At 42.1% G+C, this 144179-nt stretch overlaps 1 protein-coding gene, 1 long non-coding RNA gene and 1 pseudogene across 8 annotated transcripts; all 3 read left to right on the top strand.

Annotated features, from left to right (window-relative positions):
• The first annotated feature begins 25734 nt into the window (after nt 1-25734).
• Nucleotides 25735-25887, top strand: LOC120102041 (small nucleolar RNA SNORA17; annotated as a pseudogene).
• A 19648-nt stretch (nt 25888-45535) lies between these two features.
• On the top strand, nt 45536-113299 carry Slc38a11 (solute carrier family 38, member 11). 5 transcript variants are annotated; one of them, XM_063284119.1, is made up of 13 exons: nt 45536-46401; nt 46826-46946; nt 48870-48944; nt 52023-52157; nt 53812-53877; nt 55103-55209; nt 58321-58400; nt 71915-71985; nt 72911-73072; nt 76820-76932; nt 80854-80985; nt 85222-85357; nt 90829-90967. In XM_063284119.1, exons 1-12 carry the CDS (start codon nt 46363-46365, stop codon nt 85348-85350), a joined length of 1230 nt encoding a protein of 409 aa, XP_063140189.1. In that variant the 5' UTR covers nt 45536-46362; the 3' UTR covers nt 85351-85357; nt 90829-90967. The 5 variants fall into 5 exon arrangements, 4 of the variants coding, with proteins under 4 accessions (XP_063140189.1, XP_063140190.1, XP_063140188.1 ...); XR_010064660.1 differs by lacking the exons at nt 85222-85357; nt 90829-90967 and adding an exon at nt 73640-73703 and having other exon boundaries at nt 80854-80890; XM_063284120.1 differs by lacking the exons at nt 85222-85357; nt 90829-90967 and adding an exon at nt 107888-113299.
• A 7577-nt stretch (nt 113300-120876) lies between these two features.
• On the top strand, nt 120877-133233 carry LOC134486367 (uncharacterized). 3 transcript variants are annotated; one of them, XR_010065199.1, is made up of 3 exons: nt 120877-122705; nt 129094-129247; nt 129862-133233. It is a non-coding gene; the product is annotated as an uncharacterized LOC134486367 (long non-coding RNA). The 3 variants fall into 3 exon arrangements; XR_010065200.1 differs by lacking the exon at nt 120877-122705 and having other exon boundaries at nt 128809-129247; nt 129862-130012; nt 130850-133233; XR_010065198.1 differs by lacking the exon at nt 120877-122705 and having other exon boundaries at nt 128803-129247.
• Nucleotides 133234-144179: the final 10946 nt, after the last annotated feature.

The following is a 144179-nucleotide window of genomic DNA, read 5'->3' as shown; positions in this document are numbered from 1 at the left end:
CACGTACATGTGTTACAGAGCACCTTATGTCCCGCGCGCAACCTCCCACCGGCAAGAAGCACTCGGACACATAGATGTCCTTGCTATGAGTAAAACTTTATTCTAATCTTAAGGAGAAGCCCCTCCGCACCAACATGGTGCGCTTATAAACCCCCTAGTGCCGCGCATCCACACCTGATTGGTTGCTTTACCCATGATCTCATTAGGCACGCCCCGGAGTGGGCAAAGACCTGGCACGAAGGCACTCTTGCACATGTGCACAGTTAACTTCCTGAAAGGGGGGCCGGCTGGCGCGGCGAAGGCTGGTGCCATCTTGTAATGGCGGAGGCTATCCTGGCCTACCACGTGGGGCGCAGTGGAAGCCAGCGCCATCTAGTGGTGGCGAATGTTATTGCGGCCCTCTACAACCTTACATACTATTTCATCAAGAAATGTGGGATTTAAAAATATATAGCGTTTTAAGGTATAAAATGCCATAAATGTTGTCCTTGGAGATCCATGCCTCTTACACGATTTGGATAAAAAGTTTTAACCAAAACCTTCAGGCATCTTTTACAAGATCCAGGGGAGTTAAAGGAATCGGAAGTTTGAGGAGGCCAAAGGCCTCCCCATTAGCATTTTTGATATAAGTGCTAGAACAGAGTCCAACTGGCTGCACCAAGTCAACAGTCTTCCTTTCGTCTTAGTAGGAAGGAGTTCCTTTGCTTTGGCTCTAAGAGTTTGGGCTTAAAATGGATATGCCTGCAAAATGAAGCTCCTTTTGAAAAACTTTAAGTTTTTGCCAGTTTAAACATTGGGCCTTTTCTTTATCCAAATTATATTGATTAATGAGAATCATTCTTATGGAAATCACAAAAAAAGTTCCACCCTTTTTAAAAACAAAATCTTGTATCAAGTAGCATAGGAGGGCTGCATGAGCCCACAGTCAGAACACGCTCACTATGAGAACATACACACCATCCTCATTGGTAGTTTATCAAAACCAAAATTAGTGTTATTCTGATTACTTACACATGTACCAAAGAACATTTCAAATAACCTCAGACAATATGTATAGTAGCTAAATCTAAAAGGAATGAAGAAATAAAATAAGGTAGGAAATGGTAGGAACGTTGTAGATGTTATTGAAGGGGTTTAGAGTGATATTTGGGGGTACTCGTGTGTCAAGTAGCTGATGGTAAGTCCAGCTTTTCAGACTTCCACAGGGAACTTTTCCACAAAGATCCACATGATTTTCAGAACTTGGCACGAAGTTGAAATGAGCGATCTGAACCTAAGAACGCATCTCCTTGCAGGTGTAGCAGATGAGACATTTGAAGGACTTGGAAGAGCCCTTTCCTTGCAGGCTGGAAGGTGTCTTTGAAGTGTCTCTTTTGCCCAACTGATGACGTCACCTGGTTTGAGATCCTACTTTTCTAGTTCTTTATCTCATTTCACTGTTGAAACACTCTGTGTCTAGTTCTTATTTTTAGTGACCTATGAGCTTTAAAAATCCACTATAATAGTGGAAAGTGTCTCCCTTTATCAAAGATGGCTCATAAAGTCCTTTGACTGTTTTTTAGTTATTTTATAAGTAAATTATGTTTCCCAAAAGGAATAGATCTTAAATAATAGGCACCAAGGACTTAGTCTCACACTAACAAACTCTCAACACTTCAGTTTGTCAATTAGTGTCATTGTACGTTTAAGCAGCCATCTAGACTGAGCTCACATTCACAGTGAAAACTCTCTACAACAGGCCAACATATCGAAACAGGTTTAGATATTTGCTTACTGAAATTTAAACATTTCATTACTACATAATTTAGTGTAAATGTCACAAGTAAGAAAAAATTCCTTTTGAATTTGATATTTATAATTATTAAGTGTGAATGATAAGTGTGAATGGGTATGGGAACATTTTCATGCACAGATGGGAACCGGAAGATCTCTGCTTTCCCTTTCTACTTTTAAAAAAGATTGGTTTTAATGCACAAAAGTCTTTCGCTTGCTTGTATGTATGTGCACCACATGTGTGCTTGATGCCGACAGAAGACAGAAGAAGGCACTGGATCTCCCAGAACTGATGGCATGATGATTTGTGAGCCAAGCTGTGGGGGCTGGGATGGAACCCAGGTCCTTGGTAAGAGCAGCAGATGCTCTTAATTGCTGAATCACCCCCTCCTCAACCCTTCTGCTCTTAACTTTACCTGGGTTTAGGGGATTGAGTTCAAATTCATGGTCTGGTGTAGTAAGCCCTTGGCCTACCAAGTCATCTCATCAGCCCAGAATAATCATTTTTAAATAGAATTTTCCCCCTACTGCTATGATGGTAGGTATTTGGCAAGTGGAGGCTTTTACCCAATAAGAAACATATAAACTTAGCATTGAGGGCTGGCTCAGCCGTTAAGAGCACTGACTGCTCTTCCAGAGGTCCTGAGTTCAATTCCCAGCAACCACATGGTGGCTCAGAACCATCTGTAATGGGATCTGATTCCTTCTTCTGGTGTGTCTGAAGACAGCTACAGTGTACTCATATAAATAAAAAATAATAAAAATATTTTAAAAAATTAAAAAAATACAGCACTGAGATAAAATGATTGCCATGGAGTCGTGGCTTTTCCTTTTATCCTTCTTTTCTTCTGTGGATCCATTTTTGTGCCTGTTATACTTGGGGCTGTGGTCTTGGGATGGAGCACCAGATTTTCAGTAAAGCTGAAAGAGGAATTTCCAACAATGTGAGGGAGAGATAGAAACTTGATTAGAAATTGCCAAGTAATATGTAAGGCCATGTTTGGAAGATTCAAGAGCAGTGGCAGAAGGAAATGATGTATGTTTACCTAATGTTGATACAGCAGCACTAAAGAAGGTCATTCAGTAATGTGCCCACCACAGAGATGACCTTCCTTGTCCCAGGGAAGATGAGAACAAAGAGAAGAAGACAGACGATATCCCCGTTTGGGACTAAGAGTCCTGAAAGTCAACCAAGGAATGCTTTGTGAAGTTATTCTGGCTGCAAAATACTCGACATCAAAGATTTGCTCGATGTCTTATGCAAGGCTGTTTCCAGTAAGACCAAGGAGAAGGAACGCCCTGAGAAGACTTACACATCCTTTTAAACATGAAAAATGGCTTTACCAAAGAGGAGGAAGCCCAGATGTGCACAGAACCAGGAGTGTGAAGAGAAGTGCAGTGGGAACCACTCTTATTCCAAGCACCAGATCTCACTCCCTGCTCCCCAGACGCTTCTGGCTACATCGTTCTGCAAAATGCATTTAGTACAAGCTCACAAGTCCCCAGGTTCTCCATCTCAGTGCTCTTTTAAAGTCTAAAGTCCAGGTTTCTTTGAGACTCGAAGCAACCTCTTACTTTCAACCCCCTTAAAACACAAAAGCAAATCCCGTGCTTCCAACACACAACGGAACAGAATATACATATGCCATTCCCAAAAGGAGGAAAGGGGGAATAGCAAGGAAATACTGCAGCATAGCCACACCAAAACCCAGCAGGGAAAATATCAAATTAGAAGCTCTGTGTCCCTTGTCTTTGCTGCCTGCAACATATTTCTTTCTTTTGGGTAGCTCCACTCCCTGTCTGAAGTTCTCCTTGGCAGCTATCCCGCGATTCTGGAATGCCCTAGATGGACATTTTTATTTGGACCTGATGACATGTGTTGTTTGTGTCATTTTTTTTAAAAAACGTTTTAGCTTTAAATATGTTGCCTAGAGACAGAGCTCACTATCTAATTCATGGGTTTAAGGGAAAATTTAACTAGACAAACTGTTACTTGGTTGTCGGCTAAAACACACATATATGTACACACACACACAAACACACCAGGCATTAAGTAGCCCGTCTAAGTAAAAATGATAACACATAAAGTCTTGTTAGTTTTTAATGTGTTACTGAAAGCAGTCAAATGTTTAAAGAACACTTTATTACTGAAAACAGTCTGCCCCCAGTTCTACACAGAGTATTGAATTCTGACCTTTAAGAATTTTCTTCATTAGTTTTATTATTTTGTGCATTTCAGTGTTTTTCTTGCAAGTGTGTTTATGTACCATATGCATGCATGCAGTTCCCACAGAAGACAGAGGAGGGTTTTGACCTCCTGGAACTAAGTTACAGATGGCTGTAAGCAGTCACGTGGGTGCTCAAACTCTAGTCCTCTGGAAGAGCAGCCAGTGCTCTTAACCTCTGAACCATCTCTTGTCCCAAGCCTTAAGAAGCTTTACTTACTCTCAACACCTTGCTTTCACCTACGCTATCTTCCTTTAGTCAGGATTATCCTCCTTTCTCTATTTCCAATTTTAGCAATGCCTTTAGGACAAAATCTCATTTTATCATTAAAAACATCCTCTGTGATCTAAAATCACATTTTATATAACCTTCTTTACAAAAAAAATTCACATCTCTTCCTCTTACGTAGTGATTCCCCCACCTTTGTAAATTTTTAGAAAAAGCTTCCTTCTTTATAAAATATCTCTGTCCTAAGTGAAAATCCATAAAACCTTTGAGACACTGTGCGCTAATCAGACAGCACTGATTTGGCTTTTAAAATTGACCATTTTCCCTCTATAGTCCCAGTGTTTCATACTTCTGTCATACCAAGACTTCACTAAGGCAAAAATCTTGAAAAAGATCTGGTTTTGTAAAAAGGCAGCAAAAAAGGGTTAAAGGAAGAGAACACAGGGAGCCAGGAAAAAGCTTCTTTGTCAAACATCATAATTGTAAATTTAAAAGTCACAGTAGAGCTGAATGGTGGTAGCACACACATGTAATCCGAGCACTCAGGAGGAGGAGGCGGGTGGATCGCTATGCATTTCAGGCCAGCCTGGTCTACAGAGCCAGCCTGGTCTACAGAGTGAGTTCCAGGAAAGCCAGACTACACAGAGAGACCCTCTCCTACACACACACACACACACACACACACACACACACACACACACAGAGAGAGAGAGAGAGAGAGAGAGAGAGAGAGAGAGGCACTCACACAGGCACTCACACATACTCACCCCTTAAACTGGTTATTTCTAGAAGAGCCATTCCAGTTCCATCGATGTGAAATGAGGAATGAAGTAGTCACTGACTTTGCTATTCTGTTATCTGCAGGAGTCTTAGGAATTGAGTTTTTCCACGCTTTGGACTCAAACTGAGAGAGTGAGTGGAAACAATCACCACACGAGCCTATAACCAGACCTCAGTAAGTCAGAGTGAACGTTCAGTAGAAACAGGGTACAAAGGTCGTACTCCTGTGTCTGTGACATGTAAGAAAATCCCATTGAAAATAAGAGGGTTACAAGGTGATGCTTGGTGAGTAAACTCTGGTTGAGGTCTTTCCCTGTTTAAAAGTGAGGCAGCAGAGGAAGGCACTGTGTTTGGCTTCTGCATCCGAGAGTCTAGATTGCCCAATCCCAGCTCCTCCATGCTGTGCCATTTCTTCATCCTCTCTGTAGCTGCCACACTTAGGCTAATCCCAGGAACAGTGCAAGGATTCAGCCAAGTGGTCTCAGATGTTGGGTAGAAAACCTGCCTTGACAGAAGAGGAGAAGCTCCTGGGAGACGCACACAAATAAAAATTAAATAAATCGATAAAGGAAGTAAAGGGAATTCTAAGCACCAGATGAAAATTCATGGACAAGCAGTCTAGGGATGGGCAGTTCTATTAGTGCTTAGGGGAGATTTGGGGGGACCACAAAAGTGGTCTGACAGGGAAGGGGGCTGTGTTCTGGAAGGATGCCCTTGATTTTTCAGGGAGGGAGTGAATTTGTCTTGAACTACACATAACTTGAAAACAGTAAATAAACAAGGGAGGAACTCCACGTGTTCCCCGCTTGGCTTTTGATTTAACTGTTTTCATGTTAAATTTGATGAAAAGTGAGGGGTGTGCACGTGACATTTGTGACATTGGTGGAGCACTGGGTAGGTAGGTGACCGCCCCACCTTCTGAATCAGCTGGCAAATTAACTGTTCAGAAGTCTTCACTGGTAGTTTGTCCTGCTAAAGTTTGCCTTGTCTCAGCTCCACCTTGGTATCTCCAGTGGCCAATGATAAGAAAATGGCCAATAGCAGCTGAAGCAACACCTATCTGACAGAGGAGACATATGGCCCAAGGGGAAAAATCTTAGCTGCATTAAACACTATCTGATTTTTGAACAACCTGACCCAAGTAACCCAGAGGCTATATTTCTGGTACATCTGGTAATTGTATCCATGCAGATAAACCCAGTCATAGAGGAGGCCTGTTGACTGGGTCTATGATTTTGCTCCAGTAGTTTGGCCACATCCTTCCATACTTGTTTATACTAATGACTCCCTCTGTTCCGGGTGGGGGTAAGGTGGTGGGGAGGGTACAACTTAAACTACCTGGTGTCCCAGTGAGCTCCATTAACTTTTTGGGATGGGCAAATCCCTGCAGTCCAGACATGATTAATATGTCCCAAAGACTACTGTCACACAGACCACATTTGTGTGACAGCAGCTCTTAAATATATTTGAGAATAATTAGGTCCCACCTTCCCATTGCGGGTCCTTGGACCCACAGTAATGATGAGATGATGTGACCCAATTACTTGGCCTATTCCTGAAACTCAAAAGGCTTGCAATCACATTGCTCTCCTGCCAATACAGCAGAGACAGTCTTTGTCACACTGTAAGTCTTTAATTGCTTAAACATGCTAAACACTTTTTGTGCTTCTGCTAGGCATAGCAGCTACAAGGATCTCCCCTCCTATCACCCTTACAGTCCTGTGTCCAGCATTGAAATGAGCTGTCTCTGGTCTAAGCATGAGGATCCATTGTGAACATCTAAGAAACAAGAAAGATGGAAATGGAGGGAGGCAGTGAAGTCCTGAGTGAATGCATGTTTTTGACACGGGCATGGCCATACCAAGAACTCCAGTGCCTCAGCCTCATGGGAAACTGGCAAAGCCTTCCCCACAGGATGATGCTCAGCCTCATGGGAAACTGGCAAAGCTGTCCTCAGATCTGAGTGGGAATATTGACAGCACACGAAGAAAATGTCAACCATTGCCCTCTCCCTCCAAATATTTGCTGTTTGAAGATGGCTCTCATCACAGAGGCTGCTCCTACTGAGATTAGCTAAACCTGTCTCCTTGACCCAGCTGTGTAAAATAAACCCTGCTTTTTTGTTCAGCTATAAATAATAAACATACTGAACTTCTGGGATGCCAAGGTTTCCTCAATCATAGAGCCCAGGTTACCTCATTCCAGCTTTCCTATGCATCCATGTGTCTGTCCTTTCCTCCCTTATGGTCCCAAGTTATGATTCTGGGACCCAAACCAGGAAAGGGTGAGGCACACATATAAATGGAAGGGTTTAATGTTCTATGTAGTCTCTCCTCCCTGTAGGTATTTCCCTATAGCAGGCCATATCAATCTTCTCCTTTGCTGTATAATTGTGTTGTGCCTTTAGACAAAGACAGAAGTGATAAGGCCGGGATAGGGAGCTTAGATGAGAAGAAGAGTGAGATTCCTCAGGATTTATCTTGTATTCTTACACAACCTATGGAATTTTATTTCCTATTCATTGGCATCTGTTTTAACTTCGTGCCATTTCTAAAACTCTTTTTAAAGTCAGCAGTTCCATCATTTCTTTTCATTTGATGCTTTTAGATCCAAGTTAAAGATGGCTCCCTAACTGTGATCTTCAACCCTGTTGCCTAGAACTTCCAGTTAAGAGCAGAAAAGAACGCTCCCTCTCTGTCAGAAGCATATGTTATCTTTACTTAAATTTTTTTTCCATTTGATAACCAAATATTTGTTGAGTTTATATAATTCCCAGTATTAAAACCAGCCAGAGTTCCAAACTGTGATTTATTTCCAAATATGTCCTCCTGCCTTGAATCCCTGTTTCCTATTTACTCCTAAAACTTACAAGGTTCTCCATGCGCACTATGGGGGAGATGTGAGTTTTGGATCACAGTGATCTGTTACTTCTGGAAGTAATGCTGTAGGCTCTCTTCCTGAGATTGGTTCCTCCCACTGAGTCTTGGACTTGTCCTAATCATTTGCAAGAATGTAAGCATGTTCAAGACTGGGTGATCAGCTGTTTTGTGTGTGTTCCTGGAGTAACAATAAAGTTCCTTCAAACTCAGGAGTACACTGTATGGGGGACTGTCTATGGAGTAATTATATGGTGTAGAGTATTGTCTTAAACCTTCAGCCCCATTGGGATGAAGGAAAAAACGACCTCTTATTTTCAGCATCTCTGTTATGACTGAAAATCAAATTTAAGGTGGCAAGGTTGCAGAAAGCAGGAGAGGTAGCAGAAAATGCAAAAGTAGATATTGGAGGGGTGTCAGGATCAAAGGGACTAATGTCGGAAGTAAACATTCTGAGAATAAACAAAAATGAATAGAATGCTCTGAAACAAAAGGCTCAGAATACACACTGTCCCCGCCAGCGGGGACCCAGTTATTCAGGGTCCCGAAGGGGCGCTACCCTTGGGCCTAAATGGGGGGCGAGAGAAGAAGGAGACCAAGCAAGATTCTGTTGTCAAGGTCTCATTTATTGGGATGAACGTTACAGCTTTTAAGGCTTTCAGGTAGGGGGAGTGACCTTTGTGAAACATGAAGGAGGGGGAGATGAGGGTATAGGCAGTGATAGCTGGAGGCAAAGAAGTCAGGCGATGAGGTCAGGTGGTGGAGACACCGGGTGTAGACTGAGGAGATAACTGGTATCTGCTCGAGCTGAGGCATCCCTTGAATGTTATCTTCCTGTGCCGTAAATTCATGGGAGAGGCTTTGTCCAACAATCTTAAGACTTATGGCAGTCATCTTAGGGGTGAGTCTCTGTGGCAAAAAAGCCCAGAGTCACCTAGCCACTTTGAACCATGCAGTTCAAAAAGCGGCTAGGCCCAAATCCAATATGGCTCCGTGCAACACACAAAATAGGGTAAATAACCAAAATAGCATAGCTCAGCATGAAGCATTGGGATGTAGAACAAACCAGTCTTCGGAAAGAACTCACCAACACCCATCAAAGAGCAAGCATCAGAAAACTAAAGACAAGGGGCCGGGGCTTGTACCTGGTACCCATTTGGATAACGCCTCTTATATACAAGTATTTTATATTCAAGAAAAAATATTAAAGTATCACTGAAAAAAAGGATATGTAAGTTCAAGGTCATTGACTCAGGCCAAATACATGTTTTTTCAAGTGTATTTTAACAACCTATTCTGAACTTCTCAAAATGGGACAAACATTTGAAAACTGTTAAAATATTTTGAAAAACACAGAAGAACTAAATATCAACCCTGCTTGGTGAATTTGAGAGGTTTCATAAATATTTAATCATAAATTCTTGTTAATTGTCCAAATGTTAGTATCCCTCTTGAGACACGCAGCAAGACTCAAAGTAGGCCTGTGTGATTCTATAACTATTAAAAGCACAGAGCTTCACCTTCAGCATTTAGTGGTGACCTTTGTAGGACCACAGTAAAGGTTAAATGAAGTCACTTAATAACCCCCAGTGGGAATTGTGTCAGGCGCAGCTCCTGACACACACTGCGCTATACACACACTGTTAGGCATAGTGTCAACCAGGTACCAATCCAGTGAATTAATCCTTACTTCCTGTTTTCCTCATCCAAACCGCTCATAAATGAGAAAAACAGAAACATTTTAAGACATAGCCTTCAATTAATATAAAAGTCTTTTTGGTCACATCCATCCATCTCTCACAACAATAGCTTGTTCTGTTGCTATTTTTGTGCCTAGGGATACCACTCTTAGACATTACTTTCGTCTCTAAATTTCAAGACCGTTGTCAAGAACTGTGATTAGACTACCAAAATGCAGTATCTTGGATGAATAATAAACACTGGCTACAAACTAAAGTGATTTTCATGTATTCTACCCAGTGATTGAAGAGGCCTGAGCTCATCACACACTGTAATTCAATGAAAAACAGAGTATATGAAGAGGAGTCCAAACTTTCAAGCACACCGCTAATTTAATGTACTCTGTTACCGTGTTAGAAATGCATAATGATATAAACTTGCCTCTGGAGCTAAAAAGGACAATAGTTTTCCTTTTTATCCTATCTAAATAAGAACAGGAAAAGGTACTTATGTTCTGTTTTATTTTTGTTTTATTAAAAGGTTAATGAGGATGACCAGATGGACAGATGTTGACATAGGTTTCCTGTTTCTAACATCCAAAGCACCATATTATGCCTGGCTCCTGAATTTCTCTGTCTAAATAGGATTTTGCTGCCCACAAATTTTACCTGGACTCTGAAGGTTTAGAAACCAGGACCTTCTGAAGAATGTGCTGTGCTACCTCTTTGACTCAACAAGTCTTTTAAATGTCACTGATGCTTTGGTCTGGGTTATGGAGTGTCCCGGTCCATCAATTAGATGTACTCGCACAGCTCATCTGAGTCACAGCTAAATGTAACAACAGGATATAGAGCTAATTCAAATCGCACTTTTTAAAAAAGGCAATTTGCCTCTGTATTGGTTAACCTCTCCTTGATTATCAGTTAATAATAATGTAGCCACAAAAGATGCTACCCAATCTGTATGTCTTCTGAAATGACTAAGATTCTCTTGTCAATCAGCTATCTAGAAACTGCAATATGTTTTCCTGAAGGGAAATACATTTTAAAGAACGGTTAGATTGTCATCATGGAGCTAAGTTTGTTCTGTTGAAGGGGAAGAGAGACCTGTGGTAAATGTAATCAAATAAAACACAAATTCAATAAAATGACATCAAGAAATCAATGTTTTAAATTTACCTTGCGTGTATGAGGAGAATTCAATTGAGGAGGATATGTGGATTCTTACTGTGTTCTGCTACCTTCATTGCTTTGGGCAACTTGCCTGAAGTATATTTGATAGGCAGAAGAGAGCATACACTGTTCTCTTACATTTCTGAGACTTTAATCTTACCCATTGGTAACTTGCACAGTACCTTAGAAGTGCCAGGGAATAATTTAAAACTAACTCCATAAATGAACTGCATCTTCTGTGTTTAATTTGTATCAGTCCAACAAGTATTTGTTGAGAGTCTTCTGTATTTTGGTTATGAAAGAATAAAAAATGCAGCTAAGAAGTCAGAAGTTTTAAAAAGCCCCAAATACCTCAAATTCCAGACCCTGCCCTCTACCTGTACTAATTGATCATAAAGTTAGATTAAAACGTAGAGAATAATCTTGAGAAACAGGAAGCTTCTCCCAGGAACTGATGGACCATAAAGTTTAACAATCTCGAGAAACAGGAAGCTCCTCCTTGTGATTTTTCATTAGTATTCTCGACACTTTCCAATGACGCCATCCCTGCCCCCTCAGGTTGTGGTTTCTCCCTTTAAATACCCTTTCTCCCAGCCTCTCGGGGTCGAACTCCACTGCCCCTGCGTGGGATATGAGTCTCGACCCCAGTGCACTGGTTCCTATCAATAAACCTCATGTTTATTACAGCAAGGACGGTCTCACGTGAGTTCCTGGGGGGGTCGCATCATCCCGAGACTTGAGTGAGGGTCTCCCTGCTCCAGGGGTCTTTCAGTTACTGTGTCTAAAAGACACCTTATAAGAGTAAACATAGGCTGTCCCTATCTCTCCAGCAAAATCAAAGATTAAACCGAACTTCCACATCACTGTATATTGTTTAGATTTTCTGATATTTTACATCTGTCAACAACAACTGATGCTAGAAAGACATAGAGTAGATAGGACCCCTTTTCTGGTGCTAATGAGTTGGAAAAATGGTGGCGTGCTTTATAGAGTTAATCATGCATCAACCCTGTCACTCAGTAACACTCACTGTAGATGTTCACCAGGAGAAAACAATTGTCTGCATAAGTGCTTGAACATAAATGTTTACAGAAGCTTTTTACATAGTGAACGAAAACTGGAAGCAACTCAAACATTGGAGTAAGTTAATAAGTATTAAGACATATTAACTATGGTATATTATTCAACAACAAAAATAAATAATAAAAACTCTCAGTCACATGGGTTGATCATAAAATAATTAATGATTCAAATCATGGATAATTGTCGATGCCCACACTGACACAATACCGAGAATTGGGCGAAAGCCTGCGGGATTATAGAAACACACACACACACACACACACACACACACACACACACACACACAGTTATTCGTGCCAAGCCAGAAGAGGGGAAAAAAAGGGGCTCCTGTAGCTTTATTCACCAAATATATACCCCAAGTTCACCAGGTAGAAAATATCTGGGAAGCACAGTTGGAAACCCTGGCTTGAAACTTTGGTAACAAAAGACCGGCTATGTGCCCTGAATTAACAAGGGAGAAATCAAGGAAGACCAGCCTAAATCTCAAAGACAAAGGCCGAGAAGACAAAAGGCAGGAACGAATTGACCGTTGCCCAGGTGTGTCCATACCAGGCCAGACTGCTCCTTTGTTAGGAACAAAAGGCTTCCACATGCATCAGCAGGGCTCAGCAGGGGTCAAACCCTGCAAGAGACCCAGAAGGGTCTGACAAGGGGGGGGGATGAAACATTGCAGGGGACCCAGGAGGCTCTGACAGATAATCACTTACTGTGTGAGTTCATCTGTATGAAGATTTGTAACAGGGGAACCTGATCTACAATGACAGACGGTTGATAAGTCGCAACTTGTGTCAGAGGTGGGGGAAGACTGGCAAGTGGGAGCAATAGAAAACTCTGTACTCTGGTGGGCAAGAGGATGACAAGCAGGTGTGTACCATTTCCAAAAGCAATAGAAGTACAGTTGACATGGGTGCTACCACATCTCCAAGCTGTTCTAAGAGATTGACCAACCCTGGGAAAATGACTGAACTTTGGGTTTCTTAAGGGCTTTGTCTGTACTTTCTTCTGTGAAATATGGTTGTGTGACAGAGGCCAATGTTAATATTTTAAGTAGTGTCGAGAGTGTAATGTGTCAGGAAAAGAGATGGATAAATTGGTGTCTTTTAACAATGTTGGAATTCATTTAATAACAACCAACCCATAAGTTATGTTGTTGTTTTTTTCTGGCTGAGCTTCCCAAGCCATCCTGACATCTTTTGATCATCAAACACAAGCTCTTTCATTCAGCTCTTAGCCACTAACAATTACTTTTGTATTGCACAGAAAAACTCTATGCTTAGGCTTATGTGGGTTACAAAATAGCTACGAAGGGCTAAAGAGGCTATAGCAGAGCTCAAGAAGTCCCAAAGAGACCTGACTAGTAAGGATGTAAAGGGGATATCGTGGGAGTTAGGTAGCGTACCCCATTAGGGTCTTCTTGAGACACAGTGCCAGAGTCCCATTGCAGATTCAGTTAAGCCTAGCCTCAGAGTGTGTCATCTACAGAAAACCAGTGTTCCCCTGTCACAAATCTTCACAAGATGAACTCTGAGACAAGGCTTCATGAAGTGTAGCATGAAGGCCATAGAGACAGAGGGCAGCACTGGGTCCAGCTGGGAAAATGGGCAAATAGATCAATGTATCAATGGCCAGATCCTAGGTCTAGATGGATGAACAAGTACAGATATAGCAGTCTGGGTAGGCCACACCAACAATAGGAACCACGCTAAACTACAGCTTCAAGGGCAACAGATACTTTTCTGCCCATGGGTACCTTCATGCAAACTCTCCGTGATCAGATATCAGGTTTTGGGGAACTACTGGCAACTCGGTGTTTGGTATCTGTGCCTCCTTATGGGGTTCAAATGAGACTACTACATGCTTTCTACTGTCAGGATTGGTCAATACATTCTTGGGCCTAGTTTTCTTGAATATGATTTTATATGGTTTTAATATGCCAATTTATTCATATGGTCTAGTTCCAATTTACTTGGGTAAATTTATAGGGTGGCACAAATTCTACTTTTAGGATTAAGTCGTCAGTCTGTGCATCCTGGGTTGTATTGGGGGACAGATGGTGCTATTTGTGTGCCCAACAAGGTGCAGAGTCCTCCTGTCTCTGTGTGTGCACTCAAAATGGGGTCAAATGCAGCTTATGAAATAGCTCTTGGGTCAAGAACAACCTGGAAAAATGTAACTGTTTTACATAATATTGTGTAGCTTAGAGCAGGGCGCAGCTTGAGCAAAGTCTTAAGAAGACAGTTCGTACTCCTCCATTGTTGGTGGGATTGCAGACTGTTAAAACCATTCTGGAAATCAGTCTGGAGGTTCCTCAGAAAATTGGACATTGAACTGCCTGAGGATCCAGCTATACCTCTCTTGGGCATATACCCAAAAGATTCCTCAACATACAAAAGAGACACGTGCTCCACTATGTTCATCGCAGCCTTATTTATAATAGCCAGAAACTGGAAAGAACCCAGATGCCCTTCAACAGACGAATGGATACAGAAAATGTGGTACATCTACACAATGGAATATTACTCAGCTATCAAAAACAACGACTTTATGAAATTCGTAGGCAAATGGTTGGAACTGGAAAATATCATCCTGAGTGAGCTAACCCAATCACAGAAAGACATACATGGTATGCACTCATTGATAAGTGGCTATTAGCCCAAATGCTTGAATTACCCTAGATCCCTAGAACAAACGAAACTCAAGATGGATGATCAAAATGTGAATGCTTCACTCCTTCTTTAAATGAGGAAAAAGAATACCCTTGGCAGGGAAGGGAGAGGCAAAGATTAAAACAGAGACTGAAGGAACACCCATTCAGAGCCTGCCCCACATGTGGCCCATACATATACAGCCACCCAATTAGACAAGATGGATGAAGCAAAGAAGTGCAGACCGACAGGAGCCGGATGTATATCGCTCCTGAGAGACACAGCCAGAATACAGCAAATACAGAGGCGAATGCCAGCAGCAAACCACTGAACTGAGAATAGGTCCCCCGTTGAAGGAATCAGAGAAAGAACTGGAAGAGCTTGAAGGGGCTCGAGACCCCAAAAGTACAACAATGTCAAGCAACCAGAGCTTCCAGGGACTAAGCCACTACCTAAATACTATACATGGACTGACCCTGGACTCTGACCCCATGGGTAGCAATGAATATCCTAGTAAGAGCACCAGTGGAAGGGGAAGCCCTGGGTCCTGCTAAGACTGAACCCCCAGTGAACTAGACTGGTGGGGGGAGGGCGGCAATGGGGGGAGGGTTGGGAGGGGAACACCCATAAGGAAGGGGAGGAGGGAGGGGGATGTTTGCCCGGAAACCGGGAAAGGGAATAACACTCGAAATGTATATAAGAAATACTCAAGTTAATAATAAAAAAAAAAAAAAAAAAAAAAAAAAAAAAAAGGACAGTTCGTGTGTGCGCGTGCGCGCGCGCGCGCGCGCGTGTGTGTGTGTGTGTGTCAGTAATGCCTTAAGGAGCAGTTAATATGTAAAATGGGCTGAATGTGGTGACACTCAGTAGGGAGAGGAAGGTGGTTCTCTATGGGTTCTAGGCCAGCCTGGTCAACATAGTTCTACAGGGCTACAAAGCAAAACCCTGTCTCACCCCAAAACAAACAAAAACAAACAAACAAAGAGTCGGTTTTTTCTTCATATAACAGTGGGAATTCTCCAGAGAGGAAAGGGATTAGACACTACCCCACCCAAAGTGGACTTGAGCCCTCTGGAAAGAAAAAGGAATGGAGACTAGGTTAAGAAAATTCGTGAGGGGGGGGGGTATAAAAGGAGAATAAACCAAGAAATGGAGTCCCTAGGTTCCTCTCTAAGAAAAACTGTATTTGGACTGGCTGAGAATTAAAAAAAAAAAAAAAGAACAAAAACAGACACCCAATTCACCACTGCCCAGGGATACTGTGTGGTCAATGGCCCAGGCATGTGGTCTAAAGCCACTGCAAGACTGGCCCCAGGGGCTTGAAAGTCTTCCCATTGTTTGAAGGACTGAAGGACGGGGAGGACTACAGACAGCCTAAAATGTGTTGGGGACTTCACAGTTAATTAAGACCAGATTCCTGACTGGGTGCAATTGTATTACCATGAACTCGCTGAGGGAGAGATAAGCTGCTTTGCTTCAGTGTTGTCAGTGACGCGTTAGACAAAGAAGAGTCTGTCTTAGTTCATAAGAGAAGTAAGCTCAGACAAAGGGAGAGATACGAGTGCCTGCCGTGAATGGATGCCGGGAAAAATAATTTCAGAACTTGTTGTGAAATAGAAAATCATTTAAAAAGAAATGTCTGAGAGGGAAAGATGCTTCCTCTAAAGAGGGTACATCAGAAAGGGTAAATGAGAAAAACATGTAATTGTTTGTCCCTCGGACTGAATCAATGAGGAGTTAAATGCGGGAGAGCCACTGGCTACCCAAGTTAAAAGGGGAATAGAGACCTCATTTGTTTTCTCTGTCTACCAAAATAGAACACGCTCTGTGAGAGCAGAGGCATAACTAGGCATTGAATTTATCAGATAGCTCTTATGTTACCCCCAAAGCTATCTAAAGATAAAACACATAGACTCTTAGTATAACACCCTTGTTGCCCCCGAGTTGACAGAGTTTCATAATCAGACTTTAAAGTGCCTGTCCTCTTGGGTTACATTTCGTTTCTTCTCAGTATTCCACATGTCCAATCTTGAAGTTCAAAACCTCTCTGAAAACTGACATTTTTATTTCAATAGGCTTTACATATTTCATGATAAGAAGAATTAGCATTTTCTTCCCTTGTAGTGGGGACATGGAAAGCCAGGCCAGGATGCAGCAGGAAGAGATTTTTCCACCCTGTCCTTCCCACCATATCTGGACAGGCCCCTGGGAAGAGAGGTCATGGGAATGTGGCTGAAATCTGGGACATTCCTTCTCAAGCCTGTAGGGAGTCTTATAAAGGGGCAAGTGCTGCTTATGAAAGAGGGTGGGAAATAAAGAAGGTAGCAGGGCTTACTACAAATCCAAGCAGGGTCCCACTCTGTTTAGGGTTCTAGTGTTGCTTCTTCAAGTCAGGCTTAGGTCCTGGCTGCCTACGTGGCAAGTGGTCCCTGTGATACTGTCTTAGAAACATCTTGGAGTCTTGGGCAAGAAGGAAATAGTTTGTAGCAGCCGTGAGACAGAAACTCAGATAAGAAAAAAAAATTAAGATTAAAATAGAAAATCGAGGCCCCCTGAAAAACAGTGTCACAGAAAAAAGAATGCTTAGCTTTACTTTTTTCTTCTTCCTTTATTTACATTTATGTGTGTGCGTGTGTGCGTGCGTGTGCACATGCACAGTGTTGCGTAATATGTGTGCAGAGGTCAGAGGACAACTTCCCGGAAGAGGTTCTCTCCTTCCACTCTGTGGGGATTAAACTCAGATCATTAATTAGGCTTAGCAGCAAACACCTTTACTCTCTGAACTATCTCACTGGCTCTTTTCCTATATGGTTTTCAGTGTGAAGAAATTAGTCACAAATAACAATGAAGACGCTTAATACAGCATATTAAGTTCAACTCACCAGTCAGTGTTTCACATTTTTCAAAGGTTCTATTTTTGTAAATTGGGAACCCACACTACTTTTGTGTCTTGTCACATGCCCGTTGGACCTCGTCAGTTAGTAAAAATATTAAGGCGAAAAGCGGTGTTACAAAGTGAGAATAATAACAATAACTAAAGCTGACCAGGGCCCGTGGGAGGGAGAGCTGAACCTTCAGAGAGGCAGATAAGCCTCGGAAACCAGAAGAGACTGCTCTCTGTACATACATCTCGGACACCAGAGGAAAACACCAAAGGCCATCTGGAACCCTGGTGCACTGAAGCTCCCGGAAGGGGCGGCACAGGTCTTCCTGGTTGCTGCCGCTGCAGAGAGCCCGTGGGCAGCACCCCGCGAGCAAACTTGAGCCTCGGGACCACAGGTAAGACCAACTTGTCTGCTGCAAGAGAGCTGCCTGGTGAGATCGGGACACACAGAGGCAGAGTTCATCTAGGACCGGGCACGTCCTGTGTTTGCCGGAGGTCCCACGCCCGCGGATCCCGGGCCCGCAGCAGCTCTCTGCTCCCAGACCCCGTGGGAAAGAGACCTCACCGCCTGATCAGGTGGGCACTCCTGAGGCTGCAGAGCAGAAGAGACCACCAACACTGCCCACCCCTGCCCACATCCCTGGCCCAAGAGGAAACTGTATAAGGCCTCTGGGCTCCCGTGGGGGAGGGCCCAGGAGCGGCAGGACCCCTGCCTGAGACACCGCCGGAACCTGAGGGAAACAGACCTGATAAACAGTTCTCTGCCCCCAAATCCCGTGGGAGGGAGAGCTGAACCTTCAGAGAGGCAGATAAGCCTCGGAAACCAGAAGAGACTGCTCTCTGTACATACATCTCGGACACCAGAGGAAAACACCAAAGGCCATCTGGAACCCTGGTGCATTGAAGCTCCCGGAAGGGGCGGCACAGGTCTTCCTGGTTGCTGCCGCTGCAGAGAGCCCGTGGGCAGCACCCCACGAGCGAACTTGAGCCTCGGGACCACAGGTAAGACCAACTTTTCTGCTGCAAGAAAGCTGCCTGGTGAACTCAAGACACAGGCCCACAGGAAAAGCTGAAGACCTGTAGAGAGGAAAAACTACACGCCCGAAAGCAGAACACTCTGTCCCCATAACTGACTGAAAGAGAGGAAAACAGGTCTACAGCACTCCTGACACACAGGCCTATAGGACAGTCTAGCCACTGTCAGAAATAGCAGAACAAAGTAACACTAGAGATAATCTGATGGCGAGAGGCAAGCGTAGGAACACAAGCAACAGAAACCAAGACTACATGGCATCATCGGAGCCCAATTCTCCCACCAAAACAAACATGGAATATCCAAACACACCAGAAAAGCAAGATCTAGTTTCAAAATCATATTTGATCATGATGCTGGAGGACTTCAAGAAAGACGTGAAGAACTCCCTTAGGGAAACACAGGAAAACATTAATAAACAAGTAGAAGCCTTCAGAGAGGAATCGCAAAAATCCCTGAAAGAATCGCAGAAATCCCTGAAAGAATTCCAGGAAAACACAATCAAACAATTGAAGGAATTAAAAATGGAAATAGAAGCAATCAAGAAAGAACACATGGAAACAACCCTGGATATAGAAAACCAAAAGAAGAGACAAGGAGCTGTAGATACAAGCCTCACCAACAGAATTCAAGAGATGGAAGAGAGAATCTCAGGAGCAGAAGATTCCATAGAAATCATTGACACAACTGTCAAAGATAATGTAAAGCGGAAAAAGCTACTGGTCCAAAACATACAGGAAATCCAGGACTCAATGAGAAGATCAAACCTAAGGATAATAGGTATAGAAGAGAGTGAAGACTCCCAGCTCAAAGGACCAGTAAATATCTTCAACAAAATCATAGAAGAAAACTTCCCTAACCTAAAAAAAGAGATACCCATAGGCATACAAGATGCCTACAGAACTCCAAATAGATTGGACCAGAAAAGAAACACCTCCCGTCACATAATAGTCAAAACACCAAATGCACAAAATAAAGAAAGAATATTAAAAGCAGTAAGGGAAAAAGGTCAAGTAACATATAAAGGCAGACCTATCAGAATCACACCAGACTTTTCGCCAGAAACTATGAAGGCCAGAAGATCCTGGACTGATGTCATACAGACCCTAAGAGAACACAAATGCCAGCCCAGGTTACTGTATCCTGCAAAACTCTCAATTAACATAGATGGAGAAACCAAGATATTCCATGACAAAACCAAATTTACACAGTATCTTTCTACAAATCCAGCACTACAAAGGATAATAAAGGGTAAAGCCCAACATAAGGAGGCAAGCTATACCCTAGAAGAAGAAAGAAACTAATCGTCTTGGCAACAAAACAAAGAGAAAGAAAGCACACAAACATAACCTCACATCCAAATATGAATAAAACGGGAAGCAATAATCACTATTCCTTAATATCTCTCAACATCAATGGGCTCAACTCCCCAATAAAAAGAAATAGATTAACAAACTGGATACGCAACGAGGACCCTGCATTCTGCTGCCTACGGGAAACACACCTCAGAGACAAAGACAGACACTACCTCAGAGTGAAAGGCTAGAAAACAACTTTCCAAGCAAATGGTCAGAAGAAGCAAGCTGGAGTAGCCATTCTAATATCAAATAAAATCAATTTTCAACTAAAAGTCATCAAAAAAGATAAGGAAGGACACTTCATATTCATCAAAGGAAAAATCCACCAAGATGAACTCTCAATCCTAAATATCTATGCTCCAAATACAAGGGCACCTACATATGTAAAAGAAACCTTACTGAAGCTCAAAACACACATTGGACCTCACACAATAATAGTGGGAGATTTCAACACCCCACTCTCTTCAATGGACAGATCATGGAAACAGAAATTAAACAGAGATGTAGACAGACTAAGAGAAGTCATGAGCCAAATGGACCTAACGGATATTTATAGAACATTCTATCCTAAAGCAAAAGGATATACCTTCTTCTCAGCTCCTCATGGTACTTTCTCCAAAATTGACCATATAATTGGTCAAAAAACGGGCCTCAACAGGTACAGAAAGATAGAAATAATCCCATGCGTGCTATCGGACCACCACGGCCTAAAACTGGTCTTCAATAACAATCAAGGAAGAATGTCCACATATACTTGGAAATTGAACAATGCTTTACTCAATGATAACCTGGTCAAGGAAGAAATAAAGAAAGAAATTAAAAACTTTTTAGAATTTAATGAAAATGAAGGTACAACATACCCAAACTTATGGGACACAATGAAAGCTGTGCTAAGAGGAAAACTCATAGCGCTGAGTGCCTGCAGAAAGAAACAGGAAAGAGCATATGTCAGCAGCTTGACAGCACACCTAAAAGCTCTAAAACAAAAAGAAGCAAATACACCCAGGAGGAGTAGAAGGCAGGAAATAATCAAACTCAGAGCTGAAATCAACCAAGTAGAAACAAAAAGGACCATAGAAAGAATCAACAGAACCAAAAGTTGGTTCTTTGAGAAAATCAACAAGATAGATAAACCCTTAGCCAGACTAACGAGAGGACACAGAGAGTGCGTCCAAATTAACAAAATCAGAAATGAAAAGGGAGACATAACAACAGATTCAGAGGAAATTCAAAAAATCATCAGATCTTACTATAAAAACCTATATTCAACAAAACTTGAAAATCTTCAGGAAATGGACAATTTCCTAGACAGATACCAGGTACCGAAGTTAAATCAGGAACAGATAAACCAGTTAAACAACCCCATAACTCCTAAGGAAATAGAAGCAGTCATTAAAGGTCTCCCAACCAAAAGAGCCCAGGTCCAGACGGGTTTAGTGCAGAATTCTATCAAACCTTCATAGAAGACCTCATACCAATATTATCCAAACTATTCCACAAAATTGAAACAGATGGATCACTACCGAATACCTTCTACGAAGCCACAATTACTCTTATACCTAAACCACACAAAGACACAACAAAGAAAGAGAACTTCAGACCAATTTCCCTTATGAATATCGACGCAAAAATACTCAACAAAATTCTGGCAAACCGAATCCAAGAGCACATCAAAACAATCATCCACCATGACCAAGTAGGCTTCATCCCAGGCATGCAGGGATGGTTTAATATACGGAAAACCATCAACGTGATCCATTATATAAACAAACTGAAAGAACAAAACCACATGATCATTTCATTAGACGCTGAGAAAGCATTTGACAAAATTCAACACCCCTTCATGATAAAAGTCCTGGAAAGAATAGGAATTCAAGGCCCATACCTGAACATAGTAAAAGCCATATACAGCAAACCAGTTGCTAACATTAAACTAAATGGAGAGAAACTTGAAGCAATCCCACTAAAATCAGGAACTAGACAAGGCTGCCCACTCTCTCCCTTCTTATTCAATATAGTTCTTGAAGTTCTAGCCAGAGCAATCAGACAACAAAAGGAGGTCAAGGGGATACAGATCGGAAAAGAAGAAGTCAAAATATCACTATTTGCAGATGATATGATAGTATATTTAAGTGATCCCAAAAGTTCCACCAGAGAACTACTAAAGCTGATAAACAACGTCAGCAAAGTGGCTGGGTATAAAATTAACTCAAATAAATCAGTAGCCTTCCTCTATAAGCCGAGAAAGTAATTAGGGAAACGACACCCTTCATAATAGACCCAAATAATATAAAGTACCTCGGAGTGACTTTAACAAAGCAAGTAAAAGATCTGTACAATAAGAACTTCAAGACACTGAAGAAGGAAATTGAAGAAGACCTCAGAAGATGGAAAGATCTCCCATGCTCCTGGATTGGCAGGATTAATATAGTAAAAATGGCCATTTTACCAAAAGCGATCTACAGATTCAATGCAATCCCCATCAAAATACCAATCTAATTCTTCAAAGAGTTAGACAGAACAATTTGCAAATTCATCTGGAATAACAAAAAACCCAGGATAGCTAAAGCTATCCTCAACAATAAAAGGACTTCAGGGGGAATCACTATCCCTGAACTCAAGCAGTATTACAGAGCAATAGTGATAAAAACTGCATGGTATTGGTACAGAGACAGACAGATAGACCAATGGAATAGAATTGAAGACCCAGAAATGAACCCACACACCTATGGTCACTTGATTTTTGACAAAGGAGCCAAAACCATCCAATGGAAAAAAGATAGCATTTTCAGCAAATGGTGCTGGTTCAACTGGAGGGCAACATGTAGAAGAATGCAGATCGATCCATGCTTATCACCCTGTACAAAGCTTAAGTCCAAGTGGATCAAGGACCTCCACATCAAAGCAGACACACTCAAACTAATAGAAGAAAATCTAGGGAAGCATATGGAACACATGGGCACTGGAAAAAATTTCCTGAACAAAACACCAATGGCTTATGCTCTAAGATCAAGAATCGACAAATGGGATCTCATAAAACTGCAAAGCTTCTGTAAGGCAAAGGACACTGTGGTTAGGACAAAACGGCAACCAACAGATTGGGAAAAGATCTTTACCAATCCTACAACAGATAGAGGCCTTATATCCAAAATATACAAAGAACTCAAGAAGTTAGACCGCAGGGAAACAAATAACCCTATTAAAAAATGGGGCTCAGAGCTAAACAAAGAATTCACAGCTGAGGAATGCCGAATGGCTGAGAAACACCTAAAGAAATGTTCAACATCTTTAGTCATAAGGGAAATGCAAATCAAAACAACCCTGAGATTTCACCTCACACCAGTGAGAATGGCTAAGATCAAAAACTCAGGGGACAACAGATGCTGCCGAGGATGTGGAGAAAGAGGAACACTCCTCCATTGTTGGTGGGATTGCAGACTGGTACAACCATTCTGGAAATCAGTCTGGAGGTTCCTCAGAAAATTGGACATTCAACTGCCTGAAGATCCTGCTATACCTCTCTTGGGCATATACCCAAAAGATGTCCCAACATATAAAAAAGACACGTGCTCCACTATGTTCATTGCAGCCCTATTTATAATAGCCAGAAGCTGGAAAGAACCCAGATGCCCTTCAACAGAGGAATGGATACAGAAAATGTGGTACATCTACACAATGGAATATTACTCAGCTATCAAAAACAACGACTTTATGAAATTCGTAGGCAAATGGTTGGAACTGGAAAATATCATCCTGAGTGAGCTAACCCAATCACAGAAAGACATACATGGTATGCACTCATTGATAAGTGGCTATTAGCCCAAATGCTTGAATTACCCTAGATGCCTAGAACAAATGAAACTCAAGACAGATGATCAAAATGTGAATGCTTCACTCCTTCTTTAAAAGCGGAACAAGAATACCCTTGGCAGGGAAGAGAGAGGCAAAGATTAAAACAGACACAGAAGGAACACCATTCAGAGCCTGCCCCACGTGTGGCCCATACATATACAGCCATCCAATTAGACAAGATGGATGAAGCAAAGAAGTGCAGGCCGACAGGAGCCGGATGTATATCGCTCCTGAGAGACACAGCCAGAATACAGCAAATACAGAGGCGAATGCCAGCAGCAGACCACTGAACTGAGAATAGGACCCCCGTTGAAGGAATCAGAGATAGAACTGGAAGAGCTTGAAGGGGCTCGAGACCCCATATGTACAACAATGCCAAGCAACCAGAGCTTCCAGGGACTAAGCCACTACCTAAAGACTATACATGGACTGACCCTGGACTCTGACCTCATAGGTAGCAATGAATATTCTAGTAAGATCACCAGTGGAAGGGGAAGCCCTTGGTCCTGCTAAGACTGAACCCCCAGTGAACGTGATTGTTGGGGGGAGGGCAGTAATGGGGGGAGGGTGGGGAGGGGAACACCCATAAAGAAGGGGATGGGGAGGGATTAGGGGGATGTTTGCCTGGAAACCGGGAAAGGGAATAACACTCGAAATGTAAATAAGAAACACTCAAGTTAATAAAAAAAAAAAAAAAAAAAAAAAAAAAAAAGCTGACCAGGATTCACATTAAATGGTTGTAGCTGCCTCGTCCTGTTCATTGCTTTTCTTGCTGCAACAACCCATGGACCTGCCTCTGCATGTACTCCCTGAGCTTGCTCTTAGTCACTGCCTGTCGATTCTAATCCTAGCCTAGAAATGAGGAGTTATGAGGTACGGAGGAAATTTAACACTGTCCAGAATATCACTTTACTGCTCATGCTATAGCACTGACAACAGTCACCTCTAGCTTAGCCAGTTCTCCACTTCCACTCTGCCCCCTGATTAGAGAACAAGTTTGGTACCTTCATCAGCCCAATGGTTCAGCCATCCCTGATGGCTAAGTTCAGGCAGTGATCACCCTTTGATGACTTTATTAACCACTCTTCTTTTCTTCTAGGTATCCAATGTTGCTGTAAAATTATTTAAAAAACGCTGTCTATTACCATGCACTACTAGGACCAGCACCTTGGTGCCCTAAGATATCTGGTAGATATCTTCAGTAGATATCTTCACCTCAGTCAACAAAGCCTCTTACCCGCTTTGCTCTATCCCATATCACACTGCTGATGTCTTCTCTCTGAGCCTGGCAGGAATTTCTACCCATCTAGTTCCCAAGGCAGGTTGCCACCATGCCAGAAATATACATCCCAATTCCATGGCTGCCTAGTGTCTCCAGCTGCCACACACTTTCTTGAACTTAAATCACCACATGAAAGAACACACAACACAATTAGCTCTGATCCAACTGATAATATGTAATTGCCCACCTAGACGACAAAGCCCTGTATATATCCATCCCATAAGAATATTCATAACAACTGTAAAGGTGAAGAGAGGAATCTTAACATCAGCTTCCATGTTCTCTGCTGGCCACTGCTTCTCATTTGCTCCAGTCTCCTCCTTTCTCTAAAACTTTTCTCCTGCCCATCCTTCCTTCCCAACTAATGACAGGCATCGTTCTATCTTGTACCTGCCTTCAGCTGTATGACATCATCCTACAATCCAATATATCAAAAAGAATGAGGGGAAGGAGGGAGGAGAGAAGGTGACTGCTGCCACTGAAATCCCAGTAGAGCAGGAGGCCAACAAGTTATTAACTACCTTGCTTAAAAAAAGTCTAAAGGCTTTTGGTACTTCCAAGATTTCTGGTTCCTAAAGGACCATATCTGCTTTAGATTCCACTGCATCCAGTAATCCATGGGAAGGGTCTGCCTGCCACAGCACTGAATGTTCCTCCTGTAGCTGCCTAGTTCACCAGACCTTGAATCAGCAGCTACCAACTGACTGAAGATAGCCCACAGCTATGGGTCAAGGAGGATACCAGCAAAAGCAAGACTTGGCTACTGGGAACTGCACAGGGGTGAATTCCCTGTAGCTGGCTGATTTCTTTCCTTCCCCATGTCTTCTGGGGTTCCGACAGCATTATTAAAGAAAAAGTAGGCTCTGCCCCTAGAGGCATTGCAAATGTGGCCGCTGGGTTACATGTGCGTCAGTAGGTGGCAGAGAGGAGAGAGGCTGAGTCTATTCTCAGTGTTCTGACCTGTTCATAACATAGTGGTGTTCATAAACATCTGAATAATTAGTAGCCTAACATCCCCTTTAGAAAAAAAAAAAGCAAAGCTGGGATGACCATCAACCAGTTTAGCACTGTACAGGCGTGTGTGTGGGTGAGGGGGTGGCAAGCCATTTTGGAGATGACCCCTGCCTGGCACCATAATGTATGAGCAGGACATAACATGCCTGAAACCTCTCCTGAGACCACTCTTGACATGATCCTGGACAATTAGAGACACCAGCTGCCACTAAAGGGGACAAATAAGTGGTGGAAAAATGGAAGAGAAAGAGAATGTGAAGGATGTGGGCACAATGAAGTGAGACAGAACTGTAGCCTTCAGAGTAGCAAGGAGCAGCCTGATGTGAGTATTGGGTGATGCCACCTGAGACCATAGTGGGGTCTTGGCATGGGCTGCCATTGAGGGCCACAACTGGTTCCTTGGCCCTGAATCAACATGGGTCTGTTATCATCAAAGGCCAGGTGGACATCCCTGGTCTGGGGTGCTTTCTGGTAACATGTTGATGTCTGAGGGCTGTAAAGAACTGGCCTCATCCCTCACCTGGACAGTGAGGGTTGTGGGGAGAAAACTGACACAGAGGGTATAGAAACAGTAGAGCTGACCCTGGTCCACTCCAGCTGCCGTAACTCAGGAGAGTGCACTCTACCTTCCACCCTCCCCTCTTCCCCCTGACCTCCACCCCTCCCTGCACACTATGGGAGTTGAGGGTCAGTGGCCCTGAGGATACAAATGTGGGCATCATGGTTCTACCCTTGTCTCCCATGTATGGAGACACATGTGTACATGCAAGTTCTTAGAAAAGTCAGTTTCCATCTCATACCTATGTATAGGAATCGAATGTTACATCCACTGTCAGGATGTTATATTTGTTAATTTTTATCTTTGCTGAGCTAGAGGAAGAGATAACCTCTTCCCCTTCACTCCTTACCACCAGCTCAGACAGGAGACCTGACCTTAGAGCAGGAGAGCTGTCCCTGCCTCTCACCCACTGCAGTACTCCAGAGAGCAAGCCCTGTGCCTCTCCTGGGCAGCAGAGTAGAGCTAGCTCTGGTTGTAGGACAGTGTGAGAGCAGGGGAGCAGGGGAGCAGGGGAGCAGGGGAGCAGGGGAGCAGGGGAGCAGGGGAGCAGGGGAGCAGGGGAGCAGGGGAGCAGGGGAGCAGGGGAGCAGGGGAGTAGGGGAGTAGGTGGGTCGACAAGCACAGATACCTCTCTCTCTTATATTTTAGACTCACATTTTTCAAAATGTACTTTTAATTAGGGTTTGCAAATGCTTTGACCCCCAGCCTTATAGCCCACTATCCAAATGTAGGGGAGAAAAGATAGTAAATAGGACAAGGGGGTGTGGACCTGTTGTTCTTTGGGGGTAATTCCCATCTCTGTCTGACAGGATACCAGCCGTCCAGTTGAGTAATGCCAGGATACCAAACATAAATCAGCAGCAGTGGCACAATCCAGCAGAAACAGCCAGGCCTCTGGAGAATCAGAAAAAGTTAGTGGGAGTGACCAGGACCAGCAGGGAATGACAGAAGAAGTTGTCAGCCATGCTTCTCTCAAAGAAGCTAAAAAATCAGTGAAGATAAGCAACAATCAGCAAAGACTCGAGACCAAAAGAAGTGTGCCGTCACTGTCTGTTGAGTTCTAGTTATACTTTCTCCAAACATCATATGTCCTCCCACAGGCCTTGCCTTTAAGCAAAATACCACATGAGTCTGCGTTGCCTGACATATCTAGAAACTTCCATTTCACCTCCCAGGCCCAGATCCAGGACTTTGCATTGTCTCACACCAACATCTATCTCACCAATGAAGTACTGAAGCACATGAGTGAACTGGTACTACTGAACCTCCATGACACAGGGCAACAATAGGATTTCTGAGAGGAGTCCAGTAAGTAGAGGAAGCTAGGGGACTTGTACCAGACCTCGTACCATTTGCAAATGAACATCTGCAAGCAAAGAAATGTAGACAAAAAGATATACTGTGGGACACCACACTATGACACAGCTCCACATTGAGATTTTTTTTCTCTGTTGGGGAGGATGTTACAAGTGTGGAGGGTGTGTTTGAGGGAGGGGGAGATGAGTGGGATTGGGGTGCATGATGTGAGATTCACAAAGAACCAATAAAAAGTAAACAAAAAAGATTCTAAGCGAAGAGAGAGAGAGAGAGAGAGAGAGAGAGAGAGAGAGAGAGAGGTGATGTTTAGTTTAAAGGCAGACACGCATCACCATTGTTTATATACACTTAATTTAGAGAAGAAGGAAGCTCCAGGACCAGCCGTCGTGACAGATGATGAGACTGCCGTTGATGTACAGGCAACATCTCAGGGGTGAAAATCTGTGGCCTGCTGGAAAAGCTACAGTGCCAAACTAGAAAAGAATCCATCACTAAACTGGGTTCCATGTACACTGAGGTCTTTTCTATAATGATTTAGTTTTTATGTATTTATGTTTCTTTTTGTGTGTATATGTGTGCAGGAATGTGCACATAGGCCTGTTTCCACCTTATACCTCTGTATAAGAATTGGATTTTATATCCAATAGAATGTTAAATTTGCCTATTAATTTTTATCATTGATGAGCTTGATCTTATACTTTCAGTCTTCGGTATCCCTGAGCACCTACCCCAGGCTCTTTTGATCACATGTTCCTCTAAAGTGCTCTATTTTAGTTACTTGTTATATTACTATCTGTACTCGATACCTGTCAGCCTACCATCTCTTTATGAAGGTTGAGTCCAAAGGATAGAATAGCATACCTCACGTTTAGAGCCTATAGCATGCTGCATTAGACAATCTTACACTGGACATAGTAGCACATACCTGTAATACCAGTACGTAGCTTAAGGCAGAAAGGTCATGAGTTTGAGGCCATCCTCAGCTACATAATGAGACCCTGTCTTGGAAAACACTTGTTATGGTCAAACTTGATTGTCAACTTAATAGGTTCTAAAATGAACTGGGAGTCTTGCACCTGGGTAGGTCTACAAGGGTATTTCTTAAAAGGATTAACTGAAAGGAGAGGATATTTCCCCATGTGGGCAACAAATTCCATGACTGCCCAAATATAAAAAGGTCTGAGTGAAAAGCAGAATCCGTTTGCCTGCCCGCCCTCCCCTTCCTCCTGATGAGTGAATCTGCTCTGCTGCTGCTTTCCGTCACTGACATCAGAACTCGGGTTCTTCAGCCTTCCGGTGTGGTCAGAAGATGACAATCAGGTCTTCAGAAATCTCCTGGTCCTTCAGCACCATATCAGAATTACTGAGATACCTAGCATGGTGGGTTGCAAGCAGCTCTTGCATTTCTGCCTTTGCAACATACAGACCGCCATTGTTCTTCTACCCAGTTCATATCTAATCCATTGCCTGGTAATATATATCCATTCTCTTCGTTATGTTCTGCTGAATTTCAACTAATGCAACTATTAACTAACAATTATTTTTAAGAACATAAGTTTTAAATGTATTCAGGGGATCTTATAGTGTTTTCTTGTCAACAGTTGGGTTTTCTAGACCTGTGACTACAGTGGGTTGGTCAAGAGGAACTACTATATTTTTCCAACTCCTTACACAGAAAACAAGTAGATAAGACCGTAGACTTGTGAGTGAGTATATGACTTATTACTTCAGTTCTAAATTATTGTGGACATCATTAGTTCTTTTAAAGTATGCTTCTACTAAGTAGAATTCTTAGATAGGTGGCCTGAACAGAAGTTTGAAAAGAGCCACTGACTTCAGCCCTCAATGCTTGAAGAGTTTGTATGAATAGCTACACAGGTTTAAATTAAAATTTGTACTCACAGGCATGTCTAAATGCATGTCCCACTTTTACCTACTTCATTTTCATGCATTTTGAGTGCAGGAGACGTTTAACCACATTCTGTAGGGAACTGATGAAGTTCTGAGTGAATGTGTATTGTTTGGCAGGGGTATGGCCTTATCAAAGAGCAATGCCTCAGCCCTGTGGGAGTAGCAAAGCCTTCCCCAAGTGAGGCTCAGAGGGATGGCAAAGACTTCCTTATTCCAACTGTGAATGTTGATGGTGTATGCAGAAAATGTCTACCACAGTTTTCTGCTTCCAGATGTTTACATCTGAAGACTGCTCTCCTACAGATACTGTTCCTCCCAAGATTAGTTAACCCTGCCACTGTATACAGCTGTATATAATAACCCCACATCCATGCTAGACTATATATAACAAACACAGGGAGCTTCTGGCATGCTGTAGCTTCTCCATCAGTCTACCCAGCGCTGCTTTTCTTTGTCTGTGTATTCAAATACGTCTGTTCTTTCATCATTCCCTGGACATTCCAGTTAGGTCCATCTCCAGAGACATGGGAATGCAGCAATAGCTTCTCATTTCTGCCACACTAGCATGACATTCTATTATGTTTGAGTATATAACATTACTCAATATTAACCTCTTAATTGGACATATTTAAATTATGTAATGATTTCATATTATTCTGCCCCCCTTTTAAAATATTTTGAGACAAAGTCTCTTGTCATAGCTGTGGTGGTTTGAATAAGAATGCTTTCCCAGCCTCATTTATTTGAATGCTTAGATACCAGGAATTAGAACTGTTTGAAAGGATTAGAAGGATTAGGAGGTATGATTTTGTTGGAGAGGTGTGGCCTTTTTGGAAGAAATGTGTCACTAGGGGTCAGCTTTAAGGTTTCAAAGTCCAAGCCAGGCCCACCCAGTCTCTCTCTCTCTCTCTCTCTCTCTCTCTCTCTCTCTCTCTCTCTCTCTCTCCTCTCCCTCCCTCCCTCCCTTTTGACCCCTGACCCCACACACACACACCTGAAGACTAGGGTGTAAAGCTCTCAAATTCATCTCCAATGCCATGTGTGCAACCATGTTCCCCCCTGTGGTAATGGATTAACCACTGAATTATAAGCAGGTCCTTAATTGAGTACTCTTCTTCTTGTTGTTTTAATAAGAGTTGCCTTGGCTAAGGGTCTCTTCACAACAATAGAACAGTGATTAAGACAGTAGCCTAGACTAGCCTCAAATTTGCAACAATCCTCCTACCTCAATCTTCCAAGTGCTGGGATTAAAGATGTGCTATACTGTATATGGCTCTGCTACCTTTTTAAAATGTATCTTTTTTCCAGCTATGGTGGCACATATCTTTAATCTCAGTACTTGTGAGACATAGACAAGAAGATCTCGTGAATTCTAGATAATCCTGATCTACAGAGGGAGTTCCAAGAAAGAGTTTTATGGTTAGTCCCTGCTCATCCCTTCCCAGAGAGAGAGAGAGAGAAAGAACACACAAACACAAAAATAACAGTTATCTTTTAATACTTTGTGTGCATGTGTCAAAAACATAAATAAAATAGTCATTTCTCAGCCTCTCAAGAGACCCTAGAGGCATGAGAGTTCACAAATCTACAGTTTAAGTGTTCTCCTTGAGCTCCTTATTGCTGTCTAAACTAAACTTACTGCCACTTAATGTCCACAGTTTTTCCTAAATAATTCCTCTGAGAACATTTCTTCTATCTGATATATTTTTAAACTCATTTGTTTGTTTATTTATTTTTATTTATTTACTTATTTATTATTTGTAAAGGGGAATTCACAAACTCAACACAGACTCAGTAAGAAAATTTTCTACAAACAAAGTTGCCTTACTTTTGGGTGGTTCATAATGGCATATGCCGTTTTTAAAAATAATTTTTATTTTTTGAGATTATAATTATGTCATTTCTCCCTTTCCTTTCTTACTGTGTTCCCTCCTTTTCCCTTTCAAATTCATGTCTCTTTTAAAAATTGTATATATATATGTATGTATATATAATAAATTTAGGATATATAAATTTATACACACATATCATATATCTGAATATGCCTAACTCAATTACAGATCTCTTCGTCATCACAAAGATGTGTATGCCACTACTGCATTCTTAGGGGGGAGAGAGAGAGAGAGAGAGAGAGAGAGAGAGAGAGAGAGAGAGAGAGATCTCCTAGATAGTGCTACCTGTATATATGTTTTCAGGGATGACCATTTGGTATTGAATCACCAATTGTTGTCCTCTTCCTTGTAGACTATTTTGCTGACCCCCAGCATTTCTTAATTTCATTTCTTGTGCTTATTTCTGTAAGTTTGCGGCCTCATGGTCTTTTCCAGTTCACTTTGGCATGTCTACTTTTGTCCTATGTTTAAGCAGTCATGTTGATGAGACTTCAAGAGTATTCCTTCTCTGATTTCAAGGAAACACAATCTCACACTTTCTGTGTTCTGACTCTTACAGTCTTTCTGCCCTCTCTTCTACAAAGATCTCTGCTCCTAGTATGCAGGAATTACGTTGTAGATGTGTCAGTCGAGACTGAGCTCTACAACTCTACATTTTAATCAGTTCTAGTTTTGTGTAATGCTCTCCATCTGTTGCAAAGAAAAGTTTTCTTAATTAGGGGTGAAAACTACACTTGTCTGTATCCTCAGTGGTTTAATATGGTAGTAGTTAAAGGTTCTCTTCCAGTCTGTGGCCATACCACCCTGAATGTGCCCATTCTAGTCTGATCTTGGAAGCTAAGCAGGGTGGGTCCTAGCTAGTACTTGGATGGGAAACCTCTTGGGTGCTGTCAGCTAAGAAACAAAAAGGTTCCCTTCCAAGATCCGTGGCCACATTCGCCCTGGGTTGGCTAGGTTTCTAGTACCAGGCATGGTTTTAATCTTTTTTTTCCATCTTTATTAACTTGAGTATTTCTTATTTACATTTCGATTGTTATTCCCCTCCCTGGTTTCCAGGCCAACATCCCCCTAACCCCTCCCCCTGCCCTTCTCTATGGGCTTCCCCTTCCCCTCCTCCCCCCATTACCGCCCTCCCCTCAACAATCACGTTCCCTGGGGGGGGCGGTTCAGTCTTGGCAGGACCAAGGGCTTCCCCTTCCACTGGTGCTCTTACTAGGATATTCATTGCTACCTATGAGGTCAGAGTCCAGGGTCAGTCCATGTATAGTCTTTAGGTAGTGGCTTAGTCCCTGGAAGCTCTGGTTGCTTGGCATTGTTGTTCATATGGGGTCTCGAGCCCCTTCGAGCTCTATCAGTCCTTTCTCTGATTCCTTCAACGGGGGGTCCTATTCTCAGCTCAGTGGTTTGCTGCTGGCATTCGCCTCTGTATTTGCTGTATTCTGGCTGTGTCTCTCAGGAGCGATCTACATCCGGCTCCTGTCGGTCTGCACTTCTTTGCTTCATCCATCTTGTCTAATTGGGTGGCTGTATATGTATGGGCCACATGTGGGGCAGGCTCTGAATGGGTGTTCCTTCTGTGTCTGTTTTAATCTTTGCCTCTCTCTTCCCTGCCAAGGGTATTCTTGTTCCCCTTTTAGAGAAGGAGTGAAGCATTCACATTTTGATCATCCGTCTTGAGTTTCATTTGTTCTAGGCATCTAGGGTAATTCGAGCATTTGGGCTAATAGCCACTCATCAGTGAGTGCATACCATGTGTGTTTTTCTGTGATTGGGTTACCTCACTCAGGATGATATTTTCCAGTTGCATCCATTTGTCTATGAATGGTTTTAATCTTATTGAATTTAATTCCAGTTACACATCTCTTGTTTATCACCAAGGTATACACTCCACTTCTGCATTCTTAGGGTTACCATGCCATGCTCCTGCTTGGGGTTCATAGGCATCATGGCTGGATAGGACTCCAGGTTGCTTCCCTCCTTTAGAAGCGTAAATGGCACCTTTTGGTGCCAGGGAATCTAGTCCTCAGTGAGGAATGAAGTGGGAACTTCTGGTTTCGTTGGGAAGTCAGTTATATCAAATGGTGTTTTGTTGTGGAACACAGGGGAAAGTATGTTTTGCTGAAGCAGACACATGAAAGGATGTGTAATAGTTAGAAATAATATAAATACGACCCTACAGACAGTGGGAGCTGGAGCACTGGTTGCCTTGCTCCACTTTGCTAGGCTTCACTGACGACACGCATGTATTGGGTCACCTTACATTGCATTGCAGAGTTTCCCTTGTGGTGACTTCATAGAGAGAAACTCAGCAAAGAACTTCTTGTGAGGTTCCTGCAGCTTCTTGCTGCTTCCGAGGAGGACTCGGGCTGATTGGCTAGCCTCACAGTTTCTTCTGGATTGAACTACCCTTGTTGTGTGGTGTCTGCCAAGTGAACTGGACTACAGCGACTGATTTGTGTTCAGTGTTTGCTAGTGGACTGGACTGAGAACAACAAATGCTGGAATTGGCCCAGAGAACTATTTCTAACAGGCTGTTTGTAAACAGGTATACTTCTCCCTGTATTCTAAAACAATTCTTTTCCACTATTTCTGCTGGGTCGTGAGCTAGAGGGGAAGTTGAACCCTTATTAAAGTAGGGTGAGAAAGATAAATACCCACGGAGGAGGCTTTCAGTTCAGCTCCAACCTGAGTCTTCTGAGCCCTGTGTCTGAAGTGTGTGGCATCTTCAACAATAGGAGGCAACCTGACAACAGCAATTGTCCATAATGTTTCAGGAGTCTTTTGGGCATCCCTGATCAATACTTCAAAAGAGGTCTTCTCATCCCTGATGTTAGTTCTGTTAGATAGCCTATGGCTCTTGGGGGAGCATTGTCAGCCCGATAGGAAATTTTCATCTAAATACTTCCCCCCTTTGTGTGTGTGTGTGTGTGTGTGTGTGTGTGTGTCTTTGTGTGCATGTGTGTGTGTTTGTACATGTATAGTCACTTACATATATTATGGGTATTTTTAGATAGATACGTAATAATATGCTTCCTTATGACTTTCCCAGATATCCTTACTATTATTCTCTCCTTGCTCCATTATTTTTAATTGCATTATTTTATTTACATTTTAAATGTTATCCCATTTCCTGGTTTCCTGTCCAGAAACCGACTATCTCACCCCCACCCCTGTGTCAATGAGGGTGCTTCCTCACCCACCCACCCATTTCCTCCCACCTTCCTACCCTGACATTCCCCTACACTAGGACATTGAGCCTTGACAGGACCAAGGGCCTCTCCTCCCATTGATGCCTGACAAGGCCATCCTCTGACTAATAGAAGAGAAAGTGGGCAAGAGCCTCAATCACATGGGCACAGGAGAAAAATTCTTGAACAAAACACTAATGGCTTATGCTCTCAGATCAGAAATTGACAAATGGGACCTCATAAAATTGCAAAGCTTATGTAAGGCAGAGGACACTGTCAATAGGACAAAATGGCAACCAACAGATTGGAAAAAGATCTTTACCAATCCTACATCCCATAGATGGCTAATATCCAGTGTATACAAAAATCTCAAGTTAGACTCCAGATAAACTTTTAAAAAATAAACCTTTTAAAAAATGGGCTCCATAGCTAAACAAAGAATTCTCAACTGAGGAATATCAAATGGCCAACAAGCACTAAAGAAATGTTCAACATCTTTAGTCATAAGGGAAATGCAAATCAAAACAACCCTGAGATTCCACCTCACACCAGTGAGAATGGCTAAGATCAAAAACTCAGGTGACAGCAGATGCTGGCGAGGATGTGGAGAAAGAGGAACACTCCTCCATTGTTGGTGGGATTGCAGACTGGTACAACCATTCTGGAAATCAGTCTGGAGGTTCCTCAGAAAATTGGACATTGAACTACCTGAGGACCCAGCTATACCTCTCTTGGGCATATACCCAAAAGATGCCCCAACATATAACAAAGACACGTGCTCCACTATGTTCATAGCAGCCTTATTTATAATAGCCAGAAGCTGGAAAGAACCCAGATGCCCTTCAACAGAGGAATGGATACAGAAAATGTGGTACATCTACACAATGGAATATTACTCAGCTATCAAAAACAACGAGTTTATGAAATTCTTAGGCAAATGGTTGGAACTGCAAAATATCATCCTGAATAAGGTAAGCCAATCACAAAAGAACACACGTGGTATGCACTCACTGGTAAGCAAATATTAGCCAAAAAGCTTGAATACCCAAGATATAGTTCACAAACCACATGAAGCTCAAGAAGAAGGAAGACCAAAATGTGGATGCTTCAGACCTTCTTAAAAGGGGACACAAAAACACTCACTGGAGGAAATATGGAGACAAAGTATGGAGCAGAGACTGAAATACCATCCAGAAACTGCTCCATGATTAATCTTCCTCTCCCCTCCGTAATTAGAGCCCTCCTGTTTCACCCAGTCTCTACTTCAGATCATTAGCACACTGCTGCTTTCTCTCTTTGCTCTCTCCAACACATCATCCTGCCCATCCTGTGATCGTTTTTATTTTCCTGTTTCTTCTTCTTCAGTTACTCTACATTATATATTTATATCTGAAGATTTGGAGCTAAGAGCCTCAGATGAGAGCACAAAACATTTGTCATTCTGGGTCCAGGTTGCCTCACTTAATATTATCTCTTCCGGTTATATTCCATTTACCTTAAAATCTCATTATTTCATTTTTCATCACAGCAGAAAAGTATTCCATAGTGTAATGTACATTTGGTGCATTTTTAATGAGCAACAGAAATGATATGAATCACTACTACATGGATTGATGAAAACAATTATCTACATTATAAATCCTTCCCTCAATAGAATTGCTATTCCCACACACATGACCACACATACCTTTAGCATGAAATAAAAAATGAATTAATACAATTCACAAGTAAACAAAATTACTCAAATTCAGAAAGAAGGAATTTATTTTAATTCGATTTTTGTTCCTCTGATAAAACACTGGCCAAAAGCAACTCAAGGAGTAAAGGATTTATTTCATCTTATATTTCCACATAATAGTCCATTGCTGAGGGAAATTTAGGTAGGAACTCATTAGGAACTTGGAGGTAAAACTGAAGCAGAAGACATGAGGGAATGGTGCTTACTGGTTTGCTCTGTTACCTTCCTTATACAAGCCAGAACTACCTGTCCAAGAGTGGCAGCATCCACAGTGATCTGGGCCCACCCACGTCAGTCATTAGTCAAGAAACTGCTCTACACACATGAGCACAGGTCAGTCTGATGGAGGCAATAACTTAGTTGAGGCTCCCTCCTTCCACATTTCAGTTTCCGTCAAGTTGATTAAAGCCAGTAAGCACAGAGACGTACATAAGATTTCGAGCTATGTAGAATGTTTGCCTCATATGCCTGTCACTGGGAAGATCTGGGATTAAAGTCACAAGGTTCTTTGGCCTCTTTATTCACATCCCAGATTTAGCTCCACTTGACATTCTTTATCACAGATGTGTCCTGGCAAACACCATGTATGAGAAAACAGTGCTGCACTCAGAAGACGCAGCCACAACCTTCCATTGCCAGAGCTCCATGCCACTCTCTACTCCACTTCCGTTACTTTAGCTGAAGTCATCACAACTACTCTCTTGTGAGTTCTTCACCAGTCCACCCTAATGGGTAATAATATCCTTCTGTCTAGTCCCATACTACCAAGATAAGACTAAAATGTGGCAAATTAAATTTTATGAAATCAGAAGGAGGCGTAGGGGTGATAAGTACATGAGCTCTTAATTATTCCAGTTTAACACCCATAGATTCATTTGACTAAGATACATTCAAAAGCACAGAGCATCATTCCTTTCATACTGACATTTTGTGTGTGTGTGTGTGATGAAATAATGAAGAATGAAACAATATTTTCTCATTTTTATTGGATATCTCCTTTATATATTTCAAATATTATCCCCCTTCCCAGTTTCCCCTCCAGAAACTCCCTATCCCATCCCCCCGCCCCTGGCCTCCATGAGGGTGCTCCCCGACCCACCCATGCACTCCTTCTTGCCTCCCCACCCTGACATTCCCCTACCCTGGGGAAATGAGTCTTCACGGGACCAAGGGCCTCTCCTCCCATTGATGCCCAACAAGGCCATCCTCTGCTTCATATGCTGCTGGAGCCATGGGTTCCCCCATGTGTAGTCTTTGGTTGGTGGTTTAGTCCCTGGGAGTTCTGGGGTGTCTGGTTGGTTGATATTGTTGTTCTTCCTATGGTGTTGCAAACCCACTCTGCTCCCTCAGTCCTTTCTCTAACTCCTCAAATTGGGACCACGTTCTCAGCTCAGTGATTGTCTGTGAGCAGCCACCTCTGTATTTGTCAGGTTTCGGCAGAGCCTCTCAGGAGACAGCTACATCAGGCTCCTGTCAGCATGCACTTCTCGGCATCCCCAGTAGTGGTTTGGTGACTGCATGGGGGATGGCAGACTCTGGAGGCCTTATCTTCAGTCTCTGCTCCACACTTTGTCACCTTTCTAAGTATTTTGTTCTCCCTTCTAAGAAGATCTGAAGCATCCACACTTTGAACTTTCTTCTTATTGAACTTCCTGTGATCTGTAAATTGTTATCTTGGGTGTTCCGAGCTTTTGGACTAATATTCGCTTATCAGCGAGTGCACACCATGTGTGTTCTTTTGTGATTGGGTTATCTCACTAAAGATATTTTCTGTGTGTGTGTGTGTGTGTGTGTGTGTGTGTGTGTGTGTGCTCACACTTTTAATGATCATTGCCCTTGTAACACAATATTATTAATAGCAACACAAATGTATAATTATCTTATTTATTCTATTTACTAAACTCTGTTTAGGATATTTGCCTCTTAAACCTAAAATTTATTTTTCTACTCACCTAAATGGTCCATATGTAGAATTCTAAAAGAGTGCTAACAATCTATTAGAAGAGACTGCACAATAGGGATTCTGGGAAAACTTCAGGGGAAAACACATAAAACAGATTTTTCTATGCTGGCTCCAAATCTCCAGAGGTTCAGCTGCTGGCATGAGACATGACTAAGGTATCATAATACCAAGATGATGCATTATAACCAGTGAGTTGATAAGTTAGTCAATTCCATATAATATAATAAGGAAATATTTATATACCATATAATATAAATAATGCAATTTCGATTTTAAAAGCCTACTCATTTAGTCCACTATAAAACTTAAGACAATGGTTCAATTTAATGGTTATGTAATAGTAGGACATTGGGAATAATCAGTTGTGTTGATTACTATAAACATTTTTATAACCCTTGTTCTTCCTTTTTATTTTAACTTTCATACACATGAATCAAGAGGAAAATCATACAGTGTTACTCATTCTGTGACTGGTTTCACTCACTTAGAAAAGTATCCTTAAGTTTTATGCATATACCGCATATAATAAAGCAAAATCTATTTCATGTTAAGGAAGAATATTTCACTGTATGTAAAGACCACATTTTCTTTTTTTTTTAATTGGACATTTCTTTATTTACATTTCAAATGTTATTCCCTTTCCTTGTTTCCTGTCAATAAGCCCCCTATGCCCCTCCCCCTCCCCCTCCCCCTCCTGTCCTTCTATAAGGTGTTCCCCTCCCCATTCACCCTCTTTCCCCCCACATTCCCTTACACTGGGAGTCTACCCTTGGCAAGACCAAGGGCTTCTCCTTCCTTTGGTGCCTAACAAGGCCATCCTTTGCTACATATGCAGTTGGAGCCATGGGTCAGTCCATGTATAGTCTTCGGGTAGTGGTTTAGTCTCTGGGAGCTCTGGTTGGTTGGCATTGTTGTTTTTATGGGGTTGCAAGCCCCTTCAGCTCTTTCAGTCCTTTCTCTAATTCCTCTAATGGAGAACCCGTTCTCAGTTCAATGCTTTGCTGCTAGCGACTGCCTCTGTATTTGACATGCTCTGGCTGTGTCTCTCAGGAGAATTCCATATCCAGTTCCTGTCAGCATGCACTTCTTAGCGTTATCCATCTTACTTGGTGGAGATATATATATATATATATATATATATATATATATATATATATATATATATATATATGTGTGTGTGTGTGTGTGTGTGTGTGTGTGTGTGTGTGTGTGTGTGGGTGTGCTCTGAATGGCTGTTCCTTCAGTCTCTGCTCCAAACTGATCCTCCTATGAATATTTTCCCCCTTTTAAGAAGGAGTGAAGCATCCACACTTTGGTCATCTTTCTTCTTGAGCTTCATGTGATCTCTGGATTGTATCTTGGGTAATTCGAGCCTTTGGCGTAATATCCACTTATCAGTGAGTGCATACCATGTGTGTTTTTCTGTGATTGGGTTACCTCACTTAGGATGATATTTTCTAGTTCAATCCATTTGCCTATGAATTTCATGAAGTCATTGTTTTTGAGTAGTACTCCATTGTGTAGATGTACCACATTTTCTGTATCCATTCCTCTGTTGAAGGGCATCTGGGTTCTTTCCAGCATCTGGCTATTATAAATAAGGTTGCTATGAACATAGTGGAGCATGTGTCTTTGTTGTATGTTGGAGCATCTTTTGTGTATATGCCCAGGAGTGGTATAGCTGGGTCCTCAGGTAGCACAATGTCCAATTTTATGAGGAACCTTCAGACTGATTTCCAGAGTAGTTGTACCAACTTGCAATCCCACCAACAATGGAACAGTGTTCCTCTTTCTCCACATCCTCACCAGCATCTGTAGTCACCTGACTTTTTGATCTTAGCCATTCTGACTGGTGTGAGGTGGAATCTCAGGGTTGTTTTGTTTTGCATTTCCCTGATGACTAAGAATGTTGAACATTTCTTTAGGTGCTTGTTGGCCATTTGATATTCCTCAGTTGAGAATTCTTTTTTTTTTCCTTTTTTTCAGAGCTGGGGACCGAACCCAGGGCCTTGCACTTGCTAGGCAAGCACTCTATCACTGAGCTAAATCCCCAACCCCTGAGAATTCTTTATTTAGCTCTGTCCCCCATTTTTAATAGGGTTATTTGATTCTCTGGAGTCTAACTTCTTGAGTTCTTTTCTATATATTGGATATTAGCCCTCTATGGAATGTAGGATTGGTAAAGATCTTTTTCCAATCTGTTGGTTGCTGTTTTGTCCTATTGACAGTGTTCTCTGCCTTACAGAAACTTTGTAAATTCATGAGGTCCCATTTGTGGATTCTTGATCTTAGAGCATAAACCATTGGTGTCCTGTTCAGGAAATTTTCCCCTGTGCCCATGTGTTCGAGGCTCTTGCCCACTTTCTCTTCACGTTAGTTTGCATCATGTTAGTCACCTGAGAATGAGCATCAAAGACCAGGTAGACATCTCAACTCTTAGAGACTAAGAATGTTCTATCACCTTTCAGAGAAAAACTTTAAAACTATAACAGGAAAGATTAAATGGGTTCAGATTACCTGTAAAAACATCCCCACACACAGAAATGTAATCTGCATCTCTACAAGATAATCATGGCAACACAGCAGCAGATACTAAGGACCCCACTTGACAAGTCAGAGTACAGTTTCTCCAAGTCAGACTCGCATCCATAATGTGTAAGATTTCTCAGTACCGCCCTATCCAAGACCTGGCCTGTCACACTGACCACAGACCCAAGTTCCTCAGATAAGAACCCACATGTGACCTGCGCACAGGGATCCAGGTGGAACCTGCAGAGAGTATTCTACCAGCTAAGCAGGCCAGGGGGTAAAGCTACACACATCAGAAGTCCATGGCTCATAGTTTATCACTGAAGGGCCATTTGTTTCAACTAATGTACACTTTAAGAAAACAAAGTCAACTTTCCTGTAACTTTCAAGAGGAATCCTATTAAACAATCTTTCTTTCCTGGTACTACACATGTAGAAGTGCCTAAAGTGAGCACAGTGACTGTTAGGATTATAATATTAGTATCCCGTGAAGGTTTATTAAGAAATGAATGAATGCAAATGATGGAAGGCCCCAGGTTACCTCTGGTTAAGGCAATGTTAAACTTACTTCTTTGAAACCTCGCCTATCTATTGAACATCCAGATAGTTCTCTTGGTAGTTTGTTATCCTTGGTGTTGAGTTTCTAGGAGATGGCTACTTCAGAACAACACTCCCACTCTGGACATCATCCTGTCTCTGAACTTCACTTATAAAAAGCAGAGAGGAAACGGTGTGAGTACCCTTCCCTTTTAGAACTCCCCTTCCTCCTGCATCTCCACATGCCCGTAGACAAGTGCAGGTGAAGAAAAAAGTTCTAACTCTCCGAAGAATTCTTAGAACATCTCAGAGGCACCCTTGGTGGAAGAAAAGGAATCTGATTATGCTGATAGCTTTTAGTTAACTTGATACAAACCTAGACATATCTGAGAAGGACTCGTAACTGAGAAAATGCCTCAATAAGATTTGCCTATAGCTCCTTTATCAAAGATCAAGTGACCATAGGTGTGTCAGTGAGAATAGCTAAGATAAAAAACATGCTGGCGAGGATGTGGAGAAAGAAGAACACTCCTCCATTGTTGGTGGGTTTGCAAGTTGGTACAACTACTCTGGAAATCAGTCTGGAGGTTCTTCAGAAAATTGGACATTGAACTACCTGAGGACCCAGCACATATCTAAAAGATGCTCCAACATGCAACAAGGACACATGCCCCACCACGTTCACAGCAGCCTTATTTATAATAGCCAGAAGCTGGAAAGAACCCAGATGTCCTTCAACAGAGAATTTATACAGACACACGATGGAATACTACTCAGCTATTAAAAACAACGACTTCATGAAATTCTTAGGCAAACGGATAGAACTAGAAAATAGCATTCTGAGTGAGGTAACCCAATCACAAAAGAACACACATGGTATGCACTCACTGATAAATGGATATTATCCTAAAAGCTCAGAATACCCAAGACACAATTCACAAACCACATGAAGCTCAAGAAGAAAGTAGACCAAAGTGTGAATGCTTCAGATCTTTTTAGAAGGGGGACCAAAAATACTCACAGGAGGCAATATGGAGACAAAGTGTGGAGAAGAGACTGAAAGGCTATCCAGAGACTGCTCCACATGGGGATGCATCCCACCAAACCCAAACAATATTGAGGATGCCAAGAAGTGCATACTGACAGGAGCCTGATACAGCTGTCTCCTGAGAGGTTCTGCCAGAGCCTGACAAATACAGAGGCAGATGCTTGTAGCCAACAATTGAACTAAGAACGGGGTCCCCAATGGAGGAGTTAGAAAAAAGACTGAGGTACCTGAAGGGGTTTGCCATCCCAACAATATCAACCAACTAGACCCCTTAGAGCTCCCATGGATGAAACCACCATCCCAAGAGAACACAAGAATGGACCTATGGCTCTATCTGCATATGTAGCAGAGGATGGCTTTGTCAGGCATCAAAGGGAGGAGAAGCCCTTGGTCCTGTCAACCCTTAATGTCCCAGTGTAGGGGAATGTCAGGGCAGGGTGGTGGGAGGGAGTGGATGGGTGGGTGAGGGTCATAGAAGCAGGGGTTGGGGTGGGATTGCAAGTTTCTGGAGGGGAAACCAGGAAACAGGATAACATTTAAAATGTAAATAAAATGCAATTTAAAAAATAAATAAAAAGTAAACTACTTGATAAAATAAAGTCAGCTACCATTCTTATTTTTTAAAAAAAAGATTGGCCTGTAGGAAAGTCTGTAGGGTATTTTCTTGTAGCTTTGCTGTGAACTGTGTAAAGGTTATCCCTGTATCATTCAAACGCTGATTTCTCTGCTCCCATATCTGATTGCAATCAAGACAGGACATTGTAAATCTTATTCTATGAATCTCAATGTTGTGTAAACATTGCCGCACATTTATTAGCTGGTCAGCCTATGGCTGAGCAGAAGAGAGAATAGGGCTAGACTTCTGAACCCAGCCAGGAGAGGGGTAGGAGAGAGGAGAGAGATTGATTGTCCATGAAGAAAGGGTCCAGGAGCCACCATGGGAACACACCTGAAGCAGAGAGAGCCAGATCAATACCAAAATCCAAGTATCTCAGGGCCTTTGGCTGGGAGGTAGCCAGATTAGCTTAGAGGAATAGAATAGGTTAATAACTGCTCAGCTATTGTGCTGTAAAGCTTAATTAAATAAATCTTAAAGTCTCTATCTCATTTATGTGGGAGCTAGCTGGTCCAGATAAAGAAAAGATTATAACTTTTAAAATTTTACGAACATTCTCTTGATCAATGATTGATGTGATAAGACCCCGCCCACTATGGCAGTACATTGTCTGGGCAGGTGGTCCTAAATGGCACCAGAAAGCAGTCTGAGGAAGTCATGAGAGAAAACCAACAAGCAACTCTCCTCCTTGGCTTCCACTTCAGTTCTTGTGTCCAGTTCTCAGCTTGAATTTCTGCCCTGCCCCCCTTCAGTGACAGACTGTTACCTGGAAGCATAAAGGAGGTCCTTTCCTCACCAAGTTGCTATCACATAGGGCATTTTATCGCAGCATTAGAAAACCCAACTTATGGGGCTGGGGATTTAGCTCAGCGGTAGAGCGCTTGCCTAGCAAGCGCAAGGCCCTGGGTTTGGTCCCCAGCTCCGAAAAAAAGAAAAGAAAAGAAAAAGAAATCCCAACTTAAGACATAAATGCTTTGAGCTAGATAACAGTTGGACAGTTTTAGCCCAACAAAGTATGTTTCTGTTTAGGTACAGCAAACATTTATAAAGGCTTTATTGTAGACCAATTAACAATCCTTTCCTTACTCACACCTTAACACTTGTCAGAAAAGGGTCAGATTAACCTTTGGGAAGAGCTTTCTAAACCCAGACTTCTGCCTGGATGAACCTTTGTCCATGAGTTGTAAGGAAGCTGGGGGCTCTCAGAAGTTAGCTAGCGTGGATTATAATGAAAGAAACTAGAAAAACAATGTCCTACGTGAGCAAAGTATACGTTTCGTTTAATTGCATGATTCTATAAAAAGCTCAAATTAAGGCTTTCTTTATTCCTGAAACTCTGGTTTTCTGGCCTCAGTCTGGTGCTATAGCGGACAGATTCAGTAATATCAAGTGGTTGTTTTTCCTTTTGCCTGTGAAGATGCACTTCTACCGAGAAAGCACTATGTAATCTGTCTAAACCAAAGGCTTCTGCAGCATTTCTTAGGTTTGCCTCTGAGGGGGAGGACTGTCAGTGACTCTATGCTGACTGTTCATCTTCAGATTTCCTCATTGAGAATCTAGTACTTTTGAAATTATACTAAATGACAATAATTTTGGAATCATGAAAAGGTCCTTTCAAAGATACCATTAAAACATGTATAGAAAGATTATCCAACAATTATTTATGCATTTATAAACCAATATACATATATACATACATACTACACACATAAATGCATACACCTTACTTTAGCTAATCTGTTTCTTTGTAACAAACAGTTATAAAATTAGTGGCCTACCTAAAAAGATCAATACACTTGTTATCTGATATTTTCTGTACATCAGGAATTCAGGAGCAACTTGTTTGGACAGCCTGGCTCAGGGTCTTTCATGGACTTACAGTTAGGTTGCTGTGAGAGGCTGCAACTGGGAGACTGAGGTTGAAGAATCTTCATGTGTCAGCCACATGACGCTGTAGCATTCCTGACCACATGAGCCTCCCCATACACAATTAGAATTCCTAACATAACCAAAGAAGTAGCAACTTAGTGGCCACCGACACCTCTATGACTTGGCATCGGAAATGGTACACATCTCTCTTATCAAAAGTTGGTGATTAGAAGGGGATCATTGAGTCTCGTCCAGTCACAAGAATGAATGAATGAATGAATGAATGAATGAATGAATAAAGTGGCTTTTTTGACGGAAATATCAGAGAGAGACTTTGTGAACATATTTTAAAACTCACATACTCTATGTTTTCCAGTAGAAAAATAAATAAATACACAGACAGGGACACACAGTTTTCTTTATCTTAAGGTTATCTTTGGAGGAGAGATAAGACAACTTACCTGTATTTTATTTTTTGTTTTCTGTTCCTTTAAAATTTTGGTTATTGGGGTAGGGGGCAAACTACCATGCACATCAGGGTGTTCTCAGGGAGGCCAGAGAACTTCTTGAGTCATTTTTCTCTTTCAACCACAGATTGCAGTAATGGAATGCAGACCACCAGACCCCTGTGGCAAGCCCTTTTACTGACAGCAACCAACCTGCAATCTTTATTTTCCATGAGGTTTTTTTTTTTCTTTTTTCTTTTTTTCGGAGCTGGGGACCGAACCCAGGGCCTTGCACTTGCCAGGCAAGCGCTCTACCACTGAGCTAAATCCCCAACCCCCATGAGTTTTTAAGTTAGCACATAAAGTAACAGTGTCGAGATGCCATGTTCTTAGGTCAGTTTACTTCATTTTCTTCATTCTGTTCTCTACTGCCCTTCTCCCTCCTTCTCCCTCTAGCTGTCCGTTTGCTTTTACCCTTTACCTTATGCTTCTTAAAACTGAAAATTTTCTTTTTGATTGAAGAGTTAAGTTTTACCAAGCGTTTCAGTTTATGCTTGTGGTGCATATGGTAAAGTTAATTGTAAGCAGTTTCAGGGAGAGAAAGAGTGCGGTGCGGTGCGGTGCGCCCTGAGTGAGGGGAATCTGGGCAACGGGGTTGGAAACGTCCTACAGCATCCTCACCAGCAGCAGCCAGCAGGGTGTACCCGCCCTGTGAAGGCGGAGACCTCTGAGCTGCAGCCTAGCGCCCAGAGTACGGCTCTCTCCAACTCTCGGGCGAACTTGACTGCAGGCAAAACAGCAGGGGAGCTTGGCCAGGTGGGACCCTGCTTCCCAGCCCCAGAACTTTCTTCCCTTGAGCAGACATGAGCTACCAGCAGCCACAGCTGAGGGGTCCTCTGCAGGTAAAACTGGCAACGGGGGCGGGGGGGGGGGGGCAGAAGCTGAACAACTTCCATAAGTTTCAGGCTGGGGTCTTGGTTTGGCAAAAAGGGGTAGATCTGACTTCATCTAACCTACGCCGATTTGGCAAACACTTTTCAATAACATTAGTAACCTTTTTAATTTCATGAGGTTGACTCTTGACAAACTCGAGTTGGGTCAAAGTGGTTGGGCAGCTACAGCATGGAGACTTGTAGAGACCTAAGGGTAGACTTTAAGTTCTTTTGGATTACCGGCCATTCTTGTTTTCACGGCTTATTGACATATTATTAACACTATAGGCATAACTTGGTGGCATTACTATGTTTGAATCCTGAATTGCTTATTCGTCTGACGTTTTTCATTTTCAAACTAGTGAATATTTAATCACTTTATCTATTCAAACAGAGAGAGACAGACCCGAGTGACAGAGAGAGCCTGGTCTCCGGACATGAACACGGAGGGAAATCGAGTCAGTCTGCAGCTGTTTTCAATGTAGTCAATTCTGTTATAGGATCTGGGATAATAGGTAAGCCACCTGTGTCTGCTTGGTTCTGTTTATGAAGTAAAAAGACCAGCTTTTCAAAGTGTTACTGTTATTCTAGGATTTTCTCAGACTTCAATGGGGAGATTGGTGGTTTTCTTCCATAAAAGCCATTCTATTTATTTTTCCATAGTAATGTTCCATCCTCTTTATGTGAAGCTGCACTGTTTCCCTCCATGGCAGACAATAGCGTCCTCCAGTTGGAGGGAGGGGCTGCACAGGAGCTGGGGAAACTGGCTTTCATAGGTTGCCTGATCAGTGGATCCTTTCAACTAGAGCATTTGCTTCTTCCTTCTGAAGTAGAATCTATTACAAAAATCATCTTAATATCAGTGTGAAACTTGAGGATTCTTGCATATACTAAGTGTACAAAAGTTTAATGTGAGACTTTTAAGAATCCTATGAAAATTAAACTAGATAATATCTCCTTGTGCACCTATGTGACCTTAAATTTAAAAATGTGAACTTATGAAATCCTTTCTTCAATCTAGTCATTAATATAGTTCATTCACAACAGTGTTTACAATTGGTAAGAATAGTCTATGTTATTCCACTAAGTTAGAAGCAAGGAAAAGCTTCTAAAAAAGTAAAAACGTTTAAAGGTATTCCATTCCATTAATAGAAGCAGTATTTTCCAGTGTTTGTTATTCTTTTTGTAGTTGGAAACATTCCATTTCCCAAAAGGCAGGGAAGACAAAAACCTATCTATTGCAATGCCCACCAAATATGTAACTTTTCGATTACAAAATTTCCAGATTTTAATTTACTTAAAAGTGTAAGTTTATCAAATGGATCCTTTTTATTTATTATTTCATTCTATGTGCATGTATAGGTGTTTTGCCTGAATGCATATATACCACATGTGTGCCTGGTGCCCACAGAGATCAGCAGAGGGTGTCTGGTAACCTGGAATAGGAGTTCCAGGATGGCTGTGAGTCGCCATGTGGGTGAGGGAGATGGGTGTTTGGTAAGAGCAGCAAGGGCTCTAATGGCTGAGCCTTCTCTCTAGTCCCTGAGATAAGTTCCCGACATTTTTTTTTTTCACAAGGTGCTGTGATTTCTGGCTTTGCCTTAATCCATATACATGTTTTTTAAATGAACAATAATTTGTAGGTTCCTGGAGTGAAACAGAAACAAGCAGGGCACACGCCTGTTTGGAAGCCTGTCTCCATGTATCACAGGAATATGGACAGTTCAACCTGACAGAATTCTAGAATTTACTCCTCATGTGAATACTTTTCCAGGTTAATCTTAGTCAGCGATGCCGAAATGTTCCCCTTCAGTACCCTCAGCAGAGTTATTTAAAAGAGAAATCTTTTTTTTTTCTGAAAAATGAAATGCTTAAATTAATTTATTTTGGATATTTTATAGTCTGTAATCTAAAATGACCCCTAGGTACAAAGCAGTAAAAAATCATGTTATAGACCCCACTTGGCTCGAGAAGAAGTAATTGCTTGCCAGTTCCTCCGCATTCTCTCTATTTTTTACATCGTCCCCCCATTTTGACTCCAGAACCAGTTTTCCCTAAGATCCTGCAACTGTTCCCTGGTGCTTTCCATAGCAGCATAGAAGGAAGGGGGCTTCATCCTCCACCGAGTCCAGGGCACTAACCGTCACCCTGAGAGAAGCATTGTTTATGTGACCTGGAATCAGTTTTTCATTTGCTGCTTTTTAATTCTTCCATCGTCTCATGTGCTTGCTTTCTTGACAGGTCCTTAACTTAATGACATTCCATTCTGAAATACGAGCTAATATGCTTATATTTGATTTTTGACTACCCACCCCACCTTGCAACTTTTAAATCACTTACATAGTTTATTTTACCATGTATGAATTGCAAGAGATTTTTTTTTTTTGCATTTCCGATATGTCTTTTTAACGTGAGATTGGGGCATTTTGTTTTTCCAGGATTGCCCTATTCAATGAAGCAAGCCGGATTTCCCTTGGGAATACTGCTTTTATTCTGGGTCTCATACATCACAGGTAAATAGCCTACAACTACACATCCCTCCAATTTAAATTGTGCAATGACTTCTTTACGGGCACAGCTATACCCTGCAATTGGATTTCCTACTTAATTAAAAAGTGCATCAAAGCGTTCTGAGGAATTTAAGCAGCACATCTGAGATTTGCTTTATTCCCTAATCCTTTAAACAGATTACTAGAAGTAGCATGTTATATCAGCAAGCCTAAAGCTGGTCATGTGCCTTTTTTACTTCAAGCAGAACATGGTGGATGAGAAAGTCATTTCCAAGACTGTGTAGCTGAGAGGACACTGTTCCACAGTGCACAAGGCAGTGCTGGGTGGGAGGTGCAGGTAAATGGGCAGCCATTGTTTGCTGTGTTTGTGTAGGTGACACTGGGGTTTGGGTGTTCACGTGGCAAGGCTGGTCCCTTCTCTCCAGTGCTGCCTGTGTGTGCTCTGTCTGCCAGTGCCTTCCTACACACCGGAAAGCTGCTTCTAAATCATTCTCTTTTGCTCCCCACTCATGCCACATCCACACACCCACATATTGTCACTCCTCATATAAATGCAGGTTCAGCACTCAGACTACCTCTCCTTGCTGTAACCCTCAATTCAGCCAGTCCTGTCATCCCACGGGCTTACTTTGTGAAACTTTCCCCTGACTTAGGATCCCTGTGAAAGAGCCAGCAATCATTAACAGATGCAGGTGGCTTTGTTTACAGTTTTTGTTATTGTTTTTGTTTCGTCCTTGTTTTGCTGTGGTGACAGTTATCAGGAGTAATCTAGATGGATGTCTTGTACCAACTAGTGCAAAACCCCTCAGCTGTCCTTTCTCTGAACCTGTGGCCTGTGCCTCAAGAAACCCCCTTCCTGTAAGTTTATATACTTTCCCTAATCCCTATTTTCACAAGGGATTCCAAGCAATTCCTATTAACAATCCGAAAACTAGTCAACCTTTGTCGCCATTGTGGGGAAGGGGTAGGGCTATGGGAGGTACACTTGGGGCTCCAGAGATAAACCATCAGTCCTGGGGTGTTGCTAGTCTCTACCCAAGACTTCCCCCTTGTCACCTGTTTCCTCTGCCCCATCCATTCCTTCCATGAAGAGTGTGTGTGTGTGTTTGTGTGTGTGTGTGTGTGTGTGTGTGTGTGTGTGTGTGTTCCACTGAGTCTAACTACAGTGGCTTGCACGAGCAGAGGCAGAGGCAGGGGTTATTAATAGAATATGGGCAACTTACCATTGGCTATACCACTTAAGAAAATGAGAACCTCTCTTGCTGCCTAGCCACCATTAACTGTTCATAGCTCCACAAGGAAGGGTGGAGTCTCATGAGGCGCTCCCCATTGGGCATGATGGAGTGTTAGAGGACCCTTATCTTGTGTAGGTGGTACAGAGTTCATGAGTACACGTGTTGTGTCATGAGTACAATGTTTCATGGGACCTCTCTTTCCACTGGTTTTTCTTTGGTTCCATGTTTTACAATGTTCCTGAAGTGTAGAAGGAACAAGAAATATGTCTGCCCTAGGGTCAAGTACTCAATTGTGATTCTATGCGTCGGTTGTCTCCCACTGCGAAATGCAGCTGCTCTGACCAGGCCTGAGAGAAGCATTCATCTATGCATATGAGTACAATTATCTTTAAGAGCCTGGTCATTTTTTAATTTCCTGCTTCCCGGTTAGTGCTGACAAATATTTAATTTCCACCCAGTTGTATTACCAAAGCGTTAGTGCATTGTAAAGACATAATTATAAATCAGCAGGCAGAGAAAATTAAACCTCTCACCTGTGAGTCAGGATTGGAAGAAAATGAATCGTTTAGTAAACCCACATCGTAGTACACGTAAATAAATCGTAATGGACACAGCACGTTCAGTTGCTGATGTACCAACGGTGTGCAGTCTCACCAAAGTCATGCATTGTAAGCTTGCTGTCGGCAGTATTGATTGAACAACTCACTTATTAATAGCATCCAAATCCTTAAATAATTTTAATAGAGGAAAGATTCCCTTTACAGAAGCCAAACAATTATGTCTCATATTCATTTTCTTTCTTACATTTTAAGAGCAAAATCTACAAGTACAGTATTTTAATTTTTTTTAATTAACACTAAAATTGTTTTTTAGTGGAATCAGACTTTGTTTAAAAAGATATGACTCTATTGGACAACATGGTAATTAAAAATCTTAAGTTTTCAAGTCAGGCTGCAATTTAAATCCTACCTCCTTAACCCTGTAGCTCTTATTAGCCATTTAACCCAGTGGAAATTACTCAGGAACACTACAATTAAATGGTGATTTATCTCTAGATTTCTTTGAGACAAAAATCTCTTTTCCAGGCTGGCCTCACTCCAACTCGCTGTGGGGTAGAAGATGGCCTTGAACCTCCTATTCCACCTCCTGAGTCCTGAGATTATAGGCACAGGGGCATCAGGCCTAGTCTACATGTTGCTGGGGATTATACACGTAGACCAGCACTCTACAACATTGCCACACATCTGTGGTTTTTCTCTTGCTTATGTATATGTCACTAGATCTCACGGTTCTGGCTGGCCTGGAACTTGCTATGTAGACCAGGCTGGCCTCAAACTCAGAGATCTGCCTGCCTCTGTCTCGCAAGTGCTAGTGTTAAAGGTGTTCACCATCACATACAGCCTCATTCAGATCAACTGGGAGTCGATGTTAGTTGTTCTTCTATGGCAAGCATGTTGGAGACTCCTAATCTCACTCCTCTTTGCTGCACCGTGGAGGGGCACTAAAGCATATTCCAAGAACAGTTCTGTATTTTTGAGGAAGCTGAGTTCTCAAGACCCTTGTCTTATTTTCTTGGCATTTTCTCACAGGCACTCTCCCAATTCCATTCTTGGACCGTGTTCCAATGTCCCAGCATGGTGGCACTTGCCTATAATCTCAGCGCTCAGGGGCTTGAGGCAGGGAGATCAGGAGTTCAAAGTCATCCTTGGATGCATAGCAAATTTGAGGTCAACCTGGGATACATGGACCGTTCTCTTGTTTTCTAAGACAATTCAGTTGAGTCACGCAAATGCTTTGCATCAAATTTTTATACCAAATGATTTGTGTTTGTTTTGTTTCACTACAGACTTTTCCCTAGTTTTATTGATAAAAGGCGGAGCCCTCTCTGGAACAGACTCCTACCAGTCTTTGGTTAACAAGACCTTTGGCTTTCCAGGGTACTTGCTGCTCTCTACCCTACAGTTTATGTACCCTTTTATAGGTAAGATGGCTGTGAAGACAGATGTGACAATAGTTGGTACCTGCATGGTTTTGGGTTTTTTTTGAATCAATAACAGAAGCTTTAATAGACATTTGAGAGTCAGCAAAGATAATTAGTAGTTGTAGTGTTGTCCAAATTAAGTGTTTGCATATTAACTATTTTCTTTCTCATTTTCTGATACTTTCAATCTATGCTGTGAACATTTTTTTCTAAAATGAATGGGATTTGGTTAATATTTTTGTTTTCCCTAACTGTCCTATTCTCTCTCTCTCTCTCTCTCTCTCTCTCTCTCTCTCTCTCATCAGAATATATGTAAGTATATAACATATACACATATAAGTATATAACATACACACAAAAATATTACACATATACTCACAAACACACACACATATATATATAGACATGTGTACATACAGATAGATTCATGCATACCCATGCATGCACACAAACACACAGATATACACACAATGAGTTGGGATTTAAAGTGGGTGACAATAAGTCTCTCTTAAGGCTTAATACAGTTATTTTTATTTTATTTTTTTTGAAAGCGTAAGGATTTGGGGGAGCTGTGTGCCTATGTTTATACTACAGTTGTGAAAATGTTGCTCACTCCTCCTTAACTAGATAAAATACTCATATAAATGAATGACCAAGTTTACTTCATTTATAAAACATCTAATTAATTCTTTGAGAATTTTGATGTTGACTTTATATTTTATATTAAAATCAAAGATACTTGGAGTAAGTCCACATATTCCCGCAGAAATATAAAAATATACTACTCCCTTCAAAAGCCTTGCTTTTCAATTGAGGGTGCTCTGAAGGAGGGTATGCCTTTAAATTTTACTATGGTTATTTGACTTCAATTTAAGCAGCACACGTGTTCCTAAAAAGGTGTTTGGAAGCTAACCTTCAACATCAAAACAAACCACAGTTTAAATGAGTGTCAAACGCAATATTTGACAGCACTCTAGGATAAACCAACTGTGAAGTGAAAACTTTCCTGAAGCTCAAGTTGATAGTCTGATGCAAATCTATCACATGTAGTAGAACCAATTTAAGCTTATCTCCAGCTAGCTTACAAATAAATGCGACTCAGACTGTGGTTATTTTATTGGGCTTTGACAATTACTGGGTGGTCACCCATAATTTACTCTTCTAACTGCAGGCCTGGCTACCTCTCCAGTGGTGTACCCCAGGTACTTGCTCTTTCTCCTGGCCATGTGCTCATGGTCCATCTCCCCTCATGGCGGCTTCCTCTCTCTCCTTCCTCCTCCTCTTCTCATCTTCCTTCCCCTACCAGGTCACTCCAAACCCATCTATCTCTAATCCCTCCAGTAATTGGCTGTAGCCAATTTTATTTAACCAATAGTTTTAAGTGAAGGAACAAGGTTTGCACAACAAATGCTTGTAAACGTGAGAAGTCACGCATGGTCCTAGACCTTCGGGTATAGAATTGAGGGTTACAATACATAGCAACAGGACAAACCTCAACAATCAAGTTATCCTTAATCTGTATATTCCAGAAAGTATATGTAATATGTGTTAAAAGTGTAAATATTTAGAAACTAATAACTTCTGGTATTCAGAATATGCAAGATAAAATGTGTATTAATGTTATTAATGACCATTCTTGTCACTGTGTTTTCAGCTATGATAAGTTACAACATAATAACTGGAGATACTTTGAGCAAAGTTTTTCAAAGACTCCCGGGAGGTAGGTAAAAATGAGAAAGATGTTTGGTTTGCATAGCTATCATGTAATTCATAAACATTTATAAAATATTGGAGGAAGGGTTACACTACCTCACAGACTTCACAGTTCCCACGATCCACATCCATCCCAGGCCACAGATCTATATTAGCTATTAAGTAATTTTTTTAAGTTGCTATTTTTCTCAGGATATGGAGGTGCATGGTTTTATTAATTTCAACACTCCAGAAGCAGAGGTAGATAGATTTCTCCAAGTTCCAAGTCCAGGACAGCCAGGGCTACTCAGCGAAACCCTATCTCGAAAATAATTAATTTGTTAATAACTAGTTTTCATAAACTTTCTTTTTTTCCCATGTAAGATGTAGTGGCATAAACTTTCATCTTATTTCTTTGTAGTTTTGATTTTTTTTTTCAGATTACTAAGTAAATGGCACCAAAGAACATGAAGTTTTCTGAGTCTTGCTTCTTGCACTCAGCAGGTTGTATGTAGCTGAGATGTATCACTTTCTGAGGCTCTATCATGAGTCTGTTAATATTTTTGTTGTTAGGAGTATTCAATACTATGGAAATACAAAATAACTAGTGCGTCACTCAGCTAAGGAACATTTGTACCATTTCCATTGTGGGGCAATTGCGCGTGTATCACAAACCCACTTCTTGTTCATCATGTCATCATATCCTCATTATGGGAGTTATTCAGAAGGCATTGTGCAAGGTTGCTTGTATAGGAGCAGATAAACTAACTTCGAGGCTATTGGGGCTGGAGAGATGGCTCCCTGGTTAAAAGCATTGACTGTTCTTGCAGAAGACCAGGGTCCAATTCCTAGCACCTACATGGACTCTCAACCATTTGTAACTCCAGTTCCAAGGGATCCAATGCCCTCTCCTGGCCTTCCTGAGCACGAGTCATGCACATGATGCAGAGACATATGCACACCAAAACAGCATATTAAATAAATAAATACATTCTTAAAGAGGCTTTTAATGGGAATGTAAAGTTCTATGATGTCATGTGAAACATAGGCTCACTTGGGGGTTATTTTGTGTTTATAGTTCATGGCATGTTTCTATTTTAACATGATTTTTTTTTGTTTATTAACTCAAAATCATCTTTATATATGACTGATGTTTTTTAATTCATTGTTGATGATGAAAATGTTTAGGTAGTTGCTATGTCACCAGTGTGTGATTTATAGCTGCAAACTAAATAATATTTACTACATTTTAGTTGATCCTGGAAGTTGGTTTATTAGTCGACATTTCATTATTGTGGTTTCAACGGTTACATGTACTCTGCCTTTGTCGCTGTACCGTGATATAGCAAAGCTTGGAAAGGTAACTGTTATATTTTAACATTAATTTATTTTTGTTTTTTTTTATGTATACAAATGTTCTGCTTGCATGTATGTATGTGCACCATGGGCTTGCAGGAGCAAGAAGAAGGCAACAGACCCCCTGGAACTAGAGTGTTTACAAAGGGTTGTGAGCTGACATGTGGTGCTGGGAATCCACCCCAAGTCCTCTATAGGAACAACCAGTATGCTTAGCCACTGAGCCATCTCTCCAGCTCCGTTTTTACATTTTAAATAACCCTTAGCTTTATGAATCTACAGCCTATTCAAGTTACAAGCATGCTTGTACACAATATACTAGTATTCTTGAGCAAACTGTGATTAGCTCATTTGAGAAACTGGTGGTAAATGTGAATAAAATATGTTCTTCCTTTTTCTTCACTAAAGTAGATAACATGATGTCAGACAATAGTTTTAAATTTAGAAAATACAGAGAACTATATTTAGAGCAAGTCTACTTTATTAGAAAGTGTCCCATTCTTCTTGACAATAATTTAAATACTTAAGCTAAGCATGCCAATGTGATGATGAGTATTTGAAGACATAAGTGCCTAATCTTAGTCAAGTATTGTACAATCTATACATGTAACATTGTACAATCCATGCATGTAACATTGTACAATTTATACATGTAACATTGTACAATCCATGCATGTAACATTGTACAATCCGTGCATGAAGGGGTTGGGGATTTAGCTCAGTGGTAGAGCACTTGCCTAGGAAGCAAAAGGCCCTGGGTTCGGTCCTCAGCTCCGAAAAAAAAAAAAACAAAAAAAACAAAAAAACAAAACAATCCGTGCATGAGACATTGTACAATCCATGCATGAAACATTGTACAATCCGTGCATGTAACATTGTATAATCTATACCATGTAACATTGTACAGTTTATGCATGTGACAAACTTGGAGTGGTAACCCTAATCTATATGGTTATATTTTGTGTATCAGTCAAAATTAATGGTAAATCAAAATATCCTTAAATGATGTAAAGTTTTTTATTTGTAAATTACAATGTTTTTATGCACATTTTCCACTCAGTGAATTTAAGTACCAATTTGTTGAGTGATCAATTATTGAGAATTTGACCTATGACACTAAATTTTTTAAATAAAATCAACTAAATAATTATTTGGCATACCCATAGAAACTTATTTATATCAACTATCCATTATTTGTCTGCATATTTTTTTAAGTATATACACTGTTGCTGTCTTCAGACACACCAGAAGAGGGCATCTGATACTATTACAGATGGCTGAAGCCACCACAGAGTTGCTGGGAATTGAACTCAGGACCTACCTCTAGGAAGAGGAACTAGTGCTCTTAACCACTGAGCTACTTCTCCAGTCCCCGTCTCTCTGTATTTTATTCTCTTATTGCCAAGGAATGCTTCTATTTTATCCAAAACATAATTGTTACTATGTCTGCATGGTCAAATATTCTGATAATAATTAATTATGAGATACTGTTAAAATCTGCTTTGAGAACTGCAACCATCAAGCATATCATACACCTTTCTCTCATGTTTGACAGTATATCCAGTGAGGAAGTCCCTTCTTCCATGCAGATTTGCAGAGTCACCATTCCAGAATATTCTTACCACCAGGCTTTCTATTCCCAACATGCATCCAGAGACTAGCAAGGATGTTTTAAAAGGCAGGCCAGACATGGCAGCACATACTTTTAATCCCAGAATTAGGAGCTAGAGGGAGAGGCAGGCAAATCTCTGTGATTCCAAAGCCAACCTGATCTACCTGTAATTCTAGGTCAGCCAGGGCTATAGAATGAGATCTTGTCTCAAAATAATAATAATAATAATAATAATAATAATAATAATAATAATAATAATAATAATAATAATAAAATAGTGTATCCAAAGGAAAATTTTTATGTGCCAATTATATATATAATGAATGAATAAACAACTTTTCCCTTCACAAGTTCAATATGATGCATAATGTTATCTTCTGAGAGTAGAAAGGAAAACAGTCTTGGGAAAATGGTAATACTAAACATATTGATTACTATATGTCCCCTGAAGGTATCATACTGAAATCCCAATGAACAGAGCACAGTGCTGGCCCTCTCTCTGGAATATGCTGCTGGCATTGAATACCACCCCTATTACTGTCTAACTGTGTGAACTTCAACTTGCTAATTTTTCTCCCTGTTCTTCAGAAGATCAGGAACTCATGATAGACGTTTATTTCAAATTAAACATTAAAAACTTAGATCACAATGTTAATAATAATCACATGAAATAAAAGCATTCTCAGACTTTGTTTTCCTTTTGTCATAGAAATCGTCTCAAATGTGCTTACTCGTTTTAAATGAAAACTCAAAGCACAAACCTAATGGAATAAGTGTCTGTATGGAGCAAAGCACAAGCACACACGCGCCAGCTCGTGTTTTAACCAGATGAAATGGGCATTGCCCTGAGAGGAAGACAAAGAACAGACCCAGAGACAGAGCAAAGGGCAAACTGCACCAGGCAAATAGACTGACTGAGCTAGAGAGCAAAGAGGAAATGGTAGATATTAAAAATCAATGGAGATGAGTGTGTGCATGTTATGTTGAAAGAAAGGGAGGGTGTGGTAAAAATGGAAGAATCAATCATAGATAGAACCTTACGTCAATACTAAAATGAGGCATGAAAAACAAGATAATTTCACTTTTACCTTCCTAAGAGTCCACCTTGACTGGGCAGTGCTGGTTCACGCCTTTAATCCCAGCACTTGGGAGGCAGAGGCTGGCAGATCTCTGTGAGTTCGAGGCCAGCCTGGTCTACAAAGCGAGTTCCAGGACAAATCCTCACTTTGTATCCTGTGTCAGAAGTAAATAAAAATCCTTAGAGCTTTGTGGCAAGATCACAGTGCACACTTGATCCTCTGTTTGTGGCTCAGGGACAAAAATCACGATATGATAAGTAGTTACAAACCCATAAGTGTCGAGACCGGTCTATACTTTATAAACCCCTTGGGAACTGGATAAAGAAAATCTATGAATAGGTTCATATCTGTGTTTAATGGTGCGCTATTTTGCATAAATTATCTGCATGCCACACTGACAATGTCTTCGCATTTTCTTTTGCAGATCTCCTTCATCTCTACGATTTTAACAGCTGTGATTCTTGGAGTGGTAGTGACAAGAACCATTTCCTTGGGGCCAAACATGTAAGTGTTGTTGTATCTTTGATTTTACATCAAGATTTGCTTAAATATAGCATATTCAGGAACATAAGTAAAATACTGAAGTGAAAAGAAATGTCAGGATGTGGTGTCTCATGCCTATTAACCCAGGGCCCAGGAAGAGAAGGCAGCCAGGTCAAGTTTCAAAGTCATTTTCAGCTACGTAGCAAGGTCAAGGCCAGGCTGAGACACAGGAGACTTGGTCTCAAAATAGGAAATCAGTAAGGAAAGAAGGAAAAGGGGAAGAAAAAGAGGTCATATATACACAGCAGTAAGAAACACCATATAGGTGGTACTTGGAAGAATCAGAGAAAAACTTACAGTTAGGAAATGAACTGAGAGACCTGCATTGTACTGAGCAATAGAGAAGCTAATTTACACTATGTCTTAAGCAGTGCAAGGTACACTGTCTTCTATGAATGGTCTCTAAGAAAGGAAGGGGGGAAGGAAACCCAGTGAATAGATCTGATTGGTAGTGCTGTGCACAGAATCTGTTTCCCTCTTGGTTAATTGTTACTCTGTAAAGTTGCTTCTTCATGCTTATGAAAAACTCCTTCCTTAGCTGGCCAGAAAAGAATGTCAAAAACAAAACAAAACAAAAACAAACCTATCCACTACCCCACCACACCCCCCAAAAATACCTAGACTCAAGTAGGAAATCTGAGACAGAGTAACAACGTGCTTTGATTTAGTAGAGTCTCTTGACCCTTGCTACAGGTCCTCACATGGCAACCAGCTATGTTGTCCCTCTCCTGATCTCATCTGAGCCTCAGTACCTCCTAAAGGCCTTCTTGTCAGACACCGCCACACTGAAATATCAGGGCTTTGCCATAAGAGTTGCTACAAATAACTGGGGAGGGAGAGCTCCTTGGATGGGTACCTAACTAGAATGCAAAGGGGCCCTAAATTCATTTCCCAAGAGCAACAAAAGAAGAGAGAGAGAGAGAGAGAGAGAGAGAGAGAGAGAGAGAGAGAGAGACAGAGACAGAGAGAGACAGAGAGAGAGAGACAGAGACAGAGACAGAGAGAGACAGAGAGAGAGACAGAGAGAGAGACAGAGAGACAGAGACAGAGACAGAGAGAGAGAGAGGGAGGTAGGGGGAGAGGGAAGGAGGGAGGGAGGGGAGGGGTCATTAATCCAGCCCTACACCCCTGTAACAGTTTTGAAACGTATATGATTTGGTTCAGGTCAGCAGGGCCGTTTATCTCTCCTTTCAGGAGGCTGTCATTGCATACCTATTATTTCTGGTGATTGTGCTATGTCCTGGGAGAGAAGAGCAATGTACTATCTAAATCAGTATCTACTGCAAGCCATTCATCAGTTGGATGTTCTAAACCCAGAAGGAAAACAAATCCATACACGTGATATGTGTGAAGCAGAAACGTGAAAGTGGGGGTGGTTAGAGGCAATGGCCAAACTAGGGAGGGTGTCACGACCTGCTTGGATCTAGGAGAGCTCTTCTGAGGAGGGAACAATGTATGATCTCGGTATCTTCACAGATAGATTGGAATTTTTTTAGAGAGTTGAGTGGATGGAAGGCATCATAGGCTCCATAAATGTGCACACAGAAACAGTCCTATTGCTGCTCGTTTGGTATTTACTGTGCTGATACTATATGCCAACCTGGCTTTCAAAAACTGAGGCACACAAACCAGAAGATAATCAATGCATTAAATCATACAATAAGTAACCTTTTAGGCAAGATGGTGACAATATGAGACTTAAGTACAGTGATTGAAACTTTTATACAGAGACGTAAATGTGAGTAGCTGTGCACAATAAAAGGTTTTATTCACTGGGTATATATAACACTATGGGATGGTGTCGAAAGGGGGAAGGGGAGAGACAGAATTAGGAAACTTGAGAAGTCGATGGATCAGAGCTCAGTTATGCTGGGCGGCGGGGCGGGGGGCAAACAATGTTCCCCATCTACACTACAGGTTCCACTCACCTGACTAGCTTCAATGATTGACGTGCCAGCGTCCCACCCACAGACCCTCTGAGAGCATCTGCTTAGGGGCCAGGCAACTGTCCTCCTCATGGAACAATTAAGAGTCCATGAGCCAGGAGCCAGAAAGAGACTCTGACCCATTAACTGGCCACACGTATATGACAGCTGCCCCCCATCCCCCACATGAAACCAGGGCTTTTGGTTTCTTCTGGATGGCCCATGGTTGATGGTTTGCTCTGCATTTGTGTTTCTCAGTATGTATTCTTATGTGGAAAGTGTCATGTGACAGACTATTTTGAATACAAAGAGAAATAAAATGTCTTTGCTCTCAAGGGTTTCCCGCTTAGTGGGGAAATAACCCCTGTAGATAACTATCAGGGGGTCCATCAGGAAAGGTTGTTCACTTCCTGTCAGGTTAAACGAGCTCGTTTTGTGGCTGAAGAGCTTAAAGAGCTGTTTGTTTGTTTGTTTGTTTGTTTGTTTGTTTGTTTGTTTGGGTTCTAAACAAAATGTAGCCTTAATTTCCTCTACTCATGATCTAATATTTTATCCAAGAGTAATTTCTTTTTTACAGTGACAGGAATGATTTATTTAACTCTTCCAATATTTAGATGTCTAAGAAGCATGTCTTTTCCTACAGTGCCACCTTTTATTTCTGTTTGAATAGCTCTGCAAACAATTTCTGCTTGCCCTGCTTGCAACCAGGCTAATGAAATCTCCATAGAGGTTGGCACAGTAGCCAGTCGAGCAGGCTTCTTTCTGGAAATAAGACAGGCAAAGATGCTTATCATCCATAAAACATGAGAAATCCAATACACCGTGTGTGCGTTTCTTCATTTTCAGTTCAGATGAACAATCAGAAAGGCTGTAGATTCCTCTCCCTAGGTCTTCTAAAATGGTATTTGAAAAAAAATATCTTTAAACCCACTATCAGAAGAGAGGCAGGTCTGTAACAGCTGCTGGTATTGACCTTGTTACCATGGAAACACCTTTTTAGTGGTTGTGTTTTAAAAATAAAACACAATTCAATTTCCTTTTCCATAACTCATAGGGCTATAAATTCTGCTTTCTGGTATGATTTCAAATAGCCACGGCCCAACAACTTTCAGTTCCTCTTGGAAATTATGACAGTTTTATTGTATTTTCTAGGTCTTTGCTTTATAAAAATTGGGCTAGCAAGGCAATTTAATTGTTTTCTAGAAAGGGCACAAGTATAAAAATGCAATAACATGCTTGGTTTTTTTTTTTTCTATTTTTTTCTAACTTCAATAAGAGGCATCTTAAAAAATTCATTATTTGGGATATGATTAATTCATATCTTAAAATCACTGTGGAAATAGCATGTAATTAAATTTAAAACTTTTTCTTCATGTGACATCTCTGTCCTAGCATATTAATCAATAAGTTAGCATTCTAAACATAGCTGGAGTACTGTGTCTACACTTTTTACAGACGTTCAGATACACACAATGTACCCTAGAACTCAGCAGGCATTAATTTCCTTACTCCGTCCAATCTAAGCCTAAAACTCTACAATTTAACAAACTAGACAGGGTTCAGGACAGGAATGGGAAAAATGGGTAAAGAATATGTAAACATGCATAGTTGAGGAAGCGTTCTGATTAGTTATGACAAATGTCAATCACTTAACCGTTATGCCATATGAATTGTGGCTGCTTTCGTTGTAAAGGAAAATCACCAAACTGTAATCTGACTGAAGTAGAAGACAATTTATTAACCCAACTGTAAGGTTCAAGATTGTTTGCTGGGTATGGTCACCAGTATGTTGTATGCAGAAGTTCAGTTAGTGACGTCAGACATGGCTCTTTTTAATATCTGTCTCTTTGTCCTACTCTTGTTTGAAATGCCTGCTTATTGTCTTAAGGTAACAGCAGGTAGTCTTAACTTAGACCTATACAGGTCTGGTCTAAGTCCACAGAAAGAGAAAGAGTTTTCTCTTTCAGGTGCTTCCAGTCCACTGCAAAGACTATTTCCATCTGGCTTTGTGGAGGATCTATAAGGATTCCTACCCCAGGATCTGTGTTGCTTGTAATCTGGTCCTAGCTGTGCACCCTTGGAGCTAAGAATGGGTTCCCACCAAGTATGCATCCAGACCGAATAGAAAAACGAGTGTCCCCAAAAGCCAAGCGTAACGATTAGAAATGTGGAAGGGCCAGTGTGCCAATTACAGTACCCATTTAGATAATAGGGGTTTCCTTACATGGTATGGGAAGAACACACAGAAGAATTTATGATATAAGTGAAAATAATCCTCATGGGTGGAAAAACCCTCCTATTGGAACCTGGAGAAATGGTTTAATGAAATTTTTAAAAAGAAAAAAAAATCCCACAACGTTTCTAGCAAAGTATTTCGTGTTACTTATCTACTTAAAAACCATATGGTATGACTATGTTCAATAAGTTATTTCAGTAGAAAACAATGGATCAAGACAAAGCTCCTGATTTGATAAAGGGTAGAAATGAAGTAAAGACATGGAAGAAACTGGCCCAAGGTGACAAAAGAGCTGAAATGCCTTACTTTGTTTTAAACATAGGAACTCTTGAGCAAATGATAGATAGGTCAAGTCAAAAGATGAATCTAAATATGTTATCTCGAGTCATCTTGGGAGGAGGGGTGAGACAAGATCTCCCTATGTAGCTCTGGCTGTCCTGGAACTCAGTGTGTAGACCAAGCTGGCTTCGAACTCACAGAAACCATCTACCTCTATCTCCCATGTGCTGGGATTAAAGGTGTGAGCCACCACATCCTGCTTCTAGGAGCTCTTGAAGGCCTCTGGGGCATTGGGCTATTCATCCGTGAAAGGATGACCTACGGATACAGAGAGGAGCGTGTGGATTTGTTCTGAGGATCTGAGTTTCCCATCAGGAGCTTCTGTTGCTGTCCTGGAATGGTGGTCAAGAGTGGATTCAGAACTTGAGTCTTTTGGCTTTGTAAATCCGGAGCTTTTACCAGAAGGAATTGAGAAGGGTTCTCTACTTAGACACAAAATGATCATGTTTCTTGTTGAATTGTCTCTGTTCATCTCTTAGGCATCTTCTTGTAGGGTACTTCATGTCTTTTCATCTTGCTTACAAGCCCCTGGAGAACAGAGGTCGCATCTGCTCTTTCACTCTATGCTCAGCTCTTCTGAGTGTTCAACACAGAGCAGAGCATTCCCAGATCATCAGTTGACAGCTATCATAAGCCTCTTGCTTTAGTCAAAGCTGAACATGGTTTTGATATAATTAAAAAGTAGGAATCAATCCAAGACAATGAAATTTTCATGTAAAAGTCCTTTTCTAAGTTTACTTTTCGAACCCAGATCATAATGACCACTGACCCCCACTTTCCTATCACCTGCTTTCCCCTTAAACACATAGATACTGTGCTTAAGACATAACTAGAGTTCTGCTGATTCTGGCTAAAGTCTGCTTGGAGTATACAAAGAAATGGTTTGCTAAACCAAGATGAAGGGAAGGCTGTAGTGTAAAAATCTTCTCTTGAGGGCTGGGGATTTAGCTCAGTGGTAGAGCGCTTACCTAGGAAGCGCAAGGCCCTGGGTTCGGTCCCCAGCTCCGAAAAAAAGAACCAAAAAAAAAAAATCTTCTCTTGTTCAGCTGGTGGACAGTGACAGAAGAGTGGCCAAATAAAGTAGTCCATTTTAATTGGGCTATTCCTGTAGCCCTAGGTAAGGGCAAAGGTAAGGGCAAACAGAAGCTGGAAGAAGGCTGTCTGTGGCAAGAGCCCAGGCACAGGATAACTGGTTTAATATATATACCAGTGTGTGTGTGTGTGTGTGTGTGTGTGTGTGTGTGTGTGTGTAGTAGACACGAAGAAGGAGGAACCTTTAAGCTGATAAAATTAATTAGGCTTAGTCACTAAGTGAAGGGACTAAGGGAGCAAGAGTCACATACAGTGATGGTTGACACCAAGGTTTTTAACTTAGGGCAACTAGATTCATAGATGTTCCAGAACTCACCACCAAAGGCTGAAATAGAAGAGTCTAGTGTCGATCAATTAGAGGTACTAAATGCCTGTTGAGTCAGTTGTTCAAGGTTGTGGGGCTACAAAGGTAGCTGTAACCCAGTCCCCCTTTGTGGCTCTATTAAAGTTTATTGAGAGTAGAGTTGGGCACATAACCATCAGAAATTTAAAAAAAAATGCTCATACGTCTAACAAATATTCATATTTAAAAAATTAGGAGGCTGGGGAGAGATGGTTCAGTCATAATGTGTCTGTAGAGTGGGGACCTGAATTCAAATCTCCAGCACCCCTTTTGTAAAGACAAATCATGGGTTCACGATCCCAGCGCTAGGAAAGTGGAGGCAGGAAGATTTCTGGGCTTGCTGGTCATCCAGTCTAAACCAATCCACGTTCATTGAAAGAGCTTTCCCCACCCCATTCCAATAGATAGTAACATCCTAAGCAGGAAGCCCTTGAAGAGACCTCTTAAAAACTGATAGGATGATGAAATGTTGCTCTGGACAATAGGTGGCTTCCAGCAGGGCTGCGGGTGAGGAAAAGCTCAGCTCTATTGAAAGGGTTGGCCCCTGAGAGTTTGAGCAAACACCAGTAAGTATACAGATAACACAAATTGGACTTTTTCTTTTTGCTAGGAGGAGGTCACGAGGGAGGGGGGCTGGACAGGGAAGAACTTGGAACTGAATGTGATAGGGGTGTATGTTGTGAAATCTTCAAGGAATAAATAAAAATATTGTGTTGGGGGAAGAAGGATATGGTGGAAAAGTGACTGAGGAAGGGTATTGACCTCTGACCTTTACAGGCTCATGTCCTTATACACACCCATAATGGTGTTCTGCAAATGAATACACAAAACACACACCCATAACAATAAGATGATAATAATGGTAATAATAAATATTTTTTGAGGTAAGTTACTACTGTACTCCCCCCCGCACACCCCCCCCCGACCTGTTTGTGTAAAATCAACCCAGCAACAGCACTTCATGAAGAGTCAGCAGGGGAATCAAAGAATAGATGACAATCAGAATCAAAGGCAAAACATATTCACGATTACGTGACTTGTTTCATGTAGATCATTTTTGTAAGAGCAACACTAAATTCTGCCCCACCTCACCCCCCAAAAACTCATCATTAGGTTTTCTGAAATTTTAAAAATCGTATTTAAAGAAAGTGAATGAATCCATTTTGACATTGAGAGTAATGACAAGGGAGGATTTCTTTTTTCCTGGCAGCTCAAGGCAAACACAGATCTGTATCACGGAGTCAGACACAATTGAGCTGGGAGGGAGCCGTGGCTAAGGAGCCAGCTGATGCTGAGCTTGGGGAAGTGGTCAGGTCTGCCTGTCACTTAGAGCTTGTGCTGTGACAGAAAGCAGGAGATCTGCGCTGTGCCTAGGGGTATCCAGGGCATTTAACGCTAAGCTGTGTCTGATTGAAGCAGTTAATTTAGAACAGGTTTGACTAACACTGCATTATTCGGAAGCCTCCTGTGCTCTGCTGAAGAGTTTGAGCGTGCACTACCAGAAGGTACACGTTGTTCTGAGCCTCCTGACCCTAGAGATGCAGTGTCCTAAGACCCAGCAGCAATACCTTGAAGCTTAGTTGTTGTCTGGTTGTTATTTATTAGAAACAGGGACTCAATACATAGCCCAGGCTAGCCTGAAATTTGCTTTGTAGACCAGGCTAGCCCCCAAGCTTACAGACATACACTTGCCTCTGCCTCCTGAGCGCAGAGATTTCAGGTGAGACACCCCGTGCCCAGCCTGAAACTTGTTTTTATCACTTTGTGAAGACAGGCTTACTTGGTAGGACAACATCCGATCGATCTCTCAGCCATTGTGAAGATAACAAATTTGAGTTTCCAATCACTATAAGATGCCTGAATCCAAGAGTCAAAACCATCACCCACATCTGGCAGCTCACAGCCAGCTGCAGCCCCAGTCCTAGAGTATCTAATGTCTTCTTCTGGCCTCGCCAGGAATGCCCACACATGGCATGTACGCTCCCAGACATACATATGAATAAAAATGATTAAAAATCCTTTCTTTAAAAGCATATAAGACTGTGTATAGCTTTGTGGTTAGCACACAGGAATTTGGTCCTCAGCAGCCCCCACCAAAAAGGCTAAACAAATATTATATAATTAAACATCTGTTGATTTTTTTATGTAAAGGAAGCAGTCATTTCTTTTTGAAGCACTGGTCGTTCTAAGGCTGCAAACAGCTCTATGCCAGGCCCTAAATGGTCTTTTTTCTCTTTGCACCATGTAGTTCATAGACACTAGTTTTCAAAATTAAGTTCCTTCCTTTCTCTTATACTTACTTCCTACCCCCTTCTCCCTTTTCCCAGCTTAATTCCGGCTTTGTGTTTTGTGTTTGCCGGTTTGCCACGTTTGACTTGATCCCTTTTGTTAACCTTCTTGCAAATACTCACACAGGTAAGATAATGGATCACCCTGACTGGCCTCCTGTCCTGCTGAGCCTTCAAAAGAGATGAGTCTCTCAGTTTGTGCCTGCGCCACCCCCACCACCTTAGGCTCTCCCCACCCATCGCCACACCCCCATATACCCTCGCCTGTTCCCTGTTCCAGACACTCTCTCCAGGATCCCAAAGCACCCGGTTTCCTTTGCTTTGCCATTTTACAGGCGCACCCACCATAGCTCACTGGGGTCTGAGCCCCACCCACTCCCAGCTGGTGTGACTCAAGCTACTCTTTCTCATGGTGTGTGTCTTCCATATGGTTCTCCACAGTTAGGACTTAAACATACAATTTCCTTTCACAAAATATTTTCTCCTCAGATGTCTCTTCTGCCACCATCCTCTCCCTCGGGAACCATTTAAATTCTTTTAGTAAAATTTTAGTGGGATCCCAGGACAGAGGGGAAATCCATGTGTCCTCTCTACTCTTGCTTAGTTAGATAGACAAGTATATGTGTGCCTGTGCATGTGCGTGTTTTTGTACCTGTGGAGGCCAGAATAAATCCAATATGGATACTGGGAAAGGAACTGGAATCCTCTGGAATAGCAGGAAGTGTTTTCAACTGCCAAACCATCTCTCTAGGCCCAAGTTAAAAATTTTAATTATTGATTTGCATGGAAATGTAAGTGCAAATTTAATCATTTATTTCAGAATTTTATGCCTTTGAGAAGTTATTTCTTTTTATGTGGAATTTATATTCTGCTGTGGTCTAATGAAGGGGGATGGTGTATTAGTCAGGGTTCTCTAGAGCAGCAAAATATATGTAATTTATTAGAATAACTTACAGGTTGTGGTCCAGTTAATTGAACAATGGTTGCCTATAAATAGAAGTTCCAAGAATCCAATAGTTGCTCATTTATCCATGAGAATAAATGTCTCAGTTGGTATTCAATATATGTTGGAATCCCAAAGAAATAGGCTCTTGTGCCAATTATGAGGGAATGGACATGGTATCAATGTGAAAGCAGGAAGGTAAAAAGCAAAATCTTCCTTTTTCCATGCCCTTAGATAGAAGGAGTAGACCAGATTACAAGCAGGTCTTTCCTCCTCAAAAGATCTAGATTAAAGGTGTGTCTTCCCACGTCAAATATCCAGATTAGAAGTAAATCTTCACACTTCAAGAAAAAAAAAAATCCCTCACAGATGTGCTCCATTTGGGGGTTTTAGTTAATCCCTGATGTAGTCAAGTTGACAACCAAGTATAGCCATCACAGATAGAAAAGTAATTCTTTCTCAAAAATTACCCAGTTAATTATTGCAACATTATTTCTAATAATGAAGAAAAAGAAACAATGTGTCTACCCACTGATAAATAAGGAAAACAAGCCAAACACATACAGTGCAATGCTATTCCACCATTAAAAAAATCAAATCAAATCACATCATGTGCCACAACAGGGATATATATCGTCATGTAAAATAAAGCCACACACAGAAAGACAAGCACTATGCGATGTCACTCACTTGTGTAATATTTTAAAAGTTGGTCTCAGGAAGGGCTTGGTGGCACATCCTTTACTTCCAGCTCTTGGGAGGTGGAAATAAGCAAACCTGTCAGAATCCCAGGCCAGCCGAGGTGTAGAATGAGACCTGTCTCCAAAAAGCAAACAAAAAAGTTACTCTCCTACAAATCGAATGGTTGCCACAAGAGGCTGAGGAGTAGGTACACAAAGTCACAATCAACAAAAGTAAGTCCTAGGTCCTATATTCAGTAGAATGGTTATTGATAATGATAATGTAGTACTTATGGTTAAAAAGCTAGAAGAAAGTATTTTAAATATTTTTATGATAAAGAATAAATGATTGAGTATGTTTGTGTGTGTGAGAGAGATTCGTGTATATTAATTTTAAAATCAGGACAAACTTACACACACACACACACACACACACACACACAGCACACAGCACACACACAATACATGGTGCTCCATACATATGCAGATTTTTATTCAGATGAAAAACATAATAAATTTTCTACCAGCTTTATTCTGAGTCCCTTCTTTACCATTTGCCATTTCCTAGTCTCTGTTAATCTACATGTGATCCAAAGTTTAAAAAGAGAAAAAGTAAGAAACATCGGGTATTAGTGTTCAGAGGAAATCTTTGGGAAGAAATCTATGAGAGTCAACCCTTAAAAATATGCCTTTACATAAAACCACAAATGGGGGATTAAGTACATGTGCCTGTTAATGCATCCAATAAGTGTTCAATTTGGTAAAATCGATTTGGTGAGACTAACAGCTTGCTTGGTGTGTCTATGAACATAAATACTGAATCATATGCTTTTGTGGATGTGCTAAGATTCATGTGCTTTCCCACACTAATCTGTTAATATGGCAAATTCACTAACAGATGTTTCTATGAGACTAGGCTGGCATTGATTATGAAGACCATTTTCAGTAATGTATTAATCATACGGATTGCTTGGGTGTATTGCTAACACTTCTGTATTTAATAGTTGCTGTCTAAAGGCAGAAAGACCATAACTTCATTTGTTTTCAGCTAGGTTGGGTATCAAATTTATGTCATGGCATAAATTATACCAAGAGGAGAGAGCCATTCCTTCTCTCTCTTTTCTTCCCTTCCCCATGTCTCCTTCCCCTGCCCCCTCCCTATCCCTTTGTTCCTCCTTTCCTCCTTCCCCTTCCTCCCTGTTTCTGAACTCAGACCTGTCACAAACCATTGAAAACCCACTTCCTGTCACCTCTGTTGTTTTCCTAGATTTGAAACACGTTGCTCGCTCAGAGCATATCAGAAAGTTAGAGTCTTGTAATACTGCTCAACAGGGATCATTTATAAGTGTATTGAATAAGAGTGCATGTTTCAGTCGCTCCCTAAGGCTGGAATTTGCCAGGCTGACTGGAGAGAGGGAGCAGTGGAAGCAGCAGGTGGCAGTAGCTCCCATTCAAAGAGCAGCGATTCCCAGCAGGTCCAGAGGAAACAGTGGGAGGCCTCCCTCCCGTCCTAGCTTTTCTGAAAGACGGTTTTTTTCCCCCCTGAGAGCTGCTCCGTTCGTTTATAGAAAGAGGATCTACTGCACAAACTCCACAGACTTCGACAAAACAAATGGGATTCGTTTGTGTCATCTCCACACAGACATGAGTTTTCATCTGGAGAATTCCCCTTTTTTATTTAACCCCTGAGTGACTGCGTGCTCTTCAGTGGGCTCCTTGTCTACCTCCATGCACTCCTTTGAGGCTCATTCAGCCTGTGTCGTGCTTGTGGATGCTTATCTGCCTTTGACCACTTAAGAAAGGACACTAATCAAATATTAATAAATAGTACTGATAAAACTGACTATATGTTGAATATACACTGCCTTACAGTCCCTCCTTCAGAAGATTTACATGCCTTATCTCACTTAATCCATACAATAGCTCAGGGAATTAGATAATAATCTTTGCCCATTTCACGAATGCAGAAATTGAAACAGGCATGCTGTAGCCAATAAATAGAAGAGGCCAGAGGAACAGACTCAGGGCCTGTAATGTTCTTTAGTACTAGAGGTGGAGAAGAACTTATGTATTAGGTAGGCCAATCTGTGATGATTCTGGATGTTTTAACTCCACTGGGATTTATGCTGCTTGAGAATTTAAAGTGTGTAAACGAGCCTGAGGAAGCCGCACTTTTAATTCTAAAACTATAAAGGCTGAGGCAAGGGGATCACAAGTTTGAGGCCAGCCTGGAACTCTGTCTCAGAACCAAAAACTGAGTAAAATATAATTTTAAAAAGTGTTTATGATCAAAGCTCCTCTCGAGGATCATCTACCCACAGCTAGGAACCTGAGGCCAAAGCAAGAAAAGATTTTTGTACGGAGCACACCAGGAAGCAAAGCAAAGTAGAGATGAGGCAGAGACTCCCCTGTGTTAAACAAAAATACTTGTTTTGTTTTTGGTTTTGGGTCGAGATAGAGTCTCAGCGTGTGGCCCTGGCTGACCTGGAACTCAATTTGTACATCAAGCCAGCCTTGAATTCAGAGTGATCCACCTGCCTCTGCCCACTAGGGGCTAAGGTTAAAGGTGTGCATCACTATGTCTGGCGTAAACGATGATAATTCTTGAATGTCCCTGCAAGGAACAAATGAAATAACACAATATGTTTCCCCAGCAACAGACAGAGCACCCTCAGTCAGTATGAACTCGTGCGTTCTCTCCTCAATGAACTACAGCTCCCACTCCACCTCTCTCAGGGGATAGAACCTGAAAAGCTGAAGAGGTAAATAGAGAGCAGTTATAGGATGCTGGCAATTCTATATCTCCCTTAGGATCTTGGGGGATGACTCCATACTGACTTTTGTTGTTATATTGATTGAGCAAATTGATTCCCCAAATCACACAGTGAGTATTTTACATGTATAATTAAACACAGAATCTGTCCAAGTGTTCAACAGGCATTTTAGAGCACAGGGAAACTGATGCCCCTGGGAAAGGTATGTCAGTGAGATGAATGGAAGCCACTTATTCATTTTTTTCTTTTTCTTTTCAGCAAGTTATTTTATGTATATGGGTATTCTTGTCTACAAAAATTGTTCTCTCTCTGTCCCTGTCTCTCTCTCTCTCTCTCTCTCTCTCTCTCTCTCTCTGTCTTTGTCTTTGTCTCTTTCTGTCTCTCTCTGTCTCTCCCTCCCCCCCCCCCGTGTGCCCGCGCACGCGCGCGTGTGTGTGTGTGTGTGTGTGTGTGTGTGTGTGTGTGTGTGTGTGTGACACATGTATCTGGTGCCCAAAGAGTTCATAAGAGGCCATTCAAGGGTTGGGGATTTAGCTCAGTGGTAGAGCGCTTGCCTAGCAAGCGCAAGGCCCTGGGTTCGGTCCTCAGCTCTGGAAAAAAAAAAAGAGGCCATTCAACCCCCAAATTGGAGTTACAAACGGCCATGAGTCATCATGGCAGCACTAGGCACCATACCTGCGGCCTCTGCAAGGAAAACAAGTACTTAATAAATTCTGAGCTGTCTCTCCGGCCTGTTTATTAAGTTCCTATTGAAAGAAACTCAGTCTTTATGTATGACGCTATTTCTTACTCTCCAATAAACTTATTTTATTACACTTGTTTAATAATGTATCTAATTAACTGATTTTCTTTTAGACCAAAGACAGACAATGCTTGGGTGTTTGCAAGGCCCAATGCCATCCAGGCTATTGGGGTGATGTCTTTTGGTGAGTATCTGGTTTCCAAACCCTTTCTCAATATGACACATCTGCTCTGTGAAGAGGTTCATACATCCATGTATGTCCATAGAGGGTAGTTTATGTTTAGATTCCCCATTAGCCACATAGGGTCTATCTAGTTTGTGTTGATATAAAATGAGGTTCAAGCCTTTCTTGTGTCCATTACTAAACCTTCTCACTCATTCCTAAATTTTGCTTCTAATCAGAGAATGGTGCTTCTGAGCTGGACATTATTACAGTAGTTAGCAATCAGGCACCTTCCTTGCCAGCCCGATGGGACTTGGCAACAAGTCATATCATCACTAGCTGCCCAGAGGCAAAACAATTCCCACTGCTGCCCTGTCTCATGTCCTCCTGCATGTGTCATGGCCCCAATAAAAAGCCATTTTTTTCCAACCCCCAAACCTCTTCTTCTTCCTTTCCTCCTCCCAGAGGCAGTCTCTGTGTCCCTGTCACCCCTCCCTTTAACAAACCTCCCCCATGAGACCTGTTGCATAATGTGATTTTTGTCAAACCCACCTCTTAGTTCCACCAATGGTTTGTGTGTTTCCAAACTTGAAAGTCCAGCAAATGTCATGAACTTCTTTAAGGAAGGATTTAAGAGTTGGCTAAATATCTGTAACTCCTCTATGTCCCAGCTACCAAATAAAATGAAGTACAGATTTTCTTGAAGATAGGAAGGGGAAGAGGAAAAAACAGGAGAGCCGTTGGACAGGTCTGGTTTATGTTGAGAGTTACATGAAGTCCCTTGTTATGTCGACCTTATGTTCTGGCTTACTTAGCGCTGTAAATTAATATATTTTCATTTTAGATATTTGATATTCTAAGGCAGTATACGTCTCTCTCACCTTTTCAAAGTAGAAAACACAGCCCCACTGTTTCCCTAGTAATGAGGTTTTCTTTGATGTTGCAGCGTTCATCTGCCACCATAACTGCTTCCTAGTGTATGGGTCTTTAGAAGAGCCCACAGTGGCCAAGTGGCGGCGGGTCATCCACACGTCCATCTTGGTTTCTGTGTTCATCTGTGTGCTCTTTGCTACGTGTGGGTACTTCACTTTTACTGGCTTCACTCAAGGTAAAATGAGAGACTAAGCCACAGCCCAGCTTGGTGCACTGTGTACTGGTACCGATATCGGCATTCTGCTCATTTCTGGAAGTTTTCCCGGGGGGCAATCCCACACCATCCCTCTTTTACCCACTCTCTGTTCTCTCCTCCTGCCTGCCTAATGTCTGCTCCCCAATTTCTCTCTTCTTTTTTCTTTCTTTCTTTTTTTTTTTTGGAGCTGGGGACCGAACCCAGGGCCTTGCTACCACTGAGCTAAATCCCCAACCCCAATTTCTCTCTTCTTAACCTCTCAGATTCAATTCTGTGGTCCATACTCTCTGAGTCGAGGCACATTTTTTTGTTTGTTTGTTTCCGGACATGGCTTCCCTCTCGACTGCCTCTCTGTGCTTTTCCTTTCCTGGGCACTAATAGCCTCCCAAAGTTGAAGCTGACAACCTTTCTGCTTCTGGTCTCTGAGCCGTTCTGAGTCAGTTAGCTGTACTGAACTGCCTCCCACTTGAGGAAAGGATGATTGTACAGTTACAGCGTTTCTTGTTTCTGTGCTAATTCTTTCGTGGTTGTTGTTTCCTTCCTCAGGCCTTTCGAATCCCCTACCACACACGGAGATTGGGGTCCTACTTTTTGTGGACAAATATTCTGGGTAATCTTTTCATTCTCCTTGAAGCCCAGGCCTGAAGGACGATTCTGCTTAAATGTCTCCTTCTGGACTAAATTGCAAACATCTTTCCTATAAAGCCAGCCCTTTCCCTCCCTGCCTTCAAAGTGACTTCTCTTTTCTTGTATCTCTTGGACCTAGTAACTAAGTGGTCCCCTTTTTACTGCTTTTGACGCTTTCATCCAATCATTAAGAGTTTAGTACTCAGGGTAGCCTGACAGCACCCGAATGCCAGGATCCATTCATTCTGTAGCTGTTACTGGTCTAGTATCTCACTTGACCTTCCCACAACCCTTCGGATGTAAGTGAAATAACTAGTTCTACTTCCTGCTCGCACAAAAATAGAAGTAACTTGCCCCAGCTGGCTGGTAGCAGCCAGTGTACATGTCTACTGATGCTCAAGTTCAGATACTCTCCCTGCCCCTTCTCTGTCTGCCTCCCACGTTTTGATCAGCACAAAGCCTCTAACAGCCTCTTACTGTCCAGATCTGCTTGGCTTAGCTCTCTGTGACACTGTGTTGCTCTTGGGATGCCTTGATCTGAATAGATGTCATAGGTCACCGTGATTATATACATTTGTCAGAAAACAAAGATTTTTTAAAAATGATTAATATGATATCAATAGAGTAATATATGTGCTATAATGTACATATATACACATATACATATATAAACACACACACAGACACACACACACAGACACACACACACAGACACACACACATATGAACTGTGTTCAAACATTGCCCTGTACCAGTAGGGATTACTATATAGTATGCCAAGTTGAATGGACTAAGGGCTCCTGCATGCATGATAACCTTGATTTGTAAATGTCTTTGTTTTTGCTAGAGACATCTCCATAGTGTTTTTAGCATTTGTTGCTACCATGCTGTAGTATTTATGACAGTTGTAGGTGGTCCCTAATATCTGTAATCCTAACGCAACACACGGGAAACTAAGGCAGAGGATGTGTGGACGGTGCTGAATAGCAATACTCTGTCCTGTAAAGAGAAGTGTGACAGGGGATCTTTAAGCTGAGTGTGGTCACATGTGCATGTCCCTGTCCTCGGGTACGAGGAAGAGACAGTAGGATCATGTGAGATTCCTGGCTGCCAGCATAGCTTCAGTGGGAAATTCTATCTCAAAAATAATAGGACAGTGCGTGATTTGCATGATACAAATTTGGTGTTCTCTGGCCTCCACAGCCCATGAACATACCCACATAGGTATGTGCATATACTGCACACATTCATACACATACACACACAACACACAGCTGTCACAAGGACAGGAAAGAGAAGCTACTGAAGAGAGAGCTGTGCAGAAAAGGGGAGGAGGTAATTTTACTGGGACAGTTGTACAGAGACAGGTTGCAGAGAAAGAACAAGCTAGACGCAAGTGGAAACAGAACCAGCCAGAGAATGAGAGTGAGGCAAAAGATTAGACTATATTAGAAAAGTGAGTATGAGGCCAAGCAGAGCAATTCAAGAGAAGCCATGGGAACCCAGATCAAATCAGTCAACTTGGAGAGGAGTTTGAGACAGACAGCTGAGTGGAACCAGCCAACCAGAGAGCAGAAAGAACTAGGAAGAGGTGAGCTTATTTGTCAGCAAGTCTCAGAGGCTGAAAAGATTCTAGGCCTAGATAAGACTGTACAGAGGCCAGAAGCTTCCAGGGCCAGGCCCGGGTTAGCAGACTGAGGCAGTAAGCCTTGGAGATAATTACATCTGCCAAACAAAATATACTTTTACTGTCGATCTGGTCTTGTTTGTGTAAACTACACACACCACTCTTCATCAGGTAAATGTAAGCCAGTAAGGCCGTGGGAAGTCTAGAGTTCTGTTGCTATTCCCTGGGACTTCAGAGAAGAGACAAGGCCTAGTCATTAGTGGTTAGTGATGGGAATCTCCATTCTTAGGTTTCTCACAGTGTTGACCCCTCAATCAACATTCAAGCTTGTTTTCTGCTGCAACTGCTTTGCACCGTCATCTTTTTCTGCCCAGAAGGGGTGGCAGAAAGGGAGCACACATCTGGTGTCCTTGGTGGAGGGAAAGGACATGGCCACTTAAGGTGTGTCTCAAAAGGAGGATGTACAAGTAGATTCCCTCCTCACTCTTTAATAAAAGCAAGCCCTTCTGAAACAGTAAAATATGTGGCTTCCTGTCTGATCTTCTAATTGGTTTTAATTCAAAAAAGGCAACTGCTGTCTGCACACATAACCATGTTATGTTCAGGAAATAAAGAGGCCCAAAGGCTGTGTTCAGCAAGTTAGGTGCTGGCATATGATCCGGGAACAGAGCCCTGTATTTTTTCATAGACTTCTGAAAATAAACGGAATCTCAATAAGAGCTAGCATAAAATATATATATTTATTACTTGGTTTGAAAATAAAGTTAATGTCTGTTCCTGGAATTCCCCCTTTTTTCAATTTTGAACTAGTGAAATATGCACTTACATCTGGGTGTATCAAATGCCATGAAAGACGGTGTACCTTTGGCATTCCTTGGTGTGGTCCTGGGTTTGTGATCTGGACCTGCATACTTCAAGCGCAGGAAACCCAGCTCCCCACATGTCCTGTTTCTCCCTCTCCTTGTGGGGCTGTCCTCAAGCTAAAGATAGCATTTCAAAGAGAAATTTGTTTATTTTAATTGACATTTGTTAAAAATAATACAGTCACCAGAAACAAAGACCAGAAGCCATTTATAAAGGCTAACGCATAAGAATTCAGGGAGTTGATTCTGTTATTAAAAGAAAGAGAGAAAGAAAAAAAATAAAACAATGGACAAAGTATTTTTTTTTCAAAAGTTGGCACAACTTTAAGGCAAGTGTACCAAAAACAAATAAGAACTCTACCAGTGACAAGTTCACCTTCAAGTGAACATTCCCTAGTTTTAATAGCAGTGAATAAACCTGGGGCTATTAAAGGCAGTATGTTATACTTAAACCTGGTAATTGGTAATCTAGGTTTTTAGTGATACACACACACACACACACACACACACACACACACACACACGCTATCACTTTTATACAAAAGAATATCTCATTTGTTAGTTATCCCCAATACCTTGCAAATAAATATATTTTCTCTTGTTCTCCAGGAGACTTGTTTGAAAATTACTGCAGAAGTGATGACCTGGTGACCTTTGGGAGGTTTTGTTACGGCATCACTGTTATTTTGACTTACCCAATTGAATGCTTTGTGACCAGAGAGGTAAGCATAGGTTCTACTGCACTTAGGAAAACCCAGATAATTCAATATGCAGATTCCCAAACACATGATGACAGGGGATAGATTCATAAAGCCTTCTCTATAAGCTAGAAAGTACCAGAATCTACAGGTGAATATGGTTAGGCCCCAAAGAAACCAGGGACAAATGGCTAACTGAGGCGCCTATTAACATATCAAAGCAGACACAGGCTGCCAGACTCTCAGTCTTTTTCACAAAATCCTGGCTCCTCTGTGCACTTCTCCTCCCACACTTCTCATCCTAACCCCCTAACCTAAACCTCTCTAGACCTTGAGCTTCACTCCCTCCCCCACCTCACTCCACCCCAACTCCTTACGATTCTTACACAATCCAGCCATGTACTCTCTTGGTCTCTTGTCCTTGGCGCCTCTCTTGGTCAGCTTGCCCTCTCTCCTCTCTCTCTCTCTCTCTCTCTCTCTCTCTCTCTCTCTCTCTCTCTCTCTCCCCTTTTCTTTGCTTTCTCACCTCTCTCTCTCTCTCCTTCTATGGCCCCATCCAGTCTACCGGCCATGATTAATGTGATTCTTTCTCTTCCTGGTCTGGACTTTTGAAGATGCTTCTGGCTGTTTTCTCTCCCTTACATCTACAATACAAGTGTTCTCCTCAACCCTACCTAGGAGTGGTCATGCCCTCATTTTCACTCAAATATGTATTCAAATATTCAGAAAATAAAATGTTTCACATGTTGTAACTATAAATTATGCTCCAGGGTTGAGTCTATGTTATTGTAAACACAAATATACCACTTATTTCCCAAGTAAGCAGTAGCCTTTAGGACACCTAAATCAAGTAGCTGCTTTTATTTTTAAAGGAATGTCAAAAAATAAATTAAGGATGAAAGTTTAAAGATAATTGTTTCCAAAATTATATTTTGCCAAGATGTTGCATAAGTCATTGTTTATTGGGCTGGAGAGATGACTCAGCAGTTAAGAGCACTGACTGTTCTTCCAGAGGTTCTGAGTTCAATTCCTAGCAACCACATGGTGACTCACAACCATCTGTAATGGGATCCAATGCCCACTTCTGATGTGTCTGAAGATGGCTATAGTGTATTTGTATAAAAATAAATAAATAAATCGTTTAAAATATTATTGTTTATTTACCATAGGCCAGATTGTTTTTATTTTATATTTAATATGTAATAATATATTTATATAATATAGTATCATATATGATATAATATAGAAATAGATATAATAATATATTCCCATATTTAAAATATTATAGTCCATGGGGAATCAAACTTCAACTTAAAACTACAGGTCTACAGCTAAACTTTGATATCTACAGTTATATAAATGTTTCATGAAAATTTTACATAGTTATAAATACAGGTAGCTATGTAGATGGAAGAGACTCTATTCTTGTGTAAAATTGTGTAACATGATTCATCAGGAATCTCTTATGCTGTTGGCCAGAGATCCAGTGTTCTGAGTAGCAGAACCCACCATCCTGGCTCACAGAGCTTCTTTCAGAGTCAGTGTGAAAAGGTCTCAGTCAGGTTCTATCCCTACAGGCTATTTACACAGTGCGCTGTGTGAATGGGTGCAATGTATGAAGGAACCACCAACGAAGCCTTAAATTCCCTACCTAATCCTTGGGCTTCTCAAGGCTGCTGGTTTCTCCCTGTAGGCCAGTTCTGGCAATGAGAGGCAGTTCCAGGCCATGGCAGGGGATGTTCAGAACTGTGCATTCTGTCCAGGCACACCCAGGTTCGTGGATGGCATAACCCACGGCTAGTGTTCTTCCTCCACAGAAGACAGGAGTGAACTGTGGCTTACTTTAGGGGGGATTTTAAACTTCGAGATTCTTCCCAAGCTTTGCTAGCTATTGTCAGCATCTGCCCAGTACTTCAGGTTCAGGTCAGATCTCCAGATTAACAGCAGCAGATGGTGCAGGCTCAGATGGCTTCTGCTCGAGGGTAGGCGGATGGGGTGAGGCACTTCACCTGCAGCTTCTTTCTGTCTTTCCAATGGGGAAAGGAGTTTCTATTCTGGCTGCCATGACAGGCAAGCAGAATGAAACCAAGATCTTTACCTTGGTGGCATATACCATGCAGGATGCTATATGAATCTCACTAGTTGTTGGTGCTCTCTGCACGTGAGTGCACACACACACACACACACACACACACACACACACACAGAGAGAGAGAGAGAGAGAGAGAGAGAGAGAGAGAGAGAGAGAGAGAGAACCAGCGTAAACAGAACTATTTATCTTCATAGGCAAAACAGAAAACAGCCAGGCACACCTAAGGCGGATAAAAAGACTATATGGCTTGGTATATGTCCTTCACTGCCCTGCCTAAGTGGTTATTTCAGCCTCATAATCTTATTTTATAGAATTTTATGAGATTTTTTATGTATGGAAGGGTTGTGTTTAAAGAAGATAAATTTGGAGAAACATCAAACTCACATCATCTACAGTTATTAATATCACCATTAGGTCTCTACCAGCAGGGCTGGAGCAGCTGATCTGTGGGGATATCATCTATCTGGGTGATTCTTCGACACAGGTCATCTTCATGGTACCCGGCACCTGGCCTCCCCTCTACCCCCATTGACAATTCTTGTTCCTCTGAGATTTTGCACATGGTCACCACTTTGTTCAGATTCTTCTTCCTGTCCTCCATAGATAATGTCCTATATCTGCCCCCCCCCCATTGCTTTTCTGTACAGTGTGGCTTTAGCTTGTAATTCAACTCTAATTTTTATCCCCACTCAAGCTCAGACAGGTGACTCACATTTCAGCAATGACAAAAAAGAGGAGTACTTTAAGGTTGACTGTCACGTTTATATGCCATGGTTCTAAAAACCTGCCTGGGGTAACATGGGAATGGAGAACACAGTCTCGCATGTAGAAAAACTGGAGTTGGATGGGATCTGCTTGCTCTGATGGAAGGAGCTTACTAGGATTAGCCTAGAAACTAAAATGTTTATTATATACAGGGTAAGGGGATGGGGCTAGGTAGCCCTGGGTCTCAGACTGTAAACATCTGGGAAGAGGGACATGAGGCAGAGTACACCTTCTGTCAAAAACTGCACATAGACCCTGAGAAGGGTTGGCCAATCCCATTGGTCTGTGACATTGGTGTCCTTGACATGGCTGTGCTCAAGTCAGTAATAAACATTCACTGGGGACTTCATCTGCTCTGTACATGAATTTCTCTACTTCACACACTGGACATTCTAGATAACTAGAGAGCCTTCTAAACTATATTTGGTCTTTTCATTCTGCCACAAACTGTTCTGTTTCTTTATACAAGTTATAGGTCTTCTTTTAGAATGTCAGTTCTTGAGAACAGGAATCATCCCTTAGACATCTTCTTATTGTAAATTTATCAGAGTGGGTTGCATCCAATAGGGGCCCAGAGATTAGCTTCCTGGTCTGTGTATTCATGGAATATAGTGATGAACTCATCTTAGTTTGCCTTTCCTCTTTGTAGGTTTTATTTGTGTAGCGTAGATTTCCTATTAATAAACGATAGCACTCAAGGGTAAATCCCAATACCTTCCTTAAAAGTCATTAAATAATCAATTAGCATTTGTTGCTTGTTTTAGTGGTAACCCTACCAGCTCAAGAAGGGTAAAGCAACAATCAAAGAGCTTTCTTACCCTAAAAATATATAACCCTGGTGCGCCGTGCTCTGGGTCTACAGCCTAAGACACCGACTGACAAAGAACATAGTGAAGAATGCTTATTATTGCTATGTATGAGAATAGGTAAATACAGTGGAAAGATAGAAACGTTCCTAGTGACCTAAGGTTTGACGAATCGCCTCTCTGGGGGTGTTTGACACAGTCATAGTGCTACTATGTGAAAGGGTCACGGTGATTCCAGTAAGCCTCGAGAGCATCTCTCAGTCTGATCTGTTTTGTTGCCAGGTTATTACCAATGTGTTTTTTGGTGGGGCCCTTTCATCGGTATTCCACGTCACCTTAACAGCGGCTATTGTTACTGCAGCCACACTGATATCGTTGCTGATTGATTGCCTTGGGATAGTTTTGGAACTCAATGTAAGTACATTGAATGATTTGCTTCCTCCTTTCTTAAAAATTTGTCCCTTTAATACAAATTGTGGTTTTCTTTTTTTTTTAAGTGTTGCTTTCTGAACTATAATGAAAATCTGTTCACAATACAATGATAAATGTTGGTAATGATGATATTCTGCAGTTTATAGACACATAGAGTTTCTGACAGAGCTTCCATGGTTACAAGTCCTGTCCCTGTACTGTAAAGGTATTTCTCAGTTGGCTAAACCCTTCATTGTATGTGGAATCTAAATATCTACTGGACTTGTTGGAGTTATAGAGGGAAGAAAATTTTATCCCAATCACATAATGGCTTTGGATGACCCAAATTTCTTTTTCTTTAAATATTTTTCTCTCCCCAGACTTTTGTTCTCTCTCATACCACTCAGATCTATGTCTCTATTGTGCCCTGTCTGAATTGATCCACTTCTTTCAAAGCAATTGGAAATGCTGTTGTCCTATAACCTAGCCCTTGCCTTTATGAAAACTTATTTCCAATGTCCCTCTCCAAAGGCTCCCTTAGATGCTAGATTTATTTTTAGCCTGTAACTATGCCATATCGATCTAAGTCTGTCTAAATCCTATAAAGACTATTGCCAAGTGCAACTTCTATCTCATTCATTCACTGACCATATAGTCATTAAGCAATGTTCTGTATTACACAGCAGAAATACAGTGATGGAGAAAATTAGAAAAAAATCTAAAGTTTCTCACCAACATGAAAGTTTAGCTGCTGTGTAGATGATGAAGAACACACACACACACACACACACACACACACACACACACATTTAACACAGATTAATTTGACAGATTCCGTTGGGAACATAGAGGGACAGAGAAGCACATCAAGAATGATTCCTTTCTTTTTCGTCCAGCTAGGATAATGGTGTCCTTTGATGAGACAGCAATGAATGAAAGCCACCACTGCAAGGTCATTATTCTTCCCTTACACTAACTAGCCTTACAGGATTTCTAATCAGAAGGAAACCAGTTAGCATTTGCCACAGGGATGACAGAGTTACACAGGACAGACTGCAGTTCATCATATACTTCTGGCTATGAGAATTGTGGGATAACTGAAGGCCTTTCCTTCATATTCACATCACTGTGCTCTCCCAGTGCCAGTGTGACTACAAGTTTCAGTGAAAGGAAGAAAATAGTCCATTGAGGACTATTTGAACTTTTCTTATATCAGGTAACATGGAAAGGGAGACTCTCCATCTTCCCCAAGCCCCAGACACTAGGATCATCCATTATATCAACAACAGGAAAAAGCCTTCCTTTGGTATGTTGATGCAGCCCTGTAGTCCCAGCTAGTTAGCTTCTCAGAACACTAAGCAAGAGGACCACTTGAGCAGCCTGAGCAGTATAGTAAGAACTCATCTCTGAAACAAATGGCAGAAATCAAATCATATATAAGTCTTAACTCCTGTGAATGGTTTTCATTTAGCCTTACAAAGTAACTTTTATATAAGATCTTAGAACACGTAACATTTGAATTGTCCATGAATTATCCTTACTTACCAAACTGTGCTCTTTGAATACAAACTGCTCTTTGAATACAAGCACATTCAATTACTTTTGTCATAGTCCACCACACTGGATACTGTGTTGAGAACATTGGGCTCAAATTATTACGTAAGTGATTATGTCTTATGACCACAGTTTAGGACCCAGTCATATAAATATTCATAGACACAAGAGCATCCACTAGAATAGAAGCAGGAAATTAAGGAAAATATGTATATCTATCACATATCATACACATATATGTACCACACATACATATACATATATATTGTCATAGTCAGGGTTTCTATTCCTGCACAAGCATCATGACCAAGAAGCAAGTTGGGGAGGAAAGGGTTTATTCAGCTTACACTTCCACATTGCTGTTCATCACCAAAGGAAGTCAGGACTGGAACTCAAGCAGGTCAGGAAGCAGGAGCGGATGCAGAGGTCATGGAGGGATATTACTTTCTGGTTTGCTTCCCCTGACTTGCTCAGCTTGCTTTCTTATAGAACCCCAGACTACCACCACAGGAATGACACTAGCTGCAATGGGCCCTCCCACCCTTGATCACTAAATAAGAAAATACCTTACAGCTGGATCTCATGGAGGCATTTCCTCAAGGGAAGCTCCTTTCTCTGTGATAACTCCAGCTTGTGTCAAGTTGTCACATAAAACAAGCCTGTACAACACAGACACACACACACACACACACACACACACGCACATCACATCACATCACATCACATCACATCACATCACAGTGTTGTCAGTAGTATTAACATTTCAACTACAGTGTAGAAATGTCTAAAATAACAAGCTCTTATAGAGTTACTTTTCTGCTGCTATGATAAAATACTCAAAGCAACTTGAGAAAGAAAAGGTTCCTTTTGTCTCACAGTTCATTATGACTAGAGGCCACAGCAGCAGGAGAATGAGGCCAGCCTGGCCTTCAGGAAGCAGACTGATCACATTTCATCCACTCACGGGAGAGAGAGAACGGGATGGGGAGGGGGGGGGAAACGACAGGAAATGGGTTTAGGGCTATAAAGCCCCAAATCCTGCTCCCAATCATGTATTTCCTCCAGCAAGGCTATATCTCATAAAGAACTCATGACTTCCCCAAACAGCAGCACTCACTGGGGACGGGTGTTCAAATCCACGGACCTAGTTCTCATTCAAGCCACAGTACCACCATCCTGGTTTCTATTGTTGTTTGATCTTCCTGAGTTTATGACTTATCTGATGTGAGTTCCCAATGTTTTTTGTTTTTTGTCTTTTTTTTATTTAAAAATTTTTTCAATTTATTTGCTCACTATGCATGCATGGTGTGTGTGTGTGTGTGTGTGTGTGTGTGTGTGAGAGAGAGAGAGAGAGAGAGAGACAGACAGACAGACAGACAGACAGACAACAGACAGACAGAAACAGTGAGCAAGAAGAGAGCAAGCAGACACATGTCTGGCATTATATACATACATAGGGGGTCATTGGACAGTGTTTGGAAGTTAGTTATCTCCTGCCACCATGGATTTTGAGGATTGAACCCAAACTGTCAGATTTATGCTTGTAAACAGTTTTACCCACTGAGCCATATTGCCAGGTGATCATTATTCTTTGTTTGTAAATTTTATTTATTTTATGTGTATAAATGGTTCGCCTGTATTTATGTAAGTGGATGTATGTCTGGTACCCTCAGAGGAAAGATGGAGGGCTGATGGGCGGGCACCAAATCTTCTGAAACTAGAGTTCAAAACTGCTGGAAGCTACCATGTGGGTGCTTCGAATTGAACCTGGGTCCTCTGCAAGAGCAGCAAGTGCTCTTAACTACACTATCTCTTGGGCCCCAGCTGGTTCTGAAACATCAAGTTTCAGGTTCAACTTAGAGAGTCCCTGTAACAAGGGAATACGGTAGAGATTGACAGAACAGGAAACCCAAAGTTTTCTGATCTCCACAGGCATGAATATATCCACATGCCTATGAATACATAACATTCATTGCATGTACAACATCTGGGAATAAACCTCAGGGAGTCATTGCTTCTCTAACTTACTCAAGGATCTGGGTCCTATCCACAGCACTGAAAAAAATTATGGGTAGGGAAAGGAAGAGAGGGAGAGATTAAATTTATTTTTAAATAAGTTTCAGAATAATACGTGCTATATATGAAACGATTTTTAATGGATTAAAGTAACTATCAGGCTGTAAGTAAATTGGGAGTAAAGTTTTTTGTGTTCTTTTTTTTTTGTTCATAGTGTTCATATTAATTAATACAATTTCTGTGATTGGGTATGAACGGCCAAAACCTTGTCGGGTCACTAGCTCTAGTGTTCTAGAAACCTTTCTCTATTGTGGCTTTTTAGATATCATAATCACCCACAGAGGTGAGGTAAGTGTTAGAATCAGAACGTGCATAATTAGAAAAATACTGTTATTGGTAAATATGAATAAATAAATACAAGGTAACATATTTGTGTTACCTGGTAAAATTCAAAGCCCATTTAGAATGGCACCTTTGTTTCACTGTTTTCATAGCAGAGAACAGCAATGAAATATCCTCAAAGCAGAGACAATCTCAATTTTAAAGAGGGAAAGAAAAAGTCCTTGACCTGTTCTGTTGCAAGACTCCATCCAGCATCTTGGCTGGATGTTGCTGTTAGGGGAAAGAATGCATTTGCAGTAATTGGGCCCTATGGGTTTCTACTTGCAGTACAAAGAGGGGGAAAAAAAGAAAAGAAACAGCTGGTGCTGTGGCCACAGGAACCAGTCCCAAAAGCACTGTGTGCTGCTTGCTTGGCAGAAGAAAGCAGCCGGTGAGAACCCAGACACAGAAACATAATCATCGGGTGAGAAAACCAGAGTCCGTGTTGGCATGCTTCCTAGGACAAAGCCTTTTATTTTTTTTTCCTAAGATAAGATATATATTTCTTGAGTATCAGTTGACTATGAAGAAGAGATTTAAAAGACAGATAATATTTTGTCTTTTTTTTTCCATTTCTGCTTTTAAATATTCGCAGCAATGGAGGAGGACGAGGAAGACAGAGGAAGGGATAAGAGAAGCTCTAGGGACGCAGGGAGATCCAGAAGGACTCCTCGGAAGAGCCAAAGGAAACAGAAACAAGGCAAATATGGGCTCTGCAGGACGGGGGCAGAGCCTGCAGGGCATTGTAGCCGCCATTAGGTATACACTGGAGGCTGAAGGGGAGGCTTGCTAGGAAGGCAAGGACCAAGAGCAAAGAAAAAGGGGCTTCAGAGAAAGCCTCACTTTTAGATCCTTAACTATCATTTCATATACCTCCAACCTGATTTCTCTAAGGAGTAAGGATCCTGAGCTTCTGACTGCTAAAGAGAAGCAGGTGGCAGGCTGGACCCTGCAGGGCCTTTGACGATCTCAGACATGGTGGCTCCATACCCAGAGAAACCACATACCTCACTGCATTGAGGGGTAAAAGCAGGGACAGAGGGAAGGACTATCAGAAGTGGGTCACACTTGTCACCTTTGTCACTCCTCAGTGCAAGTCACCTAGATAGGACTGATGCATAGGACTGGAGGGACCATGTCTACATATCCTAGCACCTGAGGCCTACGCCAGTGGAGTCAACCTGAAAGGCTGATTCTACTACTTAGGCAGCGGCAGCAGCAAGGGGCCAAGTGAGATCCCACCCTCATCCCCATCATTTACATAATATTTCCCATAACTTAACTCAAAGTATTTGTGGACAGTTCACAGTTCATTTAGTTTCAGCCATTTGATAATTTGTGTTTTTTTTTTATTTTCTATGTTGCTTTCATAAATACTTACGTCTATTCAAGTGCTAGATGGCAAAACAATCTGTCTATGGATTTCTTTTTTTCTTTTATTTTCTTTTATTTTATTTTTGTACTGGGACTGGTTCAACGTCGTACAGTCCTGGGCCGAGGGAGGGGAGTGAGGATGACTATAGGAGAGATAGAAAAAAAGATGCAAGATACAGATATGGGAGGGCTGCAGGTCATTACCACGCCAGCCCCGAGTGCATTTCTCACAGCCTTTTTATGTTACAGTACCATGGGAAGCAAACCCACAAGCCAACAGAAACAGTTTTGCTGAAATAGACACAAGACATTTGTTCTCACCCCCAAAGATGTACTTATTTACTTTTAATTATGTGTATGTATCTGACAGCTGATGGGAGTATATGCACATCAGTGCAGGTGTCTAAGGAGGCCAGAGGCGTCAGATTCCCTGTAGCTGGAATTACAGGTGGTTGTGAACCACGTGACCTGGGTGTAGGGAATCAAACTCAGGTCCTCTGGAAGAGTAGTACATGCTCTTTAACCACTGAGGGATCTCTCCAGTGCCCACGGTTGTTCTTGTTTTCTATCTCTGTGTGGGTGCGTGTAATTTGTGTGTGTATATATGCATGTTTGCATATATGTGGGCACATGTGTGTTCTAGTGTGCATGCACATTCATGTGGAAACCCAAAGTTAATGTAGGCAAACGTCCCCAACCGCTCTGCTACCTTACTCGTGGAGGCTGGGTCTCTCAATCAAACACAGAGCTTGCCAATATAGTAAGGCTCTAACTGGCTTTCTCTGGAGCCCTGTCTTCATCAAGTTAGGAGTAGTTACGAGTGGACCACCATGCCTACTTGGTATTTATATGGGTTTTGGGGATCAGAACTCTGATCCTCACACTTGTATGACATGAAATTTAGTGACTGAGCCATCTCCGCAGCCCTATGTATTTTAGCTTGGGATGCATTTTAGGTGCCTCATAGTATTGTCCCTTCTTGAATCTTTTACTATGGAAATACTTACTAGGCAGTGTGATCTATACCATTTTTCCTCAGTTTTCTACCTTGGATAATCTGACTCCACAAAGCCATCTATCTGTCACTATTTCTTTTTGTAGAAACAAAAAAAAAAGAAGTATATAATTGAAAGTTTCAAGTACGGAGATAGAATTTAGTATTAAACATATAATTTTGTTGGACAGTGCTGAAAAACTTGTTCTTTTAAAGACGTTTATGGTATAGTCTATACTTTTATATCACCTAGTTTCAAACTCAATTTGCATTGTTTGGTCCTAGAGAATACTTTTAAAAGTATTGTACAGCTAATGAGATCCTGTTTCAGAAGTAAGGAAATTAATAAACAAACAAACAAATAAGTAAATACATAAACAAATGAATAAGTAAAAGTCAGGCATGGTGGCACATGTTTGTAATCCAAGTACTCATTCAGGAAGAAGAGGCAGGCAGATCTCTGTGAGTTAGAGGACAGACCGATCTACATAGTGACTATAAGCCAGCCAGGGCTGAGAACCTGGCTATGAACAAACGAATGAATAAATGAATGAATGAATGAATGAATGAAAAATAACCCGAACAACCTCCAAGAAAATGGATGGCAGGTATAACATTCTCAGAAAACTGCAGGTTAAAACCACCACTGATAAACCATTACACACTTAAGATGCTAATGTGTTGTTGTAAAAATATATGAATAATAAAAAGTAACAGTGTCTTTTACCCCACTTGGTCTGCACCTCGGGGCCCCAAGGTATCTGCTAGATATCTTGGCGGAAACACAGCCCAGCTGCACACTTTCCTACACTCAAACCCTCACATAAAAGAACACACAACACAGTAATCTTAGATCCAACTGGTAAGATATAAGTGACCACTTAAACATACAAAGCCCGGTACCATCCATCCCTTGAGAACATTGATAACAACCTGTAAATACACAGAGCAGAATCTTAATGTCACCTGCCATGGCTTCTCCCCTCTCTCCGTCTCCCTTCTCTCTCTTAGTCCCCTCCTCTTCCTGCAAACTTCTCTCCCGCCCATCCTTCCTTCTCCTCCAATGACAGGCCTCCTTCTATCCTGTACCTGCCTCACTTGTGACATCATCCTACACTAATGTCATGAAACAAATGTTAGCGAAGTACATCCTTGGAAGGAATGGAAGTTGACATTTATTATGGGGAAAGTTCCATAGGTTCTTAAAGCAATTCACAAACGACTACCATGGTGCCAGCAATCTCTATTCAAGGTTTACTGACTCACTGAGCATCTCACATGCATATCTGCATGGCATGTTCACTGCAGCGTTACCTGCATGTGTTAAGGTACGGAGACAACCTACAGTTCTGTCAACAATGAATGAGTGAAGAAAACAGCTTGTGTACACCATGGTATATGATCCGGCTTTACAAAGAAGGAAAGTCTGTCCTTGTGGCCATCTGCATGAGCATCATGCTAAGTGAAACAAGGTAGATGCAGAATGGAAAAAAAAAAAAAAAAAGAATCCTGCAATGATCTTGCTGATTATGTGGAATTTAATTTTCTAAAGAGAAATTCAAGTATAGTCAGAGACTAGAAGTGTGTTACTGTGGTGGGGGGAAAGAGTGGAGGTGCAGGGCAGAAGATGCTGAGTAAGGGACAGTCTTAACAAGTCTAGAGGCTGAGTACTCAACAGGAAGACTAACAGCACTGTGCTGTGTTTGAGAATTAGGATACATAATAGATACTCAGTTACTCTTTTCATATATATTCTAAAATTGTGCCATCAGAGTAACATGTTATCCACATGGGTCCCATGGCACCATGTTTCAAGCCTCTCATATACACAACTGACATTTACTACTTACAAAGAAAGTTCTTCTAAAGCATGAGAAATGTTTGTCAGAAATCTTTAATGTTTGAGGTAACATATAATACTAACATGATGGTAAAAATGTACTGCCTAAAATACAGGGACTTTGAACATTTACAACATTTGCAGAGTTTCCTGTGAGAATGAGTTCTATTGAAAGGGAAAAACCTCTTTCCCTTTGAAGCCAATGTGTGTCTGTGTTTTTACAATAAACAACTCTACTACCCATAATTTTCGATCTGAGTTTCCCCTTGGGTTGGATTGATGGGCAACTAGTTGGGAAGAGTAGCAAGTTACTGTCATTTAGTTCTCCTGTCTAGGGTCATTAATGCATTTAACTTTACTTGAAAGGAGACTTAGAAATGGGATTTCACGCTAGAGCCTGGGAGTACATTTTTCCTCTGACACAAATAGGCACTAGTTTCAAAGGCTCAGATGAAGAGGAAAGAGAAATGCCCACCCAGTTTACCCATGCCTTCTCTGTACACAGTAGCAAAGAAACCTCCCAATGTCCCTCTCTCTACACGAATGGCACAGAACCCACTCAGATTTGAAAGGCGCTGTAGATATACAGGGATTTCTACTTCATATTGGAAAGATGATACGACTAAAAAAAGAGGGCTTCCAGTTCGCCAGAAGTTCACCTTGTCATCTGCCTTTAGGCTTGCTGCAATTACATCGAGGGTTGGTTAGTTTGTTTGATTTTTATTTGCAACTATTCCATTGGAAAGAAAAAACATTCAGATGGTCTTTCTTAAATAGTTTGTTTCTTTTCTTTGTCTCAATTGAAACTTTTAATATGTATGACAAAGAGTACTTTTAAAACTGGACTATTATAAAATGTTTACTTATTATGTACGTGTGTGTGTGTGTGTGTGTGTGTGTGTGTGTGTGTGTACGCATGTATGTGTGCATGTGATATAAAGGTGGGAGGTGGTCGCAGAGCACACGTGCCATGGCCTTATGTGTAGGAAACGGGACAACTTTGTAGGCTCAGTTTTCACCTCCCATCTTCGTGTTGGTTCTTGGGGTAGAACTTAGGCCACCAGATTTGCATTTCATTTCAGGGTGGCAAGTACCTTTACCTACTGAACCATTTCCCCCTCCCCTCCAAAAATAAATGCTTCTATAAAGGTTTTTAAAAACTATAGGAACATGTCTGTAATCCTAGTACTTGGGAGGCTGTCTTAGCTAGGGTTTTATTGCTGTGAACAGACGCCATGACCAAGGCAAGTCTTATAAATGACAACATTTAGTTGCAGCTAGCTTATAGGTTCAGAGGTTCAGTCCATTATCATCACAGTAGGAGCAGGGCAGCATCCAGGCAGGCATGGTGCAGGAGGAGCTAAGTGTTCTACATCTTTATCTGAAGGCTGCTAGAAGAATACTGGCTTCTAGGCAGCTAGGACAAGGGTATTAAAGCCCACACCCGAGTGACACGCCTACGCCAACAAGGTCACACCTATTCCAATAGGGCCATACCTTCTAATAGTGCCACATCCTGGGCCAAGCATATACAAATCATCACAGAGGCTGAGGCAGGAGAATCACTGCCAATTTGATGTCAGTCTTTAATACATAGTGAAACCCTGTCTCAGAAAAACAGAACAACATAAAGAGCCAAAGAAAGCATCTCTCCAACATTAACTCGTGTCTTGTCTTCAACACACAGGGTGTGCTCTGCGCGGCTCCTTTGATTTTTATCATCCCCTCAGCATGCTATCTGAAATTATCAGAAGAACCAAGAACGCACTCAGATAAGTTAATGGCCTGTGTCATGTTTCCCGTCGGTGCTGTGGTGATGGTGGCAGGGTTCGTCATGGCTATCACAAATCCTCAGGACTGCACCCACGGGCAGGAAATGTTCTACTGTTTTCCTGACAACATCTCCCTCACAAACATCTCCCATTCTCCTCGTCAACTGACAGCACAGCTTTCCCTTCCGAACCTCAGCATCTTTCAGTGAGCTGGCTGCTTTAAAAAGCATGCACGTATGCTTGTCTCTTTGTCACAAAATGACCAGTGATGCGTGTCAAGACTTGCTTGTCCTTACTCTTTATGGTAATATAAAAATATAAAAAATTGAATATATATTTGATCTTAAACTAGGACAGACATCTTTTTAATTAAGATTAATTAATTAATTAAGAAGGACCAGTGAAGGCATAAGTACCTGCTTTCAGCCCCACAACTATTAATATTATCTTGTATGGGAGCCACTGTTTTGTGCTCCCAAATAAGTGAGTAAGTATGGGTTAGAACTAGGGTGTGGGCTTCTTCAGGAAAAACAAAAGGCTTAAGTGTTTATAGAATCGAAGGGAGAGGGGAACACAAGCCTTCTAAAGGATAGCTACCCCAGGAGCAAAGAGAAGGTCTCTATTTTAACTTAGGGAGCATCCCTTGTGGAGGGGGAAGTGGATGTCTGGATGAAAAGGCAACACCATCCCTGATTAGGAAGCACACATAGAAAGCTGGATGGGCAGAGAAAGCTCTGTGTGGGATAACAAAATTATCTGTAGGCTTTTGCAGTTGTGGGAATTTGATGAACGAGCTATTTTAAAACAGAAACACACATCCTTTTTCTGAGGCATTAGCCTAACACATCAGTTACATTTCTGATCCGGACTGGCTGAGACCATACAGCACGGCAGGAGCTGAACCTAGAGACTAAAAGCTTACCCTGAATCTGGCATTCCCAATGGAACAGACATTCTCCCTGTCCCGGGCCCTCTGGGAACAGTTGGGAGTCTTGTAGACGAGGGCGGCTTGCTTGCTTGCTTTGTTTAGGGAATGTTTGCTTGGATTGGTTTGGTTTTTCAGACAGTTTCTTACTGTGCAATCCTGACTGGTCTGGAACTATGTAGACCAGGCTAGCTTTGAACTCATGGTGATCTGCCTGTGGATTCCTCCTGAGAGTGCTGGGGTTAAAGGCATGAGAACATCATGGGGGAATGACTGGGTAGCGGGTGCTAACCTGGAGGTGTCATACAGGGTATTGACTGGGAATTCTAAGTAGCAGCAGAGAGGGAAGGAATCAGAACTGAAGATGAGAAGCAGAACTCTTAATATGGAGGGTGGCCCTGCTAAGCCACAGAGCTGGCCCCATTCTGAGTACTTAGTGAATGTTCCAGCTGCTGCCTCCCTCTTGAGTGCCTGACAGTTGTTTGCAGTCAAGCAAACAGTAAAGAGGTAAGAGTCAGAGGCTGGGCATTTATAACATTTACTGTTAGATATACCTGGGAGGAACAGCTATGCCTACTACAGGCAACCTCCGATTTGAGTAAGGATTTCATGTCTTCAAATCTTTTAAAATCTGTAACAGGATCAACTCAATAGTTTCCTTATATCAAGTACCACCAAGATGGTAATTACCTTTTTATCTGTGCTTCAGTCAGTTTGGGCCATCCTGATGCTAATTATGAGACAATATCAAAAGCAGAGCGAATGCAGGCATATTTTTAAAAAGATAACACACAAACCAGGTATCCCCCAGGATCTACATGATACGGTTTCGCAGTAATTTTAATCAAGTGGTGAGCATTAAGTCATCCAACAGCACAGTAGGCCTAGCAATGGTTCTCAACCCTTTCAGTGCTCTGACTCCTAACACAGCTCCTCATGTCATGGTAACCCTCAACCATAAAATTGTCTTCATTGCTTCTTCATAATTGTACTTTTGCTACTCTTACTAATTGTAATATAATATCCTGATATGCAGGGTATCAGATATACGACTTTTGTGGAAAACCCTTTCACAAGGGTATTTACCCCACAAAAGGATCGAGACCCATAGGCTCAGATTCCCAACACCTAGATCAGGCTTCTAATACCTTTCTGTAACTACAGTTCCAGGAGATCTAAAACCTCTGGCCTCCTTGAACATCTATGCTGATATGCACATATCAAAACATATACATAAGAATCCAAATACATCTTAAGTAAAGAAAGATCCAAAGAATCCCCAGGGACAGACACTAATAGGCCCAGGGGCTGGTGGTGGGTTTTGTTTCAGTAAAGCATCACCATGTCACTGAGGTAACACAAGCTCTGTTGACTACATGGTTTCCCGATATTTAATTTATAAATTTTTTACCGTCTCACCAAGGGTCATATGTCTAAGCCATTATGCCCTTTTAAGAATAAGTACATGCTTTTAGAATAGTGCATATTGAAACGGTTGTGAGAATACTTTCATCCCATGCTAATGAAATGTCAGAAATGTTTGCAGCACACAGAAACACTGGTCCACTGCACACTTATTAGAAAATGTCATCAGAGGTGGAGAAGAGACCCAAGAGTGAGCAGAGGGCATCAAGGACAATGCAATTTAATACTTAGCAATCTATCGTCTTGTACTTTGGTCATTGCTTCAGACATGTTAATCTTGAATCTGCAGCCAGATGAGAAATCCCCTGGTAGGAACCAAATGCATCTTTAATATCCAATAGATATGTGTTTGTTTGTTATTAAACAAATGGAAAACAAAACCACCTTTGACCCAGTTGGCAGGAACATTATTGCCAACATCTTTCACATTGTGATAGGATGATGTTTCGGGACTCAATGTTGTTCTGCAGAAAGGCAGAGCGACAGCATGGCCAAATAAAGCCTAACTTTCCATCTCCACGAGTCCTGCCTTCGCTTAGTAAGAAATCTCCACCAAAGTTCATTCCTTCCATAATGCTCACAAAGCAACTTGCAGGCTGTCATTTAATTCATGAAGCTGTCACACCTTTAAACTTCCAAAGTGTTTCCTGAAGGTTAGAGAGGTGTTGATGAGACTGGAGTTTGGACACTCTAAAGCACATTTCCACAAAGTGTGTGTGTGTGTGTGTGTGTGTGTGTGTGTGTGTGTGTGTGTGTGTGTGAGAGAGAGAGAGAGAGAGAGAGAGAGAGAGAGAAAATCTGTGTCATGTAGGAACTGTATTCTTATCCCATTTCCTTAGAATCTTTCTTTTCAGTTCTGCCTGGAGTTATATTCAGAACTCAGGGCAGGTACCCTTCCTCCATTCTAGACCATTTCTAGTGGCAGCTACGTGGGTGACAGCAGTACAGGTGACAAGCAGTGCAGGTGACAGCCACCCAGGTGACAAGCAGCATTCCTCACCTCTTTTTTTTCCTATGAGGAGTCTAATTCTAGGTGATCCAAGAAATTTCCAACTATTTCTCTGCTAAGGGCATGTGTATATTCACTTAAGGTCAAGTATCTTGACAGGCACAAACTCCAGGTTTATGTGCTGAAGCCTGTGGAGGGAATAACCCATGGACCAGGTGTGGTGGCATGTGCCTCTAATCCCAGCACTCAGAAGACTTGGAATTAACTGCAACAAGTAGATAGCCTCCATATATACATATTTATACATACATATCAGTATACACACATACATGTATGTATACCTATATGTATATATGTGTGTGCATATACATATAAATTTATACACACACACACACACACACACACACACACACACACACACATTTAATCCTAGCTACTCAGGAATTAAGAGAAAGAGAATTACAAATTCAAAACCAGCCTAGGCCAAAGAGTAAAACCTAGCCAATTTAGGCACTTTAGACCCTGTCTCAAAAGAAAGAATAAAAAGAAGGCTTAAGACTGTAGTTCCGCTATAGCCAAGCATGTATGAAACCTAAAGTTCAATACCCAGAATAGAAGAAACAAAGTGTGGTGGTTTGAATATTCTTGGCCCATGGGAAGTGGCATTATTAGGAGGTGTGGCAATGTTGGAGGAAGTGCGTCACTGTAAGGGTGGGCTTTGAGAGCTTCCTATTAGCTGCCAGAGTATGCCAGTCTCTCTGATGGCTACATTTGGATCAAGATGCAAAACAGTCAGCTCCGACTGCAGCACCATGTCTGCCTGAATGCTGACCTGCTTCCTGCTATGATGTTAATGGACTGAACCTCTGAATCTGTAAGCCCAATTAAATGCTGTCCCTTATACAAGTCGCCTCGGTCACGGTGCCTCTTCACAGCTGTGGAACCCTAACTAAGACACAAAGAATTCTTATACTCTAGAGAGTGCATGCAGAATTTAGAATTTAGCAGAATAACAGACCAAACATACAGAATGGAGCAGAGACGCCATGGGCAGGAAAACACATTGACTAGAATAGAGTTCGAGTTGCCCATGAAAGCAATGGCTTTCAAACTTCAGCATCTGCCAGAATCACATGGAAGACTCATTCAACAGACAGTGCAGCCTCTCCCCCAAGTTTTACTTCTCTGTAGTGGAGTCTGAAAATTCACAATTTTGAAGTGCGGCCCAGTGATGTTAGGCACTGTTGGTAAAGGACCACATTTTTCTAAGCTTAGTGTTTGGGCAAAGAAAGTGCTAGATGAAGACATCTGCTTACAGGCTGAGAGTGCCAAAGAGAGGCCTGTGTTTAGGAGTTTGGACACAGTGCCAGGAAGATGTAGGGGAAGGCAAGGAATTAAGAACAAAGGGGCAAGACAGACTATAACCTAGTCAACAGAGCTGGGTCTTAGCGGGCCAGCATCAGAGAAGTCTGAGCTTTATAGCCCTCACTGGGAGACAGAAGAAAACACAGGAGTTCCTCAAAAGTATAGAGTTTTCCAAGGACTTACGTTTTCAACAGAATGGTCCACCTCAAATATTACATGAGCTATGTAAGTAAAGTACACGGAGTTGGGAACACTGTTCTTGGTGAAATCATGCAGATAAAGAATCCATGCTGCTCTCACTTTTAACTATTTTTCTACGAATGCTAGTTCACCTACAGAGAAGATTACCAATAGGTATTTTCCTTGTATTATTATTCAATTATAGCAATGTCTAAGTGTGCCATTAAGGCAAAACTAGACTCACCAACCAGCAATGGGTTCAGTCTGCCCTTCATTCTCAACTGTAGCCTGATTCCAATCTTTACAAAGTTATATCCGGACACAAGCCAGTCCCCAAATCTGAGCATTTTGCCTTCACACTCTTTGTTTCTCTAAAAATTAATTTGTGTCTCACCTAAAGATCCACCTCATTACATCTGTATTTTGACAGCATTGTTTGCTTGCTCAAAGTCTTTCCTCAGATGAAGTACAAATTCCAGTGGAGCTGTTCAGAATGTATACCGAGTGGCTACAATGTTCACGTGCAGCCACATGGGCCATGACTAGAAGAGAACGATCCCATTATCCTAACATCAGTAGCCATCTCTCTGCACTGAAACTGTCCTGAGAACATCTCAGACTTGCTTCTGAAATCTTACACTTTTCCCATCTGAGGTGCCCACCCCCCCCCCACCAAAATTCCATCAGACCCACCAGACCCCTCCAAATGCCATCCCCCACAGCCCTAACTGGCTCCTTCCTCCTTTGTAATTCTGTAATTCTTGTCATTATCCTAATAGAAAGGAACCTTGTCTAACCAATAAGGCTAAAAAAAAAAAAAAAGAAAAGAAAATCACTGGAAACAGAATGTGCTATAAAGCCTCTTGTTCTCTGTAACCTAACTGTGCCTTAGAATATAGAAAATGGTTATTTGGTATGGGTTTTACAGTATGGAAGACAAATTGGTTAAAAATATCAATAAAAGTAAAAATATTTTTATTGAATTCTGCGACTGTAATTATTGTCCTTCAATAAATTTTATGTAAAATAGGCATTTATCCAAAAACCTGGTTGAAATAATTACAGTCATTCCTTATTTTGCCTTATGACATATGACTGTCAGACAACTTACCTGCAATGGTCTTCAAATGACTCAAGCACATACATACTAAACCGTGCTGATCTTTTCAGCTGTTTCAATTGCTAAGTGAATATTTCATGCAGCTTTCTTAACTATTAGCTCCTTAAGAACAAAGTCATATTGTATTTTTTTGGGGGGGCCAGTGTGTGCTTATATGTCTTCTTCCGTACATTCACTCAATAAACATTTACTGGCTGTCTCTTACCTGTATAATTTAGCTCATATTAAAATTTAGGTCCCACCAAAACACCTTGTGCTAGTCTCCTTACTCAACTCTCAAGAAACAGAATCTCTCGAATACTTAAATCAATCTGATTATGGCATAGATACAGTGAATGCTAGCGGAGCCTCAGCAGACCGCTCTAGAGTTTGATGTGACACCAAGAAAAGACACTTAGAAACAAAGGACAACACATTAAGAAAACCTTTTCAAGCAATATCTGTTGGTAAGTTAAAATTTGAAGGACATTGGAAATTGTTTATTTCTAAGTCTATGCATTTATCATCCTTTAAACTTGTTTTCCCCCAAGGATAAGCAGGCTAATTACAGAAGAAATTCAGCCCAGGCTTCTTAACTCCTATCATATAACCCCAATGCTGAACTGGTTAGGTCCTGGGAAAGAAAACAGTAGAGCCTCCTCTAAGGGGAAAAAAAGTAAAATAACTATGGTTTGTAGAAGTTAGTCCCTGGCTCTTCCTCCCAGCCCCTTGCTCCCAGAAATAAGATTCAGACTCAACATATATTTACAAACACCTTGGCCGTATAGTCAGGCTCTTCTCTGACTAGATGTACCTTAAAATAGCCCATTCATTCTAGCCTGCATTCTGCCACGTGTCTGGTTAACGTCCTCAGGTACCACTCATTCAGCTCATTACATCTTCCTGGCCAATCTCCTGCCTCCTTCTCTCCAGAATTCTTTCTCTTTCCATGTCCCCTCTTCTGTTTCCTGCCTAAGCCTCAGGCCAGAGGCTTTTGAGTTGACAGGTTATGCAACCACACAATGCACAAGACGTTCTCTCTACAGTGGTTCTCTCTATAAACAGCAGTGTGGACTGCAAGCTGAGTTCTATGTCCTTGGGTTTGATGCTCTCTGCTGCCTCAGAAGAATGCAAAGTGAGTTCGGTGCCATCCCATTCATTTTTGTTTTCCTTACCTTTTGTTTAGTTTTGAGGCAGGGACTTATTTAGACCAAACTGGCTTTAAACCTGCTATGCAGCTGAAGATGACCTGGAACCTTTCTGGTCTTTCTGCCTCTAGCACTTGAGTGAGGATGGCATTATAGGTATTCACCACTGTCCTGGGGACACTATTCCAGAAACATAGATAAACATATATGTCCCTTTCTATAAAATCAGAATCTATTAAATAACAATACATTTGTAAGTCTTAACAGTTTCAATGACACTGATTTGCCATAGAATACCCAGCTTTGCCAAGGAGAATGCAAGCTCTTTTATTCCAAGCTTAACTACTAAGGACTCTCATATCACACCATAAATATAGTTATATGTCTATATGCATTTATACGGTTTATGAGATGAATCCAAGCTTTAGCAGGATTCACGGGGTTTCAGAAGTGAGAAAGAGGCTATAATGAGATAACAGACAAGCCAGTGTCACAAGGGAGCTTCCGTAAGACCTACTGGAGTCAGCTTTAAGAAGAAAACTTCAGGGTTCAGCTTCAGCGTTAAACGCAGGAGGTAGATCAGTGGCGGGAAAATGTAGACTAGGTCCAGGTCTGGATGAGGACAGACAAACAGTAAACCTGTGGGCAGTTAGGCAGACAAGTAGGCTACTGTAATAAACGGGGACAGAGCTAAGACAAAGCCCAGGAACAGCTGGGGAGTCCTGAGTACTTGACATATACCAGGTAGCAGATGTTAGGTTGGTATAAAGCCATATTATCATGGAGTAAGTGTCTGCCATTTTATGAGGTCTACCCCTTTCTTATTTTCATATGTCTGATGAGTTTTTGAGCCTGGTTTCCCAGATATGATTTCAATATACCCATGTCCTCCAAGACTCCCATTCTACTTACAGGGTAGCTCCCTTCTATTTCCATGAATAAGTCATTTATCAGTCTATGTTGGGTGGGTGGGTGGTGAGTCATCCCTCTTCCTCAAAATGGGGTCATAATTACTTGTAAATGGAGTTTTCTAGGGCAAGGCAGAGCCTGAAAACCCACCATTTTATACAACATGGAGTAAATTAAACGGGGGCATAGCATTTCAACAGTCATTATGCCAAAGTTTTTAGTTTAGTCTTTGCTTCAAGCTTTAAAAATAGACATGAGAAGTAGAGTAGCTTTAAACATTGAGAGAAATTGGGAGATGAAACCCCAAGGTTTGTTGGAGGGACTGTTTGAGTGCAGAAACACAGTAGGAGATGTTCAGAGGCAATATGACCTTTCCAAGTACACTTTAAAAAGAAGCCATTAAAATGTTACATTCATGTAGAACGTTTCCTAGGAATAAATAATTTGCTGGGTGTTGCAGTAATTATTTAAAAAAGCAGAACCTTTTATCCCGTGCTAGGCCGACACCCTTAGGGCCACATGGCACTGTGGGGTACTTTTATCTTAGCGACTCCATGCTGCCCCCAGACCCAGGCGGTCAGTGAACCCTTACAGCATGGCACCATGCCACACTGGTCCTTTGAGTTAGTTCCGGCACTGGAGGGCCATATGGAACTAACCATAATTTATCTCTGGTTAGTATCTCTTCCGGCAGCCCTCTACTAGCTGTGAGCCCTCTGGTTCCAGCTACCCGGTAAAATCAGGGCTCTAGAAGTCCAGCATGAGGCTGGCCTATCACAGCTCCCTGTCACAGACTCTGCTCACACTCCCAACAACTGTCCCCTCGTAGTTAAAATATAAACTCCCAACTACCCATTGAAATCATGACTCAATATCACACCAATTATGAAAATTAAATCAATTTATTTATGCATTACAAAAATGATAATAGTGGTGCTCAACTTACATTTGAGAGAAAAGGTTTTTTTTTGTTTTTTGTTTTGTTTTGTTTTCTCCATCTTTATTAACTTGGGTATTTCTTATTTACATTTCAATTGTTATTCCCTTTCCCGGTTTCCAGGCCAACATCCCCCGAGTGACGTGTAGGTTGATGTCTATTTGCAGGTGAGGTCTGGCACAAGTTTGGTCAAGGCCATGACTGGGCAGTAAAAAAATAAGGCAGGGACAAAGTTTGTGTAAGGTGAGAGAGAAGGGAAAGTGGGAGAATCAAGATGGGGATGAAGAAGTACAACCCATATCCCGATGGTCTTAAATGGCCCTAGGTAGTTATGTATATTTCTTAAGGGATAGATTTCTATAGGTCAATTTATCTTATCTAGGTGAGCGGTTTATACCTTAACTACCGGGGTGGGGGGTTTGTTGAGAGTGTGTGCAGAGTCTGTGTCTGGGAGCCACGATAGGCCAGCCCATGCTGGACTTCTAGAGCCCTAATTTTACCGAGTAGCTGGAACCACAGAGTTCGTGACTAGCAGAGAGCCGCCAGGAGACATACTAGCCAGAGATAAATTATGGTTAGTTCCGTATGGCCCTCCGGTGCTGGAACTAACACTAGGGACCACCTGCGTCTGAGAGTACTTGGGGGCAGCATGGAACCACTGAGATAAAAATACCCCACAGTGCCATGTGGCCCAAAGGTGCCGCACCAGCGCGGGATAAAAGGTTACCCGTTTTTTAATATTTACTGCAACAGCTGGGTGTACCTTAAATGTCGTCTGAGGATTCCTGGTCCCCAGATGATTTATTTAAGCTTCATCTTATACCCCATCCTACCATTCAGAGGGGCCTGTACTGTAACTTCTACAAACCTTCCGGTTTGCTTTCTCTCACTTTCTTGGCTGCTGTGGACCATAACCGTTCTTTCTTTTGCATAAATCCCCACAATACTCCAGACCAGGGTTTCTCCGAATACTGCAACCCTTTAATATAGTTTGTCATGTTGTGATGAGCCCCCCAAATATAAAATCCTTTCTGTTCCTACTTCATAACTGTAATTTTGCTACCATTATGAATAGTAACGCAAATATCTGTGCAGGTTATCTGATATATGGCTCCTGTGAAAGGGTTCGCAACCCACAGGTTGAGAGCTGCTATTCTAGACAGAGAACGTACAACTCTCTCATTTCCATAAAAAAATGCACTCATTTCAAGCAAGAAGCGTCTACATTTTCTACTTCTCGTTGCCTCTGGGAAGCCTGAGTCCCTCAGAGGTTCTTCCACTAACCTTCAGGCTTTGCCATCCAAGTTCCGCCTTTACTCTTTCCATTTTTCAGTTTTTGACATGAACAAGGAAATACTTTCCTCTACCTTCCTCAGTGAACTCCTCCCCCCCAGTACTTGCAACCTATGAGGAAACCAAGCTTCCAATTTGTATGAGAGCAAAACATGGGCTCCTAGCTCTAAGTGGGAACTTCTTCATCCAGACAGTAATGAGTAGCCCCCCATAATGTTGACGTCATGCATTGGCTCACATAGTTTAAACCAGGCTCTCTCGGTCCTTAATCGATTTTCTTCAGCAATTATATTGTTTCACCTAATACCCTCTCTTCTTTAAACACCAGCTGCGTGTCTGCCTACTTTGCCCTCTAGATAAAAATAGCCCCTTAGAGCTATTACAGCCCAGCCGTAATGGATCAACATATGTTATAAAATGACTGCACTCTCCAAATTCATCCACTTTTCCAAATTATCATCTGTGGAATGCTATTATGGTATTGGACATATCGTTGATTTCTTTATTTAGAGCAGATACATCTGGACTGTGGACAGAGCTCAGTGATACAGCAGTTGTCTAGCAGGAGAGGGCCCGGGGTTCAATCTGCGACACAGCAAAATAAACATTGAACATTTAAAAGAAAGTATGAGATATGTATCTTCACTAACATCAGAGAATAAGTTAGAGGATCAAAATTAATCCTTAGGAAATCTGATTCTAAGAAAATAATAACAATGCCTTTTCCTCCCCACTGCTCTAGGCTCTAACAGAATCTTACGTTGATGCCCATGCTTCCTCCTCTCTGAGGGCTCCCTAGCCTTTGCAGCTAGGATGATAATTTTTCTTCCTCTGCAATCTGTGGATATCCCATGCAAATGACAGGAAAGGAACAAGCCAGTGTGAATAAACATTCCAGTGCATTATAACGGACTGAGGTCTGTGAGATATTCCTTAACTTAGTGAACCTTCTGGTCTGGATAACTTAGAGATCTGACAGGTGTGATATCCACAAAATGAATGTAATTCCCCCCAAAGCCCCGCCCCTTGCTGAACTCCTGGCTTCTGCTTAGTGTGTCTATTGAGATATAATACAGCTGCTACTTCTGGTTGTGTGACCTTTTAAAAGTGCATGGTTAAACAAAAAGTACATGGTGATTAAACAGCCAAGAACACGAACCATAGCCATCTATGCTTTCTCCTTTCTTTCTTCCCGTTCTGCATTTATGTATGTGTGTGTGCATGTTTGTTTGTGTACACAAGCAGATACGTGTGTGTGTGTTTGTGTGTGTGTGTGTGTGTGTGTGTGTGTGTGCGTGTACGTGTGCGTGTGTGCGTGCATGGAAGCTGGAGATGAACTTTGGGGCATTTTTCCTTTGACCAACTGTCCATTTTTTAAAGTATGTTTTTATAAAAATATTTTTTTCTTTAGTTTAGAGACAGACGCTTTCACTGGGACCTAGAGTTTTCAGGATTAGATGCAGCTCAATTGTCAGTGAATTCTAGCTATTCTCCTATCTCTACCTCTCCAGCACTAGGACTGTAAGCAGACAGCACTCTCTCTGACCTGACTGCCCCTGTCTCTGTCTTTCTCTGCCTCTCTCTGTCTCTCTGTCTGTCTTTCTCTGGTTTCTTTCTATCTCAGCTCTCCCTCCCTTCTTCCTTCCTTTCTTTCCTTCCTTCCTTCCTTTCTTTCTTTCTTTCTTTCTTTCTTTCTTTTTCCCTTTCTTTCTTTCTTCCTTTCTTTCAGCAGCATCTTATTAAGTAGCCCAGGCTAACTCTGACATCCTGACTCTCCCATTTCTGATATCTCCCAAGCACTGATATCTGAGTCTTATGCAGCCAGAACCAAGCCCAATTCATTTCTTTCTAGAACTTAGACAGCCTTATACAGAATAAGACTTCAGGATATATAGATTAGACCATAACAGATTGTTTTAAAAGGGGATAAGATAGGAAATGAAAGAGGATAATCCATGGAGTAGATTCAAACAGATCAGGAATAACCAGATCTCTGTGGTTCAGGTATTAAGGAAGAGGCATCCCACAGGGAACTCTTGGACAACTTCCTCTACCACTAATTCCATGGACAAAAACTGTCGAGACTCCTGTGTGAGAAACCAGCTCCCATTCTTTTCATCCCAACAATCTTTCCTGCTTTTCTACTTAACAGAAAGGTTACGTGTAAGAAACATTACATTGCTTAACAGTTACAGTAAATAGATAGATAAATTACATAGTTGATCTTCTTCTATAAAAGGAATTCCCTAAAAGTAGAAAGGAGCACAGACAATAATGTAAATACACAGAGACAACAACTGAGTTCACAGGTTTGCAGCACCACCTATTGGATTAATATCTGGGAGGTGGGACTGAAAGGACAACTTGCCTTGGTGGTTAAGAGCACTGGCTTGTTGGTTAAGAAGACCTGGGTTCGGGGTTGGGGATTTAGCTCAGTGGTTAGAGCGCTTGCCTAGCAAGCGCAAGGCCCTGGGTTCAGTCCCCAGCCCCTGAAAAAAAGAAAAAAGAAAAAAAAAAAAAGAAGACCTGGGTTCAATTCCCAGGCCTCACATATCCACTAAAAACCTCTTCTAGCCTCTGCGGGCACTGCATGTTTGTGGAGCACAAAGACACCTGCAGGTAAAAACACCCACACACATAAAGATCTGGGAGCTGTTTGCCCTGCTGGAATTCACAAAGTGTGGTCTGGGCCAGCAAAGGAATTGGATTTGAGTTGGGTCTCTTAGTCACTTCAGTCTTCCATGGGGCAGAGTCTGAGAAAATAGTCCCAAGGTGTGGTGGCTTGAATGAGAAATGTCCCTCATGGATTCATGTACTCTCACATTTGAACTTCAGTCGGTGGTGCCACTTGGAGAGATTATAAAATGTTTAGGGGGTGAAGGCTTGGTGGAAGAAATTCATCACAAAATGCTGGGCTCGAAGTTCATAGCCTCATTCACTTCTGGTTCTCACTCTCTTTCCGTATATGGATGGAAACATGATTCACAGCCAGCTTTTTGCTTTTGTCTCCACCCTGTGCCTTCCAGACTTCGAGAACTATATCCCTCTGGAACCATAAGGTAAAATAAGCCATTGGTTCTTTAAGTTGTTCTTGGTCATGGTATTTTATCACAGCAACAGAAAAATATCTAATATTATCTTAGTGTTTCCATTGCTGTGAAGAAATAGCATAACCAAGGCTACTATTATAAAGGCTGATATTTAATTGGGGACAGCTTAAAGTTTCAGAGTTTTAAACTACTATCATCATGGCATCATCATGGGAAGCATGGCACCCTGCAGAGAGACATGTTGCTAGAAGAGTCAAGAGGCCTACATCTTGATCTGAAGGCAACCAGAAGGAGATTGCCTTCCATAGGTAGCCCAGAGGAGGGTCTTTCATACTGGCCAGACTCAACCATGTGTGTGTGTGTGTGTGTGTGTGTGTGTGTGTGTGTATCACATATATATAATATATTACATATATATTATATATATTATATATATATATGAACTCAAAGCCCCACCTCCACAGTGACACACTTTCTCTAACAAAGCTATACTTCCTAATAGTGCCACTTTATGTGGGCTAAACATATTCAAACCACCACAAATATATAAATATATAAGGGTAATTCTCAACCTTATCATTATTTCTTTGATTTAAACTTTGAAAAGATGTGTGTGTGTGTGTGTGTGTGTATGTGAGAGAGAGAGAGAGAGACAGAGAGAGACAGAGAGACAAAGACAGACAGAGACAGAGACAAAGAGAGACAAAGACAGAGACAGAGAGAGACAAGACAGAGGGGGGGCCATGCTGGCCATTAATTTGCATCAATTTTCTTGTTCCTGGGTCTAAAATGCGCAGATATACAGGCGTATACCATTATACTCAGCATTTTCCCCATGCCTTGTCGAAGACTCAGTGGTTGAAAGTACTTGCTCTTGCAGAAGACCCAGGTTCAACTCCAAGAACCCACATAGTGGCTCACACCTAACCCCAGTTACAAGGGATCCAATGACTTCTTCTGACCTCTGTTCACAGCAGACAACAACATGGTGCACAGACATACATTCATGCAAAACACTTGCACATATAAAATAAATCTAAACAATTCAAGAACTTAGACACGGGATAAAGAAAATTTAATGAATTTGTATAGTTCTTTTACCCCTAAAATTGAGCTGGAAATATCTGCATAAATTAAAACTATTTCATCATCAAAAAATTTAAAAGCATACTCTCTAGTTATGTTTATTGCAATGACTTAGAAACTATATAAAGCATTAAATACATTATTGAACACATCACTGAATGCATCACCAACACATTCATCCACAAATATCTTTCTCTGGAATGCTTTGGAGAAATTGCAGATATAGGGCAGAAAAGTATGATATGAGGATTTATCAGCATTTGTGAATGAAAAAACTATGTCCACTGGTGAATTTGTCAAACAAATTCAACAAACAAACAGAAGATAGCGTACCATGAGTACCAGTCAGAATAATAAGTGTTTTAAAATATAACCTGTACAATTTTTAAAAGCAAAATTCATTATCTTTTGAGGATTAGAGGAAGCCCATGGGTTATGGGAAAACCATTTTATAGGGAGAGATTCAAGCACAGTTCTAGCCTTTCCTCTACATTTTGTGCTAAGTGCATAGCCAAACAATTGATGGAAACATTTCCTCTCTTCAAATAATCAGATTATAAGTGAAAAGAAAGAGAGTAAAAATATCACCATTTTATGGTTCTCTGATTAATAGACCTAAACACAGACCATGAGCAAAGCCTGATATCATCACCAATAGAAGATGGTAACTCCACTTACATAGTAACATAAAAAAATAAAGAATAGCATTTTAATTTAATTTAGTCTTTAAATCTAACTTCCGGTGTAGGTGTGTGTGAGCCATATTGGTAGATATGGGGAAATGGAAGTGAACCCGAATGCTAAAGAGTCAAAGATGTGCTGATGATCACAGAGGATTATGAATCCTACATAGACCATAATTGAGGCAAACAGTTGGAAAAGGGTGCTAAGAGCATATGAAGATCTCAAAACTCGTCAAATACTCAATGCTCTTAAAGGCATGTTTCAATTTTTGTGTATGGAGGTGAGATTGTGTTTCTGTGAAGAAACTGTCTTGCCATTCACACCATGGCCTATTTGTGGGCACAACAACACCTGAAATTTTATCTTACATAATCTAGAAACAATGATGGTAAGTGCATAAATGTAACAAAAGTATCAATAGTGGATGAACTGTGAAGCTGAGTGACTATAACAGGAGTTATTACATCATGCTCTCCTGTAGATGGCTGGAAAAAAAATCAAATCACTTTGGGAAGATCACTCAGAAAGGTATGAATGTAATCATAGCAACGTTTTAGGTCCACAGAGAAGAAGTTGAGTTCTCAATAGGGTGGGCATGATTCTCTTGCTGACTTTAAAAATGTGTTAGCTCATAATCTTTGGTCACTGTTAAAAGAAATGTTCTCACTCATGGAATATCTGTACCTTGCTTAATAAAGAATGGTATGTTATGATTGGATAGCCATGACTGTTGGAATGGATGTGATACTTTCTTGGCTACCAAAATGAAATAAATGCAACTTTTATTAAGTTTTTGGTTAGCATAAAATGAATGAGTGTCACTGTAATATTTTCATGCATTATACAGAATTATTCTGCTTTTTCTTGCTCACCTCCGGTTCTCCTCTGCCCCCAACCTCTTACTGATTCTCATCTTCCCCACAAATAGCAGCATCTTCCACTTCATGGCATCGTATTACTCTCTCATATTCCCCCTTTCCCCTCCTGTAGACGTCTTATCCTCACGGCCCTCTTTCTGATTTCATGTGCTACCCACAGTTACACACCTATACTCAACACAAATATTGATATTATCTGAGAGGAAATGTGTCATTTTTCTTTCTGAGCCTGGTTAATTTCCTTAAAACTCAATAAAAACAATTCTTTTCTATCAACTGTGTCAAGGTAAAGCTGGGTATCTCCTTCCTAGCCACCAGCTGTCAGAAACTCATTGAACAATGAAGGTAAGCTTTGTGCCTTCCAGAAGAAGCCCATGGCCACAGAAGTAGCTTCCGGTGCTCTGAGTAAGAGTGGAAGAGTTATGTGGTCTGAATAAGTGGCAGGCAGGACAATCAAGGTTTTCCCAAGAAGTAAGGCATCTCAACCCATGGCAGAGTGCAGGGGTTCCTCTGACCACCACGACCAGCGGAGTAACAATCCATAGGAGGCAAAAAGGTTAGTTTGGTTCAACACGACTAAGTAGTTGGTGTTGGTTACTTTGTGAGTAAGACCCTGAGTAGTTTATTTTAGCCATTTTGAAGTACAGCATGATTTGGTGAGAACTTTCCTAGAGATAATTATCTCAATTCTGTGTGCACAATAAAATTTAACACATGACTACATCAAAAACTCTTTATAAAGTACAAGTGACACCATCAATAAAGATAGGTTCTACAGATTGACAAGCTCATGATATGGGTCTGGAGGAGGATCCAGTGTGGTCTGGTCTCTATCACATAGACAGCACAAAGGTTAGCAGGCTATGAACCATGCCTGCTCCCAGCCTCCTGGAGGGAAAACAGATTATGCATTCCTCCCTCTGAAGAGACAATGCTGTGTGTTTAACACTCCTGGTTTCCCTGGTGCTTATCCTTAAGATGAAGAACCTCCTTCCTCCCCCCCCCCAGCAGAGTCTGCTGTTGAGTAAGCAAAATTCTTGTTACAGATCAAGAACTGGAGAAAGGAAGCCCAAGTCTGTTCAAGGATGCCAAACTGAGTGTTCTCAACTCCGTTATTGTAAAGAAAGGAGAGAAGAATGTTCCTGGACTGACAAATATTACTGTGCCTTAGTGGTGTGTCCAAAAGGATCCAGTAAAAATCCTGATGCTCTCTAAGATGATGATGTCCACCAACATGTTGTCAGAAAGCCCTTGAAAAGGAAGGCCAGGACCGAAGCACCCAAGATTCAGCGTCTTATTACTTCATTTTTTTGCAACTCAAATACTGCTGCATTACTTTGAAGAAACAACTAGGGGAAAAACCCACAGAGAAGGCTGCAGAATATGCTAAACTTCTGGCAAAGAGAATGAAGGAGACCAAAGTGAAATACCAGGAGCAGAATGCTCAGAGATGTGGGCTGTCCTCACTGAAAGCTTCTACTTCTAAATCTGACTGCAATCAAATCAGAGTCCTTAAGAGTAACAAATAAATAATCAAACCTCGAAAAGAGAAAACTCAATGAAAACAACTTGATTAAAAATGGACCCCCAAATAGATAACTCACAAGTAAAAAGCCATACAGATCGCACACACGTGATGAAAAGGTTCTTGTGGTTTCATGTCATTAGGGAAACACAAACTAAAATGAGATACCATTCCACACCCATTAAGTCAAACCTTATGACAGCAGTGCCAACTGTAGATAAAGATGGGGAGCCACGGGACTCTCCTTCATTGCTGGTGAGAACTCAGATGATTCACTTTGGGAGACAGCTTGGCGAGCTTCCTACAGAACAAAGCATACATTTGCCTTAGCATCTAACCACTGTGTGCTTCCTAGTAATTATCTAAAGAAGTTGAAAGGTTATGCTCGCACAAGACCTGCATTCAGATCACTAGAACAGCTTTATTGATAATTGTCAGAACTGTGGAGCAAGGGTGGTTCCTTGCACTGGGTCAATAAACCAATAAGCTGTGATGTGCATGATTTAATAAGGAAATTGGAATGTTTTCTTTAGTATTTGGAATAGTATTCAAGGATAAGTAGTGAGCTATTGAGTAATGAAAATACATGGAGGTAACAAGTTCACACTATGAAGTAAAAGAAGCAACCTGAAAAAGCCACATACAATATGACTTCAACTGCATGGCACTGTCAGAAGTTTAGAGACAGCCAGCAGATAGCGAGGATGAAGAATTATGAAGGAAAGGGGATTATCAGTTAGAGCTCAAGGCACTCCTTTGTCTTTATGACACTTTATGACAAACAGTAATAGACAGGGATCAGTCTACATTGATCCAGTAATACTGGGTAAGCTCAGTGCAAATTGGTAGATGGCTGATGGTGGTATGTAGAGGTTCATTAGCTCTAACTGCACTGCCCTAGTGTAGAAGCCTGACTACAGAAATTCCTTTGCATGTTGGGTGTGTTTGGAGAAATCTATCCCTTCCTCCTAATTTTGTTATGACTCTCAAACTGCTATAAAATATAAAATATGTAAAGTGAAATACACACAGAAATACCATTGAGTATCCTTTCTTAGTTCTTCCCTTTCTAACATTAAAAATGAAGTGTGGTAGAATCTAGCCAAGGAAAGATTAGCATCTATCCAGGGGAAGACATAATTATTACCTGCTACGAACTTTTACATAAGTATAGTTCATGAACACACAACACGCCTAAGTCCAATGGCACAGCCTCAATAGACCTTTCTCTCTATGATGCTTCCTCTAATTCTTATTTTAGAAAGGTTTCTTCATAACTACAATGGTTAGGTCATTCCCACCAAGACCACACAAGGGCATCTCTCTCTCTTTTTTTTTCTTTTTTCTTTTTTCTTTTTTTTCGGAGCTGGGGACCGAACCCAGGGCCTTGCGCTTTCTAGGCAAGCGCTCTACCACTGAGCTAAATCCCCAATCCCGAGCATCTCTTGCCTTTGAGTCTTCTCACTTTTCTTCCCAGGCACACCCAGACACACAGTTCACAACAACATAGTAGCATTACGACATAGTAACACACAACATTCATTCAGGACTACAGAACTATATAGGCTGAAGGGAGAGTCAAAAAGGCTCGGAATTTCTATTAAAGTGTGAGAAAATTTCAGAAGACAACTTTCAAAGGGTTGAGGTAATTTGCACAAAAGAATCATGTTCCTCAGTAATTTTGGCACAGGTTTAAAGCCTTCCAAGGTCTGTTCTTGGACAGCTTCAAGTTCCTTTCCCTTGGAGGCAGCTGGCCCCTCCTCTGGCCTTCACCCAAGGTCATTGTCCTTAGTACTATGCTTGCCATCATTCCAGGCCTCTTCGGAGGTTTACTTCCACAGACTTCCTTGGCCCCTGGAGAGCTTCTTTCTAGACTGTGGCCAACTCGAATGCAGTGTACTCACACAGGCTCTTCTTCAGCCTGCAGCCTACACAAATGCACTGTACTTACACAGGTCCTGTCAGCCTGGTGACTACCCAGCTGCACTGGACTCTTCCCATGGAGACTGATCTAGTAACTCCTATCTGTGCTGAGGGCTCCCTGACCAGCCTTCCTCCACAGCAGGCACACTACTCGGTTTCATGAGCTAAGTAGCCTTATCCTTCCACAAATAGCACGACCTGGGTCTTAGTTATTTCATGGTTTGTTGGTGGTGATGGGTTTTTATTTCCTTCCCTTTTTTCTTCCTTGTGCCTCAGTTTTACAGAACACAAAAATAATAGTGACAGCTAAGGTTAACCCCTGAAGCTGAGAAGCAGGTAGTTGCTCCATCCACAAGGCCAGGGCCCTGGCAGGAAAGGAATCAGAAGCAATCAGCAGCAGGCAAGTAAATTAACTCAACAGCAAGCTTGAAGGCCAAGGGAGCAAACCGTGGGCAAGCTCCCTTCTGACACACCCCTTCTTATCTGGAGCAATACCAGAGGGTACCATTCACAGTTAGGGTTGGTCCTCCCTCATCCGTTAAGGCAATCAATCAGGGAAGTTCTTCAGGTAAGGCTCTGCATTCAGGAGATTCTAATTTGCAGAAGTTGATGTTAAGCCAATCACAATAATATCAGCCTTTGTATGATCTCTTATTCACCTACAGGGTATGGTCCTCTTGACCTCTTCACACCAAGTAGCAATCAGCTTCTTCGAAAATGCTCACATCTGGAGACACCCTTGGGCTGGTAAGCTCTGCCTCAAAATGGAACTCCTACTATAGACTATTTGACCCAATAAAACACGAAGAACTATATACTCAAACTTAAGTGTAGATTTCTGATAGCCAAGTATATGTCTCACTTGAGGACTTACTTGAGCAGCCAGGGCCCTTTTTCGGCCATTGTCTCTGGACAGTGAAACAGACATGCTGAGAAGTACTCTCAATCCTGGAAAAACTCCTACTATGTCCCCGCTTGTACTGGAATTTAACAGGTGAGCTTCTTCTGCCTCCAAGCGGGTCAGATACACAATGTACCTTAGGCTCCCTGTAGACTTGTGGGATGCTGTTTGTTCATCTGACATGACTTTTGCTTCTTGCCTTCCTCCTTCTCTGCCACCTCCTCTACTCCCTGATTAGCTTCTTAAAGGGGTACATGCTCAACAAGCCAAAGATATTAACATAGGAATCCCTACCTTAGAGTCAGTGTCAGAAGATTTCCACCAACACAGTGCATGCTATAAATATTTTAGTATTAATTATAGGCAGTCTCTGAATTCTTCCAGCTTAAGATTGAGAGGAGTTTGCAGCTTCATTCTCACCTGAAGACTGTGGAGATAAAATTATCCTCAGCAAAGTTTTTAATGTTGTGATATTTTCTTTGGTGATACTGTTTAAATTTTGTGCTGGAGAAATGGCCAGGAGGTGAGGACATTTGCCCAGATGATGACTTGAGTAACATCTTCAGTCCCCATAGAGTGGAAAGATCGAACCAACAGATTGCCTGCAGGCTGTGTTCCGGCTTCCACAGGTTTCAAGTTTCCACAGGCATGCCACCGCACATCGAAGCCCATACTCCCTATCCCCACCAACATAGAAATACATATTTAAAAATTAACTTCTTTAAAAGTCCTACATTTAAAGAAGTAAAACTTCTCTGTGTGTTTTTCATATAAATTTCAAGTGGAAAAAAAACAAAAAACACCAAACTTATCTATACAGCAGCCCGCACATTATCTCTTGGCCTCTCTCTACCTTTGCCCAAAAATGTGGACTAGGCTCCTTTGTCTGCATAGATAAGTCGCAGGACTACTTCAGATAATTGGCTTTGATCGATATGTCAATTTTAATATAATAGCATTTCATATTTCAATTTTATGCATCATACATTTATTGGGGGTAGGGCATATCTGTGCAGTGCTAATCAAGTGGAAGTCAGTCTGTCACTTATTTCCACAATGTGGACCCTGGGGTTGGAACTTAAAGAACCTTTACCTGTAGAGCCATCTAGCTAGCCCTCACATTGTATACTTAGTTTTCAATGTTCTAAACAACTTTTTCAAATATGTCAAGTTCAGTTATAGACACATTTCATTCTAAGTACATTCACATTTTCCAGTGTTGTCAATTATGATTTTAAGATATTGTCATGGTTTGAATATGCTTGGCTCAGGGAGTGGCACTATTAGGAGGTGTGGCCTTGTTGGAGTAGGTGTGTCACTGTGGGTGTGGGCTTTAAGACCCTCATCCTAGCTCCCTGGAAGTCAGTATTCTGCTAGCAGCCTTCAGATGAAGATGTAGAATTCTCAGCTCCTCCTGCACCGTGCCTGCCTGGATGCTGCCCTGCTCCCACCTTGATGATAATGGACTGAACCTCTGAACCTGTAAGCCAGCCCCAATTAAATGTTGTCCTTATAAGAGATGCCTTGGTCAGGGTTGGGGATTTAGCTCAGTGGTAGAGCGCTTGCCTAGCAAGTGTAAGGCCCTGGGTTCAGTCCCCAGCTCTGAAAAAAAGAAAAAAAAAAAAAGAGATGCCTTGGTCATGGTGGCTGTGTGCAGCACTAAAATCCTAATTAAGACAGATACTATAAACAGTTTTAACTATATACCTAGAAAGAAATGGCATGTACACATTATATTTATAAATCTATATTTTCCATTTTTTACTGTTTATCTGAATTTTGGAGTTCGTTTTCATTGGAATATACTAATTTAGTAATAATTTTGTGTGGTTTTAACACAGCAATATGAAGCAAACTAGAAAAAATAGATACTGAAATGTCTGTCAATTCTCTTAGAAATGACAGTAACATCACCACTGTAAGGATTCCAAAGGCCTCCCCAGGGAGCATCGCACAGTCTGGTATCTAGTTTACCTCATAATGAATCATGAAATATATAACTTTTATTTGTGCATTAGTGTGTACTCACAAAATAACTTGTGTTTGAAAAATATTAGCATTATAATAAATTTCGTATGCAATATAAACAATAAAATCAAAGAGCTAGAATTATCGGTATAGACCACCAAATTTACCACATTTGCCTACAGATTCATTCTCATTCTCTCTCTCTCTCTCTCTCTCTCTCTCTCTCTCTCTCTCTCTCTCCCTCCCTCCCTCCCTCCCTCCCTTCTTATGTTCTTTCTGGTGTACACATTTATACTACATACATAAAAAGTGTGTGTGTGTGTGTGTGTGTGTGTGTGTGTGTGTGTGTGTGTGTGTGTGTGTGATTATGTACGGGTGTGCACACCTGGGTGCTCTGCTCTACCACTCTCTGCCTCATCCTCTTGAGACAGGGCACACCACTGAACTTGGTACTGGCTACTGACTAGACTGGTAGTCAATGGGCCCCAGTGATCCACCTCCTCCCACTTCCACCCACCCCAGCCTTGGGGTTACAGCTGCATTGGGCAGCCACACCCAGCTTCATAGGCAAATGCTGAGAATTGAACTCCACTGAGGCTACACTGAGCCATCTCCCCAGCTGTGATGGCTAAATATGGTGGTCAATTTGACTATATCTGGAATCTACTAATACCCAAACAGCAGAGCGTGCCTGTGATGGAATCATCTTAGATCATTTGAGGTAGGAAGACCCACCTCAACCTGGACCATGCCTTCTTGTGGAGGCCACATAAAAGGGCATGGAATAAGAAATTTTTGCTTTTTGCCTGTTGCCCTCACTGGTAAGTTCATCTATCTCATTGCTGAGGCATTGCTTGACTGGTGTTAGAACAAACTTCTTCAAGATGCCAATGTAGACTGACGGTCAGCAGCTCCCTGGGAACTCCCTCAGATTCCAGTACTATATTAGGACATAACTGAATAATTCCTGGATCCTTGGACTTTCTATCAGGTGATGTCCATTGCTGGACCACTTTGACCACTGCCTATAAGCCTCTTCAATGTGCCATACACACACACACACACACACACACACACACACACACACACACACATTCATTCTATTAATGAATATTTAGAGAACCATGACTAATACACCTGCCCAGATTCTGCTGCTTTCTATTGAAATATCAGGATTCATGAGTTGTCTTCTTAATAGGTAGAATCTGAAGCATAATACTTAGTAACTGACACTTGATGGTTTAAAAGTGTGAAGTTCCATTTCCTTTAGCTTTGTGTTCATAACCTATTAAGTAAGGCCCCCCACAGTAAGTATTACTAGAGTACAAGCAAGTAAGTATAGTTCTTACAGTGTGGATAAGAGACGTAGAATTCAAATCCACATGTAAAATCTCCTGAAGAAAAGGAATCATGCATTTTAATCAGATGATTCAAGATTACAGAGACATGAAGACATTTCACATTTGTTTATACAGGGCTAGACATCAATGCATCCTTGGTTTATCTGAGATTTGCATTAAGTTGGCTCTCATCCTGTGTATTTGGCCATTTATGTATGCCAGCTGTCATGAGGGTTTAGTGGAAGGAGCTTGTGGTGGTTGGAATGAAAATGGCCCACCAGGTATTGCACTATTAGGAGGTATGGCCTTGTTTGTGAAGTAGTCCGGGGGTGGGGGTTAGGATTCAGATGCTCAAGCCAGGCCTAGTGTCAATCTTTCTTCCTGCTGCTTTCTGATCCAGATGTAGAACTATCAGCTACCTCTCTGGCTCCGTGTCTGCCTGTGTGCTGCCATGCTGCTTGCCATGGTGATAATAGACTAAGCCTCTGAACTCTTAGCCAGTCCCAAATAAACACTGTCCTTTATATGAACTGCCATGGTCATTGTGACTCTTCATAGTAGAACTTTGACCAAGACAGGGCTATAGGGTCATGAGGGGACTTAACTTCGATTTCTGCCTCTCTGTACTTCAAACTGCAAGTTGTCTGACTCCTTGGAAAGAACATGGGATTTAAGGACTCTGCTTAAGAAATGGGACGCTGAGAAAAGAACCGTATTTTCCTATCAACTCTGGACAGAAAGGAGCTCAGTGTTCTGAGGTGTTCGCTCATGTGTGGAAAAGTCTTCTACCATTTCCCGTAATGTGTTTCAGATACATAAAATACATCTGTCTTATCAATTACTCAAAAACCCCAAACCATTTCAAGTAGCAAAATACCATAAACTATCTTTCTTCCCACCTATGACTTTCCTCCCACACACTCATAACCTCTGGGTTGCTGCATTTCCCCAGACTAGCTGTTCTCTGTCGTCTAGGGAAAAAAAAAAAACATACCATGAATAAACATAATTTTTAAGAAATTATGGGCATGGAATAAGAAATTTTTTTATGACAGCAGAGAGTGGGTGCATCTTCATATAAAATAAATATTGATCACGTGACAGGAGTGCCCTCTGTGGGGAATCTGAGCGCTCTGAACAAGACAGCTGTCAGTCTATAATGGACCTATCCAGACTCAGGCTGATGGTGTGATAGCTTACAGATATATCCAGACAGGTGTATGAGTACGTGATGGTTCCTAGACGTAAGTCTCTTGAATCATCCATCGAAGTTGACCTCTGCAATTTTACATTTAGAAAAAGAAAAGGTAGACGAGTACGTTTTCCAAGGCAACAACTGAAAAAAAGACGAAGTGTTTAGGAAGGGTAATGCTTTGGACTTGCAAAGGACAGTAAAATAAATGAGGTTTTTCTTGATCTCTGAGGCCTTTTTAATTGACTCAGAGGGGGGAAAAATACATAGCTAACTTCACTTGTATTTAATGAGGTATTTGAAGGGAGAATTAACATCTTAATAGCATGCATAATTAATGAGGTCTTGCATGAGGTCAAAGCAAGAAGGAGCAGTGTGATGACCTTTGCAGTTAAGGAAAAGACAGGTTGAAAATCTTGGGTAATGATTTGCTTATATAAGCCCGAAGGAACGAAGGGGATTTCAGAGTTCTTTTATAGGTTCATAGGACTCAAAGATAATTCATACTCCATAGTCTTGGAAGAATCACGTATTTGGATATTACGACCATCATCATGTGTACCTCTTCTTGGATAACCCTATGGGACAATTAAAAAAAATCCACTCTTCAGGGTTGGAAATATGGTTCTGAAAGCAAGCGTAACTGCTCTTTCAGAGGGCTGGGGTTTTGTGTCCAGTATGGTCAGGCAGCTCAACGGCCTGCTACCTTCATCTTTATGCCTGGTATATATCTTCATCAGATTCCTGATGCCCTCTCTTGACCTCCACGGTCACAGACACACACACAGAAGTAACATTTTTAGAAAGGGCATCGACGTCACTTGAGTTCTCATCACTTAAACGTGTGTGGCACACCCAGTCTCCCAGCACATGCAGCTCTCCCCGCAGTATTTTATTGTGGTGCTTGCTGGTAAATATGCTCGTGTTCTTATACCAATTCATCCTTTCCTTCTCATTTCTCAGAAACACGAGCGTGCCTACCACTCCCCAACCGTGTCAAGCTTCTCACACTGCCCTGGAATTACAATCACACACATGAATTTTGCTAGTGGAGAGGAACTGCTTGGCTGTAGTCCTGGTGTGATTCTTGGCCACTGGGGATGACAGGCAGAGCCCCTGACCCCCACTCTCACACCCCTTCCCCCAGGGGGCAGGCATCTCTCGCATGCTCAGACCTGCTGTAACAGTTCCTTTGCTTCTGCTCATTATTCAAATATGAGCGGGTAAGTTGTTAAGTTCTATTCTGATGTGGCCTCGGCCAGCATCCTCTGCTGCTGCTTCCTGTTCACCACTTAGAGATTCACACAGCTGCTATGCCCTAGCTCTAGTCTAAGGAATACCCTGTGTTGCCCTGGCTACGTACCAAATTTACCCAGGAAAGGCCAAAACAAATAGCACCATTGACAGATATTACAAAACAGTTGTTGTTTTGCCAGCAGCCCCAGCCAGACTCACCAACCCCCAAGGCCTCCACAGGGGAGGTGAGTCAGCACATGAACTCTGGTCAGACTTTGAGCTCTGCTACCTGAGGAGCAGCGTTGTTCCCCCAAGCCAAAAGTAAAGGATAGATCTCCTTTGGTGGTGGTGGTGGTGGTGCTGGTGCTGTTGTCTGAAATAGCATCTCATGTGACCCAAGCTGGCTCTGAGTACCACAGTTTCCTGCTTCTGCCTCGTTAGTTCCGGGACTATAGGGCTGCTCCACCAGGCCTACCAAGAATGAATATTCTGATTCATTTCCAGAGCTTGCCTGTGGCCTCTCAGAATCAATGAGGAAAGATAGTGTCTTTGTTATTTTTTAAAAAAATTATATAAAAAATTCTTTTTTTTTTAACCTAGGGGCAGGTAAATAAATGACTGTCCAGCCATGTCAGGAAACCATCAGTATTCCAAACACAGTAGGCCATGTTTGTTTACTAAAACCCACAATACAGTACTTTCTAGTATACATTTTACTAAGTACAGTGGGGAAGCACCAGACGGCTTTACTGCTAGGACCATCAAAGAGGGAAAAGAATGTGAGTAAAACAGTTGTAGCACACTGATGTAGAGGAAAGATGAGGACCAAGGACGATGGCAGGTGACCTAAGTCCATAAGAACCTGCTTCATTTTAAAGTGGCTCTCTGAAGGCCAGGGGATGACCACAAGCTCCTCATTAATGGCAGGCACTTCCAGGACCCCAACTACTACTAGACCAGCTGCGTGCAAGCTCACGTGCCTGACAGACACGGAAGTATTCTACACCTTGGTGTTCTTTCCCAGAACCAAGGCTCACTAGTGCAGCACAGGAGGATGTTTTGCGAATATAAAAGGAACATTAAGAGTGTGGCACAGATTGAGTGTTGATACCCAAGAAACCACCTATTTGTTCTGAGAGGGAAGCAGATACATCATGAGTCTTCGAAACTGACATGAAATCATTGAGGCGTAATGTAATACAAAGGCAGCCCCCTGTTTCACCCATGGGAAGTTACAGTGAGGATGACCGAGTCCTCCTCGCCGACTCAGGTCTTACCGCACTGTGTGTCCGTTCAACTTTCAGTTTAGCTCCTGCCAATTTTTCCCTACAGCTCTGAAACACAGAAACAAGGGAACAAATAGAATTTCGTTACCCTAACAGATTCCTTACATGGAGAAATTGAGGGATTAAGTTTAGTTAATTCATTTTTTACTTCAAATTTTTTTCATATAGTTTGGTCATAGTATTTCCCCTCTCCAACTCCTCCCAGATAGTGTTTACAGCCCTACCCACCCAACCCCATGCGCTTTCCTTTTCTTTATCTCTCTTCCTCAAGACAAAAACAAAATTAAAACAGACTAAAAAGAATTAAGACAAGAAATAGCAAAACAAAACAAAATGCTCATTACAAAAAAATACAAGAACATGGAGCCTGTTCGCGCTCCTTCTAGACTCCGCCCCACAGTTACCTGCTTCTCCCTATCCACAGATGGTTCCACAGCAAGAGAACAGCCAACTCTCCTAAGACTGGACCAACATCCCCATAACCATTTTCTTAGCTTGCCCAGAGACATGTTGTCCCAAAGTCAGCAGGAAATAACTAACCATGACCCTATTCTTGCCTCGTCATATCCTCGGACTAGTTTTCCCTTTTTTAAAATTAAACCAAAATGGAAGAATGTTAGCATTCCTTCCACACCCTGCCCCAAGTTACCTGGCCATAGCCAGGCATGCCTGACTCACCATAAAAGGGGGTGTTTGTCCCCTCCTCACTCTCTTACTCTCTTACCCTCTAACTCTCTCTGTCCCTTCTCTCCCCACTCCCCTCCTCCCTCTCTCTCCCTGTGCTCCTGGACAGACTCCCCTCCCCCCTCTATGATTGGTACCTCAGGGGGAAGGGATGCCTCAGCATGGGCTGGCAGAGGCACCCCCTTCCATCTCACCATAGCTGGTTCCACCAAACATATCCTGGCTCTTTCTTTTATATAAAACACAACAGAGCTCATTTTGTGTTGAACCATACACATTCATCCAGACACTAATGCTCATTTATTCTGTTATATCAGAGTTTGAGAGGGGCAGGAGCAGGAATCCAGCCTTAATCAACTGACAAGGACAGTTACGGAAGAGAAAGAACAGGCTCTCAATTCTGGGGCCTTCTGTGAGCACGGAACAAGAAAAGAACATGATAGAGAAGGAGGGGGAGATCTTTTCTGAGGTAGAATAACATGCTTTTATGAAACACACTGGAACATTTGACTTCCTTATTTCATGTTCCTTGCTAGAAAATTGATCTGCAAAGATATGCATGCTGGGCTGATAATACACTGTCCGTGACAATACTCAGATGTCATTTCATTGACTAACTCTTATAAAACCAGCCATATTCCTCATGGTAACTGATGCATTACATGATCCTCAGAACTATTAATAGTCAACAACCATTCCAATTGAACTAATCAACTTGAAAATGCCTAAGATATTCTTGTAAAGGCTACATACGGTGTCTCACTTAGCCAATCCTAAAAATTCAGCTATCAGCTAGAAATTCTTACAAACTTATCTTTGAAAACCTGTATTAAAATACAGACCAAGGTGGACACAGTGTCATAAATATGTAGTTCCAGTTACTCTTGAGGCTGAAGCAGGAGGATTGTTTGAGACCAAGAGTTGGAAGATAACCTGGGCTGCATTGTAAAAGTACAGATGAATAGATAATTTTGAAGTGTATTTGTCCCTTTTTTGCACTATTTGTCCCTTTGCTGCACACTATATTACTGTCAGTGGCTGCTCTAACACCTACTGATTCCAGGAAGGGATCAAACAAAGGTCTCATCCCTAAAGGAAAGAACCATCTTTACTGTCTAGGATGACAGACAGCCTTGTCTTCTGTATGGGAGGCCAATTCAGAGTGAAGAACACTCATGAACGGACAGTTGGCAACTCTCCTCAGTGACTGGAATCCAAGAGCAGGAAGCCCTGTAGTCGCCAGTTGATAAGCCTCAGGCCCAGAAGCACATGTGGAGACACTTGCTTTTTAAAATATTAAGTTAATATTTATGCAGTTCTGCTATAAGTTGTAGGAAATAGAATGTTGTCAAAGGCTGTCTTAGCTTGTTGTGTGATAATAAAGCATTACATGTTATAAAATTAGAGTCCAGTTAATAAGCAAGAAGTGAGTAAAATATGTTTAAGACGTGGAGTATCTATAATATCCGAAAGAATTCGGTTGAGTTATAGTCATGTGTGTGAAACATTGGTTTTTAGTGCTTTTCAGTTCATAAACATATTCTCCTTGATGATATACTTCTCAGCTCTTCTCCTACTCATGGTAGAGATCGCTCTTTACATGCTATAAATGAAAACATGACAGTCTCTCACATGACTTTAATTGAATCTTATTAAAATTGCTAATACCAGGCCTGGTGATGCTACTCACACCTAAAATCCCAGTACTTTGGAGGATGAAGAAAGAGGATTGCTGCAAGTTTGAAGCCATCCTGGACTGCATAGGTCTGGGATAGCCTGGGCTATAGAATGAAACCCTGCCTCAAATGAGAGAAAAAAGAGTAGGGGGCGCAGAGACTCAGAGAGAGACCCTATCTCTAGTGACAGAAAGATGAGACAGACAGACAGACAGACAGACAGACAGAAGGGGGAGGGAAAGCTAAGATAATAGGGGATTTTTGCTTTCCTTCTGTTGAAGTGATGTTTGGACTGTCCATATCATTGCGGAAAAGAGTGCTCTGCTGAAAAACAGTACTAAGTTGATCACTCCCCAAATAGTCTACATGTACATATCGTCTGTACAGGCTAACACCCACCCCTAAAAACTATCTTATCTACCTATAAAATAGTGATAATAATATTTTCCTAGTGTGTATTTGAGAGAGTATAAGGGAAAGTGTCCATGGATGTCCAGTATGCTCCTGGCATTTTATAGGTGTGTGGTAACATTGGGCTGCTGCTGTTATTATGAGATTGGCAATAAGTTGACTGGTTCACCAGGGTTTAGGATCTAATAGTTTTAAAATAGGAAGATAGGAAAAATAAAATTCCAAATGAAAGACATAATATTTTAAAGATATCAAATTACGAAAAACTACCAGGAGATGTAGTGTGTTAAGAATATGCTGTATGAAACAAAAGAAAATGCTATATAGTTTACCAAGATCACTATGCCTCTGATAATGTTGGAAGTTTGGCAGTGGGTGGTAAGATGTATCTTGGCCTTGGGTGGAGAAAGTGGTATGGCTAACACATTGTGGGTTCTGAAAGCCACTGTGCAGATAGTGTGGAACCTCAAAGGTTTGGTTTGGGATTTTGATCTGTTCTTGTTTTATTATTATTATTGTTGTTGTTGTTGTTGTTGTTGTTGTTGTTGTTGTTATTTTGGTTTGGTTTTGACTGATCTCAAAAATCACAAGCCCCAATCCCCAGCCCCCGACTCAGCCTCCTGAGAACTGGGACCACAAATGTGCACAAATGGGCTTGGCCCATCAGACCTTGGATGCAGGGTGAAGTCTGAACTGTGCTGGAGTTCCAGACCGTCCTGAGACTTGCAGTGTGTAAGAGTGCTTGCTGTAGCACGAGCCTGAACACGAGATAAAGTGCCCAGGCCTCCATGTAAAATGAGGCAGGCCTGGCTGGCTCCCTGTAACTCCAGTTCTCTAGGGATCCAGAGACAGGACAGTCTCCAGAGCCTTCTGACTGCCAGCGTAGGACTTGCCAGCCTAGGATGATCATATCTCAATAAAACCAAAACCAAACCAAAATTAAAAACAAAACAAAACAAAACAAACAAACAAAAAAAAAAAAAAACCCAGAACAGAACACAAGTTTAAACCAAACCTTCGAGGTTCTGTGCTATCTGCACAGTGACTTTCAAAACCCACAACATGCTCTGAAGAAACCTCTTTCTCCTTCCAAGGCCAATATGCATCTTGCCACCCACTTCCAAACACTCTGTTCAGTGAGAGACACTGTTCCAAAGGAATAAGGCAAAGACTGAGCAGGACACCGAACATTTTCCTCTAGCCTCCTCCTCATGTAATCACGACTATGCACACTAGTACTCACACACATGAAACACCACACACACACATACATCAGTCACATATATACCTACCCAAAAAATAATAATAATAATAAACTGAAACAGGAAAGACCAGCTTCACTCTGGAAGCAGATGATATCCTGGGGTAGCTGAAGAGAAACTAAAGCAAGAAAAAGTCTGGTTGATGGATAGTGAAGTACAAAGAAGTCAGCCGGAATACCATGGTAGCACCGGAACTGAAAACAGACTGATTTGGTAACCAGCCTTGAAACATCATTTACAGAATTTGGCATCCAATGAAAGGTCAGAGAATGGCAAACAGTGCAGGCTACTGTAGTGAGCTGAACTTAGGGCTTCATGTGTCCTTGTCCAGGGCGGAAGGCAGAGAATGGGCTATGAAGGGAAAGACCTCATCAAAAGAGTGAAGAAATGGAGAAGAGCATTGAAAAGTGAGGAGGGACGAGCATAGACTGAGAAGAGAAACACGCAGGCCCCAAGTAAGGTATACGAAATTCTTCTCTTTGGGGTGACTGTTTATCCAAGAATTTTCTCAGTCACATGAGCAAACCTGTAATGTCAGGATGCCTAATACTGCCTGCTTCCAAATTGTGTTCGCCCAGAACTTTCATTTTCTGTTGCAAGTGCATTAGCATAGAAATAGCCAGAAAGTATGCAAATGGGTTCTTGAAGGGAAATCTCACTTCTTAGTTTTGCTTTGTTTTCTCTGACTAGAAAGTACGTTTTATCCACTTTGCTACATTCCTCTTTGTAGAGGCAGGGGGATGGGGTTAAAGGCCTTCTGGTTTCTCTGGCAGTATTTGGGATTGTGTGACCAAAGGATCTGGTCTGGATCTCAGCCGTCATCAGTCACAACCAGAATCCGTCACAAAGGTAGACCAGGAATCATGGCTGCCATCAAGATGCTGCCCCCTTGATAAGAACCAGAGGGAGCCCCATAAATGGCCACAGACAAAGCTGTTTGCTTATCAGCTCAGGCACCAGACATTCAAAACTGAGCTGGAAACAGCATTGGAAAATTGCGATCTCAACCAGGCCAGGGTAACAGTTGCTCCCCGTTTCCACAGTGTCAGGTCTTGGGCTTTGGCATTTCATACGGTTTCCCATTATCTAAATGTGTTCCCGAGGTGGCAGAAGAGATCAATTACAATCCAGATTCTTCTTTGTCAATGATAATCCTAAAAATGATTTTACTGAAAGCATCTCCAAAGACACAACGGTCTCTAGGAATCAGTATTGTTTCGAGTAAATAGTGTGTTTCAGCCTTAGACGCCCCCCTTTTAAACAATGGCACGTGTATTTTCTTCTAGTAATTTACTTCATAGGTGATCAATTTGTCTGTTAAGATCACAAGATTTTACTCCAGGGTTTAATTTGATACCTGTTTGGCCGTAGGCATTGAATTACCTACCAATCATATTAAAAGGTCATGATTTTTTTTTTTTTTGGTTCTTTTTTTTCGGAGCTGGGGACCGAACCCAGGGCCTTGCGCTTCCTAGGTAAGCGCTCTACCACTGAGCTAAATCCCCAGCTCCAAAAGGTCATGATTTTAAAGCTCTAGATTTATTCCACTTTAGAATGAGAATGTGTAATCTGAACTACCATATATTGTTTGGCTTTCCACGTGCTCATAAATAAGAGTTCGCGTGTGTCTCAAAAGAGACTTCAGGCTTTTGAAGACATTTAGAGTGTCGTGAAGTTGGACTGACTGCATTTTGGGGTAGGACATGGCCATTAGCCTATGGGGGCTATGGCCAGAATGTTATGATTTAAATTTGAAGTGTTCAACAGGAGCGTCTGTGTTTAAACATGTGGTGCCTGGGTGGTGGGTGGCACCTTCCTCCCTAAGGAGGCTGTGGCATCTTTAGGTGGTGGATTTCGGGTAGAGGAGGTAGCTATAACTTCTAAAGGGCCAAAGTCCACGCTAGGTTCTGGCACACGCTCTTTGCTCCCCAATCTCATTGGAATGTAACAACCCTCACATTCCTGCCTTGGGATTGCACTATCATGAATTCTCTACCATGAGTGTGTGTGTGTGTATGTGTGTGTGTGTGTGTGTGTGTGTGTGTGTGTGTGTGTGTTTAGTCAGGATGCTTTAAAGAAACAGAACTGATGGCATAACTATAAACTAAGAGAGGATTTATTGGACTCTTGGATATACTGGATAAATTGGACTTATTTGCTTATTGGATTGACCACACTGGTCAATGGTTCTGATAGCTCAACAATTCGCGAGGCTGACGTCTCTGCAGTCCCAGTCTGGCAGTGAAAGCCTGATAAATTCCCAGAGAGCAACTGGTTTTCAGTCTACACTGGAATCCTAAAGAAGTTGGTTCTAAGGTCATCGTCGTCAGCAAAGGAGTGCTGCAGTGGCAGGATAAACAAAGTTGACAGTCAGAGTGGAGGCAAAGAAGTAAAAAAAAAAAATTCCTTCCTCCATGTTCCTTTGCCCAGGTTGCCACTAGCAAGTCTTGGTCATATTTAGGGTGGAGCTTCCTGCTTCACATAGTCTTTTCAAGAAAATTCCTCATAGGAGTGTGCCCAGCAACTTGGATTTTCATCGACTCAAGACGCAGTCAAACTGACAGCTGAGATTAGCCATCACACAATTTTACTAAACCACGAGACACAGTGAGCCCCATCTCCCATATGGGGACATGTTGTTATATGGGAGGTATCAGTTATCTCTTACTGATACTTAAAAAGTCACTATTACACTGTTACATGTACCAGTGAAGGAGACAGACAATGCCATCTTAATGTTCCGTACACAATCTGCAAAGTTAAAAAGTGAAGGTTAAATCAAGGTTATCCAGTTAGAGATCATTCTCTTAACGCTAAACCTAGGGTTCTGTTCATTACTCTATTAGCTTAGGAGTCATGCCTGGCATGTAGTTTAAGTTCAAAATTTGTAGACCACAGATTAGGGTGTAAGCCAAGGTATCATGACTTCTAAGAAGCTTGCTGAATAAACCGTTTGCTCAGAACATAAGGCAGGGACAAGAATTTGAAGAACTTGGATTAAATTGCTCCGAGTAGTTCTCATTATGACCTCCTAAATTCAATTACGAATTGAAATACAGCTGAAATAACTCTACCACTGGTGCCGTTTCGGCTAATGAAAAGCTTTCAATGTCTAACGCCATCTCTGGCTCGTTTATTGTCAGAAAAGTGAGTTTCATTTGCCAAATACTAATGAGACATTTGGAACTCTCAAACTTGGTGTTTGGAGTCTTAAGGAAATCACAGCACCAAGCTCGGGGAAGCAGTGGGCTATGACTAGGATGCCAATTAGTGCCGTTCCAATTAGTGCTAATTTCAAATTAGTGCCGTTGAACTTCAGCTACAAATTAGGGTCCATTCTTGGCACTCTTATGAACCTTGTAACATTTCATCTCGCCTCACTTCAACCCTGGTCCAGACTTCAGTGAAGTAACTCAGTGTTACACATGATGAAATGTCAGGATGCTGAGCCTTAATTAGAGTGTGACATCCCTAAATCAATAACAACAAGTGAGATGAAATCTGTGTGCTTCTGGAGGGCCCCATGATAAATTAGCATGTTCAAATTTTAGTGTTTATCATGGGTTAGCTAGTGGGTTTTAAATCAAAGCAAATACGTGTACTCTTAAATGAAAAGTTTTGGCTGGGCTGTGACAATTAGACTTCAGATGTTCCTACATTATTTAACAGTTCATTAGAATAAATATTGCTGTAAGTAAAAGGTACAGTGGTGGGGTCAATGGTTAGATTTCTTTAAAATCTGTCACTATCCACTCTAATTTGATGCCAGGTTTCTGAAGAGATATTAATTATAACAAATGTGTATACTGAATTTACAATACCTACATATGTCCTATGTATGTATTATCTTATTTAGTGCTCATATAATCCTTTGAGTTACAGAATATTATTACCACTTCCACTTTAAAGATGAGAAAATTGCAGCACAGAGAAGTTGAGGAACTTCTCCCAATTTACACTTCTCGTGTAACACACATGCAAGCAGTCCACCTTGGCTCTTCAACCCTACTCTCTATGACCATGAACTCTGGGGTCTCTAGAGTCTCATTCACAGTGTATGAAGCAAACAGTCATTTTGATAGCAATGCTTTGACATTAGGACTCCTAAGCTTCTAATCCCTTATTAATTTTAAAATTTCACCCAACCAAAAGTATGTTATGCCTAAGATGATCTTCTGGGTATTTAGTATAGAAGAAGTAAGTCTTGGCTTGGAAGATACCAGAAAGTAGAAACAGTATTTTTTTTTCAGTGAAATGGAGCCTCTGGTGATGTCTTATTAAAGTGAAAGTGTTACTTGGGAGCATATCCTCTGTAGATGGGAGACCGAACTGGGACCATGTAAGGTGAACCATATGTCCTATGTGGAAGACAGAAGGAATGGTGAGAGAAGCCAGCCTTGACTCTGGTGTGAGGCATTCTATCCAGCTGGGCAGTAGGAAGGACCTTCCTCCTTACCTGAAGCACTCTCCTCTTGCTCCATGCAGACCTGTTTGCTGCTCTTGAGTTTGAGGTGTCACTTTTTCCCTCCTGAACTCCCCCGCCCCCTTGACGTTAGATGAAAAACTCCTTTACTTCCTGTCTTAGTGTTACCATAGCTGTGATGAAACACCAGGACAACAGCTACTTGAAGAGGAAAGGGTTTATTCAGCCTAAACTTCCATATCACTGATCATCCTCAAAGAAGTCAGGGCAGGAACTCAAGCAGGGCAGGAACCTGGGAATAGGAGCTAATGTAGGGGTGCTACTTACCAGCCCATTCCCCATGGATTACTAAGTCTGCTTTCACATAGAAACCAGGACCACCAGCCAGGAATGGCACTACCCACAATGGGCTGGGCCCTGCTTACCAATAACTAAGAAAATGCCCTACAGGCTTACTTACATCCGGTTCTTATGGAGGTATTTTCTCAATTAAGGCCCTGCTCCCTCCTCTCAAATGACTATAGTGAAAGACCCCAGCTTAGCAGCAGTAACGCCATTTTACAAGGCTGTACTTAAGATGACTGGTTCAGGGAAAGGTTAGAACACTGAGTATACAGCGGCTGCCAAACAAGATGTGTTTGGTTGAAGGCCTGGCAACAGGAGGACTGCCGTTGAGCACCTGACAATGAGAAAAGCCCTGGGAGAGGTCCCACACCCTGGTGGGGGGCCGAGTCAGCCGTTATGTTCCAAGAAGGTAGCTAAGAAACTTGTCCCCGGGCTGAACCCTTGGGGGGCCGAGTCAGTCCTTATGTTTCAGGAAGGTAGCTAGGAAACTTGCCCCCGGGCTAAACCCTTGCCATATTAGAATCCACCAATTATATCCCTGTAACCATGCATCTGCTTCTGTATGCTTGCTTCTGCTCCCCAAAATCCTATAAAAGCCCATTCTTGGTTCGGTGGGGCGCGCCAGTCCCCCGAGTGACTGAAGCGCCCGCAGGTGCCTGTGCCTGTGTATCCCGACAATAAACCAAATCCTCTTGCTGATTGCATCCTGTGGTGTCTCGGTCTGGTCTTTGGAGTTAGAGGATCTCCATCCCGAGGGAAAGTTCTCCCTGAGAGCTTTTCATTTGGTGCATTGGCCGGGAAAGGAGATCCTCCACCCAGGGACCACCGACCACCCACTGGGAGGTAAGCCGGCCGGCGTCTGTCTGTCTGTCTGATTTTGTCTCGTTCTGTCTTATTCTGTCTGTTCTGTGAGCGCTCAGCCAGGTCTGTTCTGTGAGCGCTCAGCCAGGTCTGTTCTGTGAGCGCTCAGCCAGGTCTGTTCTGTGAGCGCTCAGCCAGGTCTGTTCTGTGAGCGCTCAGCCAGGTCTGTTCTGTGAGCGCTCAGCCAGGTTGTTTGGAATTTGGGCGGGACGAAGAAGGAGCTGACGAGCTCGGACTTCTCGCCCCGCAGCCCTGGAAGACGTTCCAAGGGTGTTAGGGGCCCGACTTTTCGGGGCCCAATCTGAGAGAGGAGAAAGATCCGGACTAACGGCACCTCTGTCTGTATTTTTGGCTTTCAGAGGGCCCCGGACCTTTGCCACCTCCATCTGACTTTTTGCTTTCAGTTTGGTACCAAAGCCGTGCAGCACGCCTGTCTGTTGTTTGTTTGACTGTTGGTGTTGTTTGTTTTCTCTGTGTTCTAATCTTCCTTAGAACTAACATGGGACAGTCCCTAACAATGCCTCTAAGTCTCACTCTTGATCATTAAAAAGACGTCCACGACCAGGCACACAACCAGTCCGTCGAGGTTAAAAAAAAAAAAGAAAAATGACAGACTCTCTACACATCCGAGTGGCCCACTTTCGGAGCGGGATGGCCAATAAATGACACATTTAATAAGATCATTATTTTACAGGTTAAAGATCGGGTCGTCCATGGACATCCTGACCAGGTTTCTTATATTATCACTTGAGAGAGTCTCGCCTTAAACCCCCCCCCCCCCCGGGCGGAACCCTTCGTGGACCCGAATTGGCCTCCCCTCAACCCCCAGCCTGTCCCCTCGGCCCCGCCCGGTCCGCTGGCCAATCAGAGCCTTCTAAGAAACCTGTCCTCCCGGCAGACCCAAACTCCCCTCTCATAGATCTTCTCTCTGACAGGCCCGGCTAAAACGGAGGAGGCAGAGCCGCCAGCCAGATCAGTTGCCGGGCCATAGTCTGATAAGGGTTTCTCCCCTGTCGCAGGGAGATTGCGCAATAAGCGCGAGGTGATGCCAGATTCAACCTCCCAGGCTTTCCCACTTAGACAGGGAACCGGTGGCCAGACCCAATACTGGCCGTTTTTAGCAGCTGACATTTACAATTGGAAACAACACAACCCTTCTTTCTCCAAAGATCCGGTGGCACTCACCGACCTAATAGAATCTGTTTTACTTACCCACCAGCCTACTTGGGATGACTGCCAACAGCTCTTACAGGCCCTCTTAACCTCAGAAAAAACAAAGAGTGTTCCTAGAGGCCAGAAAGCATGTTCTGGGAGATGATGCGCGTCCCACCCAGCTGCCTGAGGACCAAACTGGGATTTTAATACAGCTGAAGGTAAGGGACACCTACGCCTTTATCGCCAGTTGCTTCTAGCGGGTCTCCGAGGGGCTATATGACGCCCTACTAATTTGGCTCAGGTAAAACAGGTATTACAGGAAGCAGGGGAAACTCCCTCCGCCTTTCTAGAGAGACTTAAGGAGGCCTACCGTATGTACACTCCCTATGACCCAGATGACCCAGGACAAATGATGAGTGTCTCTATGTCCTTCATCTGGCAGGCTGCTCCAGATATCAAGACTAAGTTACAGAGGTTAGAAAATTTGCAGGGCTATACATTACAGGATTTACTTAAAGAAGCTGAAAAGATTTTTAATAAGAGAGAGATAAAAAAAGAAACAAAAAATTGAGTTAAATCTTGGCCGCCGTAGTTCAGGGCCAAAAAAAAAGAAGGGAGATAGGGGGGAGCTCGAAAGGGGCTGAAGCTGGATAAAGATCAATGTGCCTATTACAAAGAGAAAGGGCACTGGGCCAGAGAGTGCCCCAAGAAGCCTGGCGGACCCCGAAAGCCTCGACCACGAACCTCCCTCTTGGCTCTAGATAAAGATTAGGGAGGTCAGGGCCAGGAGCCCCCCCCTGAGCCCAGGGTAACACTTAAAGTTGGGGGGCAGCCGGTTACTTTCCTGATAGACACAGGAGCCCAGCATTCAGTCCTCACTCAAGCTTCAGGACAACTCAGCGACCGGACGGCCTGGGTACAAGGAGCTACTGGTGAGAAACAATACCGATGGACTACGGACCGCCGGGTTCAGCTGGCTACCGGTAAGGTGACCCATTTCTTCTTACATGTTCCGGACGCCCGTACCCTCTGCTGGGCCGTGACCTGCTCACCAAACTAAAAGCACAAATTCATTTTGAGGAAGGAGGGGCCCAAATAACTGGCCCCCACGGAACTCCCCTTCAAGTTCTAACCCTATGAACCGGGACAGGACACTGGCTTGGGCAGAGACTGGTGGGATGGGGTTGGCGCTCCAACAGCCCCCCTTAATTACAACTCCAGTCTCCATAAAACAATACCCCCTGTCACATGAAGCTTATCAAGGTATAAGGCCTCACATTACGAGGCTTCTAGATCAAGGCATCCTAGTCCCCTGCCGGTCGCCTTGGAATACGCCTCTTCTGCCTGTTAAGAAACCCGTCACTGGAGATTATAGGCCAATACAAGACTTGAAAAAGGTCAACAAGAGGATAAAAGATATTCATCCGACTGTTCCAAACCCTTACAATTTGCTCAGTAACTGTTCATCGATGAGAAACAGGGGTATGCTAAAGGGGTCCTAACACAAAGGTTGGGGCCCTGAAAACGCCCTGTGGCCTACCTGTCTAAGAAATTGGACCCTGTGGCCTCCGGCTGGCCACCGTGCCTAAAGATGGTGGCTGCTATTGCTGTCCTGATCAAGGATGCTAGAAAATTGACTTTGGGACAGCCACTCACCATCCTAGCACCCCACACAGTGGAGGCCTTGGTAAAACAGCCCCCAGACCGCTGGCTCTCTAATTCCCACATGACCCACTACCAAGCCTTGTTACTAGATGCAGAACAGGTTCAGTTTGGACCCGTAGTCGCCCTCAATCCTGCCACCTTGCTTCCCCTACCAGAGGAGGCAGAACAGCATGACTGCCTACAAATCCTCACAGAAGTACATGGAACCAGGCCGGACCTATCGGACCAGCCTCTTCAGAATGCTGACCACACATGGTACACAGATGACAACAGCTTCTTGGCAGAGGGAGAGCGAAAGGCTGGAGCTGCGGTCACTACGGAGGACAAAGTGATTTGGGCGAAAGCCCTGCCTGCTGGTACCTCCGCACAACGGGCTGAACTCATCGCCTTGACTCAGGCGTTCAAGATGACAAAAGATAAGAGGCTAATATATATACAGACAGCCGTTATGCCTTTGCCACGGCACACATCCACGGGGAGATCTACCGGAGGCGGGGGCTGCTCACATCTGAGGGTAAAGATATGGCTAAAATTCTGGCCCTCTTAGAAGCCCTATTCTTGCCCAAAAGACTGAGTACATTGTCCAGGACACCAGAAAGGGCACAACCCAGAGACACGAAGAAACCGGCTGGCCGATGCCACGGCGCGAGAAGCGGCCATGAGCAAACAAATCTTGCCCTTAAATAGCCCAGACCAACCCACGCCCCCACCAGTGGGACAAACCAGTTGGGTTTATGCCCATGAGGACATAGAGCTCCTAGAAAAAATGGGGGCCATCTACCACCCTCAACTAAAACAGTGGGTCTACAAAGGACTTTTAAATTGATCTCCTTTTTACATAAATTAACCCATTTGGGGTTTAAGAAAATGAAAACCTTACTAGATCGGGAAGAGATAAATCTGTGTTTTTTTGAATCGGGACAAAGCGATACAAAAGGTGACTGAGAGTTACAAAGCGTGCGCTCAGGTTAACCCGGAAAGGACCATGATTGGACAAGGAGTTCGTCCTAAGGGACACCGTCCTGACATCCATTGAGAAATTGATTTTACTAAAATTAAACCAGATATATATGGATACAAGTATCTCCTAGTGTTTGTAGACACCTTCTCAGGATGGGTCAAAGCCTTCCCCACAAAACACGAGACTACAAAAATGGTCACCAAGAAGCTCCTCGAGGAAATCTTTCCCAGGTATGGCATGCCTCAAGCGTTGGGGTCGGACAACGGGCCCGCTTTCGTCTCCCAAGTAAGTCAGTTGGTGGCCAAATTGCTGGGGATTGATTAGAAATTACATTGTGCCTATAGACCCCAGAGTTCAGGTCAGATAGAACACATAAATAGAACAATTAAGGAGACTTTATCCAAACTTACGCTTGCAACTGGCTCAAAGGATTGGGTGGCCCTCCTTCCCCTAGTTCTATATCGGGCCCGGAATACCCCGGGCCCCCATGGTCTAACTCCTTTTAAAATAATGTATGGAACACCACCCCCATTTGTCCATTTCTTTGATTCAAACATTGCTGATTTTGCTGACAGCCCTTCTCTGAGGGCCCATTTACAGGCCCTACAGATTGTACAGAGAGACGTCTGGAGACCTTTGGCCGCTGCTTACCAGGACAAGCTTGAACATCCGGTGGTGCTACACCCGTTCCAGATTGGAGATACCGTGTGGGTGCGCAGACACCAGACCAAGAATCTCGAGCCACGGTGGAAAGGACCCTACACCGTCCTCCTGACTACCCCGACCGCCCTAAAGAGGGACGGAGTCTCGGCTTAGATCCACACACCACACGTCAAGGCAGTCCGGTCTGAGGAATTGACTAATCACAACACTACACCCCAGACATGGAGAGTTCAGCGCACTCCAAACCCCTTAAAGTTAAAACTCCTACGTGGCTCCTCCTAGCCCTTTTGTGGCCTAGAGTCAGTGGGGGAATAAGCCCCCACCAGACAGAAATTTCTTGACCAAGTCGAGTGAAAGATTTCACTCAAAGTTAGCAAAAAAATGGGGGAATGAAAGACCCCAGCTTAGCAGCAGTAACGCCATTTTACAAGGCTGTACTTAAGATGACTGGTTCAGGGAAAGGTTAGAACACTGAGTACACAGCGGCTGCCAAACAAGATGTGTTTGGTTGAAGGCCTGGCAACAGGAGGACTGCCGTTGAGCACCTGACAATGAGAAAAGCCCCGGGAGAGGTCCCACACCCTGGTGGGGGGCCGAGTCAGCCGTTATGTTCCAAGAAGGTAGCTAAGAAACTTGCCCCCGGGCTGAACCCTTGGGGGGCCGAGTCAGTCCTTATGTTTCAGGAAGGTAGCTAGGAAACTTGCCCCCGGGCTAAACCCTTGCCATATTAGAATCCACCAATTATATCCCTGTAACCATGCATCTGCTTCTGTATGCTTGCTTCTGCTCCCCAAAATCCTATAAAAGCCCATTCTTGGTTCCGTGGGGTGCGCCAGTCCCCCGAGTGACTGAAGCGCCCGCAGGTGCCTGTGCCTGTGTATCCCGACAATAAACCAAATCCTCTTGCTGATTGCATCCTGTGGTGTCTCGGTCTGGTCTTTGGAGTTAGAGGATCTCCATCCCGAGGGAAAGTTCTCCCTGAGAGCTTTTCAATAGTTTGTGTCAAGTTGGTGTAAAACTATCCAGCAAGCTTCCTTAAGATGTTTCTTAACAGACACATTCTCACTAAATCATTCTCCTTCACCAAGACCACGTAACTCATGGTAGCATTTCCAACTGCTTTCACGTTTTTCTTCTTTTTCTTTTTGAATGGTTTATGTAATTTTAGGTATGAATGGCTATCCACATGTACACCTGCAGGCCAGAAGAGGGCATTGGATCACATTACTGATGATCGTGAGCCACCATGTGGGTGCTGGGAATTGAACCCAGGACCTCTGGAGGGGGTAGACAGTGCTCTTAACCACTAAGCCACCTCTCCAACCCCACATTCTCATTTTCTACTGTTTCTCTTTCCATGAGCATCGAAAACCATGCCAAGCACTACAATTTGCTCATTAAGTTTTCCTTAAACAAAAGAATACTGTAGATAGAATATCTTATGTCTGTATGAATGTGGCACTTGTCAATAATAAATCTGATGGCCTATGGCCTAGGCAGGAACCAGAAGGTGAGATATCTGGGAAAGAGAATTCTGGGATAGAGCAGGTAGGAGATCCGCCTAGGAAGATGTGAGAAGACGGACCTGGGCATAGGTAACCAGCCATGTGGCAGAATGTAAGGTAAAATAAATGGGTTATCTTAAGGTATGGAGTAGTCAGGGAAGAGCCTGGACCTATGTGTCCCGTGCGCGACCTCCCGCCGGCAAGAAGCACGCGAACATTTAGAAATCCTTACTGTGACCACTTTATTAATCTTAGAAGAGGAAAAAGCCCTGCCCCGCCAATATGGCGCGCTTATAAAACCCTAGTGCGGCGCACCCACACCTGATTGGTTGTAACCCATGATCTCATAAGGCACGCCCCGGAGTGGGCAAAGACCTGGCACGAAGGCACTCTTGCACATGCGCACAGTTAACTTCCTGAAAGGGGGCCGGCTGGCGCGGCGAAGGCTGGCGCCATCTTGCAATGGCGGAGTCTGTCCTGGCCTTCCACGTGGGGCGCAGTGGAAGCCAGCGCCATCTAGTGGTGGCGAATGTTATTGCGGCCCTCTACACCTATGGCCATGGTGTTTGTAAACATATTTTGAGCCTGGGTCTTATTTCTGCAAGCATGGGGCTGGAAGGCAGTACTAGACCTAACTTCTACAGAATCGCCAAAGTGAGGCTTCAGGTGTATCCAGTTGTCTCTGGGGTTGTTATGATCATAGCAGAGATAAATGCCAACAAGAACAACAGTATTAAATCGGGGCTAGAGAGATGCTCTGCGGTTAAGAACGCTTGTTGCTCTTGCAGAGAACCTGGATTCGGTTCCCTGCACCCCCAGGTTGACTGTAACCGCAGGTCCCGGGGATCTGACCCCATTCCTCTGGCCTCCATCCCATGTCAGCAAAACATTCATGCCCATAAAATAAAAATGTAAAACTCCTTAAAAATAACAACAAGGGGAAAACTTGAAGCTCTTGAAGCCAAACCTTAATTTTGGAATATGCAGTACTCAGTAAGTTTCAATGTTAAGGCCTGTGCGCAACAACAAAAATTAGTTCTAAGTTTGTTAATTTCTCATAAGCACATTAAGAACAACGTTGGTAAATCAGACAGCAGGGTTTTATTATTGAACACGGAGAGGAAAGTCGTAGGGGTAAAAAAAAATCTGGTAAAATTTAAATGCAAACACAACAATATTACATCAGTTGATTTGGAAAACTACAATCTTTTTCTCTCATCTAACACTATAGAAATGTCCACGAACAAGGAGGTGCTCATCAAATGTAGTCTTTAAGGTTTCTGAAGTTAAGCTTTTCAATAGCAAAGTTTAAAAAAAGAAAATCTTCACATGAAGGAAAATTTCCAAAGCTAGTAAGGATCAACTACAATCATACTATAAAGTACAGTGCAGTCTAAAGTGTGCTTCAGTCAAGTAAACTACCTTTCTATTCACGTAAGCTCAGAAATAAATAAGGACAATAACAAAATGGCCAATGATTATTCCTTCAAACAAAGGGAGTCTTGTCTCATTGTTTCTTGAGTTTCCAGTCTTAGAGAAGGTGTTAATTAACTCTGTAAGCCTCCCTGCTAAGATCAACACAGCCAGAGCCATGCAGTACTGAAAACCCACCCAGGTTGGAAATTAACCTAAGTAAAACTTTCGTAAGTAATCTCAAATAGTCTCCCTTATTCCAGACTTTTAAAAATCAGTTCTCTCAGTTGTCTTAGTCCGAGACTAAGGAATTACAGTCAAGAAATTCATTTCAATAAAATTCCTTCTGGAATATACGTCATGGTAAATTCTTTTCTTCTCAAGGTCCCTAAACTATGAATTATTTACAGCCAGTAATCATTCAGAAACATATCAGAACAATTTTCTAGAATTCTTTTATAGGCACGGAGTTCACTATGCAGTACAATCTATGTTCTTTCACAGTGGACCAGGTACAGCTATATATTCTTACATGCAGCACTCACAGGAACTGTTTTGGCTATACAGTTCATTTGTGTAAATATGTCCTGATAAAAATAGCAACAGAATCTTTTGTGCCTGTGCACTGAAACATAGTTGTCACCTTTTCAAAAGGCAGAAAGCCTCAGTAACATGGCAGGTCGTGAAATCAGAAGTCTTTGGAAAAGTGAGTTTTTGCAAAGGTTCATTAAACTGAGGAGGAGGAGGAGCAGGAGGAGGAGGAGGGGGGGAGGGGGAGGAGGAGGAGGAGGGGAGGAGGGGGAGGAGGAGGAGGAGGAGGGGGAGGAAGAAGGAGAAGAAGAGTTTCTCTGTATTCATCAAAAAGAAAGAACATGAAAAATAATACCAGTTAGGTTTCCCCTCATCTTTAAATCTTTGATGCTACATTAGCAGTTCGTTGTCATTCTTTCAAGGGAAGCATCAGATAATAAATATAAAGTACTTATGTGGCTCTCCAGTAGAAGTTTTCATTAGTTTCCAGTTTAACACAGTTATAACAAAATCACCAGAAAAAAAAATAACTGTATCGCCCATTCGTGTTTTTCTTTTATGTCTAGTCATTGTGTGATGCCTGTAAATTGCAGGTGAACAGGAAAGTACTGGAACCTTGTGAGAGGGACTGTGTACTCAGCAGAATCCTAAAGCACCATGCAATCTCCTCAAGACTTTCTATGGGGGCTGCAGAGATGGCTCGAGGGGTTAGAGTGTTTATAATCAAGCCTGGTGACCTACATTCAACCTTGCAGAACCCATGTGCTTGAAACAGAAAATCAACCCCAAGTTGTCTTCCTACCTCTACTGACCTCCACATCCAAGGCATACCAGTGTGTATGCTTCACAGACAAAATAAATAAGACAAACAAACAAATAATACATAAATTCATAATCAAGTGTTAAAAATTAAATAGTCTATTATAGTCACAGAACTGTGGTTGTGATGAGATACCATGTCTGAAATGAAAGTGTTGTGATCCCATGTAATTAAATATCTAATTGATATTTTCTTAAGTTGTAAGCTTAAGAAATAAAATAAGTTGCTTTATCTAATCACTAAATTGTAAAATCTTAGTGAATCTAGCTCTAGTCTCTTTATGAGAAACCAAATTCAAACCCTAAATAATAACGCAACAAATAATAATATCCTTTTTTGTTTTCCACATAAGGAAAGTATGCTGCAGTTTTAAATCTGCCACCACCATGCCATCCAGACCGAGGAAGACCTGGAAACTGTGGGGCCACATGAGCCACGATCACGGTCGCATCAGAACCCACTTCGAGCACCCAGGAGAGTGCGGGAGGCATGTATCACCACAGGATCAACTTCAACCAATATCATCCAGGTTACTTCGGGAAAGTTGGTATGAAGCATTACCACTTGAAGAGGAACCAGAGCTTCTGCCCAGCTGTCAACCTGGATAAATTATGGACGTTGGTCAGAGAGCAGACATGGGTCAATGCAGCAAAAACATGACTGGAGCTGCTCCCATCATTGATGTAGTTCAATGAGGTTACTACAGAGTTCTAGGGAAGGGAAAGCTAAGCATCCTGTCATTGTGAAGGCCAAAGTCTTCATCAGAAGAGCTGAAGAGAAGATTAAGGGTGTCGGAGGTACCTGTGTTCTGGTGGCTTACAGTCACATCGAAGGTTAATTAAATGCTAACCTTTTCTATGTTAAAAAAAAGATTTCTAAAGAAGAAGAAGGAAAAGAAGAGGAGGAGGAGGAAGAGGAGAAAGAAGAGTAGGAGGTGGAGGAGGAGAAGGAAGAGGAAGAGTTTCAGAGATTGGCTGGGTGCCCATCCAAAGTGGTTCAACGAAGAAGTCAAAGTCCTTTATAGCCATGGACTACAAGATGGGCACACAGGAGTAAGTGGGAGATTTATTCAGACCAAATGTCTGATCTAAACTTGGACCTTGTCCCCAGCTTGCCTGGTATAAGGGGAACAACTTTGCCCAACTGGTGCACCCTTCGTCTTGCTCTTATTGCCAAAGGCCCAAAGCAACCAAAGGACCAAACAACTCTGCTGAAACCACAAGCCAAACTAAGAAAGATTTCCTCCTTGTACGCTAACGGTCTTTGTCAATATTGTCAGAGTGGTAGAAATGTGCCTAACACAGATAGCCAGTCATTTCTGCATCTGTTTGAGATAGAAGGTGGCCCAAATCACAATTAAGAAGGGCAGAGATGGACTGGCAGACTACCAAGAACCAGAAACAAGCAGAAGAGGGGATGAGAAAACAGCCAATTCTAAGAAAGGGAGGCTTAGCTACAGTAAAATTATTGAGTTTCTTGGGACTCCCAGAGATCAGAGGAAGCTAAGTGCCTGATTTAACCAGTTTAGGGGTTGCACTTCTTGCAATGTGCCATCATTGGTCTTGGCTGAAGTGTGCCTTATGGACAGTTTACTGTGACAACTACCAATATTGTATGACATAATTAAAAACATAAGCATGTTGTTACTGAAGAAAGTAACAGAGGAATGTGTTTTTAAAGTCATCATCGTCATCATCATCATGTGTTTGCTCATGTATGTTATGTATGTGTGGGCATGATATATATGTATGTACTGCATGAGTGTAGAGAGAAGAGGACCCAGCTCAAGCTGTCAAGCTTGCACCCCGACTTGCTGAGGCAACTCACTGACTGAATGTGGTTTTAAGAGCAGAGGAGGCACTCAATAAATGAAAGAATGTTGAAATAAGGTGACTAACTTAAACACAAGATTGGCTCATGCCCTTAGGGCCCTTTCTACTGGGCAAACTCTTTATATCTCTGATTAATAAAACCCCACAAGTTAAAGCCAGGCATGGTCACATACCTTCAAGGCTGAGGCGTGAAAACCACCACTAGCTAAGACCAGCTTGGGCTGCACGGGACCAGGTTACATAACAAGACTTGCCAAACTCAAAAGGTTAACAGGTGACCTCACGGCCTCTGTTTCTTGGCCAGTTTCTTTGTTTCACTGGCACGAGTTCACTGTACACAATACTGTACTCACACCTCCGCAGTGGATATTACACGTCCAACAAATAGACTGCTGCTGTTGGATAATGTGCCATTCACTACCGAAAGAATACATAGTTCCTTTTGCTTTATTCCCAAGGTGTCAGAAAACTTTCCTAACAATTTTATCCATTTACAAACATAAGAATTCTTATAGCTTCGACTAACCCAAGCACGAACATTTCTCTGACACAAAGTCTACGCTGCCTATCAGAAGCTTATCTTCAACCTGAATTTCCGCTGTTACCAACCACCAACGTGAAATCCCTTAGATTCACGGAGGTCAAGATTAGAAATCTAAATGTGGCATTAGAAAGGAATCAAACTATCAACTAAGGGCGCAGAGAGGGTGTTTGAACACATCTTCTTTTCAGGCGATAAATGCACAATACAACTTGGGTTCGGGGAAAGTCAGGGATGTTCAGACATGTTTGAAGAAGTAATTAAACGGGCCCTAGGAATTGGCTTCTGTGTGCCCTAGGGTGAGAAGAATTCTGAAAGAGTTTGAGAAACACCAGGATTAAAGAACTGCAGCCAATTAGTGGTCACAGCCTCGGGGGACGAAAGACTCAGCAACAACAGCCTCCTCTTTGGCATCTTGAGGGTGGACAGCTTTGAGAAGGCAGTGACCAACCTCTGTGACCCGACAGCTGTGTGTTTGTGGTGTGACCATGGGGCAAATGTAGTAAAAAGATCTTTACTCTCAAGTACCTTGGGGTGACAAAGTTTACGAGAGGACTAGAACTGAGTAATCTAAGACTATTCCCGAGGTCAAATTGAGCAATTTGAGCCCTCTACAGCAGCAGTAGCAAGATGGATGAGTCAGCCAAATGTGTTCTGTTTAAACAGATCCAGAAGCATTCATACCCAAGGCTGGTGAGACCAATCAAATAGGAACAAAGGAAAAAAAAAGAGAGATGGAGCTGTTTCCCAGATTTCAGGCTTAACAAAAAGGAAGGTCTGCACTGGTAGGTATGTATCTTTGAGATCTAAGGTTGTTTTTCTTTTTCCTGTCATGTATGACTTATCAAGACGTAGTGATGGTATTGTTGGTATTTGGGGTCTTTTTGAAAGTCCACTTAAAAAAAATGAAATAGACATAAGCCAGCTGTGGTGGCACATGCTTGCTAGGAACAAGACCCTCACTCTAACAGTTTTGAGAATTGTGCAAATGGAACCCTTTTGAATATGCCATCTGCCAAAAGGTACACCCATACAGAAAAAAGGTAAAATTGTTGGTATGTTAATCTGTCACCAGTCAGTAGTTACTAAAGTTGTCATTCTATTGCTTCAGCTGGGTCTAAAAAATATTCTGTGCTTGAGAACGCTCCTTCTTTTCCCTTTTGTGGGCTCAGTACATAGCAGATGGAGTCCTGAGACAGGCAGATACCAGCTGGAGACAGGGAGGGCCTTCTGCTTATTGGCGACTCTCCGATGTGCTCTAAGTGCACCTCATACTACAAATAGACCACAAAGAATGTTTCTGACTAGTTCATGATGCCAGCATCCCAGAAATGGAAACAGGAGGATCAGAACTTGAGGGTCATCTGTAGTTACACAGTAAGTGGCACAGCAAGCCTGGCCTAAATAAAATTCTGTCTATACACACATCAGACACACATGCGCACACAAGCGCACGCACACACTTGTCATTTATGCATAATAACTTCAAAGGGACAAAAAAAGAAGAGACCTCTAGAGAGGACAATGGGAGACATGATAAGCTGAACAACTCTGGATAACAGGAAGGCAAGAGCCTGCTCATCTGTCAACGCATGTGGAGGAAACCTGCTTAAAAGCAAAGTATTTTTATGTGGACTTTAAGGAGTAAAGTATCGCTAATAAACCTTGAAACAAATAAGCTAGTTACATTTGGTTAATACAGCAACACAGACTCCTCAGCAAATGTCCAGACCCTCTCTTCCTAAATGACTTGTGTCCATTAATACTCCGCAGACTTAACTTTTGAAAAGTTCAAAGAGAAATACTCTGGGGTCACCCTCAAACTCTCCCAAATCTCTCAGTGTATTCACACACACACACACACACACACACACACACACACACACACACACACACACACACACACACACTCCATCAGTGTTTGGTAACCGTTGCACAGGGGAAAATGTATGTCTTTCTCCATCCAATTTTGCTGTGTCCACATTACGCCTGCTCAATATATCACCCTGTTTACAGTTCCGTCTAGGTCTGTGTAACACTTTGATAGTGCTTCAGCTTGAGCTGGGAACCTCGTATGTAGATAAGTACCAGCCGCCCTGGGTCCTTGTGACACTATACCAGCTGTGCAGAAAGCTGAGGCTTTTCAATTTGTTTGTTTGGCTTTATGCAGTGCACATTAATTCTTACCAAAAATAAGTATCTGGATATGGCATTACATGTTTTCCCCTGACATAACCCCGGAGACACTTAAAGACTCGAGAAAGTTAATCCTGGAGCATGGTTATAGCACATTTAACCTAGACATTTAATAAGAGTCACACTGAAGATCTTGCAGAAACCTTGGCAGCCCTGTCTGCATTCCAGCAACATTGTTCTTTACATTAGAAAGAAAACTAGCAGATTGGGAAGGTGGCTAAGGACTTGACAGGCAGCCACAAGGACTTGCAGTCTCATCACGAACATCCACATAAACGTGACAGAACAGGTCTATATCCCAGTGCTGAAAAAACAGAGCTGTTGCTGCTGCTGCTGCTGGTGGTGGTGGTGGTGGACTAAGGAAGACACATAAGTTTGACCCCTGTCCTTCATGTGCATCTGCACACACCCTGTGCGTGCACACACACACACACACACACACACACACACACACACACACACACAGAGAAAGAAAAAGAAAACAAGCTAAGGTTTGACAATCCAATTAAAATTAGTCACCTCATCTGTCTAACACTTGGCAATTCCTACTTTGCTGCAAATACCGCTTTAGCTTCCTTTGCCCAACCCTCATATTACAGACTTTATTGACATAAGGTTAGAGCACTTTCTTATTTCCCTGTGATTTGTTCCATTCACTATGTAGAATCATATGTTTCCAGATACCTTGTCTAATAATCTCTACTATGTAGTTAGAAAGGACAGCACATGCTTTCAAGTGTGTGGATCATCTTCAGATTTGTTTACTACTTCAGAATATGGCCTGTTTTCATCAGTACATCACGTGTGATAGAAAAATGTGTTGGTATCTTACTCTATAAATGTCTAGTAGATCATGGCTGGTTCAGTGCTACACGGATCGTTTACTTACTTTAAGGTTTGCTTTTTACTGTTTGCTTTTGACAATTAGACTTAAAGAATATATTTCTTTGTTTTGACCCAAGCAAATTCTTTTAGATACCATGTTTTAAAGAGAAGGTGAAGGAGGTAGGGCAGAGGAAAGAGGGAAGGACTCCTTCTGTAAATATCTTGAATTTAGGGGTTGGGGATTTAGCTCAGTGGTAGAGTGCTTGCCTAGGAAGTGCAAGGCCCTGGGTTCGGTCCCCAGCTCCGAAAAAAAGAACCAAAAAAAAATATATATATATATATCTTGAATTTAGAAGAGCAAAAAAGATGTTCTTGCTCTCTTCCTCTTGCTCTGTCCTCTTGCTCCTGCTTCCTCCTCTCTCCCCATTTTCCTGCCCTTCTCTCTCCATGTGCTCATGGCCAGCCTCTACTCCTCTACTCTGCCTGTCTGCCTGTTCTCTCTCTCTCTCTCTCTCTCTCTCTCTCTCTCTCTCTCTTTCTCTTTCTCTCTCTCTCTGCCTTTTTCTGTGTTTATTCCTTCAACTCCCCTCCCTATGCCCTGAATAAACTCTATTCTATTCTATAAAAAAAGGAGCAAAAGAGAAATGATTCATGCACTTGAAAATGGCATTCTGGTTTTTGTGGGGTTTTTTGTTTTTTTTTTCTTTTTTTGGGGTTTGGTAAGAAAAAGAAAAAAGGAGGAAAAAGAGAAGAAGGAGAAGGAGGAAGAAAAGAGGAGGAGGAAGAAGAACAACAAGAGAAGGAAGGGGATGAGGAGAAGGCAGAAGAGGAGGAAGGAGGAGGAGGAGGAGGAGGAGAAGGAGGAGGAGGAGGAGGAGGAGAAGGAGGAAGAGGAGGAGGAGGAGGAGGAAGAGGAGGAGGAGGAGGAGGAGGGACTCAAATGAAAACTATCTGTAGCGACCCCACATTTCCAGAGTTCATTGGAAGGAACAGACAGGAAACCCTGTGTGAGGATGAGAAAAGCTTTTCCCTCTCTCTCTGAGGACCAGGAACTTGAGCAACAACAATCACACTTTCCATTCTTCCCTTCCCAGACCAAAGAACAGGAACCCCGAGCTGCTGTGCCCAGCTCTACCCTGCCAAGGATAAACACATGCTGTTTGCCATTTCTGTAGGCTTATTACAAGGATAGCTGAATCAGTAATCCTCAGGAGCCCCACTTTGTGGATGCTCTGGCATAAGCATACTGATGTTATCATGCTAATATTACTGTGTGTCTGTTAAATGATTCGAAGTGTCTCTTCCTTCCTTCCTTCCTTCCTTCCTTCCTTCCTTCCTTCCTTCCTTCCTTCCTTTCATTTCTATTGCTGTGATGTAGCCTCTGTCTGGACATATAGGAACATGGAGCAAAGGTCAAAGGTGTTCAGAGACCCAGAGTTCTGTGTTTGGATCCAGCTTGGCTGAATCGATCCCTGCGTTTGTTATCACCATGAAAGGACTCCGTGTTGAGTTATTTTGACCTGATGGCTCCCTTGCCCTGATCCCAGGCCAGTCAGTACAAGCTCACTGGCTTTCTACAACTTCAAAGATCCGACATGAAGACAGTGACACTGATAAATCATCTCACCAATGCTTGAGCTCTGCATCACACTGACATGCCTCCTAAATGCCTTGCTTTTCTTGCCCTGAAAGCCTCAGGACATGTGCTTCTGCACTCTCAGGCTACCCCACCTGAGCAATTCTGGCACACTATTTGTAATGTCACTGTTTGTAATTTCACTTTTGAAGAGGAAGGAAGGTAGTCCGAATACCAAACAGTTTTCCTGACAGTTTTCCTTCCACTTTCCTTCCTCTTTCTCTTTGGCAAGCCCTAGAATTTGGCTCTGGCCTCTTGAGATAACACCCGGCCTGTTGCCTTAGCCTTAAGGTATTGTTTTCTACTCATAGGGGAAAGCTCTTTGATCCAGGAGAGCCAGGCATGCACTCAAAATGCAAGCTGCAGCTTTCCTGGGACCTGCAAATGGCGAACCATGAAGGTACACCTTATGCCAAATACAGGAGTTTTGTGACAGCCGTTTCAGCTTCCAGCTCCTGAGAACACTCACTCTTTTAAAAGCAAGGTAAAAGCATGGGCGTGGGAGAGTTGGGGGGGGGGTGAGTTCTTTCTTGTCCTCCAAAATAAAAAAGGAGGATAGTTG

This window comes from Rattus norvegicus, chromosome 3 (genome assembly GCF_036323735.1).
Source record: "Rattus norvegicus strain BN/NHsdMcwi chromosome 3, GRCr8, whole genome shotgun sequence".
Lineage (NCBI taxonomy): Eukaryota > Metazoa > Chordata > Mammalia > Rodentia > Muridae > Rattus > Rattus norvegicus.
This window is presented reverse-complemented; position numbering and strand designations above follow the sequence as displayed.

Excerpts from the sequence above, each read along its gene's own strand:
- Slc38a11 (NM_001377019.1), top strand. The coding sequence starts at position 46,363 with ATGAGCTACCAGCAGCCACAGCTGAGGGGTCCTCTGCAG. Across the intron at positions 71,986-72,910 it reads TATTGGGGTGATGTCTTTTG|CGTTCATCTGCCACCATAAC; the intron begins GTGAGTATCTGG and ends TTGATGTTGCAG. Across the intron at positions 76,933-80,853 it reads AATGCTTTGTGACCAGAGAG|GTTATTACCAATGTGTTTTT; the intron begins GTAAGCATAGGT and ends TTTTGTTGCCAG.